A 139413-nucleotide genomic window follows, 5' to 3' on the forward strand; every position below is an offset into this window, starting at 1 on the left:
TAACTAATTCAAAGCTTCTTTTGAAAACAAAAATCTTAATTTTGAAAAGAAAAAAAAAAACGTTTTAGTTTGTATGTGTGTGTGACAAAATTGGCTCTGCGTCTATGTTTGTTTTTCTAGTGTATATCTCTGTGTTTGTTTGTGTGAGAGAGAGTAAGGAGTCATTGTCGTGACTCATTCATCGTCCAAAAATTAAATGTCTTCAAGAAATGGGCCCACTAAGATTCTAGAAAAACCCAAAATTTCCTATAATTATATTTATGGTAGGTTTGAAACAAATGGGGCCTACAAAACACCATTTTGTTGGGCTCAAAAGATCCATTTACAGTCCCACCAATAAACAACCAACAAAAAATTTGCAGACAAAACATTAAAACATAACCACTTTCCTAAGTCACAGAACTGTCACCATTAATCTAACAAAACACAAACATGAAGAATCTCACCATTTCAACACACCTGCAACAATCATCTCAGGCGAAAAAGGGCGAAAGAATCGATCTTGATGAGAGGACTATGTGGCTTAACTACTTCCCGTTGGCGTGTGATGAGTGCCGGTTGAAAGACAAGAGATTGACGAGGCGCTCCAGAACGGCCGCGCTCTTGGAGAAGTAGCCGGAGAATCCTTGAGGAATCATGGGAGGAGGGAAGTCCTCTGCTGGCATTGCAAAGGGCCGGATCATCTTCTCCATCCTCTCGAATGTCAAGTATGATTCGACTTCTTGAAGCCGCTCAGGGCCGTTTATGGCCAAAGTGTGCTCTTGATGCCATGAAGACGAGTCTCTCTCATTTGCCTGCTGAAAGTCGAACATCAACTTCGATTCAACAACTTCTATAGGGCATAGAAAGGAGGATTAAAATCAGTTGAAGTCGAAGTTTACCTCCAACGGGGACAAATCTGCACCTCGGCTAAAGGTCATTTCTACGCGGAATCTCTTTGGATCTTCTAATGCCAACTGCATCAGTTTCAAATACCATCATTCATCCATCAAACTCAAGAGATTGATGTTTTTGTTAAAATTTTGATATTGTAATGAGAAAGGCAGTAGCATAGCTATGGATATTGCAACGGGAATATGTCGAATGGGAAGGAGCTTTAGATGAGAGAGACGAACCTCTGTGTTCTCGAATAACCTGAACACAATGTAACTCATGTAGTCAAGCTCCTTTGTCCGACACAAGCGCTCCAAGGTGCTATCACACACGAGGCTTGGCTCTCCTTGGAGGGACTCGTCCAAGTTGCAGTAACGGAGAACATTCATCATGGAGTGGATATGAGATTCCTGTCAACCGAAAAGAAACAAATTCAACCGAGTTTAAAATTTCAAACTGAAGTTGAAAATAGGAAGTTGTATGGAGAAAATTATAGTACTACACTCACTCACCGATGTAAAATATAGCCGCGTCCTCACATGTCGCTCCGGGGTTCTTACGTTTGCATACCTGATGGGAGTAAACATACATACATTGGAAGAAAAACTATCATAGTTTCAAACAGTTTGAATTGAGAGTCCAATTTTACTAAGCATAAACTTATAAATCATAACTTAAAATAAAATAAAATCTGCAAAAATAGATAACACACTGTGCAAACACTTACTTTGGGTCCAATCGGTACTTGGGTTCTTTGTCGTCGTCATCATCTAGATCCACGGATTTCTCACTGCCGAGACTAGCCTTAGACACATGTTCAGGATTAATCTGAGATTTTTGAAGATCTGCAGAATCTTCTCTTGCAATGCTAGGGAGTTCTGTAGTCTCTTGGTTACTCTTCAATTCAGCGATGCTGATTGCTTCTTCGCGTGTGTTTCTAAGATCGATCAAGATCTTCCCCAACAAACGACGAGCAATCTGAAAAAATATTACAAGGTGAGTCTTATATGATGGATTAGCTAGAGAACTTTTCTTATATGTGAAGAAGATTCATTTCAAGAAGTGAATATGTTGCATACCTTGGATCCGATTTTCAACTTCTGTTTCGGGTTGATTCCATACTCGTTCGGAATAACACCATCTGCAAGTAACTACAAGAAAATCGGAATTCAATGAATGATGCAACAAATTTAAGCATGCGACTGCATTGAGTGGCCTCAGAGCATCAGCCACAAAGAAGATAATATTCTCCATTTTAGTTCACTTTTCTTTCAATTTACGTGTATAGGTTGTGGGAAGAGGAGCAGCGCAATTGAGAGCAATCAAACGTAAGAGAGCATGCATCACCGTATTGGCTATTTCATACCTGTGCCACTTTGAAAAGTTCGTATAGGCCTTCTAGTTTTAGATGCGCGTTGTGCAAGAGATCATATCTGTCAAACCGAAAGGGGAAACATCAATGAATCAGAAATTTGTTAAAGAAACTTGCTGATGCAAATCACAATCAAATGTTATGTTTGCTACAAAAGAAAAGCTGTGCATCTCCTTACTTGCTTGAGTCATAAACATCGGGTATTTGTGTGAGGTCAAACCGCCTGCAATTGCACGCGCATAGCTAAAGTTTGAGTTCAAGTTGCACAATGTGGGAGAATGAAGGGAGAACAGACATACTCTTTGCGCTCGTTATACAAATCCCTCGCAAGTTTTCTCCAACGAGCGAGCATGAGAAGAAATCCCTCACTGCCACAAGGTAAGCCAGCAGCAATCCGATCAACATCCATACTTGTCTTGCCAAGGGCCTTCGCTTGATCGTATGGCAGAATCACATCGTAAGAGGTCTTCCCCGCGAGCTCCTCGTTCTCATCCTTGGCTAGAATTCTCACTTGCTCCGTGAGCTTCTTCGTTAACTTCACCTGGTTTTGGTTTTGATGAAGGGATTCAGTTCATAATAATACCAAAAACTTGTGGAAATAGGGTGGTTTGACACGACTCAAAATGCAAAAACAAAGAGTAACACGAAGTAAGCACTTTACAATTTCGGGAAGAAGTTGGGATGCGTTCGGAGGAACTCCACTACCATCTACCATCCAAGGCTTTTCTCCCGGCGGATCAGTGCTCTCAATCGTATCGTTATGGGAAGTTATGATCTCGTGTAGCCTGGCCTGGGGAAAAAAAGCAAAGACGAAATAAAAGCATACTATTTTTCAGGGTACGATGGCAAAAAAGTGGGACTCGAAAGACTAACCTTAGCTTCTACCATCTCGGAACTGGCGTTCTCCGACCCATCCAGCATAGAAGAGTCCTTACTGACAAGCGAAACCTTAGACGGTTTTAAGAAGATGTGAAAATGGTGGTTTCGAAATAATAACATGGCATTAATCAGAGTTATGAATGTTTGACCTACCAAAATCGGTGTCAATTGCCCTTCCAAATCTAGAAGACCTTTAGCGAAAGCAGCTGCAGACATCTGTGAATGGTAAACAAACCGAGGTTTCAGATGCATTGAATATGCCGCATAAAAGAGTTAAGAGAGCCTAACCTGCACACGGCCTTCATCTGAGCTGTATATCTTTAAGTCATGGCGGTATGTACTATGGAGACGAAGCAGGCCCGTACCTTCACCAGGATATATATTGTTCCGGAAATACCTTCCTAGCTCTTCAGCCTGTTTTCTGCCAGCATGTGTGAGGACACCGCCGTATTTAAGAATCATCAGGGCCTCAGTAGGCCGTTCGTCTTCCCCTTCGCCATTCGCTTTTGCCACTTTGACCCATTTTAAAGGCTTGAGTTGGACTTTCCGATAAATGCCAGAGAAATGCCCGCCCTGGATGCCATAGCATCGATAACCATTACAATCGTACAAGCAAAATAGCACTTACAAATAGCAGAGAATAAAAGTAAGACGAAAGGAGATTTTACTAATGAAAAATGATATGGACCTCCTCAAGCACAGCTTTCACTTGCCGAAGCTTTTCAGCATGCTCGATATCGTCAGCTTCACTGTCACTCCCGTGATCAGGTCTGCATAATACACACATATGACCAAAACAAAGCCCAGTTATAAGTGGATACAACTAAATTGGGGGGAAAAAATAACACACCTCGTACGAGGAACTAGAATTCGTGTCGCATCCAAAAGATCTTGCAGTTGAACAGCACTTTTGAGCTTTGTCTGCAGGAAAGGATGGAAAGGTATTAAAAGGGAAAAAAGGCGCATTTATAAATAAACAAGAATCGCAAGGAGGAATAAACGAGCACCTCTGCCCTTGGCTTTCCCCCGTTATACTTCAACATCAAATTCAATAGTTTTTCCTCAGTAACTCGCAGCTTCACTTTCTGTTTTGGAGTTCTGTCACCACTGATAGCAAAAGGAGCACTTATCAATGGATAATACTACGTGTAGTATTTAACTAGAACTGTAAACAAAAGGTAACATCTTACTGACGAACAATGGCAATCACGCTACGTAGTTCTTCGGACTGCCCAAAAGTTCCGATTATCCCACTTCCCTGACGTGTTAAACCATCAAAGGGCTGAGCAGGTTCATTAACCTTCCAAGGTAGAACTGGAGGTATTGTTGATGAAAGATGTGGAGCTTTAGCATCAAGAAACATTTTCCTCATAACACATGCAGCGTCATCATAATATCTGGCATAGTAATTTCAAAATATTCAGAAGCCCGATAAAAGGACAAGAAAAGGAGGGGAGAGGGGTACACGAAGCAAAAAGAAGGGGTGTTACAAATGAAGCGAACAAAGTCTCAAAAGAGGTCATTGCAATGATCGGATTAGTCCATAGTTTTAGCTTAGTTGAAATCAATCCACCAAATGATATAAAATCAAACTGACAAAAAAATGGAAATGGGAACAGGAAATTTTACTTGTAGGAGTTCTTGACGAAGCTCCATCCATTGACATCACAGACATAGGAACGCCCCTCACAGCGCAAGAGATCGAAGCCACAAACCTGTATGTCATGTTTATGAGAAACTGAGAAGCCACTTCGCAAAAAAAACCAGGAAATTCTACTATATTTCTTAGAAGGTCTATTATTGCCACACAAATCTAACAACCATTTCTAAATCATTGGATAATTTGGGGGACTGTGGGAAGAGCAAAGAATAAAACTGAATTGAATAAATATTGACAACTGGTCTATGAAAGTATAATATTTACTTACAGCTTGCCTAAATGCAATGCACACCTCTCGAGCCATTTCTTTCTCCATAGGAGTGAGCAGAACAGGATATCTAACCTGCACATGCATGAACTATTATAGCCAATAATTCCACTTTATACCTCATATCGTGGATATAGAGCATTGATTATATAAGTACATGAGTGATGTATAAGCAACAATCGTCACAACCATCAAATTGGTAGCTGTAAGAAGAGCTACCGTGCTACAACTAAATCATATTAAAATCTCAACTTACATGCCCTAGAAGACAAGCTCAGTTTGTGGAATAAGATCATACAAGTTACTTACTTCTTTACCATCAGGGTTTCGCATAACTACACCATCAACTACTGGCGATTTCCTTGCCTCTGCATGAGCATATTCGGGACCAACTGTGTACACCTAAGAATTGTTAAGAAGTTAAAGCTTTTTCTCAAACCAGTTTATAGTAGAATATCCCCGAGCAATAAATTGAATTCTAAACAATTTTATTCCTCCTCCCACTACATTGTGGGTGGTTTTGGTGAAGGTCACGAGATGACTCTACAGCATAACTTCAGTCGGATAATTTCTATACTAATCATTCAATATATAGTCTGAGAAAAACTGTTAACTGTATCAGGCAGTTCCAGATGAAAAGGTTCATTGGAATATGTTAAAAGCATAAATCTATAACCTTAAGATGAGTGGCTGCTTAACTAAAGTTAACCGTCAGCCTAATTCTGAGCACTCAAGGGAATGAAAAACATACAATTCTAGTAGACAGAGTTCGTCGCTGCATGATACTAAATACTCCCTCCGTCCCAGATAATTCATCCCAGTTTTCCATTTCGGTCCGTCCCATACAATTTGTCCCACTTCACTTTTACCATTTTTGGTAGTGGACCTCATATTCCACTAACTCATTCCTACTCACATTTTATTATAAAACTAATATATAAAGGTAGGACCCACATTCCACTAACTTTTTCAACCCACTTTTCATTACAATTCTTAAAACCCGTGCCCGGTCAAAGTGACCCGAATTATCAGGGACGGAGGGAGTAGATATTTACACACTTCTGCAAAATATTTCTAAATATCCCAAGGGAATTTCTCGTCAATTCAAAAGTTCTCAGAGATTCAAGAATATTAAGATGATTCCTGTTCCACCTTCTTTGTGATGTTTGGATTTTAGCAACTTCAGATATGATAAAAGTTCAATCAAGAGTAATTCATAAAATAAATGGTGGTTAACTACCTTTACATCTGTGCCTCCAGTGGGCATAAATTCCTCGTATATATAAGAACCTTCGCGTCTCACTCTTCTCACATCTGGATGAAATTCACTTGACCGATTACCAACCTGAGAAAGGAACAGCAATATATTGCATACGTCAATTAGTTAAATAAAGGGTGATGAAATGTATACGCACTATTAAATGAACAAGTTTTCATCTGATATTGATTTTAAATATCTAAAGCAGCTTCTTATACATTGATTGTCATATTGAGATTATTAATCATTCAAAATAAGTCTAAAGGACAAAAATATTTTCTTGACCATGATGAACTACACATGGATTAAATATCAGGATAGAGAAAAGTAAAAAAGTTCGTAAAATTATACCAGAATACTCCATGCAAATATGAAAATATGATATCTAAATATTTTTCTTACACATGATTATCTGAATAGTGAATATGAAATATGAAACAGCTCCAGTGAAGAGTCTTGGGACTATGTGAATGTGATGCATTCTATACCTATAATTTTATGAGAAATGTAAAATTTATCAGTGGCCTAAAACGAGTTTCAACATTCCACAGTGGCCAACACACCTGGAAATGATACTGCTTTAAAACTAGGGGATGGCTTATTGAACTGTATAGAGCTAAAGAATAAAGTGGACTTCAATCAAATTATATTGAACAGAGGCAGAACTGGTTCAACAGCCTTGCAATTGAACCTTAGAATACTATAGTTTCCGTTACAATAAATAGATAATAATAATCATAATAATAAGAATGAAGTGTCTCAAACCTGACTCAGACATCAAGGACTTACCGAAATGAACTCAAAACATCTGCTAAATTCTTACCTTTCTAAACAATTCTTTCATTCCCCCACCAGCTGAACTAGGATAATATATCATTATACTGTGATCATCACCTTCACAAAAGACAGAATAAAAATTGGCACCCATTTCTAGAAAATTAAAATGATACTACTACATGAGTGCACAGAATAAAAGGTTCCAGTATAATATGCTCAATATCTATACCATGAATCGGTTTTTCCACAAAAGGCTTCCAGAACCGATTGCCGTGGACTTCAACAAAATCCTCCTCCTCGGAAAAAAAGTCCAGCTCTTGATTGGGAAACTCTCTGTTCACTAGGGCATATCTTGGAACATTAATGCCAAACATTTCAAGTTTCTGCCATCAAATGAAGACTACTTACCACTTTAATCATTCTATTATTAAATGGAAAAGAAAACCATCTTTAATCTAATACATATTCCATTGGTCAAAAGTAGTATGGTGTCAATTCAGTGGATAACACACTCAGTGCACATGTATAGTTTCGGTTAAACACTGGAGACTTCAGTTCTTTTTTTGGTTATGTCTGGAAAAATTAGGCAAGTAACAAGAATGAATGCATGATTTAGTTAGGCAGAGAAATAAATGAGATAGACACTTTGCTTTTTTAAGAAATACTATATTGCTATTAATTTTATGCTCTTAGTAGGTAGAAATCAAAATGTAGTTGCAAAATGGTTTACACTGACAAAAACATGGAGACTTTTGAGTTTTGAGAAGTATGAGATATGAAAACTACCACTCCCCTGAAAATGACATAATTTTCTTGTACGGATTGATGCTATGTTACTTGTTTAGTGTGAGGGTGAAGCAGATACTGGGAAACAAAACAGGTGTGCACATACAAAAGTTACGCCATTGATTAGGGAGAATAATATGGGGGAAACTGGAAAGTCAAGGAAAAGGTGGGGGGGGGGGGGGGGGGAGAATCCAGACAATCAGTTTACAAGAAAAGGCCTACAGCAAACCAATGTATATCAACTTTCTCTAAAGGATTAAAAGGATGCAAACCTCATACACTCTCCTTCGATCATGAAGAAGACGTTGATCTCCCAATTCGTTTACAAGAAAAGGCCTACAGCAAACCAAATGACAAAAGCAGCAAGACTGAGGGATACTTAGACAACATAGCAGACACAATACATTGGATTTATGAAAAAATATTTGAAATCAAAGTAATCATGACAGCACTGGTTGCATGCAGACGGATGTAGAAAAGATCCAATTAAAAGTACCATTTAAAGTTTAAAGGAACTACAACAACATCCGTTACTGAAAATGCTTCTACTTCCATAAAGGAAGGCCAGGAGCATTTCAAGGATGGGAGAAGAGGAAATAAACTCAATGAAGCTACAAGCTTTTTCCTACGGTTTTATCGACAGCAGCAGAACCACAGATGTTACGTAACTCGAATACTTCAACATATATGTCTTCAGTTGCAACACCATCCTTTCCTAGTAGCTGCTTCTTCTTCAAAAGACTAATATATCCAACAGAAGGAGGAAAGGAACTACAGTACTCCTGAAAACCTTCAACATATTTATCGTCTAAGGTATACGCCCTAACTCTCGTTGCATGCACTATATAGTAAGAAGAAAAAAAAAGAAATGAAAAGAATATGCATATAACAGAGTTTCCTACAATATGTAAGAGCACAATGAGAAGCTGCACATTGGACTAAGAAGAGATGTATGCTTACCTTCTTAGAGTAGCATATGCTTCAGCCTTCTTCAGAGGATAGCCAGTAGAATAGAAGGCAATCAAGCAGTCACATATAGGCCATCTGCAATTATACACTTATCTCAATTTCATCAAAATAAACCAAAGAACTGACATACATACCAAGAAAAGGAAAAAAGAACTAAACAGTAAAATTTAAAAGGGATAAAAAATCACCTTTCAATAGGCTCTTCGAGGATTACCTTGTCCCCAAAATGTACAATCTACAATCATATTAACATCACAAAAAAGATCAAAATTGAGTATCCAAAATTGAACAAACAAGTTTGGCCTCAAACATCATTGCACTGAATATTTCACTGTCCAAAGCTGGCAAATACTACTAATCACTCACATCAAATTCTCCAAATGCTTGCAGCCTCTCCAAAATCTGCAGCATCGGCCCAGAAAAGGCCTAAAATTATCCAAAAACAAACAGTTTACCAAAAACACCACTCCATAATTTAATCAGCACAAATCAACAGTGTACAAAACCAAAAAAAAGTGCATGGTTTTTGAAGCAAAAAAACTCAGTAATAAAAAACAAACATATCACCTTCTTTTCCATAACACAGACTCCTATTGTAACATTCTTGCGAGAGCGAGAAACAGCATCGCCCACCATTTCTAACCGCAAAAAGATTAAATTTTGGGCACTGCCCACCACTTCTCAATCTCCTCCGAGCTGATTACTGAAGAAATTCCAACCCACATTCATGCAAATTATGTACATTCAATATGATTCCAGCGCAATTTCGTTGCAACCAAAAATGTAAAAATACCAAAGGAAAAATGCATAAATAACTACAAAGTTGTTAGGCCAGATGCAATAAATCCGCAACCAATATGGTAAAAAGGCCAGAAATCACTCGTCAGCTTCTTCATTTTTCTAAAAATTTGATTTTTATTATTTGGGTAACAGGCCCAAAACAAAAATTCAAGAACGTGTGATTTTTTCTGGGTTTTGTATATTTTGGAAAAATAGTTTTTTTTTTTTTTTATGTAGAATATACTGATGAACTTGGATATCTATCGAAAGTGACGGTTCTTAGGAATTTGTGGGCTTTATATTGATTTTATAACCTTCTACGATATGCACGTTAATTGTGTGATCTACATATTAATTTATGAATATTTATTATAGAATAATATGACAAAAATTTGTACAAGCATGAGTTACAAAAAAAATACTCTTATTTGCGAAAGCTAATTTGTTTCAAAGTTTACGAGTGTTTTTTAGATTGAAACTTGTTAAAGGAATTGTTATTTTAAATAAAAGTAACTTTATGTTAATGACAATTAATTATTTTTAATAAAAAAGGACTTGTTTGTGATTAAGAGTGACTGTTGGTGAATGCGCTTTTTACATAAATTGAATTAAATTAAATAAATAATATTCATATATGATAATCCATCCGAACATTTGTCACGTGTTTTTATATATATGTACTTTTAGATTTAATCATTTACATAAAAAAATAATGTAAATTGTGAAAATTTGGACATATTATGATTGGCTACGGACATTGAGAGCGACGAGCATTATAAAACACATGATTGAAAGGTGGTTCGTTTTTGCATGTGTACCTTTTTGGATGATTTAAAGTGGTGGAGTTGGTGTTGGTCTCTCTATAATCAAATATAGTTCACACTGTCAAATAAGTAGTCTTGATTTTCCCATGAAATGACAGCAAAAAAATAGGTTTATTTCATTTATAAACATTAAACACTAGTACTCCATAACATAATGTCCTTATTATATCAATTTATTTACCAATTATATTACATATGGCTCACCATCATTATATACTATAGTTATTTGTTATTAACACTACCTACAATTAATATGGGTTATTTGTAATTTTAGTAGTGTTTCCTATAGTTAGATCCAAAATTCGATTCGTCTAATGATTTTTCATCCACGTATGAATATGATTTTACTTTTACACATAAAAACTCCATTCTTCGATGTGGTTTTATATACAGCATCAACAACAATTACAAAATGGAGAAATAAAATGTTTGCTTAATTTCCTTGTTCTCACTTAACTCAAGGTGGTTTAGATGACAAATGAAATGATAAATATAATTCTTCAACATTCTAAAGTTTTGTGTTGGCTTAAAAGAAAATTTGATGAATCATTGATTTAACATGAGTACATTTGTAACATAGCTTTCCACGTGTAATTCATCATTTTCGATTGCATAATTAGTTCCGCTATTCACTAATAATAATGCAAGTATTTAACTGAACTACTATTACAAAAACCAATATGTTAGACAAGTAGCTAAGAGCATTTCCAACCGTTCCCTAAAATCTCCCTTATTTCTCTTTAACTCCTGCTACATCAGCACCATAATTTATCCCCAGTTTTTAGCTAACTTTTAGCCAACTGTTCCAATAGTTTCTCCCTTATTTCTCCCTAACTCAACATTTCATTTTTACATCATCACTAATTTAATTGTTTTATTTTTGTATATAATAAAGCTAGCTAATTTAATTTATAAGACAAAACAAATAATGGTAATAAAGTTCGTTGTATTAAACACGGGTAAACATTACAACGACGAAAATTAATAAAAAAAAATAGTACAGGAATGGAAAAAAAATTCAAAGTAAAAAAATTCAAGGGCGGTGGGCGCGGTTTCTATTTGCCCACAATTCTTCGATCATATCGTGTTGTAGTGCTCGATGGGCCTCCTTCTGGTGTATGTCCATGAACGCCTTGAACCGTTCATGTTCGTTGTACGGTACACCCCGGCGGGCGGACTCGGACTCGGTTGAGACACCGTGACTCGATGATGCAACACTGGTGCCGTTGGTGACGTTGAGGACGCCTTCGTATTCATCATCGATGATCATGTTATGCATGATGATGCACGCATACATGATGTCGGCAATATCCCCCTGATAGAAAAAGCGCGTCGGGCCCTTTACCAGTGCAAATCGCGATTGGAGCACCCCAAACGCCCTCTACACATCATTGCGCGCAGACTCTTGCGCGATGCCGTCAGCCAGGTAGTACCCCATGTTATGCACATTGCCATTGGCCGTGAATTCGATGGAGGGGCCTAACCCGTTGACCCGCTCGTTGAAGAATGAGATATCTCATCCGGTGGGAGCGGGAGGTACCTCCTCTTCGGAAGAAGAATGAGATATCTCCTCGTCGGACCGAGAATGAGAAGACGATTCAGAATTCATTAAATATAGATGGAGAGAGGGAAAATAAATGAAGAGAGAAAAGGGATGAGGATGAGGAGAGAATGAAGAGAGAAAAGGGATGAGGATGGGGAGAGAATGAAGAGAAGGTGTGTTATTATAGGGGGAAAATTAAAAAAAAAAAATATATATATATATATATATATATATATATATTTATCGCCGAATTATCGCCCACAGTGGTCGGCGATAATCGGCGATTTTTCGCCGGTTGGCGATAAAACGGGAGGAAAAATCGCCGAATTATCGCCGACCTCTCCCATTGGTCGGTGATAACTTGGTGATAGACGGCGAAAAAACGCCGACTTTTAGCCGGCACCATTGGGAGTGCTCTAATAAAAACACAAACTAAATTACCTTTTTGAATGTAATTGTTTACTAACTTTTAATGTTAAGCTTATAGTATAGCTAATAAAAACACAAACCTAAATCACATTTTTAATGGAATTGTTTAACTTTTAATGTTAAGCTTAAATTGTAGTAGTAGATTCCTTGTGTTCAAACAGGGAAACTTGTTTCACATCTTTAGCTAAAGTGTTGTAAACAATTAGTAGTACTCTCTTTTCATTAATAAGTAACATGCTTTATACATTATTCATTTACATTAGTTAAGAGTATAACAACCAATTTTCTTTAATTAGATAGAAATGAAATCTACTTTCTTTCTGTCTTTCTCTCTATAGGAGGAAAGTTTTGCCTAAACGAATTAGCTGAAATGAACTGACAATGGATGATGATAGTGAAGGGAAAGAATTATAATTACAAACTAAATACTAAAAGTATATAATGCTAAAAAAAGGAATATATAAAATTATAATTTTGCTATTTTAGCATCCATTATATCAAAGCTGACACATATAAAAGTATCCTTGACTATATGTCTTATGTCTATAGACATATATTCCCTGCTAATATATGTCTAATGTCTATAGCCAAGATAGAATAAGATGCCCTTTTATTTTCTGTTCATATTTATAATAGAAAAGTTTTAACTCAACAAAAACATAGAAAATTTTGTTCAGTATGGGTATCATTTTTCAGACAAACAAATGAACAATCTCTCTTATGTTTCCTTTGTAGAAACAATAGTACTCCCATAAAAATTCATTGAAGATGAGCACATAGATAAATAGATAGACAGATTGATAGATAGATAGACAACGTCGTGCTTGAGAGCAGAAATTCTAAGGATGAGGAGCAAGAGAAGGCGAACGCGAAGCTGCTGGCATGAACTCATTTGCCGCTACAATAAGATAAAAGAAAAAGATAAACAAGGATTCATAACGAGTAAAGTTTGGACAGATAAACAGATCAACCCCCAATGTAATATGAAGAGTGTCATAATTTAGATTTCAGATAAGAAAATAGAGAATTTGTGTTTACAAATTGCAAAGATAACTGATCATGTTCATGATGTATGATAATCAAGAAACCAAAGAGCCCCTCAACAGATATTTCAAGAGAAGTGCATACCCCTAGAGGTGGAGGGGACTATGAAGACGTGCATAGGCGCGTTGTCTGGAGGCAGAGCTAGGCGAAGGGGATAGAGCTTGCCATTGAGACGACTACGGGAGCACACAATGATGTCCTCGAGTCCAGTCTCTTCCTCCAACCTCTGGATCAAGTCCTCTAGCCTACTCCCTTTGAGCTGAAAGCTCAGCCCTTCAACTGAATCATCAGCGTTCCCATCATCGTCCACAACATAGTAGTATATGAGGCGGCCTTCGTATTTCTTTGATGAATCATCCGAAGAACTAGACTGATCATCACAACAGTCAATCCTCCTACCCAGACAAAAACTACTTGTACAAAACTACAATTCCAATCACAATGCATGTTCAAGCTTCATGAATATACTCTTTAAATAGGCTCTTAAACAAATTTAGAAGCTTAAAGTTTGATCATATTTGTTGATGGAACAATTCGGCTAATTATCCAAATAATACACGCAAAATCTAGTCTTTCATTCTAGTATATCTTAACCTTCACATTTATATCGATTTTTTTTTATTTCAGCATCCTTAACTATAGTTATAGCCGACTTTATTATATATTACGCATTCCCTAATTACGGTCAAGGGCATATTCCGGAAATAAACAAACATGAAATTTGATCAAATTCTTGTTCATCTTGAAACTTAATAATCAGCCAGAAAAATCCATGAAATTTCAAAATTTTCACAGTTATCCCAAGGTGAAGATATCTGATCACCTACATAGTACTATTCTTTATGAATATACGATGTTGTTTAACTCATCCATGGTGGCATTCATGTGTGATATTCTGTCCGGTTACCGAATCAGATACAATTTCATAAAAAATTATGCTATAGGATAATTGCGAACAAATCAAAATTTGATAGGAGTATTTTTTTCAGCTGACTTTTACGGTTACGAGACAGAACAGAATTTGATCAAGATACTAATACAAATGATAGTACTAATATACCTATTCAATTGATTTATTTACCAAAGAAATAGTAATTTACAGAGAAAAAACACTGACCAGATTACTCGGCAGGCGGAGACTGAAATTGGAGCACCTGACGTCTTCCTCCGTCAAATCCGCGTCGGAGCGCATCTCCACAGCCTCAACATCCCACAGGATCCAGTCGTGGTGCCGGTGCGGAATATCGTGCGTCACCGAATTCCGCCACGGCGGCAATCCGCCGTTGGCGCGGAGGTAGTTTCCGTACCTGGTCTTGAGCCTGATCTGCATCCCCTCCCTGACCGGCTCCCACTCCACCGACGAGTCCAGCTTCGGCGGCACAGACTGCACGACCTTCCTTCCGGTGACGCCGAGGAGGAACTCCTCGTCCTTGGCCGTCAGGTACTTGCCGGAGCAGCTCCGCAGCCGCACCACGCCCTCCGCGCCCTCCACGAACTCCACCGCCCAAATCGCGGCGGCGGAATCCGACCGATCCTGGAAGACGGAGGCGCCGTCGCCGTCGGCGGTTAGGTATTTCTCGTGGCGGCTCTTCAGCTTCACGGATTTGGCTTTGGTGAAGAAATCCATGGCGGAATCGATTGATCGGATTTGATTCGATTTATTTTAATTTAGGGGAGCAGTGATCAGTTTCTTACCTGTATTTGATTGGATGTAAATGGCGCAAACATCCAGCAAAGGGAATTGGAAATACATATTTTTAAATTTTTTAATTAATCTCGTTAACAGTTAACCGTGGGCAGTGGCAGTCTACTACTTTGACTCTCAGCTTAACTCTATTAATAAATACGTATCTTATTTCATTTTTAATATGTTAAATGAATAAATTTCGAATTTTATTAATTAAGTCTATTCATAATTATTTTACAAAAATATTCAAATTTTTTATGTATTTTAATAACATTAAATATGTAAAAAAATAGTACTAGTACTTATTAAACATGTGAGCGGTGCTCACATAAGTAACTATATATAATAGTTAAGAATAAAAGTTGAAATAAACACACACAGATTAATTGTATACAACAATGATAGTCTTAGGGAGTTTAATTTTAATTAGTTGTGAATGTGAGAGCAGCAAATGACCGTTGAATTTTGAACGGTGGTGTCGGCACTAAATCACGAGTTGGTTTGCTCGTTCGTTAATTAATTATATACATATGCTTCTGAATTCTATTATAGTATTTCAGATTCGAGCTTGTAAGATCCAATTTTTAAGTGTGATGTGTATATATTAGTATTATTAAAAATGTGAATTTTATACAGATTTCGATGAACTCAAAATAAAAATAAGAATTTTCAAAACTTCAGAATAAGTTTGGATAGTGTGGAATGTAGATTAATTCGCAATGCAACTTGCAAGTGGATACCAGAAATTGCATTCACATTCAATTATTGCCGTCAAGTGGATCACCTTTTCTTCTCGAATTTACATAGTAGAATTTATTTCCGAAAAAGTACCTTATTAATTAATTGATTTTAATTAAACTAATATATTAATTGATGACGATGTGGATTTACAAAAATCTACTACCTCCATCCACCAAAACTTGTCCAATTTTTCCATTTCCATTCATCCTTCAAAATTTGTCTTATTTCACTTTTACCATTTTTTATAGTGAACCTCATATTCCACTAACTCATTCCTACTCACATTTTATTATAAAACTAGGACGCACAATCCACTAACTTTTTCAACTCACTTTCCATTACATTTCTTAAAACCCGTGTCGGGTCAAAGTGGGACAAATTTTGGGGGACGGAGGTAGTAAGTAGGATGTAAAAAACAATATCTACAAACACAAAAAAACATCACAAAACTGCAACCAAATCTACAAACACCTCCAAGAACTCACTACACAATCCCCCTATCACTCATCTGGTTCATAATCCTAGCAGCATCGTTCAACCTATTCGCTCTGTCATAAATGGAAGCAACACAAAGATGCAGCTCCTTCTTGTTAACGTTGGGATCCTCCAGCAGCCTCTCGAACAACACCTCCACCTTCCCGAACTCCCTCCCCGCCCCGTACAGGCTCATCATCTGAAAATGCACCTCATCCGAGAACACGCACCCCTCCTCCTGCATCTCCGCGTACACTCCCTCCGCCCTCTCCACCTCCTGCATCTTCCCAAACGCGTTCAGCACGAGCGCTATCATAGTGGAATCCGGGAAGTATCCAACTTCCCTCATCCTCTCAAACACCTCAACCACATTCCCGTACTTCTTGTACTTCGAGAACAGGCTCATCATCCGCTCAAACACCGATATGTCCTTGATCTCCCCTGCCTCGGCTGCCTGCCTGAACACCCAAGTGGCCTCCTCGACCCGCCCGGCTCCAGCCAGGATGAGAATGGCTGTCTCTCTAGGGATGTTGCTCGGGTGCCTCAGCTCGTGGAGGAGGCGCTTGGCGTGGCCAACCAAACCGGCCCTCTCGTATGCCACAATCATAGTCTGGTATAAAACCTGATCAACCACGATGCCAGAGCTACGGAGCTTCTGAAACAGCATAGCAGCGCGGTCTAGCTTCCCTGCCTTCCCCCAAATCGAGATTATGGTCGAATAAGTTATGGTGTTCGGCTCAATCCCTCTGCTCTGCATCTCTTGAATGAGATTATTAGCCTTTTCATGCTCCATCGTTTTGCCATATATCATTATCATAGTATTGTATGTCACAACGTTCTGATCAATGCTCTTCCTCTGCATCAACCTAAACAAATGTATTGCCTCACCGAAAAGCTCTGCATCGCCGTACACTCTCAAGAGAGTGTTGTAGCTAACCACATTCGGCTCAATCCCGAGCTTCCTCATGCTCCAGAACAGCTTATCCGCCTCCTTCGCCATGTCAAGCTGCCCGTAGACATCGATCATTATGTTACACGACGTGAGATCAAGCGAGCAATTCGTCTCCCTCATCTCGGAGAACAGAGACAGAGCTTCGAGAAACTTGTGATTCTCAACGTACATTGTTAAGAGCGTCGAGTAACTGACTGTATCCGGCATCACCTCCGCCTCTTTCATTTCGTCGATCAAAGACCTCGCCTCACGGAAAAGCTTCGCCTTTCCATACACATTGATCATCGAATTATACGCAACAAGATCGGGAACGATGCCTGACTTCTTCAATCTAGAAAAAATTGCAATCGCCTTGGAGTAATCACAGAGCTTACGAGACAACTCAATCAAATTGCTGTACAAGACCAAATCCCCTGTGATTCGGTCGTGCTCCATCTTCTGAAGCCAGGATAATGCGTCGTTGAAGAGGCCCTCCTTGCCGAATTGAGTGATGAGGGTGGAATAAGTGTATCTATCGGGGGAGAGGGCTCTTTGGCGCATTTCGTCGAACAGGCCGTGGGCGAGGTCCCACTGCTTGGCGCGGAGGACGTTGCGGAGGGCGACGTTGTAGGCGAAGACGGAGGGGGTGTAGCGGGCCTCGTCGTGCATCCAGTCGAGGAGGGCGAGGGAGCGGCGCCAGTCGGGCTCGCGGGAGAGGAGGGAGACGAGGAAGCGGGTGGAGAGGGAGCGGTTCTTGTAAGGGGACATTAGGGCGAAGAGCTGGCGGTCGTCGGAGGTGCTGTGGATGGAGGAGAGGAGCTCTTCCATGTCCACGCTGTGGTCGAGGAAGGCGGGGCTGTGGCGTGGGCGCCTGGTGTGGTTGGCGGAGGAGGAGGGGGATGCGAGGATTGGGAAGTGGGGGTGGTGTTTGTTGGCATGGTGGGAGGGGAGGAGGATGGTGGTGGCGGCGCGGCGGAGTTGTGGAGGCGGAGGATGAGCGGGAAATGGCGTGTGCGGCGGAATGGCTAAACTCATCTGTCATCTACGCGAACGGCGGTGATGGTGTGAGGTGGATATTCATATTATCCATTTTACATCTTTTTGGAATACCCAATTAAAATTATTTTTCTTATAATTATTTCCAGAAGATTTTTTTCTCTCCAGCAATAATCGTCTTTTTTTTATTTCTCACATACACACCGAACAAAGCACCGGAACCAAAATTTAAATAAATTAGTGTTGTAAATTAAAAAAAATGACTTCCAATTCTTTAATACTCCCACAATCCCACAAAGATTATCACATTTTTTCCATTTTCATCCATCCCACAAAATTTGTTTCGTTTTTACATTTTTTGGAATTATTGGAATTCTGAGAGTATTTCAATTCAATCAATTAAACTTGTTTTTTCTTAACTATTTTCAGTAGATTTTTTCTATCCAGCAAAAATCACTTCTCTTTTAATTCTCACATAGTTACACCAAACAACCAAAAAACTTATAAATTAGGTTGGTATAAGTAGTAAACAAAATGACGTAGATGGATAGTACTGTATTTTTTAAATATTCTAAAATTGGAAAGTATATGTACTACTCCCTCTAGGGGTGTCGAAACGGGTAGCGGGTATCGGGTAATTTTCTACCCGACCTGACACCCGGCGGGTATTGGATACCCGCTACCCGATGAAAACGGAAAACGGGTCGGGATCGGGTATTCAAATTTGGGATTTGCGGGTATCGGCCGATTGTTTATAATTATATTAGTATTTTGTAATCATATAACATTTAAATATGAGCTCACAACATTTTTTTTTTCTTTTTTCCTTTTTTATCAGAGTTAAGTTTGTTTAACTTTTAAAAAAATCTTTTAATTATAGTAACACATACAACACATACTTACATAATTTTTAGAATCTTCATTTACATATCTTATATATTCATGAAAATAATAACATAATATATGTATATTATATACAAGGTTTAGACTTTGGATATACATATATATATATATACGAATGATTCATAACTCATGTTTGGACTTTGAATGTTTTATTTCTTTTTGAATGAATTCATCCAAAACAAGGATACTTACGGATGATGACCAACAAGTGAGCATTAGCATGTTTGGACTTTGGATGTTTTATTTCTTTTTGAAATAATTCATCTAAATCAAGAATACTTACGGATGATGACCAACAAGTGAGCATATTATAGCAGTAATTAGTTTCGAAACATCTTGAGCATGTTATGTCAGTATAATATGGAGTAAAATATACAAATAACAACAATAATAAGATTTAAAAAAAAAAAACAAAAAAAAAGAGGTCGGGTCGGGTACCCGCGGTGTCGGGTGCGGGATACCCGACTCGGGTATCGGGTAATACCCGACACAATGCGGGACGGATATCGGGTAATACCCGACACAATGCGGGACGGATATCGGGACTGCCTTGGAGCCGAAGTCGGGTGCGGGTACCCGCGGGTACCCGTTTCGACACCCCTAACTCCCTCTATCCCATTTTTAGCAGTCTCAGTTAGTTTAGTCTGTCTCGCATTAGGAGTCCCAATAAAAATGGAATCACATTTCACTATTTTTTTTAATCGATTTTTTCATCAGTTCTTAAAACTCGCGCAAAACTTAATGTAATTGCTAAAATGGGACGGATGAAGTATTTTTAGCACGGACTAATTAGAAAATAGTTATATTTGAAGTACGGATAGAATATTAAAATAGTCAATTATATATGATAGTGAGGATAGAATATTAAAATAGTCAATAAATAATTACTACAATTTTAATACATGGTTAGAGATCAAATCTCATCATTGAAGTAGAATCAGAATGATGGATGAGATAAAAAATATAGAGGTTATATCTTGAAACCGTGAAGAAATAGGTGCAAGTGTAGAATATCATTTTTTGGGAAGTTTCTCTGTGTATTCCATCATTTTAATTATTTTTAGGCTATTTAATTTGCATCGTTGACGTACATAGTTAATCGGGTGTTCTCACTATTTGAGGTTTGAATCTTCAATTTATGACTTCGGTTTGCAACTCGTCGCTACGTGGAAGTTGGACTGGAGTTTGCAACTCCCGAATCACTAATTGGGTTTTTGCAATTTCGATTTCTATCGAGAACATCCGAACTGAGGTAAAATTGTGGTTTAATTTAAAGAGTTTAAATATTATACTAAAATTAAATGCAATTCAATTAGAAGTTTTTTTTTTCCCTCCCAATTACAAGTTAGTGGAGTAGTACTATGTATTAAATACTATACTTCATTCACATTACAAAAGAAAATGTGGCTTTGACCTGAGAATATGGGCCGATAGACAAAGTATGTTTTACAAAACATCATTTGTGATTTGTGAACATGGTTATCGTGTAATCTATTAGAGTTAACATTATTTTATTGTTTTTATTTCCATTTTTGTTTTTATTTTTACTTAAAAATTTGTTATTGTTGTCAATAACTTTATACAGTAATATACATAAAGTTTATTATTGATCTTTATTTTTTATATAATTCAAATAAAAGAATAAATAAAGTTTTAATTTTTATATACTCCAGTAAAATTAACATTGTAAATAACAATCCAAATGGGCTAGGTGCACAAATACTCCATGTCTTATAACCCAAAATGTTTCTTACCTAAATTCGAATTTTGTCATGGTCAATTCTTGTACTAAGTCCAAAAAATTAGGCAATTTTGATAGTTGCATCTCACGGTATTTGCATCATTTATGCCATAACGCAAGGTTCTATTATTTCGCAACGTTAATTTAAATTCCACCAACTAAATTCTAAGTCAATGTCTTATTAATTACCGGTCACAACACGTTAGACCGGCCATGATAATTCTCGTTTGTTTCTAAAGAATAGTTCATCTCTATTTAAGTATTTAACATTTAAGAAGCTCTGGAAAAATGGGAAAAGAAATGTATCACGAATTTCCCATAAATTGACGGCAGTTGTAGTCTATAATACGTCGAGAATTAGCATAATAATGACAATTAACCATTTTAAATAAAAATTATATATAGTACTATTATTTTTATTTGTAATGCATCAATTACATAGAACTTATGAAATTCGAAACTATCATACTATACATTGAAAGAGTATTTTTTGTAACTATCATATAGTACTATTATAGTACTATTGAAAGACCAATTTTATGATCTTTAGACTATAGACTATATTGTTTGAGGGTTTGAGTAATTTTTCTTCCAATTACGTATACTTTAAATGAAGTTTCCAAGAACCTCAATCTGTCATTGTATTACTTAAATTAATTGGTCTTATAAATTTTTCCTCTTGAAAACAATTTGCTAAAAAGGATGTAGAAACTAGCCATGGATGTAAGTGTGGATATATGTTAATAATAATGAACATGCGACTGTGATTCAATTATTTAAAACCTATAATTAGATAATGCTATATTATTATTTGCTAGTATTAATACGACAATATTTATGCTCTAAAGTTGAATACACCTATTTCGGAATCTCAATTTAATTTGAGAGAGACAAAACTAAAAATTTATAAACTGAAAAAAGTTCAATTCGAGTGACCCTAATTAAGTTAAATTTAATAAACTCCCATTTCGATAGAATGAATCTGTTAATAGTAAAAGACCCATAAGATTGATCCGAATATTGGTGAATTAATGTTTTTGTTTTTTTATGATCAGGTGTTCAAAATCAAGATAAGTGTATAAGAGAAAGATATTCAAAAATTAATAGGACACTCCAAAATAACAGAACATGTACTCCAGTAAGTACTATTTTCTGAGATGATGAATTTTTAATTTTTTTTTTAAATAATACTTTTCCTAATTTAGCTCATTCACATATTTCTATTGCAAGCTAAGGGATATTACCTTCTAGAATGTAATTCATTCTCTTTAAAATACCAAAAATTACTAACTGAATCTTGTGTCACATATATGTAGTGAACCACATTTTTCTTTACAAGATGAACCCAAAAAAACAGGTAGGCATTAAATAGAGAGTTTGTAGTTGGTACGTACCAACCAAACAATAAGATAAGCATTAAAATTTAACTATTTATACATTTCAAAAGACTACAAAACTTAGCCTAAATTATTAATTTCTGACAGTCACAACTCACATATAGAGATCGCAGCTCTGAAAAATCACTATTGTCGAATAAATGTAAACAAATTTTAGATTCGTTTTCTTATAGTGATCAAATATTTTACTTTTACCCTTCTTAATGTTCAATCAGCTTATTTTAGATTCGTTGTCATATATGATCAAATATTTTATCCATACCCTTTTTAATGTACAATCAACTTTCAATTAATAGTAGTGTGAGCAAAATATCTACAATCAAATCGAAATTTAAAATTCGATTAATAGTCAAATGATCAAAAAATATAGTACTATTATAATTACAAACTCAACAAATACAAAACTTTTGTGCCGAACTATTTTAATGGCATTTGGTGATTAGATTTTTAAATTTTTATATTTTTATATTCATTCGACTTTGAATTTTTTCAATAAATTTTTATGCAATTTCAGATTTTCGAATCTGATTGGACAAAAATCCGATCCAAAATCTCAATGCTCACCCTAAATCGATACGTTAGTAATGTTTGTATTTAGTTGCATAAGTAAATAGCTATAAAACTTAATCTATCTTTAAGTATAAAGAATTACTTCCTTCATACCTGATTAACTGTCTTGTTTCGAGTCATTTAACTAAAAAAATGAATAGAATAATATTCTTGTTATAGAATATGAGTGAAGAGTTAATGAATCTATTTACTAAAATTTGTAAAAAGTAATAAGATAGTTAATTCAAATGGATAAGAATATATTAGACAATTACAACGGACGGTGTAGTAATAAATACCATTAACATATGGTAACGACTTCTAATCTTGATTCCAAAACATCTTTGTGGAAAAAATGAGTCCATTTTAATTAAAATTTAAATAAATAAAAGAAAAGGTGAAGGAGGTTGAACCAAAATGAAGCAGCATCACAACAGCAAACCTCCCACCTTCCACCCAACTCAAAATCCCAATCTCAATCTCAATCTCAATCTCAATCTCAATCTCCCCCAACACTAACCCCACCCCCGCAATATCTGCCTCCACACTTCCCATCCCCCAAATTCATGGGAAGAAGAAGAAGTAGAAGATGAAGAAGCTCAAGAAATACTACCTCCAGCTCAAACACCCCCACAAAATGGAGCGCAAATGGATCTTCCCCCTCGCCATCGGCTCCGTCCTCTCCCTCTTCCTCCTCTTCCTCACCACCCTCGCCTCCCCCGACGGCCTCCCCTTCTTCCCCCTTCGCCGCTACTACTCCTCCGCCTCCTCCTCCTCCGCCGCCTCCATCTTCGTCGAGTCGCGCCTCCACCCCCTCCCCGTCCCCGACCTCCCGCCGCCGCCGCCGCGCTTCGCCTACTTGATCTCCGGCTCCGCCGGCGACGGCGCGATGCTGCGCCGCACGCTCGAGGCGCTCTACCACCCGACGAATCAGTACGTGGTGCACCTCGACGGCGAGAGCTCCGCGGATGAGAGGCTTGATCTGCTCAATTACGTCACTGCGCATCCGATTTTCAGCAGATTTGGGAATGTGCGGATGATTACCAAGGCTAATTTGGTCACTTACCGCGGCCCGACGATGGTGGCGAATACGCTTCACGCCGCTGCGATTTTGCTCAGGAAGGGTGGGGAGTGGGACTGGTTTATCAATCTCAGTGCTTCTGATTATCCACTGGTTACTCAGGATGGTAACGATTTGTCTTTAATTAGGTTTTTGTTGTTTGATAAATTTGGAATCTTCGTAGTTACTGAGCTTAATTTGGATGTATTAGGCGAGTTTGGAGTTTAATTGTTCTGGTGTTGTTGTTGTTGATTAGATCTGCTGCATACGTTTTCGTTCTTGCCAAGGGATCTCAATTTCATTGATCACACAAGTAACATTGGCTGGAAAGAGTGAGTGGCCTTGCTAACATGATCTAATTGTTTCGTTTTCGTGTTGGTTATTGACAATTCTGGTTGGATTTAGGTTTCAGAGGGCGAAGCCTGTGATCATTGATCCTGGGCTGTATATGACAAAGAAGACTGATGTGTTTTGGATCACACAGAGGAGAAGTGTGCCAACTGCTTTCAAGCTCTTTACAGGTGTGTTGCAATCATTCAATCCTAATTTTTAATTATGTGATTTTGTCCTTGAATTGTTCTTTGTGTGAGCAAGTGTTGCTTGTTTTGGGATCTGGTGAAGATGCTTCACCTTTTTGTCTTGCCATGTGTATTTGCTTTTTCATGAAAACCCAAATATAGAGATTAGGCATCTTTCTGTGTTGGGATTCTGAGTATTTATGATTTTTGAGATCACTGTTGATATTCATTTCCTGGTTTTGCTATGTACTGGTCTTCTTTAAGTAAAGAGCCTGAATTAGAATTCTTTCCAAAAATGCAGTTTTCTTGAATTCCCAGTTTGATGCGGGTTATGTTTTACTTCCATGCCCATTACATTAAGGAAATATTATATGGATATGGAAATTGTAACTGAGTTTTGAATGTTACTATCTTAAGTGATCTCTTACTCAAATTGCATTACCAATTAAATTTGAATAGATCGACCTCTGTAAGTAATATCTAGCATGAGTTCAGAAAGGTACAATTAATTTATATCTGTTTTTATTCATACTTTCCTTGCTATTTTCATCCATTATGTTGGGCACAAGTTTTAAGCTACTTCTTAGAGTTTTATGATGAATGGCTTTGATAAAATTTAAAGACGAGGGGTGTACCTGGAGAGGTGAAGTAATGTGAGGTTGATTTACAGGTTTTCTCCAAATTCCCCTAAACTTAAATTCCCATGCTGGGCCTTCTTAAACCCGCGGTTATAAGAATGGAGCAAACTAATTGGAATGAAGTATTCATATAATTTTTGACAGATATTAGTCATCAGCAGCGTACATTCATCTCTAAATATGATTTCAGTGAACACATTGGGTTATTATAAGATTGAATTTGAGCATGGCACATGTGCTGGATCTTGATTTTTCCTGTAATTTAAATGTTTTCATTTCCAAATGATTCCTGTATAGGACTGAAGTTATTTTCTTACAGGCTCTGCTTGGATGGCACTCTCTCGACCTTTCATCGACTACTGCATATGGGGATGGGATAACTTGCCCCGAACAGTCCTCATGTACTACGCAAACTTCATATCTTCACCAGAAGGCTACTTCCACACAGTCGTTTGTAATGCTCCCCAATTCAAAAATACCACCGTGAACAGCGACCTTCACTTCATATCTTGGGACAACCCTCCAAAGCAGCACCCGCACTACCTAACTGTCGATGACATGCAAAGAATGATCGATAGTAACGCTCCATTTGCTAGGAAGTTCCATCATGACGACCCGGTGCTGGACAGGATTGACTCTGAACTTTTGCTCCGGGGCAAAGACATGCTTGTCCCTGGTGGCTGGTGTGCAGGTAGTGGCGAAAACGGGACGGACCCTTGTTCTGTTGTGGGTAATGTCACAGTTCTGAGACCAACATCCGGTGCACAGAGATTGGAAAAGCTTACTAGTTTCCTCTTGTCGGATAATAATTTCCGACCAAGGCAGTGCAAATAGCAAAAAGCAAATCTTCTCGATGGCCATTTTGTTTATGGTGTCATGAAAAGTAGATGGCAAGATGGGATACATATTATATTTCAGTTAGGAGGAAAAAACTACTCAGAGCTCAAATTTAAGTTCTAATTAGTATTCATCACGAAGAAATAGAGAATGGGACCGTTCTTTTTATGATAGTACACGTTGTCATGACCCTCGATTCTTGATCTTGATGATAACTTGTAGTTTTGAGGTCCTTGCAGTCTCTGTATCAGCAACGGGATGTCGTGGCAAGAAGGGGATGCGTACGGAACTTCTCTTGTCGTGCATTGCATTATCCTGGTACCATTTTGCTTTCATTTAAACACTAGTACGCTATATATATAAGAGTAAACGAGAGGTACGCATCTTTGTTTATTCGTATGTTGTCTGTATGTGTATACCGTTTGATAACATTCTCAATGATCAAAATCATTTACTTCTTGCAGCCATTGTTTCTTTCAGTTTGTAGTTTGATTTAGTTTGAGTATATGTTGGCTGCATTTTTCTTAATGTAGTGTGATTTATGAAAATATGATTCGACTGTTTTTCTGGACATGAACTCAGAGTTGTACACTTACATTTGAATTTTCCGATCTGCACATGTGTTCATGTAGTAGTAATTGATGCTTTCGTCGAATTGAATTCGGCTTGATTGATGATGCTTGTGTCGCTTCCTAGTTAATGTCAGTCCGAGCAGATTGTGTAGTCTGCTCGTATTAACATTCAACTTACGAGCAGGGATACCCGCGGAAAAATAAAGTATACTCATTCCATTCACTACCAATAGCCTTGTTTATCCATTTTAGTATGTCCATAAAAATTACTCTTTTTTTCATTTTTGATAACAAGGTCCACTATTTTTTTCTCAATTTTTAGACATGATGTGTACAATAAGGTTGATAGTCCTAATATAAAAATTGTGATACAAATTTTATTACATATCTCGGTTTTAAATTCAATTAACATAAGTGGTAAAAAAAGGCTACTCAAAATGCACAAGAAATGGAACAAAAATAACAGATTGTGTAGGCAACAAACCAAAATATGTCTGATCTACTCAATCTATTTTTGAAACATTATATGCTATACTTGGTATTAAAATTGTTTGTCACAGTCAACCATCTGGATCGAATCATCACTAAAATCACCCCCACACCAAAAAAAATAACTCTACAAGATTGCAAGCAAAGATACATTCACATTATAAATTATTGGAGAGTGGGAGAGAGAGACATGCATACCTAACTTGAGAGAAAACAGGCACGTTCAAGTGAGTGATCTTTAGATGAGAGAAAGAGAGATCAAGAAAATGAAGGGAGTTTTGTCGAGGAGAGAGGAGGGCTTCGTATCAAATTAATATAGTGAGCCTCATCTCTCCTGCGACAAAACTCCCTTTCACTTCCTTCCACCAAAATGTGTCCCAACTAGGCGACTACGAAGACATGTCACTCGGCCGAGTGGGACAATCCGTCCAACCACTTGACCGAGCCTTGTGCGGGGATGGGGCAGGGCATGATGATGAATGAATCTCACATTTGTAAGTGATGAAGGCGGCTAAGAGTGACATTTAAAGGAATCTACTTAAGTCTAAGCAAGGCAGCATTAGGGGAAGGTGTTATTTGATTTCTACTTAGTAAGCCACTTGACTTATTAATTACTTGAATATACAGCTGGCTGTATTAGTTATACCGTCTAATTCTTGTTAACATCTCCTTCATTGCTTCATGTATATATTAATGATGTCAATTTCAGTTGTATTATTAATTAATTTTACACATTCAATTGGAACCACAGTGATGTAATAACTTCATAAATCCGTACGTTACTATGGTTTATAGCTAACATTAGTAGCCTTGGCCAACTCGCCTTTTTTTCTATGAATAACAAAATAAATTGTTGTGTGCATTATCACAAGCAATTATGACATGCATAAAACAATGTATGAATATTACTTATACTATATAGTAATACCTTCGAAAAGATAAAGAGTCGACACTTAATTTTGCACAGTAATAGAGAGCAAACAAAAGTCACGTCGCAGAAGTGAGACACTTGCTCAAACCAATGTCAGATTGGAACAAGTGTCATCTCTCCTGCGAAGTGACTATTGCCGCTCGATCTAATTCGCTCTCTTTTCTTCCCTTTCTCAACACAACACTAACACATGTATCTTTTAAAATGAATTGTATGTTTCTATTTACGTGAATTGTATTTATAGAGGGTTGAGATATGAGCAATATTAAAGAGAGATGGAGAGCTGGAATTAAAGTCTATGAGTCAACTATATAATCCAATGGTTCACACTCACGTTGATTTCTTCTCTTCCCAGTTCCCACGGTTTATTTTCTTTGAAGGAGTCCCGACTCACTTAATAATAATAACACTATAATTTTCAACTATTGTCTATTGAACGACCTTGACAATTTCAAATTTTCAAGACTTAAATATATATTATACATAGCTTTATTTTTTACCATATTAAAATATGTATTATTAATGACCAGCTTTGTGTAGATGTAAGAAAATGCGTTGATTATTAGTTTCAAGTTTTTTAATTTCATTCTTAATTAGTTCACACTATGTTTGTGTTTATTTGACAGGTTGCAAGACTTTCTTCGGATATATTTACTTAGTTAGTTTCGTGCTGATTTCTAGGAAACACATAATCTTTTTAGTTTGGACAATTAAACTTATAACCAAATTCAAATATGGGGGCAAAATTATCTAATACAACAGCACAAATACTTTTAAACAGCTATCCATAGTAAATTTGGACTAATCCTCGTACCAATTCATCAAATGGAGATTTCCAAGTGTCATATTGTTTAAAATATTATAAAACATTACAATAAATTCATTTTATAGGGACACAAAATTAAAATTATAATTACTGTAAAGTTGAAAATGGCTAAAATTTAGAGTGAAAACAGTCTATAAAACATATAAAAAAAATAGATTTTTATCTTAAAAATCGATTGTTGGCATCAATGGTATATTAAATTTGATTTTATTATGCCATTTTAAAAAAAAAACTTATCACATTTGGAAATTTTATTAGTTTCATAAACTCATCAGCATCAGACGCTAACAGTTCCATTATCACATTGGAAATATTTGTTCTATTTCAGAAAACTAAATTTCTTGTTACGTACCAGCAGATTTTTATTTTTGTTTGGTAAAAAATTTGAGACTGTCGATTATCTGTTCATTTATATTCAGATAAACACAATTAAACTCAGCTCAGAATCATGAAATGCATGATTAAAAATTGAAAGTTTTACGAGATAATTATCGAAAATGAAATACAGGCGGATAATCAGAGGCGATAGAAAAAAATTTACTACAGTACGATTTTGCGAAATTATAAACATAAAAACTAAATTATTGAATAAAGGAAATGAGGAGATCAGAAGTTTGGAAATGTTTATCAGTCAGGGTTAGTTCAGAAACACGGACCAAATAATTAAATCATCACATCTCCTCCACACGAATTTTAAAATACACTGGTATGTAAGAAAACATGACAAAACTAAAAAAATTATTGTATCATTGCAAAAAATTAATAAGACCATAACTTTTCTATTAACTTTGCAATCTATTATCAAATAAATATAACCATGTAGTGCTCAGGAATAATGAAATAGTCTTCTCATAGATTATAAGTAATCTCTGAAGTCTGACATGTGAATTTATTTCATAAATCATCACCGCAACTTGAATGATTTTTTTCCCATCAAATTAGCGTATATTGCCTTAAAATTAAGCAGAAAATCACAGAGCAAATTTCAGGTTTTGTAAAAACAGAAATATAAAAATGAATTATGAATAATAAAAATAGGAAATGAGGAGATCAGAGGTTTGGAGAGGTTTATCAGTCAGGGTTAGTTCAGAAACACGGACCAAATTTAATTTAATCATCACATCTCCTCCACACGAATTTTAAAAACAAATAAAATAATATTAGAAAAATGGGGGAAAACAAAATGAATGAGGTAAAGAGAAATCATCAGAGACTTAAATACTAGGAATCATAGGAAATATTCCGATCATATTGTTGCAGTTAATTTTCTCATCACATGATCTCAGTGTAAAATGCAAAGCGATTAAATTGATTGATTCACTAACAAGAATCCATATTATTTGGCGGCAAAGCCAAGATGTGATTCTAGAATTGTAATAAAATCTTGATTAATTAAATTTAAATCTTCTTTACAAGATGTATTTTTTAAGAAAGAGTCAGATTTACTTAGGATGAGAAATAAAATAAAAGACGTAATCGCACTCTCTTGAGATAAATGACATAATTACAATTCAATAGTTTAATAAAACGATTATGAACCAAACAAGGTTTGCAAAACAAAATTTGACAAATTTACAAAATATCCACAGCGATAAATAGATACATATAGGCAGTAGGCTATAGCCACACCATATTCTCTAAAAAAATCCACTTCTCGAATGTACAACATAAAACGGCCGATATCAATGCATTGACATCCAAATAGGCTTGATATTCATTGGCGGGGTATTCATTAAACTAGATGCACTGGTAGATTATCATGTACTATTAGAGAATGTTCGATTAGCAAAACTTTATCTCATAATTAAACTTGTAACATATTTAGTTCATAAAATTAATCTCCTCAACTTAATCTTAGATGGATAGTCTAATTAGTCATAGACTCCCAACACCACCTTAGTCTGTTATCATATGAATTTACATATGTGCCTGTGGATGAGGAATTAATATTTTTATGCTTACAAAGTTTAGCTTTAACATTTTTTTATGATCAGGTTAAATAAGCTGTGGAAGTACGAGAGGCGGTAGCCGATGCTAAATTGAATTTTATACACAATTTTATAGGTAAAAAACGACATAAATAAGAGATATATTAATTCAAAAACAAACTTCAATATTGCTGTTTTAAATTTTAGAGCATGTGGGATATTTAAAACTCAAATCGAAGTTGATGACATTTACAAGTTAACAACAAAATAGGAGTATCAAGATAAACCAAGCAGAACCAGAAACCCAATTAAAGAGATATAGTTAGTCAAGATAAAGATAAGAAAAAACATTATAAACTGTTAAATAACACAAAGAAATGCTCAGGAATCATGAAATAGTCTTCTCATTGATTATAAATAATCTCTGAAGTCTGACATGTGAATTTATTTCATAAATCATCACAGCAGAATAAAAGAGATTCATAAAAACGAAGATCCAATTTTATTTTACTATAAACAAGCAGCTCTCATACTAGAAAAGTTCTTCCACATGATAATTATCAGAATAGCGTATATAGCCTAATAATTAGGCAGATAATCACAGAGCCACAAATAAAAGGATTTGATATAAAACAAAAATTCAAAAACAAATAAATCGATAAGAATATTGAAAATGAGGAGATCAGAGGTTTGGAAAGGTTTATCAGTCAGGGTTAGTTCAGAAACACGGACCAAATAAGGTAATCATCATATCTCCTCGAAAATAAAAACATATTAGTAGAAAAATAGGGGGAAATCATCAGAGACTTAAATACTAGGAATCATGGAAAATATTCCGATCATATTGTTGCAGTTAATTTTCTCATCACATGATTTCCAGTGCAAAATTCAAATCAAAAAACCTGAAGTAACCTGAGAAATCGAGAAAATAAAAAGAAATGTAAATCGAGCTGTAGCCTAATGTGAAGAAGATGAGATTTGCAGTGATAACTCAGCTGAATATATAGGGATTTTAAAACCCTAGATCGAGAGGCGGAGCGCCGCAAGCGAGAATAGTGGTGGGCGTTGTGAAATTTGTGGTGTGGGATTTAAAAAGGGTTTTGTTTTAGTGGGCTAGGCCCAATATGTTATGGATCATTTCCCCTAGAAGAAGTAGTGGTACTATGTTAATTGGGAAATACGAATTATATTGGAAATTTTTGTACTTCTAGAGTTTTTATTTGGTTCAACATCTAGGCATCAATCGATCATGTGACATTTGTGTTTATTTGAATAATTCCTAAGACTTTAATTTAATTTGAATAATGTTTATTTGAATAATTTCTAGAATAACATTGTGTATTGCAAGTAGGGGTGGATATAGGCAGTTGAGCCTAATAACTTTAATTTAATTTGGAAACATTTGAATAATGGGCTTTTATTAAAAGACTTCTCTTTAATTTGGAAACATTTGAATAGTGGGCTTTGATTATAAGACTTTTCTATTACAAGATGGGAGGTTATGGTCCCAATAATAAATTATACACCCCAACACTTGAGCCCAATAACAAAGGACAACTTAGTGAAAAAATCATCTAATGGTCCACATTTTAGTTTCCATACCAATCGGTTCGGATCCAGATCCGGCCAGACAGGTTGCTGAGAGCGAATTTGTGGTTCGGCCGGGCGGGAGGTGGAAACCATCTCCCGCAATGACAGGATGACCCGTGTTGGGGGCCATGGCGAGCCATATGGGGAATGGGAATGGAATGGGAATTTGTTGCTAATGTAGAATGTGTTTGGTTTGCCGGTAGCATGTTAGGTTGTGTTCGGTTCAGAGTTAACATATTGGGTTCAAGTTAGACCTTTTGGACTTCGCAACCCGATATCGACCCAAGCCGCATAGTTTTTCCACCCCTAATCATAATATCATACTCCTACTATGTTGTCGAGCCCAATATTTGAATCTTATTCAGTATACCATCACAAACGAATAACCAATGAGGAGCTAAAATATCAGTCTTAGATCTGAGATCCATATTTTAAAATTCATTTCAACAATATAATAATAAACTCAATTTGTAGTAGCTTTTTAATCTTAGTAGTATTACAAGAGAACAAGTACTACTCTATTTGTTTCATGTTTATTAGTACTAACTTCGACCACAACCATGTATGCAATAACCTCTATTCCGCGGCGGCGACACCACCGGGACAAAAAGTGACAACATAAACATCCGAAGGGCAGTTGACAAGCGGCGACGGCGTGTCGAAAGCGTAGCTAACATACGCCGGGCAGGCGCGCTTGAACATCTTGGAGTACTCATTAGGCCTGCACTTGGCCGGACTCCCATACTCGTTCCGGCAACAAAACGCGTCGACGTCGAAAGCCAAGCACGCGCTCTTGCACGCCACCACCTCCCCTCTCCGGTTCCTCACCTGCAGTTCCTCCGGGCACGCCGCCTTCACATCCCTCACGCACCCTCCGATGCCGCACTTCGCGTCAGAGGGCCGCGTCGAGACGGCCACGGGGAGGTTGTAGCCGTCCACCACGCTGACGTCGTAGAAGCTCGGCTTCCGCTTGTCGGCCTGAAGAGTGAACTCGACGAGAGTGGCCGGCGGGAGACCGATGGCGCCGCCGCACTCGAGTTTGCCGGCGCAGTCGCCGGTTTCGCAGGCGGGTTGGTTGTTGGCGGCGTTGAAATTGCATCCGGTTCGGGCCCAGATCCGGCCCGACCAGTCTCCCGGGGCGGGGAATTTGTGGGTTCGGCCGGGCGGGAGGTGGAAGCCGCCTCCCGCGATGATGGGGTGGCCCGTGTTGGGGGCCGTGGCGGGCCATATGGGGAATGGGCAATTGTTGCTAATGTAGAATGTGCATGCACTTACATGCCCTGCAACAAATATTTTTCTTTAATATAAGTGTGTAACTACTAGAAGTAATTATGTGGTGTTATTGTCTCATAAGATGTGGTATATTACATACTATAGTGTTTTAATTTTGATCAGGTGGTCAAGTAAATGGTAACAAAATTTGTGATTATTCAACAACTTACTACTCCCTCCGTTCCATAGTAATGGAGGCATGCATTTCTTTTCGGCACGGAGATTTAAAAAATTGTGTTAGATGGGTTAAGTAAAGAGGGAATAAAGTGGAAAATGAAAAAGGTCGAGAGAAAAAAGTAAGAGAAAGTAAAGTAGGTATGGAAAAATATGTTGACTTTTACCAAAATGGCCAAATGACTAAATTACTATGGAACGAGCTAAAATAGCAAAATGATTCAATTACTATGAAACTAAGGAAGTATAAATTTCTGACATAATAGCATTCATCGAATTTATGTGAGCGAGTGGAGTTACATCTCTAAATCTTCATCCATTTTTTTCAAAAAAAAGAAGCAATTTGACGGAAAAAACATGAAATCTAATCAATTTTGGGTCAATCTCACAATCTAGGAGTATTTAATTAGTTATATGTTGACATCTTCTTAATTGTCTCATTTATTTGTATTTTAAGAAGATTGTGTATGATATGAAAATCGAAATTCATATTTTTTTTATCACCAAAAAAAGTTATTGATTTTAATATAAGACTAGAATAAAGTATTTTGCTTTTGAATCATACATAATTTCTTTGCCAAATCTAATGAATGTGGCAATTGTATATAATGGAAAATTTATGATATAATTGATTATTTTTAAAATTTTGGGATTGACCTGAATTTGACTGAAATTCATAGTTTTTAAAGCAATTCGTCCAAATAAAAAAAAGGTAAATAGTGCCCAATCTTTTTTTATTTGGGAAATGGGGCATTAAAGGGTATAAATTACACACAAATACCAAAATAACAATATACTATAAAGGAGCAAGTGATTATATTACATGATTACCTGATGAAATGAGGAGCCAAACAAGGGAAATAAAGAAGGCTGAGGATTTCATTTTGCTTGCAAAGGTAGCGGTAGATTTGGCTGAAAGCTGAACTCAAATATATATATACATTATGCAACATATTTTAATAGTTAATTATTTGATTCTAAGCCAAGTTTTGAGGTTTGAAAAGTTTTACGACAAAGAAACAACAATTGTTTGTTAATGATTTGCCTGGTTTATACCAATTCTAATCACAATAATTAAGTCAACTTTGCTTTTAGGTGACTGGAAATTGACTTCGCTCTTAGGGTTGGAAATTACCTCATTAACGCAAGTGTCTTTCTACATTACTTTTTTCCGACCACAAACTCCAAATATTGTATAAACGCAAAACTATAATATAGAGTCTAGACCATTAAAAAATGTCAACAGATGACAAAATAGTAGCAACAGAAAATGTCAACACAGTGTAAACGGTTGATGTTGTGTTGACATTGTGTTGGCATTTTCTGTTGCTGCTATTTTTTCATCTGTTGATATTTTTTAATGATCCGGATCATAGTTTTGAGTTTGTAGAATATATGAGTTTGCATTGTTTCACTATCCTGCATTGATATATTTAAGCTAATAAATTAATGTAGAAAATTTAAATAGTTGACAAATGAAATTAGGATTAATTTCAAATGATTAATTACTGAGATTTAATTTATAAGCCCAAATTGTCCAAGAATATAATTGGTGGGCTGATTTAAGAAGATAAATTGTTATAAAGTGTAGCCCAACTATTATACCAAGTCCAATTCGGCTCAGTAGTATATAAAAATAAAAGAAAAATAAATTAAATTTTGTGGTCGTTTTTTTTTCCCTCTTCTCCGTCGCATTCTCGGCCCTCTCTCAGCCGCGACTGTGTTCTCCGCCGCCGGGCTGACTACTCCCTCACCTCTGTTCCCTTTCTTCCCTCTTTTCTCAACACCCTCTCACTCTGAAACACGCGCATATAGCATCTCTCTCTCGCAGCTCTCTCAGTTGTGTTGGAAAAATTAGTCGTCTTTCGCCGACGCCGAGCAGCCACCGTATCCTTCGTTATAACATCGTTTTTCAGCTCTCTTACTGCCACAACCCCTTCTCATTTTCTTTCTCGTTGTCTGCCTCCTCCCCAACTCAATTTTCGCGCCATTAGCAATGGACGTGAGAAAGCTTCTAAAAGCTTCGGCAGAAGCTAGAAACCTCAAATTCGGTAAATCCATCCACGCACATCTCATTGTTATGAATCAAATTACACGGAACCACGTGATTGAGAAGAACTCGTTGATCAATCACTATGCAAAGTGTGGTGATTTATCGAGTGCGCGCATACTGTTCGACAAAATGCGTAAGAGGAATGTCGTTTCTTGGGGCAGCATGATGTCCGGGTATTCACAGCACGGATACGCTCAAGAAGTTGTGCAGCTGTGGAGAAAAATGGTTAATGTGGATAAACTAAACCCAAACAGGCATGTGCTGCCGATGGTTCTTTCGTCGTGCTCGAATTGTGGATTGCTGGATGAAGGCCAGCAGTGTCACGGGTATGCATTGAAGTCTGGATTGATATTTCATCAATATGTTAAGAATGCACTTGTTTACCTGTATACGATGTCAACTCATCTGGAAGAGGCCATGCAGGTTCTTGATTCGCCACCAAGATCGGATCTTTGCACTTATAATTCGGTATTGAATGGACTCTTGGCACATGGGTACTTGAACGAAGCGTGTTATGTTTTGCGTATGATGATTGAGGAATTTGAGTGGAGTAGGTGGGATGGTGTTACTTGTGTTAATGTTTTCAGTGTTTGTGGCCATCTTAAGGATTTGATATTGGGAAGGCAAGTTCATGGTAGACTGTTGAAGATTGGTTTGGATCATGATTTGTTCGTGGGTAGCGCCACAATAGATATGTATGGAAAATGTGGTGATGTTTCACAGATGAGAAAAGTTTTTGATGCGTTGAGAGCAAGAAATGAGGTGACTTGGACAGCTGCTCTAACTGCCTACACACAGAATGAATGCTTTGAAGAAGCACTTAAGCTGTTTCTGGAAATGAACCGCGAAAACATTGTACCGAATGAATACACATTTGCAGTGCTTTTGAACTCGTGTGCTGGTTTGTCAGCTCTTGGGTATGGCAGTTCGATACATGCACGCGTTGAGAAGGTGGGGTTAAAGCACGATATTGTTGTTGGAAATGCTTTGATCTACATGGCTTCAAAATGTGGCCTCATTGATGATGCACGTATGTTGTTCGAGAGTTTGTTGGATCGTGATGTCATATCATGGAATTTGATGATAAATGGTTACTCATATCATGGGCTTGGCATGGAAGCCCTTGATGTGTTTCAACATATGTTGAGTGAATGGAAACAACCGAGTTATGTAACTTTTGTTGGGGTGCTCTCTGCTTGTAGCTTGTTGGGGCGAGTTGATGAAGGTTTCTATTATCTGGATCAGATGATGAGAGAATACGGCATTGAACCCGGGCTAGAGCACTATACCTGCATTGTTGGGCTTCTAGGTAGGGCACGTAGGCTAGATGAGGCGGAGAATTTCATTAGATCGAGTCCACTAAGATGGGATGTCATTGCCTGGAGAACCTTGCTCAATGCTTGCCTCGTCCATCAGAATTATGGTCTAGGAAAGAAAGTTGCAGATATACTGCTGGAGATCGGCCCAGATGATGCTGGCACGTGTATCCTAATGTCAAATATGCACGCCAAAGCCAAGAGATGGGATAAAGCATCCGCTGTGAGAAAATTGATGAGAGAAAGGAACATAAAAAAAGAGCCTGGATTGAGCTGGATAGAAATTAGAAATGATACACATGTCTTTGTCTCTGGTGACACGAATCATGTGGAGTCTGTTCAAATTCGTGACAAGGTGAAGAAACTTTTGGCTGAGATTAGAACTCTGGGTTATGTTCCAGATATTGCTACGGAGCTGCACGATGTGGAGGAGGAACAGAAAGAGGATTGGCTCGGTTATCACAGCGAGAAGTTAGCCATAGCGTATGCGCTCATGAAAACACCTCAAGGGGCACCCATCCGTGTCATGAAGAACCTTAGAATGTGCGATGATTGCCACTCTGCAGCAAAATACATCTCGAAGCTCACAAACAGAACAATAATTGTTAGAGATGCAAACCGGTTTCATCGTTTCAGAGATGGTTTCTGTTCGTGTGCTGACTATTGGTAAACATAGTCCACCTATGCATACACCAAAGATTATGGTGGATCTCTATCTACGCTACATGAAATAGGCCTTCTTAAGCTGCCATGTCCTAGTGGAAGGTGTGGATGTGCTGAATAATGGGAGCTCACACCACGGTGCAATTCTCAGTCGTCCGGTGGCACTTTTTACGGACAATGAAAATCCTCCCACTGCACTCTCCTTTCCCCATCTTCAAGACTCAGGCAGGCTAAGTTCAGGTAATAAAAAAGAACATTGGTAATGAAATTGAGAAAATCAACATTCTTTGTATTAATTATTTGTCCATGTATAGGTTGATTTCTCCTTGCTACTTGGTTTATTCAGAAATGAGCATACTGCAAGATGCTAAAGTATGTCATTATGAAGTTAACCAGTTCGAGTGAGTGACAGGTAACAACAATGTCTTTCGTCATCACTGTATTTTATGGGCTGCGCTTTTCCCCATCATTTATTTTTGGATCATAGCTACCAAAATTTCAGTCTTATGGTGTTTTTTTTTGCAAGTGAGCATGAGTCAAGGATGCCAATGCCTTTCTCTGTGGAAGAAAAGGAGAGCTCTCAATGCCAGAATACGCAATACTATCAATTTTTTGCCCATCAGGTTGTGATAGAACAGTAACTTAAGTCGAGCCATGTTATCCTATATATCTTCATATCCATAGGCAAATTATGAGGGTAGTTTGGTAATTTAAATATACATAAACAACAGAATTTCTAACAACTCATTTAATTCTCTTGAAAATTGTGGAATATCAGCAATCATTGAACTTCTGCACTATCTATTTAAATTGGACATTTATGGGGCGCGGCCCATAAATATTTATTACTGCTACATCAATTGGCTCATTTAGCACTCTTAATTGTGCATAAACAAAAGAAAAAAAAAAGTAGAGTACTAATCTTTATCCAAATGTATCAAGAAAAATTAATTCAGTTGTGCATGATTTAGTACATCAAGAGAAAAAAAGAAAGACAGAAAAGTAATTGGGTCATTTAGTACTATTCATTCTACATCCAACTGAGTTGTAATAAGTGACAATATCAAATTTTAGTGAGCTCTTCATGAAGTAACAAGGCGATTACTATCAAGATTATAAGTTTAGTTTAAGGATTATAATAAAAATATTAAAGTGCAGACTTTAATATTTGTGTCAGTGACACATGGTTTTGATTTTATTAATGCTACTATCGGTTACTGGTTGCTATATCCAAGTTTGAAATCATCTAAACAAATCCATGCATTTCATTTTTTTAATAAGAAAAATATTATCATACCAATACCTCATGATAAGATTTACGAAATTAAATAAGAAAAATAGCCAATGAAAGTTATACACTTATACTAGATTACTATATCGTACAATCAAGTGAAAAAAGGTGAAAATGAGTGAAATTATACTTTTTCCACCCATTTTCATGTGAAACGCACCCGTGTATTCATTAATCTAATCTAATAATATTAATATTTTACTTAATTTTATTGTTTTGAGCTTTTAAGATTTGTTTTTATATGTATCAAATAAATAAATACATTAAACAAAATGGAATTGGGGCTATAAGTCATCAGTGTGCACTGTGAAATTATATTCATGTCTAATGTCTTCCTTTGACATTTGAATTTTAAAAAAATGGAATTTTTATAATGGGTTTAGTTTTCCTTCATTTATATAGATATAAAATATAAAATAAAATAAAAACCATATTATAGTAACTGCACATATTTGAATAAAAATAGCATTATATAGATAAAGAAATTTTAGTAAACTTAATAAATGTATCCTTCTTGAGAGAACAATACTTAAAAATCTTACACTTCATAATCGTATGCATGGAAATTGGTATTATAATAATATGAGTGCATTATGGTGACACTATAGTTATCAATGTTAACCTAAGCAAGTAATCTTCAAGCAACATGATATGCGGTTCCAACTTCCAAGTAACCAAGAATACGAAATAAGAGAACTATGGTGACATCATAGTTAAAATGACAACTTAGACAAGTAATCTGTGAGACTGCGATACATAGCTAAGCAATCTGTGATACATAGACATGCAACTCAACATATGGTTCCAAGCAATCTTATATACGAAACCAGAAATAATCAAACAATCTGCGATACATATGCAAACAAGAATGTCACATGGCAGATTAAGGTTGAATCTACTCATAAATCTAAGGGCATCCACAATGGGGCGGACGATGCGATGGACGATGCATCGTCCGCCCCTTAGTCCTCCATTGCAGCAACCCGCCCTAAGCTCATTCCTTAGTCCGCGGACTATGCATCGCCTGCGGACTATGCACACATTTTTGCATAGTCCGGCCTATAGTCCGCCCCATTGCAGGGGGACGGACTATAGGGCGGACTATAGACACATTTTTCTTTTTCTTTTTTCTTTTTTTTTTTTTTTTTATATTTTCTTCTATATATCTCAACAATTTTTTTACTTCATTTCACACATTTCACTTTACTCTCTTCCCCATCTCAATTTCTCTTTAAATTCAATTATGAATTCCGACGATTTCCATATTTGCAAGCATAAAATATAAAAAATAAATACTAACAATAGGATATGCCTTTAATTTGTGGTGTTTTTATATTTTTATTCTTGCTAATTGATATATTTGCAAACATAAAAAATAGGATTAATGAATTTTTGTAGTGTTTAAATATTCAAATAATAAGTAAAATGCTTAGGGCGGGGCTTAGGGCGGGCTATAGTCCGCCCATTGCAGGTGGAAGAGGCGGAGGATAAAATGCTAATGTGGCGGTGCATAGGGCGGGACTTAGGGCGTCGTATAATCTGCCCCATTATGAATGCCCTAATAGTCCTCGTTGGTGGTACTGGCAGGTTGTCATTTCATTTTGGTTGTCATTGTAGTACTCCCTATAACAATATGAACAAATAAATTTTAGTAAATTTTAAAAATGTTTCCATTCTTGAAACAATAATCCATAAAAACCTTACGGTTGTTAATCGTATTCGTATCCAAGATTTCAAATTATAACAATATATATAAAGAAACTTTAGTAAGTTTATTAAATGTATCAATTCTTGATACAATAAAAAATCTTACAGTTGTTATTTGTTAATCGTATCCCTGATAGGCTGAAAATTTTAATACCAGCCATAAAACATTTGCGGTGTGCAATGTTGACATCTTATTATTATAACAATAAATTAATTTATTTTGACTGATTAACTTATCATAATAAAGTTCATAGCCGGGAGCAATTTTAATTATTTCAGCACTCTATATTTTATAACAAATAATTAACACATAAAACAAAAATAGATAATATATTCATAAATATTATTCTGCATTGTTGCATCTTTATATACACATTTCTACTTTCATTTTATACATGATGTTCTATCATAAAAATTCTAACATAAAAGTAATGAGACCACATAATATATTTAAATTAAAAATATTAATAAAAAATAAGCAAAAAAAGGGAAATTTATGTATACACACTTTATTTAACATGGCTGCATTTAGAATGGCTGCAAAATTAAATCTATAACAACCAATTTAAGCCATCATTAATGACATTTATTTGTGAAGGTTGGGTAAAACACGTCTCGATTGTTTTTTTTTTTTTTTTTTTGCTTAACTTGTCTCTAAATCACGTCTAAATTGATTGTCCACGTTTAAGTATATTTAGTTTAATAGCTATATTATCTTAATTTAAATTGTATTTGTAGATTTTGTTTGAAAAAATGATCACAATGTAATATTTAATTTTTCAATTTAATTTGATTCACAGGAATTACACTGTTGACAACTCCATCAATCGTTTTCATGTATGAAATGAAATCAATATATGTGAGCTGTTACTGTTAGCACAGGCAACTATTCAATTATTTTTTGAAAATATAACATCTGCATCTTTTTTTATTTTTAAAATATTTTGCGAGTTTTTTAAAAAATGTTGGTTCAAACTATAAATGGCCGAAATCGGTTTTATGTCTATAATATAGATAGAATTTGGTTGACTATTAATTGTGATATTTATAAGCCTGTCCCACATGAATAAATATATAGATGGACCATTTATCATACGCCAGATAAATATTCCGAAAATCAAATTTTGAATTTTTTGTTTTTGAATTTACCAACTATTTTAATTGTAGTTTACTAAAATAATAAATACTCCATATATTAATAGATTTGGTATTGAAAGAAACAATACAAGAGAAAAAATTGTAAAGACATGAAATATTTGCTACACTAAGAAACTTTGGCTTGAATCTAACTATCTTTTAAGAATTAAATAAAGAAATCAAATTAAAATTAAAAATCCGAGTATCATCAAACATATTTATTTACCGTTTTTTTTCTCTAGTAGCTTAATTTGTTCCTACCTTATTAATAGTAGTATTTAATTTTTAAAATAAAAATTAAATTTTACAAATAGATTCTAAATTGAGATCAGACATCTGTCATTTGTGCGGACATTGTTGGAAATAGCACGAGAATAACTCCAAAAAACAAAGAATGTAACACAACTGTGATACTCGAATTAACACATGACAACTCACTTTATGCTAGCATCAGTACAGTAATGTTAACAACCAATTAACACAGACTACAAGAATCGAAAGGCACATGGGAAAACAAATAAAGTACATGCGACAAATTGTAACAAAGTGACCAATCGATGCACATTCATAACACTTCTCTTTCGACATCTACAACTGCTACGAATATGAATAAATAAATATCTATTTGTCAATCTTCGACGAGTCAATTTTGTCCTAAAAATCCAACAAAAATCGATCTTTCGACATTAGATAATTTAATTTCCCAAACCAATCCAACCCCAAACATGTAAATACACATAAAATCAACAATAAAATAGTACTCCTAGTATCATTCAAAACCACAAAATAAAAACAAAAATTTTAATAATTGAAAATCTATTTAGTCTCCCTCTCCATCTCTCTCTCTCTCTCTCTCCTCTTTGTAGCCACCTCCGACAGTACCCCCCGTTTTGTATGTATAATGTAAGCACATGTTTGCAAGCCCTATATAATTTGTCTCCAAGCTGTTCCATTCCTTCCTTAAACAACGTATCACTGCAGAGAGATAAGAAGAGAGAGAGGATTTCTCATTTCTGCAGCCAAGAAAAATCCACCCACCAAAATTCATTGGGCCTCTCAACTCCCAAAACCAAAACCCACATTTTTCAAATTTGAATGCCCTCTCTTAACTCTCTCTTGGCGCCCGCATCTCTCTCTCTTTGACTGCCTCGGCGTCCCCAATTTCCCAAAACCTCATTTGACCATCTCCTTCTCTCCTTTATACCCTCTCCCTCTCTCACTCATTTCATCAAACACTTTCCGTTCCCCCCAAATCATGACCACCTCCACGCACGACCCCATTTCCCTCAAGGTCAGTTTTCACGACCTAACCATCCACAACAGCCCCAGCATTGACTTCTGCAGCAGCACCGACGACACCAGCTCCAGCAAAATCAGCGACGGCGTATGCTTCGTCGACAAGCAGATTGACGTCAAGAACGATTCTTTGGTCAATGCCGATGAGAGTGAGATGAGCAGCAGCTTGAGCTCCGTCAACGGCGGCGACGCCAACGAGGCCAGCTCCAGGAGCCTCTGCCCTTCGAAGCCGCACATGGCTAATGACAGGAGGTGGGATGCGATTCAGTGCGTGCAGGCTAAAGATGGGGAGCTGGGATTAGGGCATTTTAGGCTGATGAAGAAATTGGGATTTGGGGATATTGGGAGCGTTTATCTGGCCGAGCTGAGGAGCGCTGGGTGCCTCTTTGCTATGAAAGTGATGGATAAAGGGATGCTTGTGAGTAGGAAGAAAGTGGCCAGGGCTCAAACGGAGAGGGACATTCTTGGTTTGTTGGATCACCCTTTTCTTCCTACTCTGTATTCCCATTTTGAAACGGACAAGTTCTCGTGCTTGCTCATGGAGTTCTGCAGCGGCGGCGACCTGCATTTGCTCCGCCAGCGACAGCCCGGGAAGCATTTCGACGAGCAAGCTGCAAGGTTTGATTTTTAAGCCCCTCTCTTTTCAGTTCTCATTGATTGAATTGATAATCGCTTAATTAGCTTAGTTAAGATGAATTAGATTCATAATTTGTTGATGTTTTGAAGTTTGTATGTTGCTACTTTATGCTATTGAATTGCAGAAATGGATTTACTGAAGTAGAGTTTACTGGTTATTGGTTGCTGTTTGCTTTATCTTATGTTATGTTGGTTGGTGTTTTGTTGATAGATTCTATGCTTCGGAAGTGTTGCTTGCGCTTGAGTATCTTCATATGATGGGAGTCGTCTATCGAGACTTGAAGCCCGAAAACGTTCTAGTCCGGGATGACGGCCACATCATGTTATCCGATTTTGATCTGTCGTTGAGATGCTATGTGAACCCGACTCTTCTCACGTCTGGTGATGGCGCATCTTGTATGATCTCCTCGTATTGCATCCAGCCGTCCTGCATTGACCCGGCCTGCAAACTGCCCGTTTGTGTCGAGCCCTCTTGCTTCCAGCCGTCTTGCTTCAAGCCCCGCCTTTTCACCTCAAAATCAACAAAACCAAGAGGTGAACGAACAGCAGCACGAACAAGAATACCTCCAGTGAGCTCGGACTCCCTCCCAGTGCTCGTGGCAGAGCCAACTGGGGCCCGTTCCATGTCCTTTGTCGGGACACACGAGTACCTAGCCCCTGAGATCGTCAGAGGAGACGGCCATGGCAGCGCTGTTGACTGGTGGACGTTTGGGATTTTCTTATACGAGCTCCTCCACGGGAAGACTCCATTTAAAGGAAATGGCAACAGGGAAACTCTGTTCAACGTCGTGGGGCAGCCGTTGAAGTTCCCGGAAGGCTCATCGATCAGCTTTGCTGCGAAGGATCTGATCCGAGGCCTGCTTGCAAAGGACCCGCAAAAGAGACTAGGGTCCAAAAGAGGAGCCACAGAGATAAAGCAGCACCCTTTCTTCGAAAGTGTGAATTGGGCGCTTATCCGTGGCACGACGCCTCCTCAGATCCCCAAGCCGTTGGATCTCGCCTCGCTCAACCAGACGTTGAAGTCGTCGTTGCTGTCGTCTAACAAGAGTGCTACTGATTCAGAAAGGTCATCTGGCCCTTATTTAGACTTTGAATTCTTCTGAAAAAACACTCCAAACTGTTGTAGTATTATGTAACTTTGTGCTTGATTTCTAGTCTAATTTTAGCAATTCTTTTTTCATAATCTCTCTGTGTTTAATTAAAGAAAGCATGCTGTTGGTAAGATGATGATGATGAGCTTCAGGGAATGACAGAGGCAGCTCACACAGCATTTTTTTTTTCTGAGAAAGGGGGAAATTTGTCTGCATCTTCACAATTCTTGGTCACTTTTTTCTCTCTTTTAGTTTCATTGCAATATTTTTGGCACTATTTAATTGGTGGAGTGGTGAAGTGAGGTGGAATGATGGTTGCTTTATGTGTGGATTCCAATAAAAAGAACAAATTGAAAGGGACAAGTGATGAAACCGTTTAAAAACAGAGTTGAACAAGTGTCAATGTCAATTTAGAAATGGAATTTTTGTGGCAGTGCTTTAATCTTTGGGATTCTGCTCTTTCACCTGAATCATTCTGGAGATGTTTTTATTCTTCTCTACACAGGCTTTTATCTTTAGAGAGAGAGAAAGAAAAGAGAGAGATGGTTTTGTTGCTCTACTTAAATGTGCTTTTTCCAGGATGAATGGAGTCATCTTTTTCAACTTTACAGAAATGCCAAAGACTACTATTTTTTGGCCCTTTTTGTCTTTACATAATACATGTGTGTTTTTATAAAGCCTATTGACTACATAAGACTACGTGAAGTTTAAAGCAATGTTTGTTTAGAAAGATAATGAGAAAGCATGGCTCAAAAGCAAAATGACCAAACTATCCTCCAAATTGATAATCCCACAGTATAATTAGAGCTTTCGGGCCGAGGGACCCATTTGTTTAACGAGTTGGATATAATGTTTTCGGGCCGAAGTTAAGAAAGTGGAAGAAATAATGTTTTCTCTTTGCACTATTCAGCCCGAGCTGAGATGGGCTTTAAATGAAAATGCTAAATTAGTTTTCAATTAGAGCTGACAAAACAAGCTTGGGTTGTTGGGCTGGCAAAAAGAATTTTTCCTTGATGGATTTGAAAACATGTAATTATTGCAAAATTGGATTAGTATATTTGCATTTTTCAAATCGACATTTAAACTATGCCGATTATATTTGTAAATGCCAATATAAGAGAGTTGAAGTCATTTTAATTTTGTAAGTTTTTGTTCATCACCAATTGGTTTATGGCAGTGTATTTGATTGATTGTATATAACTATGTTTTTTAGATGGAAATAATAGTCCTACATTAGTACATTTACTATATAGCCTAGCAAAGTATTGTTCTTTGAATCAAGTCAAATTATGTCACATGACTCACATACACATCTCCAAATGCTCAATTAGATACAGCTCATTTTTATCACACTCCTTTTATAGAATCCTCAAATTGCATTAATCACAATTGCTATATCAACTATCTTTGACCGTTGTGAATTATGTTCTGTATCAAATATTTTGTATACATTTTTCTAAAAGATAAAGAATTTTAAAAAGAACTAATCGTGAATTTTTTTTTTGAGAGATAAACAAATTTGAACTTAGTATTTATTGAGTATTTATTTCCTTTTACTACACAAAAATTGCGTAGCAAAAACGCAACACCAAAAGTAATACTAATACCAATAAAACTAATTTGAAAAATACGTAAATTTTGTAAGTCATGATGCATAATATTATCTATACCTTGTCTGGTTATGAACTCATTAAGTCGATCTTATCTGCAATTTGTATTATATAATCATTTTTTTCTTTTATCATAAAAGTAAGATTATTAGAGATTGACTAACATTCTCATCCCAACGGTATACGGTTATAACAATATTATTGTGTTAATTGCCTATAAAATATTACTCACTCCGCTTTACCAGTCTCATTGACTTTTCTGCTCTCTTTTTATAAAAATGATAAAAAAAATAGTTAAAGTGGAGAAATGGTAAAGTAAGAGACAATAATGTATATAAGACTCTTCTCTATATTATTCTCTCTTAATTTACCATTTATCCTCTTTAACTATTTTTTATCATTTTTACAAAAAGAGGGCAGAAAAGTCAATGAGACTGCTAAAGCGGGACGGAGGGAGTATAATTTTATATTAAATTTAGTACTATTATTTTTTTGTTAAAAAGCCATAACTTTATAAGATTTTATAGAAATGGGAATTTTGTTGCCAAATAATTCAAATTTATAGAATTTTGGTGTACAATACCATTGACAATTTATCGATTGTAAATTTTTTTCCTATGTCTTATTTTATTTGAGTAATTTCTTTTACACATGAATATTAAGAAAATGGTGTTTAATGGTTAAGTATAAAAATAAAATTGAAAATAAAATAAAATAAGTAGAGTAAAGTACAAGAGAAAAAAAATAAATAAATAAAAGAGTAAAAAAAAGTGCGGAATAAAAATTGAGAGTTCTTCCCATTTTAGAATACGAGACTACTTTTAAGGGATGGAAGATAATAAAAAGATAGAGATAATTTTTTATGGCTAGAAAGTATAGAAAAAGAAGAGAAAAAACTAGGAGAGTTTAAATATATTTTCTCTTTATAAATGAAAAAGATTTAAATTACTTGGGATGACTGTAGATAACTCGAGATAAGGTTTGACTCTTGAGATAATTTGGACAGATAAGAATCAGGATGAATAGATTAAATATTTTTTATATTAATTGCACAACTATTTTCCTAAAAAGCCCAATAAATAATTTTTAAATGTTATTGGACTATCTAACAGGTAAATAAGAATTAACCCCTAAATTGTTGAACTTTCTTACATCTAGCACTATTTTGACGGAACATTTAACAATTATAAAATTCTGCTTCTAATTTTTTTCATATTTTTGTGTCTCATGTGAATCACAATTTTGAGCATAATACGTTATTCATACTCAAATTAAAAAGGGTTAGCTGTCTTTAATTCATAATTTGTACTAGTACTATTCAAATTTTAGTTTTTAAAACACTTTATTTTATTGGTAAAACACACATGATTTTAAAATTTGGTCGATTAATAAATTTTCAAATAATTCAATTTAATTCTAATTTAACTTTTAGAAAATTCAAATTTTCGAGTTGAAAAAAATCGAATCAACTTATATAGATAAATATTTATGTTAATGACAATTTGCTACACGAGATCTGTGGCCAATTAGGTTAGAAATATTAATGCTGCGCCCGCAGCTGATTATTTCCCCAGCTTCTAATTTGTGAGCGCGCTTTCGCCCTTGCGCCACGTGGTGGAAAAATTGGGGGTGACCACGGTGGTCCGCGTCGCAGAGAATCCATCGTCTCAGTTTAAAAGCCTCGCTCAATTTCTCTGAATTCAGTGTACTTGTTTCTCGCATTTTTTGCAAAATTTTAATAATTAAATACTGTTTTAAAAAACCCAAAAAACGATTCCTTTCCTTCTCCGGCTTGGCGTGGCCGGAGAATCTTGGCGCCGATCAGTGTGCATTAGTTTCAGAAGAAGGTAAAACATTCGCCAGAGCAGAAATGAATTGATCATTAATACTCTTGCTGTTGCTTGTGGCTGCTAGTCCATTTTTTTTAGGGTTGTGAACTCCATTTCTGATCAAATTTGTGTGATTCTCAGGCTCATTTTATTCATTCATTGCATGTGAATCGTTACAATCGTTATTGATGTGCTTTGTTTTTCTCTGTGCGAAATGTTTGATGATTTTAAGGGTTTAAGAAAATTGTGTTGGTTATGACTGAGTTTCTCTATTTGTTTTTTAGGTTAAGTAGATGTTAATTTGATGGAATGCTGGAATGCTTTGATCTTTAATTCATTCAATTGTTTTTATGTGGTGTTGACATTGGTCTTTTTTGTTGCATGGGCAGCTAGCCAGCCAGAAGAGATCAGGAGTTGCTGTGAGCTGAGATTTGCGATTTCAAACAAAAGGTTTCAAGATGGTAAGACTCACTCATTTGACTCAGATTTGGTTCAATTGTTGTAGGGTTTATTTTATTTAGTTGCTGGCTGTTCTTGTGCTGTATGAATATTTGTTCTCTAATACTGTTTGAGATGATTCATTGTCTTAAATGTTGTTAATTGTGATATATGAACCTCTGCTAATGAAACCTATCAATGTGCGCTTGATTTTTGGATAAGTGAGTTTGAAAATGCTTAAAAGAGTTTGTTTTTGTAACATGTTTCTTAGTCGATTGATTGGCGTTGATATGATGATGAAACTCTTCTTGAGTAGTTTGATATACTGATAAAATCTACTTCCCGGTGTGTATGTGTGGATATGTCCTTACATGGATGTAGATCTGCTTAAAGTCCAGCATATAAGTTTTTTTTTTCTGCTTATTTATAGAGGTTGGCATCTAGAAATGTTGGCAGAGCATAGTTCCTTTTCATATCTGAGAACTAGGTTTGCCACTTTAACATTGGAACAACAAGTAGATCTGTCTATTGTGTCGAAAAGTAATAATAATACCTAGAGATGAAGTTTCATGCAATGTAACAGGACTACAAAAAGTAAAATCTAACGGTTATATCGAAAGTTGTAGGGAGATTCCATGATCATCACTTTTATATTACTTCCTTTCATGGTGTCCAGATTTAATTGGCGCAAATCAACATGCCGGTTACCAAGATTATTGGTATCCAGTAGAGATTATATCATTGTGCCTATTAGGTCAGGCAAGCGTTAATGAACTGATACGTGAATGATTGATCAACGATTATGATTAACGAACATGATCAGATTGCATTAGTTATCAGGATTTTTTTGCACTGTAACACAGAAAGATATGGTTTAAGATTTTTCATATTGCATTGTCTCCATATTAATTTCATAACAAAGTTGAATTTGCTGTCAAACTCGATAACCACCACGTGGCATATAGGCATACATATCAGAAATAACTACTATTAATGCAGGATTTAATTACCCTTACCTAGAAACATTTCTGCTGAGTGACGACAATTCCAGCTATTGCCTGAAATAAAACAAACTTGTTATTAAATGCTAAACTCTAAAGAGAAGAAGCCACAATGAATCCTTTGAGTACCAATATCTCCTTGTATTCAATAAGCACAAGTCATTTTTTTGCATGTGTTTCCATGTTGTGTGTACACAAAAGTAATGAAAGTAGATAGATGCATGGTATCCTCAAAAAGTGAACACAGAGTGTATGGGTTTCTCACATTGCTTAATGTTCTATGGCGTCTGAGGGTTGAATAACAATTACTTACGTAGATATATACTGCTCCCCCCCCCCCCCCACCGCGATGTTGGTACGATCTCTATTGGAAATTTTAATGAAATTCATTGCCTTTACATTATGGCTCCTTGATGCCATCATTTTCACTTATCTTAATTTTACGTAATACTCTACAAAATAAGCAAATATTCTTTGAGGAAGCAAGTGTCCTTGATGTAATCTCCCACATCAAGAAAATCAATCTACAAAAGCACGAACTATTATTTGCAGTTATGTTGTGCACTCTGTTAGGGGTCTACACTTTACCCAGTACATGTGCATGTTAAAAAATCATGAATTGTGTATCAGATGCATTTAGTTTCCTTCATGTATATACAAGTGCATATCCCTTTAAAATTCACATTGTACGATATTTTGTGTTCAGCTTGAGTATGCTGTCTGTGGTCACGGAAATTTCCTAAACTGATCCATATGTCAGGTTTATCATTAACATATTCAACAATGTAGTTCAGTTGAAGAAAATATCCCTGATAAGTAATGTATGTATGTAACTAAATGTTGCTGCCAAATATGTTGTCCCGAAGATTGTAGAATGATTCCATGTGCTTCAGAACTTTATTCAGGATATTATCTTTCTTTCTTTCTTTCTTTCTTTCTTTCTTTCTATTCCACATGATACTGTGTTGTTGTCTTTAATCACTGTTATCATAAATTCTCTTCCTTTGTGTTTAATTCAGTTTCATGTCCAGAAGACCTGTTTGCATTAAATTTCTTTGTAGTTATATGTACTTTTGACTTTTGAGTATATCACAGTTTACTTTCCATGTGGACATTTATCAATAATATTCTTTAAGATAGCGATTGCTACGGTGATGAATTATTAATTATGAGTTATTCGTATCAGTTAGGAGTTAGGGTTTATTAGAGTTGGCATGTATTAGTAATTTGTTTAGATTAGGAATGTGGGTCACCTTTAGAGATTAGAGTTTTAATATTTATAGTGTGCCTTTTGCCTTGGTGAGTTCTGGATGGATTTTTCCACTGGCCTCGATGCCTCATTAAAGGATTCCTTTTCAGTTCTGTTCAATTATTTGAGTTTCTTTTTGTTGTCGCTGCCTTTACCTCAAATTGGCTCGTGTAATCACCATTCAGTGCCACAATTTGATAGAGTAAAGGCGACGAGAATAAAAATAAACCCGAAAAATTTAATAAAACTGAAAAGGAATACTCTAGTGAGGCCTATGGAAAAATCCGTCCAGAACTCACCAACATAAAAGACACACAACTTAAGCGATTGCTGCGGATGCATTATAAATTACTACGTATGAGTTATTTGTTTCAGTTAGGAGTTAGGGTTTATTGGAGTTGGCGCGTATTAGTAATTTGTTTCAGATTAGGAGTGTGGGCCATATTTAGAGATTAGACTTTTAATATTTATAGTGTGCCCGCACAATATTTATTACTCCTACTTTAATTGATGACTCATTAGCCCGCACAATATTTAGAAACTTCCTTTCCCATGTGAGCAATATTTTCCAAACTTTAAAGTCTGTGGCATTCAATATTCTCTCCTTAGTTGGTTGGTATTGTTATTTTTTGCCGTTTAGTAAATAAAAGTCTCACTTGGTGTTGGCATTCTTTTCAGAACAACATTTGGTTGCCGAATAGCTCTGGTTCTGTGGCTAATGGGGAGACTTGTTATGAAACTTCAACAAGACTTGATCAGAAACGTCCTCATCAGTGGTTTATGGATTCTTTTGAGCAGGAGTTAAGTGCTAGAAAGAAGCAAACAGTACAGCCTTTTAAAGAAACTTCAGGGCCTGTAGCTATGGAAAGTTCTTTGTGGCATGATGATTCCAACTTTCAATCTGAAAACCTAACCCAGAACCTGTTCAACCCCAAGCCTGTGCGGAGTTCTAATGTGGCTGATAAGAATAACCCATCCAATGCTGCTTCCTTGAATATGGAAAGGAAGGAACCAGGGAACCAATTTGGAAATGACTCATTGGTTTATTTAACCATGTCTCATGCAGGCAATGACTCTTTGCGTATGAACTCCGGACCTAGGAAAGTAAAAGTCCATGAGGTACGGATACCAGAGAATTGCAGGCCTGAGTTAGGGCGAAGTACCTTTGTCCATGGAGAGAAGAATGATGCTATGACCAGCGCATTTCGAAGGACTAACAATATGTTTAGTGGACCTACTTATAATACTGCAGCGGGGACTATTTCAGTGGATCCTGCTTACAGTAAGCTAGACAAAAGCTTTGTTTCACTTGGAAACTCCTCCAGCAAGATAGATGGGAATTTTATGCTCTCCAATCAGTACTATAACGGGACAGATAACAATGTACTGTCGATTGGTCAGGCCTTAAACAGAGGGAATTACAATGTTAATGCCCTAGGAGAGCACTATGGAAAGGAAAACGGCAGTTTTTCATCTGTTTTGCCTCCATACAATAGGGGCCAGGAGAATCCATTTGCGCTGGACCCTTTCTACAGCAAACTAAATGAGACTTTCATGTCTGCAGGTCCTAATAAGGGGGATCCACATATAACTTTTCAAGGTCAGCAGGATGCTGCTGTTTCTTCGTTGGGAGCTCTCTACCATAAAGAAAATTCGAGCATCCTATCAATGGCTGAGCACTCTAGGAAGGGTGATGAAACTACCATAGTATACGGAGGCCTTCAGAATATTGTTGAGGAGATGGAACGCTCTGGCAGGCTCATAACTAGCTATGGTGGTTTGCTAAATCAATCCTCTGCTCTCTCTTCTGAGGGATTGGGGCAAAAAGATACTACAGATCAGCTAAGTGAAAATGATATCCCGCCATCTTCTTCCGGGCCAGATGGTGCTGCCAAGAATAATGTTGTGAAGACAAAAAAGGGATCGTCAAATAACTTTCCTACAAATGTTAAAAGCTTGTTGTCCACTGGCATTCTTGACGGGGTTCCAGTGAAATATGTTTCATGGTCGCGAGAGGTAAAGGGAGATTATCATTCTTTTTTCCATTCCATTCTAGGTTACTTTATACTAACCATGAGCATCTGTCCTTGCAGAAAAATCTCAGAGGAGTGGTGAAAGGGACTGGTTACATGTGTAGCTGCAAGGATTGCAAGCTTACAAAGGTTAACGTCTTTTATACTTTTATTGATACTTTCCTTCGTCATATGCTGAATGTGCTCTTCTGCTAACTTTGTATCCCAACTTGCAATGTGCAGGCTGTCAATGCTTTTGAGTTTGAGCGTCATGCTGGTTGCAAAACCAAACACCCTAACAACCATATTTACTTTGAGAACGGGAAGACAATTTACGCAGCTGTCCAAGAACTGAAGAACACCCCTCAGGAAATGCTCTTTGACGTGATGCTAAATATAACAGGATCCGCAGTCAATCAGAAAAACTTCGATATTTGGAAAGGTGAGACTCATCTGTTTACTCATCCAAGAATTAGATAAGGATATAACGCTGTTTTAATTTCTACATATGATGAGCATTGGTTTTTCACCTCTGACCTCATTGAGCTGTAAAATTTCATTTCAGCATCATATAAAGCTGCATCCAAAGAGCTTAAACGCATTTACGGAAGGGATGAGTTGGTCGCGCAATCCTAATATGTCACCTCTGAGGCCTGTTGATAACTGTTGTCCACCTAGCTTGTGAAAATGACAGTAGGAATCAATCAACTCTGGAACATTAGATTTGTCGATAGTCGATGTCGATAGTCAATCTGTTTTCTATTTTGGGTGTGAAACTTTTTTTTTTACAGTACTTTTCAGTTCTATCTAAACTACAGTATCTTTTTCACGGGAGATCTTCTCAGTGATCAATAAATGCTTATTTTTCTGCTATAAGCTCATTCTGCTTACAATTTTTGTGCCATCCTTACATCTTGAATCCCATTTCTTTCCATATTCTGTCACAGGGTTTAGTCAAATGATAATTAGTTTATTGTGATATCTTTGATAATTCGTCAACTGTCAACTATGTGTCTTTTTATTGGCATTTTTTATGTACTGAGTTACTACATTAAGCTAGTTATCATCCTATCACGATACTTGTGTTCATAACCTCAAATAATATTTATATTACTTTAGATAAATCTGTTGTTGAATCCAATAGACCAGATCCAAGCATTGACCCTCTCGGCAATGAGTGATCACGGTCCCTTGCAATGCTCTGGGCATGCACATCAGGCCGATGAGAGAAAGCCTGTCCGAGTATGACTTCAACGTGATCTCCTATACTGTAACATAGATAAAATTAAAATATTTTTTTCAAATAAAGGACAACATATACCAACAACTCATATCATCATAGCTCATACCAACATTTAGGTGTGACTAAATTGATAAGTACCTCATGGCCATGGGGCGAGGGCCGGAACAATGTTGTATAGTAGTACAAACTACAAAATGACAACCGGAAAAAAAAAATCGAGCATAATTGATTTTTTTTTGAAACTTTGTAATGTACTGTAGTACTCCCTGGCACGTTTTGACTCGCCATGGATTTTAAGAAGTTGACTTTGTAATAAAAAGAGTAAAAAAGTTAGTGGAATGTGAATCCTTTTTTATGTAGTAATTTTATAGTAGAACGTGAGTATAATGGGTTAGTAAAGTATGAGGTCCATTTACTAAAAATGAAAAAAAAGTAAATGTGTCTTTTAAATGATGAAGATGACAAAAATGTGTTTGGGAGGGACTAGTACTGTTATTAATTTGAGTGAACTTCAAAATTAGTCCCTATGTATAGTTAATCGAATGTTGAAGGTACTCATGTTTCAAAAAATACATCAGATGCCTCTACGAATGAGTATAATATCATTTGAAGTCCCTTTTCATTATTTACGGTCTTCCATGCCCTTCTCACCCTCCTTTTTTTTCCAAAATGCCACTAAGGACATTTCAGTCTTTCCAATATTTCATCATTACATTTCATTAATATAAATAAATTTGAATTTTAAGAATATTTTAAAATATATTATTAAAATATTATTTTTTATATAAACATAATACTATGAAAGATCGTAAATAGTGAAAAAGGACTTCATGATATTATATCCATACGTAGGCGTCTGATGCATTTTTTGAAATATGAGTACCTCCAACTAGGGCTGGGGAAAAATATCGAAAAAATGATATATCGCTCGTATCGTATTGAAAAATATCGAAAAATTATCGAATTTTCGATATATCGTAATTTTCGATACGATACGATATCGTATCGTAAGTTTTCGATACGATAACGATATGAATTTCCTTATATCGCGATATATCGTTTTATATCGAAAATACGATATATATCGAAAATTTTTGATATATCGATATATATCGATATTTAACGATATATCGAATTTCGATACGATATATCGAAATATCGATACGATAACGATATGAAATTTTTTTATATCGAAAGTTCGATATATCGAAATTCGATATATCGAAACTTTCGATACGATATTTTCGATACGATACACGATACAACGTTTTCGATACGATATATCGTATCGACCCACCCCTACCTCCAACGTTTGATTAACTATACATAGGGGCTAATTTTGTAGTAGTTCACTCTATTAATATTTTATTAATTGTAACACTCTATTTTCTTTCCTCGGCAATACGAGGTATAAATAATGAAATTTGGAAAAAAGACTATAAATGATATTATACCCATATGTAGGCATCTGATGCAATTTTTGAAATATGAATAACTTCAATGTTCGATTAACTATACATGTGAACAAATTTTGTAGTTCAATCTATTAATATTTTATTAATTGTAACACTCTATTTTCTTTCCTCATGAAATTTCAAGAAAAAGACTATAAAAAGTACTATACCGTGTACGTAATCCGGTGGGTGGAAATGTGAACCCCTATCTATGAAAGATTTATTGAATTCCAATTAATGGCGAATAAATACCACTGCCTCATTTTGGAACTGGAAACTCATACCCAGTCCAAGTCGTTTCGTTGAATTTTTTGTAACCCCTTCCAGAATCTGCCACAATTTACCCCAAATTAACTGAGAAATTTCAGAAATTTAGAGAAACGTTTCAAGCTTCAACCTTTTGATGGACCCAAGATTATTTCTAGTAATTTCCCTCTGTTTCCTTGTTCAATTCTCTCATGGGTATGTTTCATCTCTCTGTAGACTGTATTCAATTCTTGATTGCTTACAATGTAGATCATGGCTGATTTAGCCTCTTTTTATTTCCCTTCATTTTCTTGCTCTCACTCGTTTCCCCCAATTTTTGCGATTGATTTATAATCAGAAAAGAGTCATTGTTGAAAATGACAACCGGTCGTTCCACGGCGCCTTTTGATCCGACCCGGGTCACCCAAATCTCGTGGAAGCCAAGGTTCTCTTTTTAATTTGTATAATTTTATACGAATGATTGTGTGTGAAATTGTGTTTTTTTTTATGATTAATAATATGGGATTTTGGTCTTATTTTGTATTTCTCAGGGCTTTTTTGTACAGAGGGTTTTTGACTGATGAGGAGTGTGATCATTTCATTACTCTGGTTAGCCATTCCTTTTTCTATATATGAAGGAATGGTGTTTCTTTAGATATTACTATCTTTGTCTGTTGAATGTTACCATTACTTTTAGGGGTGGAAAATTTTGATTGATTTGTGCGATGTTGTTTGAGTAGGCTAAAGATAAGCTGGAGAAATCTATGGTAGCTGACAATGATTCTGGCAAGAGTATAGAGAGCGAAGTCCGGACGAGTTCTGGCATGTTCTTGCAAAAGCGTCAGGTTAGTGAAGTGAAACCTATTACTTTTTGCTCTTTGATGAAGTTTTGAACGGCTTTATCACATAACAGCAATGGCATTGAGTTGAATTATCTACTTGATTATGAAAATCTAAGCTCTTTATCACTATGTTGCAATGGTAGTGTTGCTGTCCAGCTCTTTAGATGATAGTATTATAAAATATTGTTACATGTTATGCTTTAGATGAACTCAATGAGACCATTCTACATTCATTATCTAGCGTGCGCCATGATCTTAGAAGACAATCGATGTTTTAGAAACTTGTTGCTTGAAAAATCGATGATTTTTCCTCCGTCTTTGAAACTGTTTGGGCTATGTTGTCATGATTTGTTAAGTTCGAAACTCCTAGCTTGAGCAAATGCTATCTCCGTCATTTTTGTGGACTATCCAATTCATGTATACTGATTAATTTCATTCTGTCACAATATATAGACATATTAATGATATGATGATATTCAGCATTTTTCATATCGTTGATTCAACGAGCATATGTAAAAGATGTTTTTATTTAGCATAAGTGCTAATGTGGAAACAATCATGATTTCTGAAAATTGCATTTGTATATCTATTGATCAGCCTTAATGTCCTGTGGGTCCTCTGGCTAGCACGCATGTGCCTAGCAATTCATGTCAATTTCTCATTTAACCATACGATTACAGCTTAGTTAGAGTTCCTTATATTCAGAATTTCCACTCTTTGGAAGACGAATTTTTTAGAGCATAATTAAAGTTTCAATTATCTCTTATGTTGTGTGTGATTCGTGTAGGATGCAATAATAGCCGGCGTTGAGGAGAAAATTGCTGCATGGACTTTCCTCCCTGTAGGTAATGTATTAACTGCTTTTTAGTATCCTTTTCTTATTCCTCCATTTAACAACTGAGACTTGATTTTTGCTATCACAAATCTGTTGTACAGAAAATGGGGAGGCTATGCAGATTTTGCATTATGAGCATGGCCAGAAGTACGAGCCACATTTCGACTTTTTCCACGACAAGGCTAATCTAGAATTGGGTGGTCACCGGGTCGCTACTGTGCTCATGTATTTATCTGATGTGGCAAAGGGTGGAGAAACAGTTTTCCCTCAATCTGAAGTGAGCAATACTTGTACAATTTCTTGCCTATCCATGTTTTCTCCCATTTTAAGCTCAACCTCTTTCATCTCTACTGTAAATACAGTTTAAAGATAAACAACAAAAGGGCGAAGACTTGTCTGATTGCGCCAAACAAGGCTACTCAGGTAAACCCTTTATAAACAGTCACCTTGTTAGAAAAATTACGAAATAAACATTTTTGCCGATGAATGTAAGCGTGCAACTTAAGAACATGCTTAATGAAATGAAAAAGTGAGCATAAAGCATTGGATTTTCTTTTTTCATTCTCACCTCAGCAGTGATTGAGTTTTGACGTCAGTCTCTGTTGATCCATTGTGTGCATTGTGTAACTTGGTTTTCTTGTGTCGCTCCTCTGGACAGTGAAACCCAGGAAAGGTGACGCGCTGTTATTCTTCAGTCTCCACCCAGACGCCACCACTGACAACACGAGCCTGCATGGGAGCTGCCCCGTCATTGAGGGCGAGAAATGGTCTGCAACCAAGTGGATCCATGTCCGGTCCTTTGAAAATCCACAGGCCAGGTCAACGAGTGAGTGCGTAGACGAGGATCCCAACTGCACATCATGGGCTCTCAGAGGGGAGTGCGAGAAGAACCCGCTATACATGGTTGGAAACAAGGACGAGCCCGGTTATTGCCGGAAGAGCTGCAAGGCCTGCTCCTCTTAGTAAAAATGGTTTCTTGAGCTAATTTTCAGACAAAAAAATTGAAGCAGTTTGCGATTTGTATACATGAGAAAGAAACTAATGTACTAGACTTATATATGAAGGAATACAATCAAAACTTTTGTAGTGACCAGCAATTTTTATCATGCAATATATTGAATAAAGTACTAATTGAATTTCTTGATGAGATTAATTGATTGTGTCACAATTTGAACCAAAAGATGTTATATGCAGGACATCTTCCATAATCTGGAGTACAAAGTTATTCTCAATATTCAGTATTAGTCACACAAACACACGCACAAAAGGGGAGAGAGAAAGAGAGAGAAGGGTGGGATTGCATGTTTAATTTTCATGTCATGTCAAATAGTACTCTTATTAATCGACAAAGCTCATGCAATTGTTGTTAATTGGAGAGAGTTTCATGCAGTTGATGCTTCTCCACCTTGTTAATTTGCAGTTTTAATATTCCCTTAAAAAACAAACTTCATCCTTGAATTCACATCATCATCATTATTACATCAGTCCCTCTCCCATTTTGCTCACTGCACAGATGGGGAGGCCTCCTTGCTGCGACAAGGCCAACGTCAAACGAGGGCCGTGGACGCCTGAGGAAGACGCCAAGATCCTCGCCTATGTCGCCAGCCACGGCATTGGCAACTGGACCTTAGTCCCTCAGAAAGCAGGTTGGTATATCTTCCCTTTTTCTTACACAATTCTCTCTTTTCTTTTTGATGATGTTTTTTATGATATCTGGTATTAGGCCTAAACAGATGTGGCAAGAGCTGCAGACTTAGATGGACTAACTATCTACGCCCTGACCTCAAACACGACGGCTTCACACCCGAAGAAGAAGAGTGCATTCTTGAAATGCACAAGACCATTGGCAGCAGGTAGATCTGCTATACTTCAAATGAATCTTGTTTTGCTTTGTTTTGATTTTGAGTGTTGGTTTTATAGTCCATCAAGATTTTTAAGTGTGGTGTTGTTGTTTGCTACTTAGGTGGTCTCTGATAGCTAGGAGGCTTCCGGGGAGAACAGACAACGACGTGAAGAACTACTGGAACACGAAGCTGAAGAAGAAGCTGACGAAGATGGGGATCGATCCCATCACACACAAGCCTTTCTCCCAGCTTTTTAGTGAGTATGGGAGGATCAGTGGCTCCCCCATCACGCGGAACAGGAACCCTTTCCTCCAGACCCAAACGGGCCGCTGGATCCAGCCCAACGAGCCTCAGAAGATCGATCACTTCACCACCTATAGCAACGCGTTTAGTCAAGAAAACGCCCACCCTTGTATGCTCAGTGAGGCCTCCTCCTCTGCATCTGCCTCTGCAGCGAGTGTCACGCGTTTTGGGGGTGGATCGTCGCGCTCGTGTGAGGCTCCAACGCTGCCCACCTCTCCATTTTCGTGCAACGAGGAATACATATTGGAGTGCAAGAATATGGAGATGGTGGAATCAGGCAATGAGGTGCAAGAAGAAGGGAATGTTGTTAGTGAAAATGAGATTTGTGTTGAGAAGAGTGGTGCTGCTGCTGCAGATACATTTGTGGAAGACATGTTGGCACGTGACATGGAGATTAGGCTGCAGTTTCCTGAGATTTTTGATGAAAACTATGATTATTGATCATTGTTCAAAAATGGTTTGGTGTGAAATCTTCATGATTATTCACAAATGTTTTGCATTTCTCATTTATTTGAGTATATGGTTACATGTCATGTGTATAAGATGATATTGTGAACAAATATATGGTGGGGAGAGAAACACAATTTGCATCGAAAGAATTATACTAATTGTAAGATATTTTCATTTTTATGATCTTGTTCAAATTTTCTAAATACTTTTTAACCATTTAGTTATAACACCATTATGTCATATGCCTAAATTTTGAATAAGAGTCGTTAGAGTTAGTTAGTGTGCTAAGGCCCATACAAATCTTTTTTTCCATAAAGAAAATCATATCTATATCTTAGAATTAATATATATGGGTCGTGTTAAAATAAAACTAACCTTCTAATCCAGAACCCAAACTATCTCAATATTATGTATTAAAATTATCAACACAAAGACAAAACTTTCTCAATAGATTTGTGTTGATAAAATTATATCTTTGTGTTGAGATTTAAATTTACATGTTATGTTGATAAAGTTATATCTATATGTTGAAAATTTTCCAACAACATGTTCTGAGTTTTGGATTGGGAATTAGTTAGCATTTGATTACCCCTAATATATGTTACCTAAAAAAGTACTAATATTCACAATAATAGGGATTATTTCTTCGAAAAGTGGGCCTTATTAGGCATTGTGAAAAATCACCGGTTAACATCGGCTAATAAATCACTAGTTAATAATATTTAATTAAAGGTGTGTATAAATTTTATTTTCAAAATTTTCATTCACCTTCAATTTTGTCCGTTTTAATTTGATTTTAAGGTTATGTAATCATTGTTTAACATTTAATTTTAGTTTCATTATTTAATAATTAATTATTATGGTTGATAAAGTTTCAATCAGTTTTATATTTTTTTTCAACTTTACCTTTTTAGTTATATACGTCAAAATTCACTAAATTATAATATTATTTCTTATATTAAAATAATAATTTTAAATGTGGGATACGAGATTCTAATAGTTTTAGATGCAAACATGATTTATTTCCAAGTTCAAGTCAGAACCAACCAACCAAAATAAAGAATAAAAGTGCACACATATATAATGTTAAACTAAAGAATAAAAAGTACACACAAAAACATATACACAATGATTATTTATGTCTCATTTCAATAAATCCGGTGTTTTAAAGACCGGGCGGATCAGACCAGATGGTTTAATTGGTTCGGTCGTAAATAGGTGTGTTGTCCAGCTCAATTCGAGTAACTATTTGCTAGACTTTTCCAATTTAAGTAGTGATCTGACCGGTCAAATCGATTGAACCATAAACTAATAATTTTGTAAGTTCATTATCAATCCGATTTTAAAGCATTGAATATCATCAAGATATATTCAATAATTCACTAAATTAATATGATACCATCATAATAAAAAAATACTAAATGTAACTAAACACAAGTATGAAAGAGAAGCATTTGAAACAAAATAAGGATAAGATCAACCCAATCAAGTCAGATGGCCGTTATGTTCGTTACAAAAGAAGGATGGTAATGAGAATCAATAATAAATATAGATACAAAAAAACTTTTAAAAAAATTACAACAATATTGTCATGAACACGTTACCCAGATCTTCATATTCGTTCCGAAGACAAGGATCTTCAGGTAGCAGAATATGGGATTACGATGTTGAAATAAAGCCTCCGGCACAACCTCTGGAAATGTTTCTTCGATCCAACGATAAATCAGATCGAAGTAACAATCTTGGTGCTTACAAACACGACACTATGATGTCGACCCCAATGCCGCCTTCTAAGTCGAAACGTAAGCACCACACCTGCGGTTTTCTGTCGATTTTTGGCCGGTGCGTTCGCTCCTCGACCTCCTAGACGCCTATCGTCATTTTGGATCTATATATCTATGACATAGATGCATTTTTCACCTTTTATTTTGATTTATTTTGGCAATTTGTTGTTGATATGAACATACCGTTAGACATCTAGTTTGTGGATTTTGATGTAAGAATGGAACATTGTGTACATCAATGCACAATGTAAATATTTGTAAATAAATGGAATTGTTACCTCGATCCAATGATAAATTGGATCGAAGTGTACATTGATGAAATAAAGTACGAGATAGAATGAAAAAAAAATGTAGGACCGTCGGTCCTTTGTCTTTTTTATTTATGGGAATTACAACAAGACAATGTGATAAAAAGCTCAACATATGAATATGAATGAGATTACTAGAATTACAACATGAATACCCAACCCTAGAATTCAGGAGGGTGTAATTTGAACAAAATTATATTGTAATTCAATACAATATATATCTGTACACTTGCTCATGTATCAGCACCACCAACATCTTGAAATGCAGACATCAGCAGCACACGTCGAAGAATAATTTCCGGGCCTCATAGGTTAGATATCCATGTACTGAGGTAAGCGTTACCTCATCAGAAGCTAAGTTGGCAGTAGTTTGCGTAGTCAATTTCCTTCAACCGTAGACAGCACAGCATGTTCTCCGGTAGATCCTCTGGTTTGTTTCCCTGCATCACATGTTGCACGTAAAGGTGAGAAACTGCACGTTTTTGTAGAGTTTAGGTCTGTTTAGGAATTAGGAGGGATTCTAGTGTCTAACCTGAATTGTCAGACCAAAGTCGAACACACAGTGCTTGAGTCTGTCCTGAAACGTTTCAAATCCTCTCCGAGCAATGTAGCTGAATCTGTGGATATCCAAATCGATCTCTAGGTAGTTTTCTCCCTGCAAAGATTGAACATGGTCAGATCTCTCGTGGCTAGAGAAACACGAGAACACACATATGTAGCTTGAACCCAACATATACTTTGACCATTGGAAAATCGTGGTGTATTCAAATAAAAACTAGCAATTAGGATCTTCTTCAACTCGAGTCGAGCACTAACTTAACAAGCTATCCTTAAAACTAATATCTGTTGCTGTGATGAGGTTTATACTAGTACAAAACCTCCTGATTCTTCTAGTTATATATATGCATTGAGGTATGTAAGAATGCAAAAAGATAAAGACTTTACCAAGTAAAACTCGTGTTGAGGTCGCGAAAGGACTGGCTTCTCGTTGTAAGCATGCATAAGTTTCCTCTCTGCTGAGTTTAACTGAAGGTCATCAACATTCATCACTCTGCCCAAAATCTTTAATCTTTCCCTGTATGGTGCTTTCGTGTCTAGCGCAAAACCCTTAATCCTCTCGGTCTCATTGGCAATTATTTTCTGCTCAACAAGAATGGAAAGCAGATTCAGTCTTTTGCTTGCATAACATAAGTTTGTGGCCCGTAAAATTTAAGGTTGGCAGCATGCGAAATCATAGTTGCAGGCATGAGAGTAAGAGATGCCTCCTCCTTACCTTGAGATTTTCTCGAAAATGAAGTGGGAGATCTTCTGCGTACTTGTCTGAAAGCTTGCAATAGATAACAAAATTCATCCCTGCCCCGTCATATTCGTTTTGGAAAAGCGTTGCAGGGTAAAGTGGAATCTGATCGAGTAATAGGATGCACAAAGTTAGGATAACATGAATTATCAAGCTGTTTATATATAGAGACAAATGATAGATATATATACCTGAAGGTTAACAACGAGAAGAGTGGGGACTTCTCCGTGCGAGTCAACAGAAGGGAGTTCTACAAATCGAGCGACGTGATCAATTTTCTGAGAAGATAAAAAGACATCCACTCCAAAAGGAATATATGCAGCATAATTTGCAGCAGGTTCTTTCTTTTTGTCCCTGCCAAACACGAAAAAATGGTGATTCAGATTACCTAATCAGTTGATTTCCAACAGAGAATGAAAATGGGGTAAAGGAAAAAGCATCTCACCTGATGTAGTTTCGTCCACGGACTCTAAAGGTATTTGGCTCAATCCTTGACCAAGACTCTGCTATTTTCTTCTCTAATGGCGAACACATAATCTGTGAGCCGGCTATTGGTCTTTGTATGACGGGCTTTCCCATCGCTGAGATAGAGATCGAAAACGATTGATCACGACACATAAACACTATCAAGTCTTACACTAACTACTAAGTCAAGTCATGGATTACAATGTACACACCAAAAACAATCATACTCTCGAGCCAAACGAAGCTAGAAAGTAGACATTTAACATAGTGACAATGGTCATGCTCTAGCTCTCACAACAATAATCTCTCAACAAATAATAAGAAAATGATGAGGCACTTACATAAAACCGCGTTTTCATGCCCTTCTTTCCATTTAAAAGATTGGGTGAAAGACATCTTCTTCTTCGTGCTCGAGCCTACCACACTCTGCAGTTTCTTCTTCCCATCCACAGACTCGTCTACCTTCTTCTTCCCGTCCAAGGACTCATCACAAGCGAGACAAGGGAGCAAGGCATTCGATAGGAACCCACAGCTATGCATCCCCCCGGCCTCGCCCCTCCCACCACTCTCATCCTCCGGATTCCTCACATCATCCGAGGTAAGCTGCGAATCGATCACTTGGTTGGAAATCCTCGGAGTAACCACATTAGACAGCGATCCAGCTTGGGATGCATCTGCAACATCTCAAGTCATAAACATCAGCTAAAACATAACTGCATTTGGCCCAAATTTATAAAATCAAAGGCAAAAATGGCTAAAAACTTAAAAACTAACCGTCTTGAACGCTATAAAATTCATCTTCTCCATCAGAATCAATCAATCCATCAGGATCGAACCATGCCTCACTACTTCCTATTAAATCACATTAATTCACAAAATTAAATAACCATGGAAAAAATTGAAAATTTCCAAAAAAATCAATCCTAGTAGCATCAATTCGAAACAACTAAATCTCAAAATTAATCACTTCTCAGCTGGAAAAAAGGAACAAAATAGAAATTTAAGCACAAAAACAGCAAGCATTCAACAAAGCATCAAAATTTGGGATTTCCCAATGCCCCAAGCAGAAACAAATCGAACACAAATTAGGTAAGCAAATCGGCACCTTGAAAAGAGGGATTGGTGAAAGAAACATCCTTCTGATTTGAAGGCTCGACGCGATGCCGATTATTCGCAGAATGCGCCTTCTTAACTCTTCCCGCTCTCTGCTTCTTCCGCTTCTTCTGCAAATTCAACTTCCCCTTCATCCCCACGCATCCCTTCGGCTTCGACCCGCACACGCCCATCCTCTCGATTTCACAAACGGATCCGAATAAACTTGAATACAGCTCTTCTTCAAAGCTCAAAATTGGAGTATTTTGGTGTATATATAGGGTATTTTGGGGGTGATTAGCTACAGTTCATAGCCGATTTAGGAAAAAACTCACCAAACAAAAAAATTAGTAGCGTGGATTAGCAGTTAACTCCGCCGTTGTTCCATTAATCAGAATTACTCTGAGATAAATAGAGATTAAAATAATGTGTATAAACGGACTAGAGATTAGTCAATGAGAGCGTAGGAGTTGTCTCTGTTGACTTGTAAAATAAACGCAGTGATTCGGTCTGCTGATGGTTGGAACGCATCAAGATTTCCTTTTTATTTTTGGTTGGATTTCAACTTGTGAATCAAGATTTTGATCGTAAATAGTAGTTTATACGTATATTATAGGATGATGGAATTGTCTCAATAAGATTTTATTTATATTAAAATTCGAAATCTATGGTTGTATAGTGGGTTATATGGTAATAATTCGAAATCCAATTTCTAGATTATTTGTAAAAATAGATAATTTGGGAATCATAATTTTTTTTGTTGAGTTTTGGTCAATTCCAAAATTTGACTGTAGAAGCTAAATTTTCATGGAAATTATCTTATAGTGTTTAGAATTGAAATTAAGATGGTAAAGTCAAATATAATTTGACAATAAAATAATGTCATTATGGTGCTTATATAAAATTTTAATTATTCTACTATAGTTTTGTTTCACGTCTGATTTTATGACATTAGTTTTGACTATGATCATCGTGAGAGTTAGAAAAAATTAAAAAAATATTTGTAATATAATTTTAAAAGTTAATAAATTGACAAAACGAATTATGATTCAAATGTTAATTATTAATGTTTATATAAGAGACAAAGGGATAACAAATTAACAATCGAATTGGGTTAATAATTTTTTCGTGTAAATCGTGTTAGGAAATATTGATATACCATGTATAGATATGAGACTAAATCAAATTATAATTTCGACATTTTTCATTCTTTTTTTGTGTGTGGGATTTTTGAAATCATATTCAGTATAAATGTTAGTATATTCGAATAATTCGGAATGTATTAGAAACTGCGTTCAAGAATATTTTTTATGGAAGTAGCACAAGTTATAAAAAAGTCACACTGAATTCAAACGCCTCAAAAAAGCACTTTGAAAAAGTATTAGTATGAACGTATATTTACTTTTTGACTACCTATGACATCGTATAAATACAGTGATAATTACATATTTTCACATCACTTACATCTTTGTGAATTATCTCATATAACCACAAAAAAAGGATGAAATAACTTATAAAATAGACCCTAGTTTTGGTCATATTTTCTGGGGCTTCTCCGGAATTGTAATTTGGTATTATTGTATAGGTTTAGTATATGTATTTGAAGTTTCATCTTGACTAATGAGAAAATTAAAGCAGTGTTGATGTTGTTAAGTATCAGCTGTCTGAATCTGTTTTTTATTAGTACTTAATTATCTTTTAACAATTCTAAAAGATGGCGTAGGTATTTCGAAATGATAATTTGTTGGTTAGATGATCATATTTGAAAATGATGTTTGAACTATGAATAATTGTCAACATGTTAGGATGATTATATTGATATTTATGAAGTGATGCTCAATAATTACATTACTATTGTTTCGTTCATAAGCTTTTTTTAGTTTTTTTTTTAAATTGAACTATTAATAAATTATTTTAAATATAGTAAATTGAGCATTGATTTTACTTATTAATTCATGTAAGTTTATTTAAAAAAATTGTGGACAACCATAATGTACTAGCTGTATAGTTTCATTATATTTTTTTTAGCTCACTACTTCAAATATTAATAATCCAAATGTAGTTATTTATGCATCTCGTTTGTCATTATTCTAATATTTATGTATTCGGCATCAAACTTCAAAGCATTGGAATGTTGCCCACGTATTATAAATGTCTCATATATTCCATGAATGCTACCATAATTGTAATATACTAATGTATTAAAAATAACACTTTTACATAAAAATTGAGAATAAACAACAACAACAATAACAATAATAATAATAGTAATCATAATAAAAATAATAGTAATAATAATAGCCAAATTTTAGTAGTACTAGTATAATATTTGAACATAATTATTTTCGCTTACTGTTTTTAATAACTTTATGACCAATATTTCGGTACCAATCCACAATTGTAAAAAAAATACTAGTACTTGTTAAAATAAAGAGTTGATATTTTAGGTGTAAAATAAAGTTTGGGAGTAAATAAAATAATGAAGAAATTGACTAATGTAAACGCGTTTAAGTGGTGAGATGGGCTTCCACGATGTTTGAATTATTTGTTAAATACTCCCAACTTATTATACACAGAGTTAGATGGCAGCAGGCCAACGCGTGGACCATATGCTGTGTGTCTGCACGTGTCATTTTGTATTTACCAATTTCATCTACTTTTTGGGTTATATTTTTATTTCTCATTTTAGTTTCTATAAGGAAAAATGAGCACATTATTAGGGGACGAAAAAAATGACAAATTGAGCAGTGTTATTTGGATGGAAAGAGTAGGAGTACTTTTTAGTATATTTAAGAAATTAGAATTCGGTAGCATATCTTGAGTTGATTACAGATCATATGTACGTGGAATTTTAACTGATGATAGAGGATTTTAATATTGAGATTTAATTATGGTTAACAGTTTAGTTGATTACAGATGGGATGCGTCTACGATTTTAATTGATGTCAGAGCTAGGATTTTAATATTGGATTTCTAATATTGTTTAATAAAAAAAAGTTTTGGATCAGTGTTTGTGTTGTTGGAAGTAATTATGGTATAAGTGCCTAAGTGGTAGGTGGATGCGAGAGATAGGTATAAGAGAGATAAATAATTTGAGGATAAGATAGTAATATGATCAACTAAAGGTATATAAGGTAAATGTGGGTTAAATGATTTCATAACTATGTAGCAAGTTGATTCCATTTGTATGTTGTTTTGAATAGTTCTAAGCTAACCCAAGTCATTGACATGATGAGTAGCTACTATTCTAATCTCGTATAGTCGTATTCATTATCTTTAATGTGTGACATTTCATTATCTTATTGTATTTGATATATTATTACCTAAACATTATGTCTAGTAAAGTGGGTGAATTTATTTTGCATATTGGAGTAGTATACATCTAACATCATTAACTCGTTGTAAATAGCTGTTGCGACTTGCGATACACAATTACATGTTTGATCAAGCATTCCTCAATATCATATTGGATAAATGACTTGATTAGTTTCATCTAGAGTATTTATCTTATTTTTATTTTTCCTCTATAATAAAACTCTTTGTACAGTGACCGATCCACAAAACAGAACTTATTAGATCGGAACTACTAACTTAGTAAGTTATGATTGATGACAGACCAAAAGACTATTTAATAACTGGTAGTAGAATTTTTTGATGCTCGTGGTCAAAGATGAGATCGGTTTGCCCTTTTCAACCCCACCTCTATCCATCCATAATAGAAAAATGGATATTTTCGCATTAAAAAAATCATAATTTCAAACCTATGCAGATGTAGAAGTAGAACTACATTTTCCACATAGGAATATAGAAGCATGAAGTTTGATCAAAGCCCAAAAGAATAGCCCGAATGAAAAAGCCCAAAACCGAAAAACTCGAATGGAAAAGGCCCAAATGCGTTTCAATACTTCCAACGTTAAAACATTGCGTTAATTATTTTGAGGAAAAATATTGCTTAATTATTATCACTTCATCAGTCATCAGAAGCTGCGAAGCAAATAGCAGACAGACGAAAATGGCGATTTTGCCAACCTCGTTGCACCTAACAAGAAGTGATTTTCTCCAAAGCAATCCCTATTCCTTCAGCATGCCTTCGAAGCCCGCACGCCGCTGCACCCGCCATCCGTTTGTTATTACCTTTTCTAACAGTAACACTCGGTTTTTCTGCTTATGTTTCGGTTTTATGAAAGGAAATGAAAAAGAGGCCGATTTTTAAAGTCCCATTTGGTTATATTTCAGAACCCAGGAGCGAAATTGTTGGTAATGACAAGAAAAGGGAGTTCCTTGAGAAGTACGGCCTTAATCCAGATGAGTTCTTACCTAAACAATCTCGAAAGGTGACATTTTTTCTTGATTATCTTTGTGCAGCTGTGCTTGTGCGTGGTAAGGAGATTTGATTTGGGTAGAATTGCGTTTCCTTAGTTGCGTATATGTGTGGGAGAAAGAACTGGAAGGGGACTAGTAGAATTGTCATGGATGAATTCTGTTCCTTAGTTGTGTGTGTGTGTGCGTGAGAGAGAGATAGAGAGAGAGAGAGAGTGTGTGTGTGTGTGTGGCAGTGTGATGATGGATGAATTGTGTTTCTTAGCTCTTTGTGTTCGTGATAAGTAGGATTATCATTATCTTGACTGTGTGTGAGAGAGAGAGAGAGAGGAGAAGGAGAATGATAAATTGATAATGATAATGATAATGATAATGATAAAGGATGCATTGTGTTTCTTAGTTGTATGTGTGTGATAAGAAGGATTTTCTTTGAGAGAAAGTTGTATTCTTAAATTTGTTACTTTTGTGTTACAGATGAAGAGGAGAGGAGAGCAAGGGAATTTGGAAAAGAAAAGCAATACACCGGTGCAGGAGCCAAAGCCACCAAGAGAGACTCACAAATTGCTTCAGGTTTAGGACTCTTTTCCAGTTTCAATCTCATTGTTAAATTATCACTAAATTTACCAAGAAAAATAAGTGTCGAACAATGGATTTTGAATTGGAATTATAGCTAGTTTCATTTAATTAGGCAAATTTGGACTTATATCTAGTTCTGCAGACACAGTATCACAGGTTCGATTTCTAGGCTGGCAGTGAGTCGATTTTTACTAGTATAGTTACTTATGTAAATTTCCAACATAAATTCAAAGGTTCCAACTTCTTGCAACCCGGACTATTTAATTATCTGACTACAATGTTGGAGTTGCTGGATATAATTACAACGAAGAATTTCATATCAACGGTTGTTTAGGTACTCGGGGGAACGGCTCGGAGGAAAAAGTTGCTCTCACCAAAGAGTATGGACGTGCGGCCTATGATGGAAGTTGTGAAGGGAGCAGCTTTTTCAATTTTACAGGTGGAATGTTTTCTTAGATTTTTTTAATCTAGTTTGACGTATGTGACTGATTTTGAATTGCTTAACATAGTATGTTGTTGCAATGAAACCACTCATCAAACTGTTATAAAATAGGCAGCAGGTGGCTCGCCTCAATCTCTGAGGCCTGGGCGTTGGTTGGACTTGTACAGTGGCACGGGATCTGTTGGCATTGAAGCTATCAGCAGAGGATGCTCTGAGGTACATTACTTATATACAATTTTTGTTTCTATTTGGAACTTTTTTAGTGCTCGGGATACAGCTTGAGTTTCATACTCTCCCTGCTCACATTCCCTTAAATACTTCCTGGCTCGATTCATGATTTTTAGGCCCACTTTGTGGAAATGGATCCTTGGGTTATCTCAGATGTACTGCAGCCTAACTTAGAATCAACTGGATTTCTCGAGGCTTCAGTTATACATACTGCCCGTGTTGAAACATTCTTGGAAAATGCACAACGATATCTAGGTGACGATATCATCCTTTTTTAAGTCTTAATATGACTATGTTTCTTCAAGTTTATACATAGAACTAATAACCAACATCTTAAAATATGGTCATACAATGTTCAGTAAGACAATTGTTTAGAGAGGTTTATAAAATATCTAAAACGTATCAAGTGATTTATGTGTGATGTAAGTGAGACTATATTAAAGAATGTTGGTTCTCTGGAGTACTGTCTGGTTTCTTTGAATCTCCTTTATAACAGTATAAAGGATCTATGTCGTATATGGTATACTCATCAAGCATCATCAAATTATACATCATATTCAAGTTGCCAGTTCATATATTTTGCTTCATTATTTTTTTCTACCATCGTTCTTTAGAGGATTCTTATATATCGGTATCTGATTGATGTAGGAAAAGAAGCGGAATTCGATTATATAAGTGTTACTCCTCCATACATGCTTGTTGATTACGCAGTTCTGATGGACCAGATATCTAATTCCTCAGTTGTCGGGGAGAATACATTTGTAGTAAGTGCACGTGAATCTTTTGCTAGACTTCATTCTTATCTACTAAAGCATGATCTGTTCGCGTCATTTCTCCAGGTAGTTGAGTATCCATTGAGAACTGACATGCTGGATTCATGTGCGAGCTTGGTAAAGGTAACTTAAACTACGAAAATCATTTAATTATGTATATACCACGATTCAAAACTATCACTTCATCAAACCCTACCTCTAATTTCAAAGTTCTATGTTATAAGCAAGTTCGGTTTTTTTTTTTTGTTTAATGAATGCAGATAGCTGATCGGCGGTTTGGCCGGACACATTTAGCAATATACGGACCACAGTGGGCACAAAAGAAGAGTAAATCAGAGACGTGACTGTCATTATCACACAAACGGTCTGAAATGGAAACGGTTGCTTGATTAGAAATTTGTATGTTTTCTGATGAGCTCGATCACGTTGCACCTGATTAGTCAACTTGCAATGCAAGTGCAGCTTATGCTCCCAGGTAAATCACCAACAATAAGCTGCCCCTACTTGGGCCAACTATTCATGTCAATTTATAGTTGGACTTGTCTGTCAGAACTCTTCTTCATCTTTGTAACAAAATGTGAAGAGATCAATGCGCTCGGATCTATTGTAACCAGTTAAGCACGTTTCATTGGCTGAAATCTAGTTATAGTTACTTGCCTTTGGTGCCCTTGGTGCTTGTATATAATCCTGAATTCGGCATCTATTGAAAATTTTGTAGCATTTTGTTTGGTCATTCTATGTTCTAGTTTATGCAAAATTTACTGAGTTCTCAACTAAAGTTCGTACCCTTTGTCTTCATTTCCCATTTTGTGCTTTTGATGCTTTCATATAGAATTTCCTGTTCGGCTGTTGAAGTTTGTGTATCCATTCTAAACTCGTAGATCAAATATGGCTGAAATTCAGCTGTTACACTTCATGGGATGAAGTTACGTACGTTGGCACTATCTATGTTTGTCTTGTAATTTGAGTTTTACAAGCCGAAAAGATGTTTGGAGCCAACTATATGAGTTGCATAGAGCAAAGCTTCATGTAGTTTTTTCGTTGAATTCTGACGATTCCTTTTGGTGTTGAAACTGTGATATTTTGTTGAGACGGTACACTATTCTTGGTTGCATGCTCAAGTCATGATCCGAGGTTCCAGAGCTTAGGACAAATGTTGTAAAGCAGGAAGAGGGCCATCTATTTTGTTTGAACGCGGATTTGGACCCATATTTCTGATAAAACTTTGTGCCATCCTTAACCCCCATTGGATACTTTTTGTTGTTAGTAACTGTATGATACTTTGAGTGTGATCACAGGGACTCCTTAACTCCAAGTGAACAAAAGAAAGCAGGTCTATGATGCCTGAAGATGTGTGGAATATGCAACCACCATGGTCGAAAGGTGCATATTCTTGATCTCTTATTTCATCGTTTCATGCTTGACTCGATTCTCTCTTTTGCCTCTCATCTTTGTAAAAGGATCTACTTGAATTGGTCCAGCACCCTAATCTGTTAATATGTGATGAATAATACAGCTAAATTCGATGAATATATTTGCTCGAAACACCGTTCATTTGCACTTGCTTTTGGATCTTTCATTTGAATAAGAATCAACACTTGAAGTTTTAGATGTTGCTTTTAAGGACCACACAGAGTGTAGGTACAGTTACCTCTTTTAGTTAAAAAGGAAAAGAAAATATTTGTTGTAAGAAAAGAAAAGCAAATTTGTTTATTGGATGTGAGTGACTATTCACATCTTAACTCAGTAAGTTGCATCATATTGCTGTAATGAGTATTTCTACCTGTTTCATTATTCATGCCACACATTCTTTTTAAGGTTTCCTACATAATTTTTTAACTTCTTAAATATCGTGTCCAAAAGAAATATGTCAAAAAAATGAGACGAAAGAAGTACTAATATTTACTCAAAAATCAATCCATATCTAAAATTTGATGATCCTTGATTCCAAAGTCTTTGCTCCAAACAATGTTTCAAATTGCTTTTGGATCTTTTGAATCAAAAGGAAAGATTGAAGTTGTAGATTTTGCTTTTTAGGACCACAAAGATAGCGACCCTTGTTTTTGGACATGCATGTATGAATAGTGTAATGCAATCAAGATGGAGATAAAGTTACACCATTTGCGTTAGGATTACTGCATAAAATTAGACAATGCGTGATTAAATTGGAACCGTTGGACCGGTTTGGAATTGTGCCAACGTTTCTAGTTTTTGAACCATAATCAACTATGACGGGCTAATTAATCAAAACTGGCATATCGAGTTTACCGTCCTGGTTTCAGCTACACAATATTTTAACCTAAAATCGGTGTTAATCAAGTAGTGAACGCCAACCTCTAGCATTGCATACACTAGCCAATCGTCGTGCCTAGAAATTACAAACTTCTTCGTTATAATTTGTTTAGTTCTCCTTCTTAGTTCTTACACATGATTCAGTTCTCGTTTTTGGGTAGATCCTCAACTGTTTAAGGTTTCCAGTGTGATTAATGGATCTTCATGTCGAATTCTATGATGTCTCATAGCGAATATTGACTCTTGCATTTCTCTTATTTCGAAATTGAAGGCTTGTCATAAAAGGTATAGACGAACACAAAATAACGGTATGCATAAATATTTTGTTGTATAAACATTATGAATGTGACATATTTCTATTTTCTAGCTGCATTTATTCGGCTAAGTTTGTAACATGGAAGGAGACAGTGTGACAGGAATAACATAGAAAAAGCTGGTTCAAATTTCAATTCAAACTTCTGTTTCACGACTCGATTTGTAGTCACCTCTGCATGTGAGTTGTTCATCATTTTAGTTAATAAAATACTTCCATATCTGTTGTACTAGATGCCTTATTTTATTTTTGATGAATTTATGGCTGGGGTGAATTTTGTCCCTACTCAATGTAGATCAATTCTCATGAAATGTAGCGAAGAATATATGTTGATTAGATATGACACTTCTTTATTTAGTAAGTTGAAACTTGAAAGCTTAAATAAGTCCCATCATAATCCAGCAAACTAGATTCTGCATTCTTTGCTTTGATCACCTTGAGTTTGATAAAAAAAATATGTTATATAAATTTATGTTGATTAAAACAAAGCCATCACATCTGAATGCTTTTTATGTTGGTTTTCAACTCAAAATATTAATGTTTTAAACATACTAATTTGCTTTTTGCAATCATATGTAGGAGTATGGTGTCTGAAAGAAAATTGAATACGATCACGATGACAACAGTTTGAGCTTTCGTACAATATATATTTAGACTTAACATGATTCCTATTATGACCAAGATTAGGAATTTGCTACTTAGTTACACATATGCTCTTTCATTGTAAATTGTATATAAAAAATTATATAATGAATACCTACGGTGACATCGTTTCCAAACCTAAATGCACGTTAAATCGTACTGTGTTATGCAAAAGGGAAAATTCTATTTCTACACTCCTACACATATATAAATTACATCTCGATGCCAATAAATAATTCCAGGATTTCATCATACCACTACCAATAGTTTAAAAGAGAAACACAGTGTTTACTCATTCATCCTAATTAATTAACAAATTAACCAAGAGATGTGGCACAAAATTCAAAGTCCCCATTCTTAGAGTGAGGTTGATCAAGAAATAGATGGAGAGAGATAGAGAGAGAGAGGTCCCATAAAAATTTGAACACGCCAAAAATAAAGGGCAAGTTATGTGTGGACCAATCACCACAAAGCAACCCCAACTTTAACAGTACACATCTATTAACCTTAGTAACCAAAAAACACAAATTCCCTCATAACTTGATCTTCTTCTTGTAAGAAAATCTCACTCTCCAAACCTAGCCAAAACCCAAAACTCTCTTCCCCTCCCAACAAAACTTAACCATTTTCCACACTCTCCCATTCCTTTAAAACCCGGTCTACGTCCTCATCCTCGTCCTCGGTCACAACCATGCCCTAAACGTGTAGAGATTTGCAGATTTTTCTAGTTAGGACATGGGTTGTGCAAGAAAAGTTGCTTTGTCAGTTAGCTTTCTCTGCTTCCTTCTGCTTCTTGTAATTGTGAGCTTATCCCACTTCAGTTTTAGGACTATTATTACTATCCCAATGCAAACTCCCAAGAAGACTAGTAGTCTCCACCTCAATTTTGTCAGCAAGAGAAGAGTCCCCAATGGCCCTGATCCCATTCACAACAGGTATATTTTATCAAGAGAGTTTTTTTATTAAGAATCTCAAGTATTTATGTTGGTGTTCTTGTTTCTTTTGCAGAAGAGTTGGGACTACAAGACTACCGCCAACATGAAGAAGAAAGGTGAATTTGGAGTTCCATTTCTGTGAATTGTGAAGTGGGATGAAAATGTTACATAAGTTTATACTACATATTTGTTGTGATGAGAAATGTTGGATCCATGTATGATGATGATGATGGCTACTATTTCTGGTAAAAAGAGGGCATAGCTTTTTGCAGGGTGTCTCAATCACTATATTTTGCTTATCTCCTCAGACAAAGATTCTTGATACTTGCTTTGCATGTCAAAAGATCATGCGGGGCAAGGCGTTCCGTGTCGTGTTTCGATCTCGTATTAGTTATGCTCAACGCAGGCTTAAGCAGTCGAGTCGAGGAAATCCAACTTGTTTGTGAATTTGTGTCATGAGAATTAAGGGGTTGTTTGTAGAATTAATTGTTCTAGAACATGTGTTGGGACAATTAAAATAGAATAATAGTTAAAAATTTCTTTTGGACATGTTTTGAGGTAGCATGCTCATGCAAATAATGATGGTAATGTCTATAACTTTTGTTTTGAGATATTTGGTCGTGTTCCCTAATAAAGGTTGTCGCCACGGGCTCAATTAAAGGGGCTCTTCTTTCTAAATATTTGCCCCTCAAATGTTGCTAATATGTTTTTTTAGTGCCTGAAATTTAGGTAATCATTCTACTCCGTACCATCAGTTCGCTATTAATAATTTTGATATTGAATTTCACGAATTTTAATGCAAAATTAGTAAAGTATGAAGAGTATAGAAGAAAAATAATTAGAATATTATAAGTGGACAATGAAACAAAGCTCAATAGAGAAAAAACTTATCAAGAATATAAGAAAACTAATTTTTATGAATGGACCAAAGTGAAAATGCAAAACTATTGATTGTGAATAGATGAAGTATTATTTTTTACATTTCAATTGCAAATTGTTTTTTTATATATTATGAAATCATTATTCATAGTATATGGAGTCTCTTAATAGTGTGAGACTATCTTTCAGTGAAACATGTGAATTATTTGAATTCAAACTCACAGTCAATAATATTTTGGTGACTCAAATACTAATAAAACTAACATATGCTATTGGATTCACATTCTCCAAACATTTATGTATGACAATTATTGTGGTAACGAGTTATTCCAGTACTTACATCTAGTGTGGTTGTTTTGAGAATTACATATGAAATGTACTCCATAAAATAATACTACTATTAATGATGTATTAAGTTCAAACTTTTTGTACTTTGATATGAATATCTGCAACACTCAAAATGCAAAATAAAAAGAGGTAGCTGCATATTCTCTTTTTCTTCACAGCTATACTTTTTTGTTTAATTCCTTTTTTTATCTTCTTTATTTTTAGGTTTGATTTTTGGTTATTTCAAGAAGTCCAAAGTGAATGAGATTCAAACTGAGGTGGGCTCCTCATTTGTCTTGCATGGGAGGCATCAGTTTCTTTTACTCCATTATTTTAATTTAATATTTCCTCTGCCTTTCCTAGTAAAAAGTGGAGTGAAAAATGATGACTGTGTAAAATCATTTTCACTGATGAAAATTACCAAAAGATGGCTATAGAGGCGGTCGTGAAATTCTCCTTAACCTAAAACTTTCTTCTTTTTTTATATTTACAGAATTTAATTACAATTATCAATTTCGGAATGTGAGAGATTAGGAGTAACCTTTTTTTTAGGAAATGCAAGAGATAAACTTGGATACCAGGAGAAGGGTAGATGAAAAAAAAACGAAAATGGATTTTTGTTTTTATTTTTCTTTACAGTAATAATGTTGCTGTTGCAGGGACCCATAAAAAAAATGAGACTAGAGATTATTGTGATTTGATTCAATAAATCAAAATCTACGAAAAATCTGTTGGGATTCACTAATAAATGCAGCTAAGTCATTTTGATTGGCAAGTTTTTAAATTACCAAATCGGTATTGAGCTTTTGTTTAGTGGAAAAAATCAGAAAAAATAGCAGTATAATTATAAGTTCGTGTAATTAACCATTTTATATAACATTAATAGACGAATACAGTAGTATGGGATATTTTTTGGAATACAATTAAAGTTAGGGAACATTGGTGTCACCAGAATCTAACATAAATCGCTAAAAACAAAAACTAGCAGATGAAATACAAGAAAATGATCAAATCAAATATCATAATGAGAAGAAAGCAATAGAAATCGACAGCAGTATTAATTGTACATACTAAATACGGAGTAATATAATACGAGACAATATAAAATAAAATACGATCTTGCTACATAAATTATAACATAACTAATCTCCCATTTCCATACTAAATACATGAAAAATGCATAAGAACTGTCTCAAATTTTATAAAGACTTGGTAGCAGAAGCAGAAGGCCAAATCTATATCTACAAACACACACACTGAGCCATAAATAGAAGCTCTTGTTATAACATATTTCAAAATGCAAAGCTTCAAATATATGCAGATGAGCTATATATAATATAGATACATAGATATGAAAAGCAATTCATGATGGATAATATCAAACAATTTGCTTCTCATAATTTGCAGGAACCTGCATCAGAACCCCTGATTCAAAGGGGACTAGTTGGCTCTTGCTTCGCGAACAACAGAGGAAATTCATCGAAATGCTCTGAGAAACCATGTTCCTCCGCCATGCCCTTCAACGACTCATAAACTTGGAACATAGACGACCGGTTCTTGGGCAGAGAGACGACACAGTTACAAGCGATCTTCAAGAAACGCACTATCTCCTCATCATGGCCCTTCCCACATAGCTGCTTATCTATGGCGTCTTTAATCCGGCCAGAACTAGCAAGATGCTTCACCCAGTCGACTACACTGCCCTTAGGCGCATCCTCAAGGGTACCATCATCAAGAGGCTTCCTTCCAGTTGCTAATTCCAGAAGCACCACTCCAAAACTGTATGTGTCCCCTTTAAGGGAAGCAACCATTGTTGTTGAATACTCCGGAGCAACATATCCAATCTCTCCTAAATCCCCATACACAAAGCTACTCTCATGAGGCTCGGATGAGTTCAGGAGCCTTGCCAGCCCAAAGTCCATTATCCGAGCATCAAAATCCTCATCAAGCATAACCACATTCGAGCTGATGTTCTGGTGGAGGATCGGAGGGTGGCAGCCATGGTGAAGCCAAGCAAGCCCTCTTGCAGCACCCAAGGCAATCCTAAACCTAGTCGTCCAATCCAAGTTGCTCGCATTGCCAGTCAGCATCGATCCAAGAGTCCCGTTGGACAAATGCTTGTACACCAAGAGCTTCTCATCCTCCACCGTGCAAAACCCCAAAAGGGGCACCAAATTCGGATGCCTCAACTGCCCCAACCTATTCATCTCCATCCCAAACTGCCTCTCCCCAATCTTACACTCAATCAGCCGCTTGATCGCAAGAGCTGAACCATCCGGCAACACAGCCTTATACGTCGTGCCAGTCCTGCTCGAAACTATAACACTCTCCCTGCTAAAATTGTTCGTCGCAGCCAACAAATCCACCAGCTTAACCTTAACAAGAGGCTTTTGAAACAATGTCACCTGTGTAAGCTTATGAGCCCTCAAAACCTCAGCCCAATCATCATCCCTTCTACCAACACCATACCCTTTCTTACTCCTCTTACTCGATCTCACAAAATACCACCACCACAGCCCAAATCCCAGCACCAACGACGCTGCCGCCCCAAAAACCCCTGCAGCAATGATAATTGCCAAATTCTTCTTGCTCAATCCGCCGCATTTCCCCAACGGCCCGCCGCAGAGCCCCTTGTTTCCGTCATAATCAAGCTCAAATTTATAGGTGAACTCCGGCACAGGTCCAGTTAATTGATTATTCCTTACAGAGAACTTCTGCAATCGCCCCAAACTAGACAATTGGTAAGGAATAACACCGTACAGATGGTTATCATCCAACACCAAACTGTTCAAATACGAGCATTTAGAGAGATCACTCGGTATCTCACCGGTCAAATTATTACGCGACAAATCGAGAGTAGTCAAATAAGGCAGCCAAGTGCAGATTTGGCCAGGGATCGAGCCGGAGAGCGAATTACCAGAGAGAATCAGGGTTTGAAGGTTGTGGCAGAGGCGAAACGAGTCGGGAATATTCCCGGCGAGATTGAAATCCGCGAGCTCCAAACTTATGACCCTGTTCTCCTGGTCGTTCCAGCACTTGACGCCGACGAAGCTGCAGACGGCGCCGGCGGTGGTGTTGGAGAAATTCCAGGAGAGTCTGTCGTCGTCGGGGTCAGTCAACGAGCTACGGACTTCGCGCAGGCAGTTGAAGTCATCTTCGGCGGAGGAGAGAGAGGCCAGCAGCAGCGAGAGGGAGAGTAGGTGAGATCCGATTCGGAGGAGATGAATATTCATGTCTGTGGACTGTGGTGTGTGTGTGAGAGAGAATGGCGCGGCTAATGGGGAGGCATGGTTTCTCTCTCTAGAAAGAGTGTGGGTTTGCTGGGAACGGATAATAGCGCCAGTGTGGGTTTGATAATTAGTGTTTTTTACTTTAAAGATCTTTTGGGGTGGCTGTGTTGAATTTTCAACCAAGAAAATATTCGTGTTTGACTGGGATGGCCTCAGGTCAAACCCAACCACAGCTGTTATTCAAACTTTATCGTCTAATTTACTCTCCACTTCCGGTGTATTACAAGTTGAACCCGCTTTATAGGAAATTTAAATAGTTGTTTAGGAAAAATATTCGGTGAGATATAAATTCTATTTTTATATTTAGTTTTAAAATTGTGAGTGAAACTAGTTAGTCTAATGTGAAGTTGATTAAAATAATATTAACTGCGAAAATATCAATAGCCAAATTGAAAAGAAAACTATTGACAAGTGATGACAGATGGATAAAATATATAGAACCGAAATTCGTACAAATTAGGATGTGATGCTGATACTACTATAGTATCTATCATATGTAGAGCTGATAATTTTGGCATGACACGATAACACGACACAAACTCAAACAAAATTAATGGGTACTCCCTCCGTCTGCGATTAGGAGTTCCGGTAACTTTTGCGCACCTATTTTATAAAAATGATAAAAAATAGTTAAAGTGGAGAAATGGTAAAGTAAAAAATAGAATAATGTTGAGAAGACTCTTGTCAACATTATTCTCTCTCTTACTTTTCCATTTCTCCACTTTAACTATTTTTTATTATTTTTATAAAATGCGTGCGCAAAAGTGACCGGGACTCCTAATCGTGGACGGAGGGAGTATGTGTCAAAACTTATTTGGTTCGTGTCCTTATCGTGGTGACACGATAACGACACAAAAATTTCGTGTCGTGTTCGTGTTACACGTTAAGAAATAATATTATAATACTATTATTATTTTATTTATTTTAAAATTTAAATTAGGTTTAGTCTTATGGAGCACTTAGTATTAGTATAGTGTCGTGTTCATGTTACACGTTAAGAAATAATATTAATATTGTGTCGTTATTGTGTCGTGTCATATATGTGTTGTTATCGTGTCGTGTTGACCCGAAGTGGTTCGTGTCGTTAATGGGTCCGTATCGTGTTCGTGTCCGAGGGTAGTGGGTCGTGTTCGTGTTCCTGTTTAGAGTTTTCTTAACGGGTCGTGTTCGTGTTTGTTATCGTGTCGACACGATAACGACACAACACGCACGATTTGCCACCCCTAAATTCACATGCATTCATCCCTAAACATGATTAGCTTTTGTCCATTCTTCCATATTTCTCCCTTCGTCTCATAAAATAATAAATTTTGGAGACGAAACGAATTTTAATACTATGAAATTAGTAAAGTAAAAAAAAAGTAATTGATTATTAGTGGAAAATTAAAGTAATCTAATAATAGATAAAAACTTACTCAAAATAAAAGTGGATCGATTTTGTGGAACGTACTAAAATGGAGCAGAGACTATCGTTTGCATGCAGGGGGAGTAATATTTTAGACGCAAATTTGTCTGTTGCAAATCCTTTGTTATATTGTTAGTAGCACATTGCGCTTATTTCCAAACTATTAGCAGCGACAAAATTCCCAACGCCGACGTTATTTATTGTTCATTATTTTTAATGTTTTACCAATTAAATTGTGACATTTAGTAGCAAAATGGTTGGCTATGAAATGGCTTTGTAGTGGTTGATATTTTTGGTAGACATCTTTTTAAAATTATGGTAATAATGAACTTTTTCTTATAAATACACTTTATAAACGTGTGTGACATGTGAAACTATAACTAATAGAGCTCCTTTTTTCCTTTCCGTATTGAGTTATGATATTCAACATACAAACTTTAGCGTAAATTTTATACTATCATGTGGCAAGCATGCCAGACACACACCTATATGGTTTAACACATGTTTATAAGTGATTTATCAGTTATTTATTAAGTCAATAAATTATGTTATGGTATTTTTTCTTAATGAATCTCTTTTCATATAAGCATTTTAAACAAAATTTTGTGCGATTAATAAAGTTTTAAAACCTATTTATGAGGATTTTTCGGTTCATTGAGTCAACCCACTTAATTTCCGGGAATATAGTAGGTCATCATAATTATTTAATAAATGATGGCTGATATATTAATGTTTTCCTCTCGCATATAATACGGAGTACTTACTAATCAAAAGCCAACCACTCTCTTCCAACAATTATTTTAGTTTCAGCTTCCATAGTTGAATATTCACGACGAAGACTTAATAAAAGACTATCATCAGACAAATAGAATGTGACAAATATTACTTAAATCTAATATTATATTAACCAAACATTCCCATCATCGAACCGAGCTTAATAAATAATACAGAAAATACTTGAAATAATGAAATGTTGTGTTATTTACTTATTTATAGGGATGTATATTGTGAGAAGGAGTGCACATTCAGATTCTAGTTCTAGAAGAGTTAAAGAATGGAAGCAGAAATCAAGATTAGATGCTAGCCGTTGGAGTTAGTTAGGCTGTTAGAAAGTAGCCGTTGAGGCTCTTGTTTCTTGTTTCTTGTTTCAGTTAGATAGTGGCCGTTACCACTCTTATGCCAGCTTTAAGTAGCTCGGTTATTGTATCTTGTAGAGTTAGAAATCAGTCAATAAAGAGAATCTCTTTTCTCCAAGAATCTCTCTCTAGTTTTCTTCTTCAAGATTAGTGTTTGTTTTTTGTGTGTGTGCGATTATTCATACTGTGAGTGTGTGAGATAATCAGAGTGTTTAGATCTTGCTGTGTTAACATATATTTTACCTGCTTTCGGGCTAGGGGTACAAATAGCGACGTCTGGCTGTGACAAAATAGCAAAATCGACTGTCGAATGATGAGAACAAGATCAAAGTTTGTCTTGGTCCGATTTCCCATCGTCCTTGCAGCACGAATCAACATTTTTTTTATATGTAGATAAAAAACGGCGCGGTTAGGGTTTGGGAAGAGGGGAGATGTGAGGAAGTCGTGACTAATGAAAGAGAATGGAATGAGGGATATCTCAGACATCTCTCTAAATAATCACGTAATTATCGCACTTGCAGTTTTGAAACTGCTGATATAGTTCACGTGTTTACAATTATACCCTTATAATGTACCACGAACACTGTATAATGTAACGCGGACCATAAAATCTCCTCATCATCTAATCCGTCCACAATCTTGATCTAATAGTTAATATTATGTTGAAACTTAACGCTATAGAGGCAATGGGACCATAATGCTCTCCTATTTATATTCGTAAAATATAATGGTTCTAGCTATTTAATAAAGTTTAAACCATTTCCATTGAGCCCGTATAATTAATCAAGCCTATTAAATAAGTGGGCCAGAGCCCAATTCCAAATTTCAAGATACCAGAAATGCCATTCGCGCCTTTCCGCCTAAATTATTCGCGCCTAATAGTGTGAAAACGACATCGTGTAGAGCACATCGAGAAACCCCTATGCGTAATAACCAATCGCGAGAGGGGTATTATCGTCAACAAGCACGCCAACGAGTACACTTGCTGTTGACGCCAAAATTCCTCTTCGCAGAAGTTCGCCGATCTCCAACGATGGCGGAAATGGAGGTGAGCGGGTGATATCAACGAGATTCTTCACGGTTTTAGCGCTACCAGCTGCTTGATTTGCTTGTTTTGATGCAGGAAATGGAAGCGATTAAAAAAGCGTATGCGGAAATGATACTCAACACGGCGAAGGAGGCGGCAGCGCGCGTGATGGCGGCGGAGCTGAGAGCGCGGCGGACGGAGCAGGAAATGGTTTCAGTTAAGGAAGAGGCTGCGAACATGCTCCTCCGATTGAAGCAAATGATAGACACAAAGGTAGTGATAGAAAAACATACGCACATCGATTGTGCATTTTGTTGCATTTCATATATACTTGAGGAATAGGTTGATCTGAATTCCCTAAGCTGGAAATGATTTTGGTGTGTGATTCAGAATTTGATATAGCGATGTGCGAATGTATGTGTTCGTAATTTTAGTCAATAATCTTCTTCTAGAAATTCCTTTTTCTGGATGTGTGAAAATTCCTAATAATCTAACTTAAATCGCAGACTTTGAGTTATTGAAAATTTAGGATTTTGTAGGATTTCTGATATTTAATGGTTTTACTTGTGTTCATTATTGCTATTGCGTCAAGATCGAAAACTACTTTAGATTGTGACAAAAGCAATCTATATAACATGCATCTAGCTTGTGGAATAGATTTGTTTCGTGTATGCATTTACATAACACAAAATTTATAAGGTTGTGAGACACATTCATTTTGTTCCAAAATCTGTTGATTTCGGATTGAGAACACATTACATATGGCTTCTTGCTGATTGAAATGATTATTGATATGCATAAGGACCATGTTGTTAAGTTTTGTTTGAAGATTCTGAGTTGTGATGTAGCATAATAGGAATCAGCTTGACTTTTGTTACAGACCAAAGAAGCAGAGATCACATCACTGAAACAAAAGAAAAGATTCGAGGAGCTTGAGTGTCAGCTAAATGAAGCAGAAGGCATCATTTTGGACCTTAGAGAGGAACTGAACCAGGGACAGGATCAACTAGATATGTTGAAGAAGAAAAAAGTGGTCCTTAAGAGAGGGAGTCAAGAAAATGCAGAAGAGTACAGTTTAACCACAAGGGTCGGAAGGGAAGGTTATGAGCTCTTGACTTCTACCTTGAACCCTGAACCAGAATTTATTAGCACCATTGGTAAAAATAATTTATTATCTGGCTGGAGTGCACATGCTCAAGGGAGTCGGGGTTCTGCTAAACAGAATGTAATTGCTTGTTTGGATCAGATAATGGAGTCTGATCAATTTGGGAATGCAGGTTCAGAGAGAACTTGTGCAAATGAAACAAACTTAATGGAAGAAACCTTTCCTGATGTAGAGAAACTGAATCAAAGTGAAAATGGCACCAAGGTACAGAGTGTAAATGGTGTCGAGCGCACTTCTGTATTAGATGAAAACATCCGATATGGAAACGGTGAAGCTGCTTCTATAGTCCGTCGAAGTGTTAGGAAAAGAAAACTCAAGTTCTGGGATGACGTTATTGCTGCATGTGGATTGCAGGTCAAGAAACCTCGCTCAGGATCTGCAGAATTTTCATGTCTGGGTACACGCAAGATGAAAAAGTGTACGAAATCTGGCGAAGACCTGCCAGAAGGTGATGCTAAAATTGAGAGTCTTGATGTTTCAGAGGTCTCAAAAGAAATTATTAACAATGAAGCTCTACCAGAAAACACAGAGTTGGTTGATGTGCTAGTGAAACCGGATGACCTTGCTGCAACTTCCGAGTTGTCTAGTGCATCAAGAATTGAATGTGATGTGGAAGATGGTGCTGCAGAAAAAGCATCGAATCTTAGCTATGGTGATGGCAATAAACCATGCATATATACATTCAACAGGAGATGGCGGAAGAAATCCACGATTCACCCTGAGAAAGTTCTTGATAGATCAAGCTTGTCATAACTGGATCTTGTGAGAATCTGGCAACTGATGCAGGCTCATCAGGTTAGTAATTGTTTTAAGTAATAGCCTTTTAGCTCACGCAATGTGTTGATTAGTTTGAGATTTGATTAACTAAAAGGGTAACCAACGACTTCATAATTTGATAATATATGAATTCAACTGATAATAAGAGCCCATTCCCATTGTTGAAATAGGAGAATTTTAGGTTGGAATAATTTTAGGACATAGATGCCTACTAATAGATTACCTCTTGGATTGAACTAGTACGATTTCCTATCATAAATCAGTTAAATTGATTAGAACTCCTGAGCAAAACCTCTTGCTGATCTGTTATGTGTTTCACTTGAGATGAACTTATTCTGAAGTAGTTTCCATCTTGTGCAGCTTACCCTTAGTCTGGGAACAGTTTTAGGATCGTTGAATTTTGAAGAACTCCGAAGCAACTAAGCCATGAAGGATAAAGTTAAGTGGTTTTACATTTGTGTATTCATGACAGTCACACAAGCTTCAACTCAAGAGAGATGCAGATATGAGATATATCCATATTTATGATCTGTTTTGCTATATATAACTCATATAGTTGTAATTTCTGTTTATTGTAGTCAGATCTTTCCGATTCGATGATGTTGCTACCAATTCATTATATTCTTGGCCTTTTTCTAATGGTCGAAGAAATCGTATGTAGTAGGTTTTTCACTCTTGAGCAGTAATGTTTATTTTCCTTCTAAACCTTAATCTTGAGCACTATACAAACTCAAAACTGTTTCATAGTAGTGCTGTATAACCTGTACAGTATATATGAAAAACTTTCAGATATTGGTTATTTTTCAAATTTTGCAGCATCGAAGTGACTTCAATAGTGAAATGGTGTTTTTTGATGGATAGTTTTTTTTAGTATAGAGTTAAAACTGCTACTATTAATCAAGAGATTTGACTTATTGAATCATTTTGACTCTATAAAATTTGTCTAAATGGTTTTCATTTTTGTCATCTAATGTTAACCATTATCCCAAGCAATCGGTGTATGTAAATATGTTAATATGCATATTGACGAGGGGTTGAAGATGCTTGACTTGAAATTGACATCATACATATATACAAACACATGCATAAAGTTGTCTAAAAAGTTAAAGAGAAAAAAGTAAAGCTAATAAAAAAAATACTGATATGAATTGGGTTGAAATGTGGGGTCGATTAGTAGCATCGGCGTGCATTCATGTCCTCCACCAAGCCAAGAATTTCACTTTTTGTTTTATATTTTCAGATAAGGCAGCTTTTTAATTCACCCAAAATTCATCCTTGTCTTCAAACAATATAGCAACACTCAACACTGTCTCATTGCCAAACATTTCTTGCTTCACTATTCATTTTTTTTTTCTTTTATATAAAAATAAAAATTTCAACAAATGACTAAACAAAGAATTGCAGTGTACTATCATTAAACTAGAAGGATTTCAGTTTGTCACACAAGAATTCTAGTACTTCAACACATTTAAATAGACGGTGCACGCCTCAACTCCAAACTTTTCAAAAAAATCTTTGTTTGAAATTGAAAAGCAATCATAAGGTTGTGTCACTTGTGCTTCAACTTCACTACAAACAATGTCTTCTTGTCTCTCTCATCTGATCATTACAGCTCCTTCAGGCCAAAAAACTACTCCATCATAAAACACAAGCAAAAAAACAATCACACTATCATTCCATTTGATGTCTCCCTTTCTCTATAAAACCACCTCCTCACCCCTCTCCTTTTTCACCATGACACACCAAGCTATGTCTAAGTGTGAAAAAATGGTTGACGGCGGCGAAGATCGGCTGAGGGCGGTGAGCTTCGCGGCCGGGACAGCGGCGTTCATGGCGTGCATTGAGCGAGCATTTATGGTGTCTGTGTTCATGCATTGGCGAGTGTGGGCGTTTCTTGCTCTGAATCTCCTGCTCTTAGCCATTCTCTTCACTTCCAAATCGCAGAACGCAGAATCCAACCAAATCCAATGCAAGAATGGGGGTGATGAAGCGGAGGTCAAGAGGAGTAAGAAGACTAGGCATAGGCAGCGCAAGCAACTGCTTCCGACTGAGAAATGCGTTGTGGCGGCGACAGAGGAGGCGCCGCCACCGCCACCGCGTGAAGTTGAAGTTGAGAATGGTGAGAATGAGATTGAAGGGAAGTTGGATGAATATGATGAGCTATCGGAGGAGGAATTGAAGCAGAGAGTGGAGAATTTCATTGCTATGTTTAGGCAGCATTTGATTTGTGATGCTAAGGGTGCCCAAATTGTGGGATGTGCTAATGTTATTGCTTCACGTGTATATTGATTCATCAAATTTTGAAAGTAGTAACGAACATATTTTTTTTATAATAGAGTTTTTTTTTTTGAGCTCATGCTTATTATTCGTTCGGGAGTAAGGTCTCAAAATGGACAATTTTGTTAGAGTTCTGAATGAGCTTAGATTTGAGTGTTTGTGGGTTTTATTGAAAACAGCAGTGAATTGAGACCAATGTCTTTGGACTTTCTTATTATTGAGGCATTTGGCCTTACTTTTATTAGAACAGTCACTTTATTATGAGGTGGCTGGGTTGCAAGTTTTTAAAGTCTTCCCTGGAGTCTATAAATATGATTTAGTTTGTATACTTTGGAGTGGAAGAATACAAAGCAGCAAATTTAAATTACTTCTACATGCTAGGAGGAGGAACCCGTGTTATCTCTTTGGGGATAATACGACAATCCAAAATCTTTAATTGTTGTCTTAGAAAAAAAGGACATTCTTCAATTCGACTTATATTTTTATTTGTTTTTTATTTTCATTGTAATTTCCGTTTTGTTGGTTGTTATTATGAAAAGTACGTCATGTACATATTAGCCTACAAATTTATCACAAGTACTATAATTTAAAAAGTTAAGAGATAAAAAAGTGGTTTGAACTTGCTCGAGAAATCTTGATTTTTAATTTTTCAGGGTCAAAAAACTCCATCCAAAAGATCAATATTTGGTTAGTTGAAATCTTAGGTGGAACCTAGGGTATAATTATCTCAAACAGAGCTTGCTATAAAAGCTTCAAGTATATATATCAATAAACACACTTTATATGAGGACTTTCTATTCGAAGATTAGATAAGATTTTTATCTTTATTTCTGAATAGAATTTTATCCTCCATTATGCAAGTGTAGACGAACTAGATCGTGCATCAAATGCCGAGTCAAAATCGCTTTTAACTCAAAGTGGTTTCAAACTTTCAATGTTTCTGAATGTTTTTTTGTTATGTTTCATTTGTAAGATAATAAATTAAACTCAAAAGCAATTTTGAGTCGGCATGTTCTAATTTTGATTCGACACAAAGCAAATAGATAAAGAATAAGGTATATGTCCATGCAATAGCTGCAAAATATAATATGCTCAAACAATTAGTTGTATGACATATGCTGCTAAAACTTAATAATGCAACCAGCTGATTTTCATTTTCTTTCACTTTCTCATTAATAATACTCCTATTTTAACTAACAAAAATGAGGTTGTGGACTTTCTGCAGCATAAATATCTCATGTAGCCCCATCTACCAATTAGACTACCAAAAAACTAACAAGATTTGCGTCATTTAAAGCATAACTGTGAAATAGGCAGATTGTTATCGTTCCTATTATTTGGTTTTGCGTATATATGTTCCATAACCATAATATTACTACTATTTGTACATAACATATTACTCCTAATAGAATGAAATGGAAAAGTTGTATATAAATCTGGTTGCAGCTTTATATGTTCTATCAGATTCATGGAATCATGGATACGTATATATTTGGTCCTAAAAAGGTTACTAGCCTTCGCAACCCACAAGTAAAGTATATTCTCAATAGAGATATTTTTCGTTGAAGAGCTAAATATTTCATTAAGATAAGAGTATTAATCTTGTAGTACTAAATATCTGCTGATACAGGAAATATTCAAGAAACCTTTTAGAGCTGACCTGAATCTAGTGAGGTTAAACTGGTGTTTGTTTTTTAAAAATGTATACACCTAGCTATTTCTTTCTTCTTCTCTTAATAAAGAACATATAAAAATTGCGTTATAGTAAACTCGGACTTGAAACATTTGTTCTCAATCATTAACTATTCTACCACTAGATAAACACAAACAGAGGTACCTATTTCAGTCCATGCCCACATACACATGTACATACCTATTTTAGTCCCTTTGTCTATAATTTGGCTTAATTAAAATGGGTTCAGTAAATAGCACATGTAGTACAAACCTATTTTAGTTCTTTTGTCCATAATTTGGCTTAAATAAAATTGGTTCTGGAAATAGCAAATACTAATCAAATAGTATAAGGTAATGCTTACGCCTATACACACACACTGAAAGATGAATTAGTAAATGAACCAACTTGTGCACGACTGCATTACAACGCTAGCAATAATGTGTGGAATTGTATTAATTGAAACACGTATTTAACACTACGGCTAATCATTATTAATCCCAAAGTCAACTGCTTGGAAACCAGGCAAATAATTCAACAACCAAATCTTTTCGCCTAAAAAAAGTCATCTCGTTCCTACCAGATTCATTTTCATTCTATTCTTAAAACCGCCAGATTCTGCATGACCAAGCAATTGAATAGTTGGTTTATTTAGACGAGGAGAAGAAAAAGGAAGTAGGTGTTTTTTTTGGGGGTGGGGTTGTTAATTGTTCTTAATCGATTAATAAATATACTAGTAGGTTTTAATTTATTTGCCCTAGCCATGATATCCGACGCATATCTCGGATCTCAGATATTTTAATAAGCACTTTAGTCTTAAAATGCCAAATGGATCTGCTGGGACATTTTCAAGTTCATATTAAAAAGAAACATTCGAATATATTTTATAACGATGTTATGAAAGAACTCTAATTGTGTGTACATACACAATAAATTTGAAAATTAAATTGAGTCGATTTAGAAAAGGTGGTCCATGGAAATCTATCTATACATATATAAAAGCCGAGTTTTGGCTATATTTTGAATATTCATGAGTTTTGGGTTAAATGTTTAATATCGAGGAGTTTTGGGTAATGAATTTTTAATACTTTGGCAATAATATTGACTTTATTACTCAATGGTAATTGTTGAAATGTTCTATATTTTGCATCTAATTTAAATCCATGACTTATAAATCATGTAACGGATTCCATGGCCACAATTGATGTAACCGCCAATGGTGTAGGAAAATAATTAAAATTGCCTTAATTTGTAGACAAACATTAATATAAATCATCATTGATGTACAAATTGTGAATCTTGAACTTTCAGTTATAAACTGAATTAACTCTTCCAATCAACCCATCCAGTTATAAATTAAATAATTTAATTTATTGTGATAATTAGCTGTAATAATGATTAACTATTATACAAAATTATTTGGTTTTTTTTAAGGGGTATTGTAATCACGATTTTATTTATATAGAACGGTGCTAAAAGAGTGAATGAATCAATATCATTTTTATTTAATTACTAATACTAATTATTTTTAATTTCCTCATAATTGATTTGTTAGTAGCACTATTTAATATTAGCGTCGTTACCAATCGAGAAGTAATAGATACAATTCAAATCGATTGCTATAAATATATGTCATTCGCAAGCTTGCAACACATTCACTACCTTCTCCTATTGCGTTATTGAATATTTGTTTTATGCACTTTTTTGCATGATTATTATTATGTTACTAATATTTGTTGTTTGTGATTTTACTGAAGAAAGAAAGTTGAAATCATGGAAATAGAATCCATCTTTCGCAGTTATTTATAATCTACTGTGACATCATCAATCAGTTGAAATCATGGAAGCATTCACCTGACAGAATTTGGTCTTGAAATCGATGAGTATTTTGTAAAATTTTATAGTCATGAACTCCTACGAATTGCGACTTTTACAGTGCAAACACAAAGTTGTGTTTGCATTGTTAACGAACGCAAATATTTATTAGAATTGTAATATAGGGTCTATAGTTGATTTTTGTTTGAAGTTCATACCTACAAATGGGGACAAAGTGTCTTGATAGAAAATGGTGTCAATACAGGACGATTAAAGTGTTGGAGACGATGAGTGGAGAAGATGAAGGTTATTTGATATAGATGAAGGCTGGTTGGGCAGCGCTTCATGAGTTGTATTTTTATTTGTGATATATAAACTTTATATAATTTTATCTTTTATTATTTCATTTACTTAATTGACATCTCAGTAGGTGAGTTGTATTTTTATTTGTGATATATAAACTTTATATAATTTTATCTTTTATTATTTCATTTACTTAATTGACATCTCATTAGGTCGTGCAACGTACGGGGGTGAAACTAGTTAAGAAAAATACACGAGAACGTCTCTACCATGGTTAATCATTTGACTTTTAAGCTTTAATTTAATGTAGTTCTATTATTGGATTTACGTCTAGCGCACTTCTATTTTTGGAATCACATTCACCCACTTTTGACAATTGAGACTTATTTGAATTCGAAATATCACAATTTCTCAGATAAAAACAGATGCTTGAATCTTAATTTCGTCATTTGGTAGTTGGGTTGATAGCGTGAACTTTAAAATTTATGTCCAGATTATTCTATCAAAGATGCGCATAATCTCGCCTCTAGATTAAACGCCAGCACATAGATAAGTCGTCGAATTCTGAAAAAATCTTCATAGTGACTTCAAATAATTAATGGCGCATTAATAATGCTATCATACATACAAAATATATAGGTTAAAAACTTAAAACCTAGTCCATTTTGTTTACCATCATAAAATGCTATGAAACTACGATGACTAATCTATTTCCCTCTAACTAAGATTAGTTATATAGGGTGTGCTCGAATAAAAGTAATTGATTGCTCTTATCCAATGTAGTGTATGTGTGCACGCTTTAACTAGGAGTACAATATAATATATAAGCTTCATGAATTCAAAATTCACCAATCTTTTGAAAGTGATGCGTATTGCGTTGTTGGCTATCACATGCGAATTTCCCTTTCATACCATAATAACTAAGTTAAAATTCCAATCCATTCATATTTTTTACTATGCATTGGTAAGAAATAGTCAGATATCAAGGTTTGCTAAAAATGTTTGGTCTTGGTCGTGGGATGTATGTCCTCACTATCAAAAAATAATAATAAAACCTAGAAGATTGAACGGTTCGAATAGCATATCCCTATCTAAAGCTCATCCTAATAAAACAATTGCTATTTAAACCAAATGGCCTACAAAGTTAATTTCTACGAGTATAAATTATTTGTTTTAGATTTTCAAAAGCGTGTAACCCACACACCTAGATATATGATCAACGGTATATCTCCCTCAAAGCACATTACACGGGTAGTACGTGATGAGCACCCCCAATAATCAAACTCTGATTGAGCCATGTGAGGTCCTAATTTGGCTATAGACTCCATTCATCAAACAAACACATTTGACCTTCATCCTCTCTCTCTCTGTCTGTCTCTCTCTCCCCTTGTGATTACCGATACAACCCCAACTCGAAGAAGGATTCTTTTTGTCTCATCAGTAGCCTCTTGCTGCCGGCGATAAATACAATAATAGCTCCAACCAAAATCCAGAATTTCGTGGGCAAATGTACTAGTACTTTCTATCATGAAAATCATGAGAAATTTCGTAACCAATTTTGACCACATCATTGCTTTGTGACCGGGGCATGGGCAGTTTATTTTTCTCGCCTACATGGAAAGAAAGCGTCGAAGCTGGAAGTCTAAAAGGTTTCGCCGTTGGTTTTTGAGGAAACAGAAGAAAACCGATCAATTTCGGCTTGACGATTTTTCAGGCATGGAGTACTTTACATATTTACATATCTATGTATGCATTAGTTCTTCTATGGCATATGTCTGACTAATTAGCTGCAGATGGTGGTGAAGACGAGGAAGATTCTACTGACAACTCTGCGGTTTATTCAACCGAGACAGATCCATGCGCTGCAAACGATGAACTGAGGTTGGTTCTTCAACCAACACAAATCTTGATCAAGATGTGATTTTTTTTTATCTTTTTAAAATTTGGGGTCTTATTTATTTTCAGAGTTTTTGTGGGTACTTGGAATGTGGCGGGAAGGTCACCGGTGGAGAGTTTGGCTGTGCACTTGGATGAATGGCTGAATATCAGAAATGATGCAGTTGACATCTATGTTCTAGGGTATGTCTAAAGTCTATACTGTCCAAAAACTGTAGCCTAAGTTTCATTTTTTTCTATTTCCCCAAAGCTAAACTGTTTGATCACTAGCAGACTCCAAGAAATTGTGCCGTTGAAGGCCGCGACAGTGATCGGAGCGGAGGATCCAACGGAGGCTACGAACTGGAATCAACTAATAGGAGACACGCTCAATAACAAATATGGAGGTACATGTCCATGGCTACAACCAATGGTGCATCCCATCACTACCAGTGATGATGTACCCCCCATCTCTAACAGAGACAGCCCACAAACAACACCGTTTCCTGCTAAAGACGGTGATAGGTACAGATTGATTGCCAGCAAGAAGATGGTTGGAGTCTTTATTAGTGTGTGGGTGAGAAGGGAACTGCTCAAGCGCTGCGATGTCTCAGGCGTTAAAGTCTGTTCCGTTGCGTGTGGTATAATGGGATTTATGGGAAACAAAGGGTCAGTTTCGGTCAGCATGTCTATAGGGGGGGCTAGTTTTTGCTTCATAGCTGCACATTTGGCCTCTGGAGAGAAGAAAGGTGATGAAGGGAGAAGGAATTACCAGGTGGCGGAGATCTTCAAGCGAACTTGCTTCCAGCGCCTACCCGAGGACGGAGACAAGCTTCACCCTTTAACCATTTTAGGACATGAGTAAGTATACCTTCAATAGAATATTGAAAGTGGAAAATTAATAACCTCAACTGTTTCAGTTTATCCAGAGATGGAATTTGATTGTATGTTTAATAGGATTTTTCTTTCATAGAGCAGTAGGATATTCTGGTTTGGAGATCTCAACTACAGATTATACCTAGAAGACAACCTAGCAAGGCAGCTAATAAAAGAGCAAGACTGGAGATCACTGCAGCAGTTTGATCAGTTGAGGAGGGAGTTAGAACGTGGCGGCGTATTCCAAGGTTGGAGAGAGGGAAACATAGAGTTTGCTCCCACTTACAAGTACTCTTCCTACAATTGCAACAGGTATTCGGGTGGACTTCCAAGTAGAGCAGGAGAAAAGCAAAGAACTCCAGCATGGTAAATTTATATCACATCAATTCTTGTTAGATGATAGCTGTAGTCTTGAGAAAATTACCAGTTCATAGAAACAAATTAATATACATATATTCCTAAATTCCTAAATTCCTAAAAGGTAGTGTGGTTGCTAAATGCAGGTGTGACAGGATTCTGTGGTATGGTAAAGGAGTGAAGCAACTTTCCTATTTCCGCAGTGAAATTAAGTTTTCCGACCATCGGCCTGTATCAGCTCTGTTCTCTACTCAGATCATGAAATCTGCAAACACAAACACAAGGTCCCCTGCAGTCCCAGTCCCCACAACCTTCCCTGCCAAAACTCCCTGCACAACTGTTAAGTCTCCTAGTCCAACCATTTCCATGCACCCGAAAAACATAAACTTGCTTACAAATCCTAATTCAAAAGAAGAGATCTGTCCTGAACTTTTTTGTGTTGCTACAGGTAAATGAAATGGACAGTGAAGAGGCAGCAATACCCACATTGCTCTCATTAATTGAGAAGGACGTGAAAGCTTCGAAAGCAAGTAGACAGACTACTACTATTTGATACACTATGATGCAGTGATTTTTTTATTTCTTTTTTTTGGATGTGTTTATACTGAAAAGCCTCATTTACACCCAGACCACCCCACAAAACACAAACTCAAGTCAGAGCACGTGGTTGGGGAAAAACAGCAAAAACTATGTGCAGTTTTGAAAGAAATCTCTAGATATTGTCTGATGTCAAAGTTAAGATAGGAAACATAACTGATAGTTTTATACAGTTGATATATTCATTATGTGGGGAGCCACCTCAATCAAAGCATTCATATCAAAACTCAGTTCAGATACATGCAAGAATACTGATCATCAACAGTGCAATTTACATTATTCCACATGATTTTAGGTGTCTATGCCCTCCCGCATGTGATTTGACTCTTTACAATTGCATAACTGGAGTATATTAAGAAAACTAAGTTTGTGAAGTTTCAAAGTACTTACAAGATGTTATGTTTCCTCACTGGGCTGAATAATTGCAGCAAGTTCCGCTGAATTATCTTCATTACATCGTGGGCATAAAAATCTCTTTTGTAGCTCATCCCCAAAAGCAGCACACTTTTCTTCCAGTTCTGGAGTCTGCTTGTTTCCGGTCAAGGAAGAACAAGGGTAAATGGATAAACGTGTCCAATCCTTGTGCAAAATTACCCAGAAGATTATAATTACGATGAGTTAAAATATTAGAGTAATCAGTAATAACAGGCTAGTAATTTTTTCAAGATAGAAGGAACTAAATCTTTCTCACGAGTGTTGACTAAACGATGTTTCAGGTAGAGTAACAAGCCAGAAGATTGGACTACAGTGTAAAAAGTGCTTGGATAAAACAGGCTACGTACAGTTTTATACACCTTAGGAATCCATTATTCAACTAAAATAGCAGCAAAAACCTATATACACTATCTTAAACAAAATATCAGTGACTTAAAATCACAAACTACAATTATGCATCAATTTTTGTGTAATTCTAGAAGCGAAGAGATTAATCTTTGTTTCCCCTGTAAGAATTTCCAAACTTGACTAGATTAAACCTGAGTTGGTTGGATCTACTCAACCCATTAGTTGAATCTGTTAATGTGTTAAAAGGCTTGATTAACGGAGGATATAAGCCACAGGGTCTGGTTCTGTTTTCTGATTCGATGATCACCATGCCAATAAACAACAGACAAAACTTAAAGGATATTTGCTCAATTCCTGCAGCTCCATGCTTTCTTTCATAACTGACTCCAGAAGCATTGCTTTTCTTTTCAAATTACTAAGTTCTTCTTGGAGCTACACAAACACCATTATCTTGTTTAGAGGGATATTTCTCAATTTCTAATTAGGCATCAGAATTGGTGATATCAAAAGCTCTACCATGCTGCAAATATCTTTTTCAGCTTTGTACTGTTGTTCCTCCTGGTCACTATGCAACACCATTTGCGCAAGTTGATTCTGGAGAACCAATCTGGCTTGTTCGCCATCTTGCTTGTGTGTGATTAAGGGTCCTGCTTCTGAGTGATTCCATAAATATATAATACCACTAAAACAATGATGATAAACAAGTGTTTGAAGCTCTGAAAGTAGGAATCAACTAGACTATTACTGATTCAATCAATATCTAGGAGTCATCATCATCCATTCATCAATTACTAATTTTAATAAATTTTTATTCAATATATGACACATACCTCCGATAGGAGTAGCCTGAGCAGATTTATCCACATTAGAGGAGGAAACTATAAACTCTTGAAATTTCCTATGACACAGATTAGAAGTAGCAATAAGTGCAAGAATAGCATATAGTGGATCAAGGGTAGAAACCAGAAACAAGGTTTCCTGCTGCCTCATTTTGATAACATGTAACACCAACCGATTGATTTGTGTCCTAATAGCATGTTACATGACATGCATTGCAGAATAAAACTGGCCACAAGAAGCAAAATCCCACACTATCATCCAAACCTAGTAGTTTAAAAAATCATTCATGAAATAAATTAATTCAAGATATGGATTAACAAAGTGACATAGGGATACCTTATCTCTGCATTTAGCTCAAGCATTCTTGCAATAAAACCATCCCTGTCAAAAGAAGAGGTACATGTTCAACAGTAAATCAAGTATATAGGTAATACAATTGTAATGAAACAGCTCTTATACATGGTACTATAAGCTAGAAAAAATATGTAAATAAACCTTTGCAAGGATGTGCTTCTGAGTAAACAATAGTATGAGACAATAGACGTTTAATTTCGTAATGAAAACATGTAACTAAAACATATACATATCGTACCGCAGGGAGTTCTCTTCACTCTTCACGCCATTGAAGCAATAGCGCAATTCATAACACCAGATTTAATCAACACATGGAACAGGAAATATCAGGCGATGTATGAAATGCATATGAAATGAACTAACGTTGGCACACAAGCAAAAAAAGTAAAATACACCTTGAGTTCCGCCAATTTTCCACCAAGTGCTGATACATCAGAGTTAATGAGAGCATTCCTGGCCTAAAACAGATTGCAACAATTATACTTAGGTCAGATTAAAAAAAAATACAGATCATCTCGGCTGCAGAAATGAGTTCCAGTAAATTCATTTTCCAGTCTAGCAATCAGATTGAGGGAAAAACATGAGAACTGTATAGAAGATACAAAAATATTCATCTACAATTACATCTCCACCCAAATATGACAATAACATACCTAAAGACTGGGGAAAAACATAGTATAAAAATCACTACAAAAATGCGATAATCTATACCTCTAATGCTTGCAGCGAAGCCTCGTTCATGGATAATTCTACTTCATGGCCTTTGAGCTCTTGATCCGTGTTCTCTCTGTCACGCTTCGCCTCTACCAGCTCCGCGTTAGCTGCATCCAGATCAGATCTTAGTTCTTCGATTCGTTTCTTCTGATTCACAATTCTTCGCTCTGGAAGATTTTACCCCAAAATCGTGAGAAAATAAGCAAAACGAGAATAGTAAAAGGCAAACAAATGTAAATGCAGAAAGTGAAATCCTACGAGTTCTACCTCCTTGAGATTTTTCTGAGGTGAAATCGCGAATCAAAGTTAGGAGAGGCTTCTGTGAATCGCTTCCCGCCATGAAGTTCTCGACAGCCTTTGGAAATTTTTGAACGGTCTAAACAGAAAGGAGTCAAATAATTTCGCTATTTATAGACCAAATTCACACATAGTGACGCTACTTCTTCCCGCGCCAAATTTGACGGTAGATAGCTGTGTGCTTGTTGAGATTATTAATAAACAAACAAAAAAAAGGAATTGATTAAAATACTTTAGTAGTGAATAAGTATGAAAAAAGTTAGTGAATTAGATATGTATTAGATTTTTAATTAGTTTATGCCAATCGAGAAGTGGTATCCACTGTTAATAATGCTTAGATTGTTTGGTAAATTTAATAAACTGTAGTATAAGAAAGATAAAAGAAATGATTAAAATATTTTTAGTAGTGAATAAGTTCATCCTAGATAGAAAAATTTATTAAAAAATGAAACATGACTAATTTTTATTGATGAACTAGTATAAGGATATCATAGATGTATTATGCATCCAAAACTAAGGAGCCCAATGGTACTAGTGTTAAATAGCCCATTTGGCTCGAGTATGTAAGAGACATCGGAATGTTACATGGAGAAAAGCCCATTTATCTTGGTCCGGCCCAGTATTCATTACTCATCTCATCTGAACGGCCTTATCCATAGATAGTTCGAATTTCTTAATGTAATATAGAAACGGATATTTGAAAAAACTTTTTTGCATTTTAAATTTATTAAAAGAGTGTAAAATTGTATCAACTTAATATTCAAATATGAACAATATCTTAATGCATACCTAAGATCAAATATCAATCTTATGATTAATATATCAAACGGTGTCACGTGATTAGGGATGTCAGTATAGCCCGTAATTCGTGGGCTGGCCCGAATAGCCCGCCAAATTTATAGGGTTAGGGCCGAAAATTTTTAGCCCGATAAAATCAAAACCCATCCGATTAGCCCGCACCCGATTAACCCGCAACCCATTAGGGCCAGACCCGAAAATCTGATAAAATTTCTATTATTCTATTTTTTTTTTCTCCTAATTCGACACTTCATTAATTAATTTTAACTAAAAAGATAACTTCTAATTTTATAATTAAATATACAAATTATATATTGAATTTTTATTAATATAATAATTGATAAATAAATTAAAAACTTTAAATTAACTACAAAAATATTTAAATTTCTAAAACATGCATTAAAATTCCACGAAATATCTCAAATATTAGTATTTGATCATGTTTATGATTGAGTTTAAGCATATATCTCAAATATATCATAATTAAATGTTCTTGTATGAATATTAGTAATTTTAATCAATAAATATTGGATTGATGGCGTATTAATATTATCGGCAGCAACCCAATTAACCCGTTGGGCTAGCCCGAAACCTGAGCTTTTAGGGTTAGAGTTGAAATTTTATAACCCGAAAGAAATCACAACCCGATTAGCCCGCACCTGATTGACCCGCAACCCGAGTAGGATTGGTCCGTAACCCGATGGGCCGGCCCGATTGACATCCCTACATGTTATAATCAAATTTAATTAATTATAGCGACCAAAAGCCAAGTAATTATGTGGAGTATATATAATTAGTCATAATAATCCCTGCTTATTGCTTGCATACAACTAGGGATGTCAATCGGGTCGGTCCATCGGGTTTCGGACCACCCCTACTCGGGTTGCGGGTCAAAAGAGTGCGGGCTTGCCGGGTTGTGATTTTTTTCGGGTTGTAAAAGTTCAGCCCTAACCCTAAAAGCTCGGGTTTCGGGCTAGCCTGACGGGTTAATCGGGTTGCTGCCGATAAGGTTAAGGCTTGAACAATCCAATAAATCATGATGAAAATTAGTTATATTTTTATAAAATATAAAATATTTAATTATGATAAATTTGATATATATGCTTAAATTCAATCATAAAATACTAATATTTGTGATATTTCGTGAAATTTTAATGCATGTTAAAAATTTAAATATTCTTTTAGTGAGATTAATTTATTTAACAATTATTATATTGATAAAAATTCAATATATAATTTATATATTTACCATAAAATTGAAAGTTACCTTTTTTGTAGTTATCTATGTCATAAAATTAGTCAACGAAGTGTCGAATTAGGAGTAAAAAAAATGAAAAATATAAATTTTACCGGGTTATCGGGCCAGCCCATCGAGTTTTCGGGTCTGGCCCTAACGGGTTGCGGGTTAATCGGGTGCGGACTTATCGGATTTTATTTTTATCAGGCTAGAAATTTCCGACCTTAACCCTATAAATTTAGCGGGCTATTCGAATCAGCCTACGAGTTGCGGGCTACATTGACATCACTTCATACAACACTGATCAATCGGTTTACTTCCGTTTTATCACAAGCATGTGTTATTGTTAATTAGCAATCAATCAAAAAAAAAAAAGAGCTCTAACTTTTTATTTAATCACTCTAGACATTTTAAATGGGGTGATTAATCACACTAATAATAGACGAAACTGACGTTATGTCACTAGCGTAATAAAGATTAAAGAGCGCTCTTAGCTTTATCATATAATGAATCGTCAATTCTTTATTGATTTGGTTTAGTCCAATCAAATTGTCCTTCAACAAAAAAATTCCCATAAAAATAAAGTAACCATAATCTAGCAATGAGTTATGAGTCACATGCTCGAATCTTAGGGTTTAAGGTTTTCTAGTACTATAATATTTTTTTTAATAGAAAAATGCAAATTATGACAAAGTAACTCATTATTCTGCTCATCGTATTTGATAATTAAGGCGATACACAAATCATATCTTTTCCCAAAGATCAGGTACTTATTTTTTTGTAATGCTAAAAGTTGAGAACATGATTAACCAAAAAGATATAGTATGATCAATTTAAACTAAATATTTTTTTATCCGAATAAAGAGATGCTGATAGAGTTCACTTAAATAGTTAAATTCGTTCTTTGAAAATATCATATTTGCTTGAGTTTTATAATAAGAGTATCATTAACATTCAATCAGATTAAATTCATTCAAGAAAAGATGACTACTTTAGATGCGTGACGACTTAAATAGTCATTCAAAAGAACTAACGTAATTTAGATACAAAAAGAGTAATTTCTTCCTAATGGCTATTTAAAATCGTGCGATAAATAACTGCTCCTTATGTTTTTGTAATTGTTTGATATATAAAAATAGAAGCAATTACTATTTATTATGGCAAATTATCTGAAAAATCATGAATTTTAACCGGACTAAATATTCCAATTTTATATTTGTAATATTTGTTGATTTAGCACGCACATACAACTGATGATTGACGACGTGATTAAGCTATGTGTTAAGTGTATTGAGATAATTTATAAAATTCATGGGCGGTCTCGTCCTTAGTAATTCATATGCCACATTAAATACAATTTCACTCAAATTAGACACAATAAAAAATTGTTAATTTTTTGTTTTACTTTTTTTTTTTTTTTTTGACTATTTGACATTTCAAGTAAAATGAATATGCGTGCATTAATTGGATGGTTTACGAGCTCTTATAGAGGGTATCACTTAGAATAAAAGGAATTGGTCAGCTAGAAGATTGAATCAAGCAATTTTCTACGTAATACATAATCACACATCTTTCTAAAGTAACAAACTTTAAAAAGCAAACCCAAAATTAGGTTCGACTAAAATCAAATTGAAATCACACAAGTGTATTAAAGAAGTAGTAGTTCTTTGAAATTTCAAATAATTGAATAGTCATGTGTTAATTGGATGCGTGTACGAAATCTTAATTAACCAATTTTCTCAGCTCTTTAAGAACACATCACTTTAAATAAAAGTATAAGTCACTTAAAAGTTAGATAAGATAAAAGGTAGCTAGTGTTGGAAGAGATAATTTAAATTCGTTTTTGGAATAGTAAAGATATAAGTAATTGGCGACGTAATGTTCAAAGTTTTAATGGTTGTCCATAATTAATCAACATAAAATTAGAGATTGATCATATTGAAATCAAACGAAACAACTACCAATTAAAACTAATTATGTGAGGTTTCAAATAAAAAGTTATGCACTAATTGAAGGCGTGTACGAATCCAAGTTAATTTTATGAGCGCCCATTCATTGGCAAAATTCACTCCATTTCACTATTAAAGTTAGAATATGCATCAAACATAAGTCGCAAAATGCATATCTCATTTCACTATTGATTTCACTCTAGTGATAAGACTTGTCCCCTTCACACAACCTAAATGGAATTAAAACTTTATGTTCTTGTCATACCAACGCACCTAATTATCAGTTTGGATTCTCCAATATCATACACACACACAAAAGAATGAAATTTACCTAAATTTAAATAGTAGCCAGAGGGGACGTTATTTCCTCGTGCAATAAATCACACATTAAATTTAGTAGTAATTTTATACCATTGAAAATCGCAATACAAATAAAAGAGAGTAAATTCAAACTACCTAGTATTTCCATGTGAAATCGAAGAAGAAGGTGTTGTGATATTCACGTATGAGTTGTACTTCAAGATTTGATTAGTCTCATCTTCAATAATCATCAATTGTTTGAATTTATGGCAATTGATGATATGACTTTTGGTTTTTCGATTGGTCACAACCAAGGGCGGAGCTAGGGTGGGGCCAGGGGGGCCCTTGGGCCCCTCACCCTTTCGAACTTTGCTATATCATATATGTACGAAACAATGACCTAAGTTCATAGTGGTGCAATTGGTTACGATGGTACACTTTTAACCAATTGATCTCAGGTTCGATTCTTTATCCTGCAGTGTGTATATTTTTTTTATCATTATCTCCTTAGATTTCTATTGAATATTGTGTGTATATTTTTCTATATATCTTTAGATTTTCTCTTGAATATGTTTATGTTCTATTAGATTTTCTAATGTTAATAATTTTGTTTATTTTCTCTAGTAACTATAATCTTAGCTAGTAATCTTGTATAAATATGCCAGCCATAGTATAATATTATTTAAAATCAATTTTAATGTTATGGTAATTATGAATAGAAAATAACTCTTTCATTACATAAATAAGTATATAATATTAGCAAAATTAATGTTAATACTATGCTCTATATTATAAAATAAATACTATATTCTTTAATTATATCGATGTTGACGTCGTCACTGTATCTCTATTTTTATTACCATCCTCTAATTATGTCATTATCCATCTCTTGTGTATATCTCTCTATTACTTATATTCGAGTTAATTTCATATTGTAGATACTGAAACAACTTGACACCGAGACAAATTAACAAAATTTAAGTAGTAATTTAGGCCCCCCATGATTAAAATCCTGGCTCCGCCACTGGTCACAAGATGTAACTTGATGACAAGATTTTTCAAGTCCAGATATATGATCTTTCATGCATTACTTAGCATCGCATTGTTTGTCTGATTCCTGGAACTCCTAATGAGTTTGATTTGATCGATGTGATTTTATACGCTAGGAGAAAGTGGTTTTATTTCTGGGACAATACGATCTGAGGGTACTAATCAGACGTTAAAGTCTCGCAGCGTTTGAGTTTTTCTCGTATTTCTAGAAAAATCTAACAAGACCATATAGTCAAGTATTCAACTTTCGATTAATTTTAGCACATGTCGTTGGCTTACAATGGGATCGCGAGTACTGAGGTAGATGAGTCATGAGTTGCACGAAGGGTGGTGGCAGTGGCATATTGATATGAACACATCAAGCGTGCTCACCACCATAACAAACACCTACCTACTTTAAGTAACGTCAACTTTGTTAAATTGGAAGTGAGATATATAGAATCTAAGGAGGTTCATCAGTCTCTTCACCTCTCAAAACTTATTTATTATAGTACAACATAATTATTTTTCTTGCTATATTTCCTTACCCCACAAATGTCCCAATATATTATTATGTTTTCACTTTCCATGCATGAATAAAATGTGGCCGTTATATTGTGTCGAATATTTTTATTGAACTTTAATGTCTCGTGATTTTTTTTTATGAAATATTTAATTAATAATATTATATACTTATAGTAATCCAATTGTGGAGATATGATATTCACCTCTACAAAATTGTGATGGGTTACATCTATGGAGTATATAAATGCAGGCCATGGGCGGCTCAAAAAGCCCATTTTTGGGCAGTGATAGCATTAAGTGTTCCTAGATATTTTGGATGCCTATACCTAACTAAAATTACCAAATCCATTTAGTCTGATTTTGAGTCGGTGTAGAGTGGAAGTCATTCCAAAATGATTCTTAAACAATCTAAAACCACTTTCAAATTGTATGAGTAAAAAAAGTACTAGTAGATATAGATATTTTCTAATAAGTTTAAGTTTAGTACTATAGATTATTGGAGTAAAATCACTATCTAATTTAAATATTTACACTAAAATGAGTAAGTTTTAGTGAAATGGTTTACTGCGTTAAAAGATAGTACTAGTAAAGTGGGAATTATAACGATGTCTTTTTTGAGTGAAACATAGTATTAAATTATTAAAGGTATTTATTTCGAATAGTAGTTTGTTATGGTATTTGTGGTTATTGAATTTTGTGCTGCAGATTGCATGCGCCCTTTGTGAAGCCAAATTCTAATTCCCTTCGATGACATTTATGGTGGAAAAAATCCACTTTATAATAAGCTATCTATTTACCACAACAATAATAGTAGTGGTCAGCTATAACATTGATAGCTACATAGTACTATTAAATTTAAAAAAACGAAAGAGTGTTTAAAGAAAAAATGAACTAAATTCAAGTATAATTTGCAACACAAAAAAGTGAGTATATTTTTTACGAGTAGTTTTGTCCTCTCTAATTGAATACATATATATATAGAGAGAGTTGTGATTAATGTCGAACCAATTTTAAAGACCGAACTAGAGACCAAATCTGGGCCCTTCATTTTTTTAATCTTGTGGTTAGGATTAATTTGCAATTAACTTAATATTTTATTCAATAAAAACTTGCTGAGGGGTATTTTAGGAAATCAAATCTCAACATACATAACGTGATTCTCTTTGAATTTTCACACAATCTTCTTCACTCTCGTAATTCACGATCTGCTCTGCGTCGATCTTCTTCAATCTGCCATCTACGATCTGCGTCGATCTTCTTCATTCCACGTTCAATTCAATTTCGAAATATTCACGTTTAATTCACGTTGCAGCTGGTGTTTCATTCTTTTCGGGCTCATCAGAATCTGCTGGAGGTGCCGGAGGGGATCGGCCATCGGCGGCGGCGGCCTGCTTGACGAATTGGGTGACGTTGAGCCTGAATTCACGAGTTCTGCTTCAATTTCTCAATATTCTACATCAACACGAGCATTTTGCTACGCCAATTCTGACTCTAGGGCGTGTTTTCGCGGCGTTCAGCCCCTAATCCGCCACAAATTAGTCTCAGATTCGAATCAAATCTTCGGTATGTTTCTCCAAGCAGCAGCCGCCGATCTCTAGCGCTTGATCGGTTCAATTTCGTTAAGCAACTGCTCCGAATCGCTACGCGATGCGCTGTACCAGATCCGGCGCCCTCTAGCCGCGATCGAGGCCAATCCGTTCGTGCAGATGAGGACCAACGAGCAGAGGACGAAGACCATGAAGCAGATCTCAGCGGCGCAGGAGGATGTGGACACGTGTTTGGATGATTTGGGAAAGTTGGAGCGGCGGCGGAGCTGGTGAAGGTGAAGGTGTACTTGAACGGCGCCGGAGATTTTCTGATCGATTAAGTGAGGGCGGTGCTGATGGCCGCGCGATTGCTGATGTTTGAGGCGTATAACGTTGATTGGTGGAGGAGGATAATCATGAATAATTATGTGTTTTTGGGTGTATTCTTCCAGTTGGTTTTTGTCGTTGGATTGTTTTGCGCTCTGTTTAGAATTAAGCCTCTACCTAAATTACTTCATTCAACCAGACTATTACTTCATTTAGTTACATTATTACTTCATTCACCTAGATTATTACTACTTCATTCAGTTACATTATTTACTTCATTCAACAAGTATACCTCTTCATCACAATAGGATTTTACTCAATAAATTTCAATTGAGTTATTCCTTCAGTCCATTACCTTATTAAATGAGGTTATAGCTTCATCAACATTGACATACATCATAATAAAGTGGAATGAAGTAATAATCTACTGGAATGAAGTGATTAACTATTGGAATGAAGTAATTAACTACTGTAATGAAGTAATATATCTACTGGATGAAGTAATATATCTACTGGATGAAGTAATAAACTACTTTAGAGGCTAATAACCTGAATTAATTTATCTAATTTAGTATTGGAAAATTGCCATCACGAGGAAGCTTAATATATTTGACCGAATTGAATAAAAGTGAGAAAATAATTGGTTGTGTTAATCTTTGTGTGTTAATTCATGATTGGTTGTCAAATCCACAGTATTTGAGTTACTTTATGATTGGTTGTGTTAATCTTTGTGTGTGTTTCTTATTTTTTCTTGTTTCTTATTGTTTAGTTGTTATGCAGATTACTGGCAAATGTATACAGTGGAAAATAAATATTACTTGGGAGAATTGCTCAAAAAATAAATGCATATATTGCTTGATTCGGGCTAGAGAAGCTTCGAGAACAATTTATCGTTATCCGGTTTGATTTTGAAGGATTTCTGGTGGAAATCGTCGCGGTAGATTGAAGGAATTTTTCAGAGTGGAAAAGAACGGATGGAGAACTATGTTATATGTATAGTTTGCGAAGAATTAATTTTGTAATGAACTAAATAACAGACGTTATGAAGTTATAACCTCAAATAATAAAGTAATATGAACTGAACTGTATCGTATGCATAGTTGGCGAAGAATTATGATTGTAATGAACTAAATAACGCACTTGATGAAGTTATAACCTTAAGTAATGAAGTTATAACCTTAAGTTATAACGCACTTGATGAATTTATAACCTTAAGTTGGCGATTTGTACTCATAATGAACTAAACTTTGGTTATCCTGAAGTAATAACAAGTAAAACTGAACTTCTGCACTTGTTGAATATTAAATGCTGATATTATTGTAGTGTATATGCTGACTTGTTTGCACATTAAAATGAATTACATATTCTTTTTAATGAAGTAGTAAATTGATAAGATGAAGTAATAAAATATGATAATGAAGTAATATAATTGATTTGTTTATACAGTTAGGTATATTACCAAAATGAAGTAATAAAACGTGATAATGAAGTAATAGTCTACAAATATGAACTATAATGTTTTACTTCACCCCCAAATTAAATATGAACAATGAAAAAAGAACTATCAGCCCCAAATTAAAGTATGATTTCTAGGACTAGTAAAGTATGCTGACATGCTATGAGTCGAATTAATGCGGGCGGTAATAGCATTGCATACTTTTCTGTTTAATGAAGTAGTAATTTCGTAAAATGAGGTAATAAAGCATTTGTAATGAAGTAATAAATACTAAATATGAACTATCTATTTACTGTGTTGCATGGGTTTAGGGTTTTAGGATTTAACTCAGCTGCTGACTTGTAATGAACTACATATTCTTTTTAATAAAATAGTATATTGATAAGATGAAGTAATAAATTATGATAATAAAGTAATATAAATGATCTATTTTCTATTAACTATAATCTAGTTAGTATGAAGTATTGAATTCATATAATGAAGTAATAAGTTATGATAATGAAGTAATATAAATGATCTATTTATACAGTAGGTTTTATTACTAAAATGAAGTAATAATACATAATAATGAAGTAAATCACAGTAAAAATGAAGTAATAAAACATTATAATGAAGTAACATCTTTAACTGATGTGTTGATTGCACATTAAAGTATGTCATCAATTCGACTCTTATTGAACTAAATTGTTGTTATAATAAAGTAATAACACAGTTGAATGAACTAAATTGTTGTTATAATGAACTAAATTTGTAGGCATAAATTGTAGGCGTGGGGATGGCCCATCCAGTGATTGCACAAATTTCCTCATCGGCATGTTACCATGCCTCAACTACATCTTCCGAAACACTTCATCCCTCTCCTCCGATTTGATTTTTCACCCCGTTGTGAGTTAGAGGATTTTCCCCTGTGTTATCTTCACCTATATATAAGAAACACATAACAACAATTCAACATTTGAAACATAGTTTATATCACCATTAAAATAGTTTGTAACATTATCATTAGGTTCTTTAGATCATTACAATTTACAAGTATACTTACCAGCTAAAAATGCATACAAAACATGTCAGTTTATATTACTTCATTTTATGTGGTTATTACTTCATGAAATAAGTTATTTAGTTCATTCAATGTAATTATAAAGCAAAATATGCATACAAAATATGTCAGTTTATATTACTTCATTTCATTAGGTTATTACTTCATCAAATTGGTTAGTTAGTTTATTCAATCTTATTTCTTAGCAAAATATGCATACAAAACACGTTAGTTTATATTACTTCATTCCATGAGGTTATTACTTCATCAAGTAGGTTAGTTAGTTCATTCAACTAATATTTCTTCAGAAAATATGCATATAACATAGTTAATAAAATTCATACAACACAATTAACTTCATCCCATGAATTTACTATTTCATTAGGACTACGTCATAAATTTATTTTTACCTTCTGGTATAGGGATTTGGCTTGCAGTATTGAACATCAAACAAACTTTTCTTGTGTTTTGATTCATCCACCGACTGTGATTTAGCTACTGACCTACGAGTATATTTGACGCCTACGATGACCTTCCTCTGCTTTGCTTCATGATAATTGGACGAAAATCAAAAACCAGATTACAAACAGATTAAGTAAATTAGAATTTCAAAAATTATAGAGCTTCAAAAGAGAGTATTATTGTGCTTTGAAATCTGAATTATGAAGCAATGTTTCCAAATTATAAAGTAATAAATCACATTTAGAAGATGCATATCATTTTATGCCACATTATTCAAATGGGTCCAGAAATGAACCAGAAGCACACATTAACCACATAAATTCGAAAAAATTGAAAAATCAAACACTAAATTTATAGCCTCATGAAATGAAGTAATAACCTCATGAAATGAAGTAATATTCTCATGAAATGAACTAAATCGATGATTTTTGTAGCCGCACTTTTTGATATATTTCTCTCAAATATCGGAGAAGTACTGTGAAGTAATCTATCCTGAAGTAATCGATTTATGCAACAATCAAATGTTGAAGTAATCTCTCCTAAAGAAAAATCAAAGCCAAAAATTAAATGTGCATTACCTGAACCAGACGTTCGGCCAGAACGTAATAGGCGTCCTTCACCTTCGGTCGACGATTTGCGTGTATCAACCATTTCGAATTGACGCTGATTTCGGGTTAGGCTGAAGAAATGTCGATCTCGGCGGATGGAGATTTCTGAATCGCTTGATGGAGATGTTGAATCGAGAACGATTGTCGTCGATTTTTGTTGAAATCAGCTGGAGATGATCGATGGATGTGCTGAATCGATCGATGGAGATGCTGAATCGGGGATGGTTGTCGCCGATTTCAGTTGAATCGGCCGGAGATGATCGATGAAGATGAAGAATCCTTGATTATTCAGAGAGGTTTTCGGAGAGGTTCTGAGAGAAGAAAAGGCAGGGTGTGAGAATGAGTGAAATTTTTGTGATCTACGAATTCTAACTTTCCCCTAATTATAAAATGACTTAAATACCCTCGTATTGAAGTAATTTGTGTATGTAATGAACTATGAAAATTTTCACTATATAATCTCATCTCATCCATTAAAGCCTAGATCTAAGGGCCCTAATTTGGTCTCTAGTTCGGTCTTTAAGACTAGATTTGTGAATAATGGGACTCTATATATATATATATATATATATATATATATATATATATATATATATATATATATATATATATAAAAGGTCGTCAATCAACACAAATTATATAAATACTGCCAAAATTTGTATATAAAGGAACATATTTATGAACTAAAAGTTATGCAGTAATTACCAAAGACATGTATGCATAATTAGGAGAATTTAATATTATACAATTAAGTATGTATGATCACACTGGAATATTTAATTAATTACTCACCACTTTAAAGTGGTGTAGATATTTTGGGTTCAACGAGAAGAGTCGCATGAAGAAGCGATTGACCACACAAAAGTTACAAGTGTGATTATAACAATAATTAGTCATTATCACAGATCGAAATGTTAAATATATATGTAAATTTATTTATTTATTTTTAGATGTAGGTATAATTCCTCAAGGCGGTGCCTGAAAAGTTATGAATGGCAATATTTAAAATTTATGGTTTCGAATTGGGCCCATGGTAAATAAAGTGATTCCTAGATACAGTAGTTTTTTTAATAGTTGAAAACCCAATCAATTATTCACGTACTTGTCTTTGGACTATACGCTAGATTAATTTTTTATTTATCTGATGTAACAATTCATACAAATTTACATACCGTCCCTATCGAAAACCAATTTCACCTGAACAAATATAAGTAACACCTAATTAAAATTCATTAAATCTAGTTATAGTTTATTGATTCCTAATTCAGAGTAATACTAATAGTAGTAGTGTAATTAATTCTAATTAGACGGGGTGTCTTACTCTTTATATATTCTAACTATAGAAGTTCCTCATAGAAAACCACATGATATGTTCTTTTATCAAATTATCATCAGGTTTTAAGCAAGTTCCTTTTGTAATAACTTTTTCAAATAATTTTGTTTGTCCTTTTGTTTGAATAGTTTATATTCCCTATGTTCCATGTTATTTGAGTCATTTTTTTTTTCATTCATTTTGAAAAAATATACTACTAATAAATAATTTAAATAGAGAGAGTGTAAAATAAGAGAGAGAATACAAATGAGAAGATTCTTATTTACATGATTTTTTCTCTTATTTTTAATATTTTCCAATTTAATTATTTATTATTATTTTATAAAAAATGAGTACAGAAAGAAATAACTCAAATAACTTGGTACCTAAGGGGCGTATATATCTACATGCGTTATACCAAAAACTAACTCACATAGAGCGCGTAAACTTTGCAAAGTTTTCCACTCCAAACCGACATATAAATGTAACATATCTATGTGACTATGTGTACAATATATATATGAAATGTAAATTATATATTTACAAGGTAATCATCAGTCATCACTTGACGGTGCATGACATGTAATTTTTACAAAAATTATTAATTATATTTATTAAAAATAAGCCACTCACCTTTTAAAAGACCTTATAAAGAGAAGGATTATCCACACTTACATAGATTAGATGGAATCTTCACCAAGTTAATATGAGGCAGAATTTAGAGAATTTAACATGGGGCATAATTCAGAGAATTTAACACGCCCCCTCACGTGTGGGCCAGAAAGGCATCGGTCTTCTATCACGTGGATAGGCAATGCAAGAGATAAAAGAACCATCATCGATGTGGGCCAGATAAGAGATAAAGAGAAATCCATCATCGACTTGGGCCCACTTTGATACCATATTAGAAATGTGTCACTCATCCTTAAACGGCCTTATAAGGGGGAGGGTTATCCACACTTATATAGATTAGATGGGATCTTCACCAAGTCGATGTGGGACATAATTTAGAGAATTTAACACGCCCTTCACGTGTGGGCTGAAAAGGACATCGGTCTTCCATTCGTGAGGTAGATAAGAGATAAAGAGAAATCACCTGAGCCCACTTTGGTACTATATTAGAAATGAATCACTCACCCCTTGAAATGCCTTATAAGGGAGAGAATTATCCATATTTATATAGATTATATGGGCTTCACCAAGTCAATGTGGGACCAAATTTAGAGAATTTAACCCCTAAACTATACAGTAGGAATACTAATTTAATCCACAAACTACCGATTTTGTATCACCAAATCATTTTTTCGAATCGAAAGGAACATTATAGTCATATAGTGACATGTTTGACTATCATGTGTTTAACAATGTTGCCAAAAAAAATCTCATTGTTGCCATGTACTTAAAAAAAATTTAAACAATTGTTAAGTACATCATGATCTTATATATAATATGGTACAATTCATACACAATTAATTATAGTTCACATAAAAAAAAAATCATGTTATAACTTATAGTGCAAATATCGTTTGGAGTTTAAAGTGACATTTATTATTTTCTTTTGTAATAATTATGTCACATAATATCATACTAGTATTTTAATTAATCTATATCAGCATTCATATGCCAAAAAAGAATTGATACAAAATCAATAATTAAGTGAAATAGGAAATTTTGTTCCCAAAGTATGAATGCAGTTTCAATTTTAGACTGCAGTTATTTATAATTTTGGCAAATTAATTTATTTGCAACATTACTAGTATATTATTATTGGTGAGGTGGGGCAATAAATGTACTTGTATATAGCAATAAGACGCCCGACAATGGCCACTACTTCTTGAGCTTTGGCATCTGTTATGTCTAATTTCGTAGATGACAATGATGAGACACGACTATTTTTCCTTATTGCTAGTACACTCATCCAAACATTTTAATTTTTTGGGTTTTTAATACTATAACTATAATTACTAGTTATAATGGAATAAATTACTAGTTATTAAAATTTCTATACAAATTGGACCAGAATAAAAACGTTTATACTGAAGAAGAAGATTAAGAAATGTGTGTTTAGTGGGTTGAGTAATATAGAAATAAAGCGATAAAATATGAGAACAAAAAAAGTACACTAGATAGTTAAAAGAGAGTAAAATAATACTCGCATTGTCACATTAAAAATGAAACACTTTCATTTTTTAGTTGTTCTATTAAAAATAAAATATTTGCTTAAATAGAAACAATTCAATTTCTATTTTTTTCATATCTCTTACTTTACTTTCTCTTTATTAACTCGCAAAACAACACTACATAAAATTTCATAGCTAAAACCAAATGCTTCATACAGTATTTATTAGATATGTTAATTTTTTCCATAAAAAGGAAATTACTCGATACCTTATTAGGTAATTTTAAAATGTCAGCCGTATTGAAAAAATATTCAATTCCTGTGAAGCCTGGTGTGAGTAAATCAAAGGTAAACTTTTTATTGTTTTACATTACAATTAGGTAAGAAATAAAACTCTACACGAAGTGATTGATAACACTTGAGTTATATAATTAGGTGAAAATAATTACCGAATCATGTCATCGAGTAACTAACGAACAATCAAAAACCACGACACACACACACTATCGAAGACCAAACTTTGTGTTGTCTTTAGTCTTTACATGCACTAATTAGTTGCTCTTCAACCAATTATTCACTAATGATGCGAGCAAGCACAACAAAAGTATATATGATAAAAAAAATATTATTTAAATTTGTAATTAAATTGCATGTTGAGGATGTAATTACCCAACATGAAATTATTTACTTATTGTGTAATTCATTTCTTCAAATTCTTTGAATTTTTTTTGCGGGTGAATCTACTAGGATGTATGAACTATTCTCTGAAATCACCATATAACTTTATGTCGTAGAGAGGCATTTATTATTTATCAATAGATGTATCATGTATGAAATATTCTCGATACAATTCTTCAATAGAGAAATTTTGGAAATCTCTAACGTATATATTTTGTAGAGAAATGAATTCTCTATAGATCAATATATGACAATAGGGGCATGTTAGGGTGCCACTACCCCTTAAAATAACACCACACCACCATTCCTAGTCAATCATTTGTACACGTGGACGAATAATAAGTTGTCAGATGACAAAATAAAAATAAAAATCTGAAAAAGACGGTCAGCAATTTGTTGCTCTTTATACAACAATTTTTCTTGTCCAGCAATATGCGATACACTATATAGTAATCTATAGATTGTTGTGTAGTGTTTGTAATATTGTTGTGTAGTAGCATTTATAATATTACTGTATAAGTAGTGTCACTTTAAGAGGGGTTGTCATTTTAACACAAACCTGTGACAATATCATAATTGTAGTTATAACTCTTTCAGAACCAAGATTCATTCCGTTTTCTCATTTACGTCACACCAAATTAAATATCTCTTCCTTGTTAATTATTTGTCTTTGAAAAAGAAATAAAGTATAAAGGAAAAGAACTAAGGAAATTAAAGTGCATTTAAAACCTGAAATTCCCAAACTTGTTTTTGTTAAAGAGACAAAAATATCAAAACCAGCTAAAAAGACGCATCTGCGAAGTTATTTTTCTAAGTATCACTAATTTACTTTTATATGCATTTTTTGAAATATTATCAATAATTTTTGACATTTTATATGCATATTTTACATGTTTAAAATGTATGTATATATAGAAAATTATGAAGTAAGCAAATATAGAATTTAAGAAATGATATACTCCAGTTAAAGTGCTTCACATGGTCCATTGTGTCCATGGTGTGAGACAAATAATGGGCTCTCAACTAATATAGAAATGTCCATCAAAATCTTCTATATACAACTTTCACAAATGGAGTTGTGGGGATTTTCTTACTATAGTCATTGGAATTTGGATCGATCACTTTATGAGATATTTTTTGAAGACAAATTAAACTTAATAGTAACTGTATAATAGTTTTTGGAATTCATGACTTCATTGCTATAATCATACTACTAAGGAAAAATATACTAGTATTATTGTATCTTGATGACATAATATTTTTATAGTACTAGTCCAATATAGAGATAGTGATAAAATGCAAATTCTAAATATTACAAACTCCAAATTATAATTTAGATCGTTAGAAAATGTCAACAGATGGTAAAATAACAGTAATAAAAAATGTCAACAGTTAAAATAGAGGGAAATAGAGGGAGTACTATTTTATTGTCCTCACATATCTTTAAATTCTTGATAATCAATATTTGTCATTTTATATCAATTATCAATCTCAAGAAAGTTTGCACAAAATCAGGAAATTGTTACTGGACAATGTAAATATGAAATGTCATAATCTATTTTGTCGCCAGAATCCACTACTCTTGGTTGGCCTATAAGTTTTACTTCCCCATTTCTTGCTGCCAAGTGACCCTCCATGATTCCACATTCCCACCGCAGCGCGCCATTGCACGCACCATCACCCCCGTGTAACTCGGGTGCGTGCACTGAAGCGACGCGCTATCCGTCTTGATGCACATATTTATAAACCTTTTTTTTCCTATTTTCCTTTTCCTTCTCTCTTTTCATACTCTCTCCGTCCCACGTTATTTGAGTCACTTCTTTTTCGCACTCGTTTTGTAAAAATAATACTAATAAATAGTTAAAGTGGAGATAAAGTAAAGTAAGAAGTTCGGAGGGAGTATTTGTTTTTATGTTTCCATTTTCCTACTCCTTTCTTCATACATTTTCCATTTACTTTTTACTTCTCTCATTTTCCATATCATCTTACTTTTCTCTTTTTTATTTATTATTTCAATTAGATTTTACATATTGTAGCAATCTTAAATTTTTACTATCAATGTTTAATTTTATTATTTCTATATTTTGTACGATTTAATTATTTTAAACTGTATGATATTATTTTTAAAGTAATATATTCATGTACATATTTTAATTTATGTGTTAAAAATAGAATTATGATAATAGTATGAATAATTGAATAGTTCAAACTTAAAGTGAGGCACCATTATTAGCACCATCTATTGTAGGTTCTGAAAAGTGGGATTTTGCTTATGGATGAAGGAAATATGGACTAAACACTTATATCGTACAAATCAATTGCTTTAGATAAACTTAAAATCCACAAATTTTATCAGGCGTAGCATAAGCATGTGACGACATACTGTAGCATTTTTTTTCCTTTATAATTAATTTGTCACGACCAAATAGATTCCAATATCTTTATTCCACATAACATATGCAATTTGTGGCAATGGGTCAAAAAATGTGCTTTATGTAGTCGCCATTCTTCAAACGCTAATTCTGAACACACTACTAGTACTAAAAAATAAAAGAATATATGAGTGGTAGGGAGTAAATAACAGTTTCCTCATCTAAAATAATAGTGCTTCCCACTCTCTTTATCTTCTCTAATATTTGTAGGTCATAACAACAGTAGATACAAAAATATATGCCAACTTATCTAAATCTAGCTATTTGTCTACTTATAGCGCCAATTCAGTGAGCTAAAAATGACCCAAAATAGTATAATTAGATGCATATGTAAGTTCCTTGTGAGTTTTGTGAATTGCATCCATATGCCTAAAAAAATAAAATATAAAGTTGAATGCTCTGTTTTATTTGTAAATTATTGGGTCCTTCGTACTTAACTTTTGCTTCTTTTTTTTTTTCCTTTTTTAATTGGGCCCGTTAACTTTCTTTTTAAAAACTTGTTTTTGTAATTTTATCTAGGATTATTTATCGAATTTATTCTAATTTTTAAAAATTATATAACAAATCTAGATCAATTATATTGAATTTATCAATGTTAATTATTAATCGATTTTTTATGATTATTTAAAAACATATATATGAAATTGTTTGGAATAAATGAATAGGTGATCATCTTCCAACATGGAACGACTCAATGTTGCAGTGAAATTGTTAGGCTTTAACTAGTGGTACATGCTTTTAAACAATTTATAATTTAGGTAAATTTTAAATATCAGGGGTTCTTGATATATTACTGCGTGTTAATATTCGAAATTTAATTACAACATGAATATCAGCCTCCCAATAAAATAAATTAAAAATCATCAACTTCCCAATAAAATAATTTAGAAAATAATCAACTAGCAAATAAAATCAATTTCAATAAATCAACTTGAAAATAATTGTAGAGACCCCAATAAAAACTTTCTGTTGTGATTCTGCATTGAGTAGCATCTTGAAATCTAAATATTGGATGCATGAATCAAAAGTGCAAAACTATTAGGTCGTTGGGGGAATTTATTAGTGCTCTTTAGCTGGAATCCCCAGTTATAAGTTTATTTCATTAGCGTGCTAATTCCAACTAATAAATCTCCATTATTCCCTCCCTTGAAATCTTTGTAATTCAGTGTATTTAGCTAGAACAACACTTGTAAAATTATTTATTTTTACATGCCTTCATTTGAATTCCCAACCCTAGCAGATGACAGATTTTTTCAAGAACCACAACTATATATGCATTATATCACAACTATCACAAATGAAATATAACAAAGTGAAATTTACGATAAACCCCTTCAAATAATTATAGGTCCGAATACATTCCTAGCTCTATCTCATGCAAGATAAAGGTTTTTTAAGGATATAAAAATAGAATATATTGCATAAGATGATCGGACGGATTAAAATTCGCATAATGAACTATGATCTAGTTCAAAATACTAAAGACATTAAAAAGTTTAGTGGCTTGTCGTGCTTTTTGCATGTTGTTCTTTTTTTTTCCTAGCTTTGCTAGTTTTCGCGCTGGCTGTGCTGTCAGCTTTGTGCCTGGTTTACTAGGATTTGTTTTTTCGATTTAGCAGTTTGGTTGCTTTTGTTGGTGTTATACTCTACTTCACAATTATTTTTATAGTTTGAGATTTTTTAGCTTATAAAAAAATAGAGATTTCAGAGTCGAGCATCGCCACCTTTATTCTCATGGGTTACAACAAGACAACATTTTATAAAGATGAATATTATACAAATATATTTTTGAAAATGATAAAAAATGGCTTGTCATTTAATCTTGTAGTTATTGTAACTGAAATCACTAATAAATTAATTGGAATAAAAATATCAATTAAACAGAGTTTATTCATGGCATCTTGTTCACAAATAGATCTAAAAGCGCATATCCAAACTAAAGCGTGGTAGTCATGTTATGTGTTGCGAGTAAAGCACATAAATTGGGCTGCGATAGGAGCCCACGTTTTTTGTTCCCGATGCGGCTTCAGTTACGACCATCGACAATAATTGAGCTCTTTATGTCAAACACAATTAAATAAATAATTAATGGCTAAGGGTCCTAAAATCAGAAAATTTATTCTGAATTTAATATTTTCGTCGAATTTCAAATTTGGTTTCTAATATTTTAAACTTACGTTTTATAGGAAAACTTTCACAAATTTGATTCTTCCCTACAATAAATTTAATACTCGTATTATGTAGTAGTTGAATTATATAAGACACAATGTTGTTTTGTGTGTTAGTACTACTTGAATTTAATTTATTTTTTTCAAATTTCAAATCCTGGGAAATTTACTAAACTGTATTTTTTAATAATTTTTGCTATCAAATTGTAACTTCGTGATAACAATACCTAGGGGTGGGTAAGTACGGTATACCTTACCGAAACCACCATACCGTATACCTTACCGTAAATACGGTATGCGAAAAAGTCATATCTTTACCTTACCAAAGTTTTCGGTATACCGAACTTCGATATACCTTATTTTCGGTATGACGAATTTCCATACCAATACCGTATCTCATTTTCGGTATACCGTACCGAAGTTCGGTATACCTTACTTTTACAGTATACCTGACTTTCAACATCAATTAGAATAAAAAATTAAAGTTTCTAGAATATTATTTATATTTTATAATTTTAAAAATAAATTAAATATAATGTATTCATAATTATATTTATATTTTATGATAGATTTTATAATTTAAAAATATATAAAATATATTTTATATATAATTGTGTTTATATTTTTGTGGTATATACCTTAATTTACGGTATATACCGAATTTCGGTATGCAGCGGTATACCGCGGTATTTGAAAATTCATACCGTTATCTTACCGGAATCTTTCGGTAAGGTATCATACCGTACCAAAAGTCACAGTATACCGAAAATTCGGTATTTTCGGTATTTTTTCGGTACGATAAGACCGGTATTTCGGTATTTCGGTATTTTTTCCCAGCCCTAACAATACCCCTAAAATATAAAGAATAAAGATAAATGTAAGACGTGATTGGATATTTAGAATAATGAGAGTATCGGACTCGGATATGTCTACGGTTTGCTCTGTCTAATTAAATAATATTCCTAGTATAGTTGTATGTGTAGAATTGGGTAATTATATGATATATTATTCACAATGGCTTTGTACATCATATATAGACTAGAGAAAGCTATACGAGGTAAGATATAATCACGATAATTATCTCAATCAAGTCTCCCTATCATCTTGGCTTTGATCTTGTATAATCTGGATACTCCGAATCTCCTTCCAACAATATGGAGTACTTTATTAAGATAGGGAATGTTTTATATGTATTGTGAATTATAATACCTTTGGGCATGTTTGATTATAAGATGTTGATACCAAGATAGAGAATTATATGTAGACATTTCTAATTGTTTAATATCATATTTAAGCTTAACTCAAAGTCCAATATGGGCCCTAACCAATCTTGGCATAATTAAAACTTTAACTATGTTTACGTAATCCACTTGTCAAGTTAAGCCACTATTATTTAATATTATACAAAGTTAGATAATTTATTTTCTATCAAACAATTACGAAAAAAATTCTTATCTCTACATATCTTAACATGAAACCTATTTCTTATCTTGTTTTCCATATATTCTCATATCACACCTTTCTTATCAAACAGGTACTTGTGGTTATAGCATATAAAATCATTTCTATTTATAAATTAATTATGAATAATTTAAATTGATACAATTTAAATTATACAAGCCCAAAATTTCAACCATTTTCACCAATTAAATATGATCAACTATAAGTCCTAGGAGCAAGGAGCTTAGACATTATTGTATGAGGTGCCGAGGTCGAGCCCACATGACTTCAGTTATAATTTCCTCCTTCATATTGGAGTTTATTTTAAAAATAAAAAAGCCCAAAATTCCAACCATTTTCACCAATCAAATATAATCATCTATAAATGTATTTTAAATAGATTTGATTCCTACGTCACTTTCTAAACCTTAATATATTCAAATTAAAGCATAATAAACCATTTAAAATCACATTGTCGTATCATTATCTTATCAAAACTTTGTAAACCTATATTGGTGTTCGAATGACCACACTTCTGAATGTCATCTCGTCTGAAATTTTAAATACTGCATTTAACATAAGCGTTAAACTTTGAATACCATCTAGTTTGAAGTTTAAAATAAATAGCATAATTCCACATCTATACATATATAAAATCTATACATATATAAAAGGCGAGTTTTGAGTGATTTTGAATAACTATTTTATGCAAGGGATGTAAATGCAATAAATAAAAACTGCAAAAGTAAATTTTGATTAAATTAATTTAGCCGTGAAAATATTTTAATGTACTAGCAGTTATAATGATTATTTCCATTAATTGCTTTTTATTCATTTCATTCGTAATACAATATTCTTTATAATTATGAAATAATTAATTGAGCCGTTTATTCTTCTATTCAAATTTATCATTTTTACACTATACAACAACACATTGGACATGTTGAATACATTGGATTACGTAATTTAATCAGAGTTGATATTCGGCTACTACAGTCATAATTTCAATTAATGTGAATTACACTAAAAATAAATTTTCGGTTACACTAATTAAAAAATGAAACTGCCCCCAATCAAATGTGAGTTACACATAATAAATTTCAATATGAATACTATTAAGAAAAGCCTCTATATATGCCCTATATTATCTCACAACTCCAAATATTCACACACCAAATATTCACACATCATACATTATACTTCCTCCCACGGTAATCAACTTCCCCAAAATTTGGCAAAATTTCATGTATCCAAAGGTATGGTATCATTTCTGGCTTATAATTCCTTTCCTCATCGCATTCTTTATACATGTTGCATCACTAAATTTTTTCTATAAAAAAATTGTGATTATTTATCTATTTTAAGCACTATTTTTGTGCAATTATTATGTTCCTAATATGTGATCTTATCAGCAAAAAATGAAATTTTGGGATTTACCTTTCTCGATGATCTACATCCTAACAATACTTCTGAGTCATTAAAAGACCCGTGAAAGACGAAGGACATGGGGTGTTGTGACTACAATAAAGAGTGAGTGAGAATGGGGTGTTGTGACTACAATAAAGAGTGACTGAGGCTGAAATGGAAGATATTGACGTTGACAGCGAGCTGATAGCGGCAACTACTAGCAAGAAATCTTCAAGAAACAAGGATGTAAATGGTGTAAATAGTTAAAATTGGCACGAGGGAGAAACAATGATAGAGAATTTCTAGAAATTTGTGTAAATTTTTCTAATTGAATTTTTCTCTTTTTCTCTTTGCATTAAGTAAATATATGTAACCTATAACATGTTTTCTAAATTTCCATACCTAACTAAAATATGTTTGCACACCTCAACTTTCAAATAAATAAATTTAATTAAAAGTTTTAATATCACACTTTATTCATACTCCCAAGTTATATATATTTATGATTTTATATTTCGTATCATAATACTTATCACAAAATACAAAGTTAATAAGTTAATATAAAGAAAAATTAATGAGTCGTGCAACACACCGGATTGATACTAGGGTTTAGGGTTTAGCTAATAATAATCAATTAAGATTATGGATTGAATATGATTATACATGATTTCTAACGCTTTTTATTTATATCATAAAGTAATATATGTTTTAATTACTATTTATTAGGTAGATAAATGTTCTTTCATTTTTTGTGATGTATAGTTGCATTTGAAAGGTTTTAGAAATTGTTGGTGATCTTTGTCTATAAATACATGTTCTATCATTGTGGAAACGGTAAATGAGACGGAGCAAGTGTCATATGAGAGAGTGAAAGACGAAGAACAAAAGACGTGAGTCGGAGATAGTGGAGAGAGAGTTGTGCAAAAGATGGTAAAAGACAAAGAGCACTTTTAAATCCTTTTTGAAGATCATTCTATTTTAGTGATATTATTTCATATCTAAGTATTTTCTTCATGTTAATTTTTTTTATTTTTTCGTCTAGGCTACAGTATTTTGTTTTTTACAAATAAAGAAATCACATAAGTTGTTGACTATCTATAATATTTTGAAGCTACAACTTTACACATTCGTCGCCAACTTCGTCACTTCCATAATTTTCATGCAAAGAAAAACACCTAACAACGAAATGGCTAAAGGAAGCAAAGAAGACAAAAATCATAAATATCACATTTGCATTTGCACATACGCATAAATCATCAATTTAGAGATTAAGGAGAAAAATAAGGCTGAAGAAGAGTCGTGATAGATGTGGTTTGTGTTTTTTGTTTGTTTTGTTATTCATTATTTATCATTTTATGGCGATATTATTGTCTTAATTATATTTTGTAGTGGTATATTAAATAATTATACCAATTGAATATTATTAGTAATTTAATATTAAAGTATGTAGTATTAAGGATGGTAATTTTCTTTGTTGTAAATACCTATATAAGTGTTGTAATTAATAAATATTTCGTGTTGATTTAATTTAAACTTATTTAATTTTATATCGTTAATCCATATTGTGATTATAATGTATTACATTTTATTTTTTTATCTTATGTAATGATGTTATTTTTTATTTTATGTTACTTATTCACAATGTCTAATTAATAAAACAAAAATATTTTGTGTCGCGCATAGCGCGTGGGCTAAAACTAGTTGAGACTAAAAGACTAGCTATAATTATACTAGTGAACATTATTTCATCAGAAGTGAGTTATAACATATGAAGATTGAGTAACCATTTCTATTTTTAAAGCATATCTCACATAGAATTTGAAATAATTGAGTTGTGATTATTGATTAATATCATGTCTAGAGCTCGACATACCTGAATTTATTTTTATCTAAAGCACTAAAGATTAAATGTGAATGCTTATAAGTCAAACATCAATATAATGATTAACGTAGGTATATATTTATTTTATCGATCAACGACTATGCTTATAATATACTCCAATTGGTATAACAATATCCAATTGTATTACTAGGGTACGAGTCGAATTATTCATTACCAACGTAATTATATCAACCAAATATTTAATTAAATTATTTTATCTATCATATATCAAAAGTAAACACATCCGTATTGTCCTCTTAATTAAAAGATTTTCTTTTTATTGCAGAATGAAGTGTTGACATATAATTTGGTTTGATTTTTGTAGCTCAACATGCATGAAATGGCACTCCTCGTGTGCTATTTGTTTACTACTACTATTTTATATTGATCTTTACTTTGACCCAAATGTAAGAATTCTTACTTGAAAAGATTTAGAGAAATAATTTTCCAGGGTAAAAATGTGTCGAATTGAATTCAAAATTCTATGACGTTGAAAGTAGTAGTAATATCTCTTTCTACCAGAGTACATGCAATTCGTATTTTATTTCATTATTCAATTATAAAAGAGCAACTCTTGTACGAAACTGAAGGGTTGATGAACGTGGAAAATTTGAATTTTTTTTTTTACCAAAATAGATAGAATAGTAGTAAAGTGGAATATTTTATATGGACCGACAAAATGGGGAAAAGTTATTATTAAAGTATTTATGAATGGGGAGGATATTAAAATGAAGTTGCAAAATAACATTAGATTTCTACTTGTACTATGTTAACATTTGATTTCTACTTGCTAAAAATAAAGGTATATCTTTGCACCATATTAACTCATTTTTATAATTAATTAAAATGATAAATAATTGTTTTGTAACTAACAGGCTTTGGAATCTTAAATGTTAAATAAAAACTTTCTCATACTTTTATAAGGTCGTCCAATTATCATATTTAATTGTACTTATGAATCATGTTATTTTTATCTCTTGACTGGCTATACTTTTTGAAAATTTCAGCCTTATGCCCTTATCACACTTATCTTTTCACATTTTTACATACCTAACTAAATCTAGTTTTAACTAATTTAAAATTATCTTCCTATTTTATCGTCTAACTAACTAACATGCACCTATAAGTCATACTTCTTCGTCCCATGATAATTTGGATCATATTAATTTTTAGGTGTTCTAGCTAACATAATTCAATCATTTTTTTTGTAAGAACTTTATTTGTATTCATACTGTATTCTTTTCTTTTATTTCGTTTTATTCTCTTCCTATTTAATCTTAAACATTCGTTTCTTGATCTTCTTGACTATAAAAAAAAAAAAAAACTAAAATGGAACGAAAGAACTATCCAAATAGTATATTTCTTAATCTACGTGCCTAAAAAATTTTATGATTAAAAAAGTACTCCCTCCATCCCACAAAAGATGTCACACTTTCCTTTTTAGTTTGTCCAAAGATGTCACATTTCCATATTTAGAAAAAGTTCTCTTTCACATGAATATAAAAATTATATTTTCTCTCTCTATTTAACACACAAAACAAAACCTCTTCAAATCTCGTGTCGTCCAACAAGTGTGACATCTTTTTACGGGACAGAGCGAGTCTTATTATAATAAAATTACATTTGTCCTGGATTCTCTCCACCGGAGGTGCAGCCTAGTTTTCCGTTACCCAAATTTAAGGTAGTGTTCCTTCCCAAAGCAATAATTTCTGTTTGAGCTTGCACCGTTAACTTATTTTGACTATTAAAACATTTAATTTAAAATTACTTACCAAATAAAATAAATGATTAAAAATATGCTCGAAGTCCACCGTAAGAAATGACGTAAGAGAATACGTCGGCTTAAACTAACTGTTCACTAGTCTGGCACTGTCTATGCGTCAACATATATGCAAATACATACACATGTATATGTGATTTATAAGAATCTGTATTAAAATAAAGAGTCTGATGTAAAATATAGACTATGAAACTATATTTTGGTATAATTAAAATGTAAAAGTCTTTCAGTTTGGCTGTACCTATGGAATTCTGTACGCATGAATCAAAATATTGATTCATTTTACTACACTTTTATGAAATTGACTCTAAACTAGATATTACTATCAGGTTTGAAACAATAAACTAATCATATGGTCACATCTGCAACTATATACTATTGGATACCACTTAATTAGTAGTACTTCTTGTTAACTAATATCGTCAATATGAAAATCATAACCATATAAATCATTATTAGTTTGAAATTAGAACTTAATGTTGTTACCAAATGTATTACTACTATACTATAAATTACTACTTGAAAGTTTTTAGTGATGATGTACTTATACCATAGTATTTGTTTGTTCTTTTATTACTGTTTGTGTATATATTGTTGCGAATTAGTACTCCTTACCCAAAAGAGAAAATTATTACTGGTATTTGTTTGTTCTTTTATATTACTATTTGTGCATATATACTCCTTAGCTAAAAGCGAAAATTATTACTGTATTAAATTTATTTGTGTTATCGTGTATATTAAGGTTACGGGTTTTTCGTCGCTGTAAAAAGTTGTCATTTTTGACCCACCTTTGACGTACTATAAAGTTAAAGGTTATGGGATTTTCTTGGTCGTAAATATTTTTGCCATTTTTGACAACCTTTAAGTATACGTCATGTAAATACTAAATTCACATAATTGCAGCATTACTACTCCTATACGTTTTGTGTATAGTTATATATCTTGATTAAATCTCTATACAAATAATTATAAATTTATAATTAAAATTCCAAGATTGCATAATTAAAAGTCTAAAATTATAGCCAACTTAAAACACTTCAAAATATTTCAGAAGTTTGGCATGCAAGTCCAATTGTTCCTCGTTCATTTGAGACATATTGTATAGTTTGAAAATTTTTACTATTATGCTCCCTTTTGACTTATCAATTGTTGTGTGAGCATTGTCTTCACGCTTTGCCATATTTTATCCAATCGAACGACTCCTTCTCGGTTCCAAGTTCAACTTCGACCCGCATCATCGGTTGGAACCACTAGTGTCGACGCCGGTCGAGGGTGTGATCAGAACCTGCTATCAAATTTCACTAAATAATGTTAATACAGGCTTCTCCACATAACACAGAATTTATTAGCAAACTAGCTACACGTTCCTCATATTTTTGCGGCAATCATAAACAAATACATGTCAACTTTAATCCATTAATATTCTATTTGGTGGCAAACGATTGATCACCCGTGATCAACTGCTGTACCGGCGTCATTAGTGACGCTTATTAAATCTTAAGTCAACCCCCCCTTCCTCCTCTCATGTAAAAACACAAGGTTCACTGAACTTCAATTTTCTCCTATTTAAAATTAAATCAATAATCCCATACTAAATTTCACCACTTTTTTAACATTATAAATTACATCAAATTCCCCATGTCCATACCCTCTCTTAGAAAACATCAAAACAGCAACACAAAATCAGCACACAATTCTCTCTCTCTCTCTCTCTCTCTCTCTGAGTGTATATATATATGCATACACACACAAACACTCACATACCCATTCATTGGCATCCCAAGGTTGGGTTGAATCATTTCTCTCTCTCTCTCTCTCTCTCTCTCTCTCTAAAACAACAAAACACACACACACACACACACACACACACACTCAAATAAGGAAGCCAAGCCTTTCAGAATTGTGTGAGGGGTAAAAGGAGAAATAAGAAGAAGAAGCAATGGTTAGTTCAGATATGGAGGAGATGAAGAGGAGGAAGAAGAAAAAGAGCAGCGCAGTCATCTCTTTCAAGTCGATATTCATGCATGCCGATAAATACGACATGGCGTTGATGGGATTGGGTTTGCTGGGCGCAATCGGCGACGGAGTCTCCATGCCTGTCATGCTCTTAGTCACAAGCAAGCTCATGAACAGCTTCGGCACTTCCCAGCTCTCTCTCTCGGAAAACTTCACCCACTCCATCAACAAGGTCAGTTTCTTTCTTCTCCATCGCCAATGCCCCATTTTTCCCTTTTTTAAAAACTTTAATTTTACTAATAAATAAATTAACCAGGCCTATTTATGGCATCCTTAATAGCTACGTCAGTCCAGGACTTAATTGCGAGTCATATTTTATTTTTATCCGATTCTCGAAACTATGCAAGAATTCCTTTTATTTTTCCTATTTTATTGAATTTTCATATCTAACTAAACATTTGTTTTTTTCTGGTTTATCTCTTTCAGAATGCGTTGGTTCTTTGCTACATGGCTTGCGTGCAATGGGTAGCTTGCTTTCTGGGTAGGTGAAATTTCAATTTTTCAAATGTTAATAATACTATAGAATATACTATATATACAGGTAGCATAGAATTTGACTTTGATTTAATTATGCTTATATTTGTTTAGAGGGATATTGCTGGACAAGAACAGCAGAGAGACAAGCTTCACGTCTAAGAACTAGGTACCTAAAAGCTGTAATGAGGCAAGATGTCGGCTACTTCGACATCCACGTCACCAGCACGGCCGAGGTCATCGAGAGCGTCTCCAGCGACAGCCTAGTCATCCAAGATTCCATCAGTGAGAAGGTCCGTTAAAAATAAGTAGAGTTGCAAGCTATATATAAATGTTTATCCAACTGAGATTTTCTTGGAAAGTACACCAAAATAAAATGGACAATATTATACTAATGTTGATTTAAAAAAAACAAACAAACAGGTTCCGGTTTTTGTGATGAACCTATCGACCTTCCTGGGATCGTACGTGGCAGCATTCATAATGCTGTGGAGGCTAGCGATCGTGGGGTTCCCGTTCATCATTCTGCTAGTGATCCCGGGGCTGATGTACGGGCGGGCGCTGATGAGCATTGCAAGGAAGATAAGGGACGAGTACAGCAAGGCGAACGTGATCGTGGAGCAGGCACTCTCCTCTGTCCGCACCGTCTACTCTTTTGTTGGCGAGAGTAGGACTATTGCGTCCTACTCTGCCGCCCTGCAGGGGACCGTTAGCCTCGGACTCAGGCAGGGTCTGGCTAAGGGTCTCGCCATTGGTAGTAACGGCGTCGTTTTTGCCATATGGTCATTCATGTCTTACTATGGGAGTAGGCTTGTCATGTACCACAATGCTCAAGGCGGAACTGTCTTTGCTGTTGGAGCCGCCATTGCTATTGGTGGATTGTAAGAATCTTATTCTCTTCGGTTGAGTCATTTCTATTTTTGAATTTTTGGCAAAAATTTAACGCTGGCTTTTGTGTTGGTTTTGAATTTTAATATGATGTTTTTTAATTGGACAGGTCGCTAGGCTCGGGGCTGTCGAATCTCAAGTACTTCTCGGAGGCAAGTGCGGCTGCGGAGAGGGTGAGGGAGGTGATCAAGAGAGTGCCCAAGATAGATTCGGACAGCATGGAGGGGCAGATGCTGGAGAATGTGTCTGGAGAAGTTGAGTTCAGACATGTCGCTTTCGCGTACCCTTCGAGGCCAGAGAGCATAATCTTTGAGGATTTCAACCTCAGGGTTCCTGCAGGGAAGACGGTGGCGTTGGTTGGGGGAAGTGGTTCGGGGAAGTCTACCGTGATCGCTCTGCTGCAGAGGTTCTATGACCCGGTCGGGGGCGAGATCCTCTTCGATGGAGTGGCGATTGATAAGCTGCAGCTAAAGTGGCTGAGGTTGCAAATGGGGTTGGTTAGTCAGGAGCCGGCTCTTTTTGCTACCACCATTAAGGAGAACATTCTGTTTGGGAAGGAAGATGCATCCATGGAAGAGGTTATTGAGGCTGCTAAAGCTTCCAATGCTCATAACTTCATCACGAGCCTGCCTCAAGGCTACGATACGCAGGTAAATATCGTTTTTTTTCTGCATATGATTGATTAGACACACTACGTGACAATATGTCTAAACCACTAAATTTTTATTACTGTCACTGAGCAAACCATACATGTATGTTACTTTCTCTTCCCTTATAGTAAAAAAAACAAATTTATTACTTAACGACAAGTGGATGCATCAAGATAGCAACTTGGCTATATATGCTAATGCAATATTAATGGATAATGATGTGTAGACATTCTTCAATTTAATATAGTTATTATCCAACGTATTAACTGATGTAATGTTCTAGAACTTAGATATTTATTTGCCTAGTTGACTAACTGTTTGCATAACTTGGAACAAGTATACTCAGGTAAATTAATCTTGGTCATTTTCATGAAATATTTTCTCTGTCTAAATTCAGGTTGGAGAGAGAGGTGTGCAAATGTCTGGAGGACAAAAGCAGAGGATAGCCATAGCCAGAGCCATAATTAAAGCCCCCAAAATCCTCCTTCTGGATGAGGCCACCAGCGCTCTGGACTCGGAGTCCGAGCGTGTGGTGCAGGAAGCCCTCGACAAGGCGGCCGTGGGGCGCACGACCATCACCATCGCCCACCGCCTCTCCACCATCCGCAACGCGGACCTCATCGCGGTGGTGCAGAAAGGCCAGGTGATGGAGATCGGGTCGCACGAAGACCTCATAGAAGACGAGCACGGCCTCTACACGTCCCTCGTCCGCCTCCAACAAACCGAGAGGGACGACCACCACCACCCGGCCATCGTCCCTACTTCCACAATGCCAGGTTCCATCACTGTCTCCAACAATGACATCCACAACACGAGCAGCAGAAGGCTGTCGTTAGCAAGCAGGACCAGCTCGGCCAACTCGGTCGCGCCAACCCGACCGCACCAAGTTGATGAGCCGCGCGAGCAAGTGTTCCGCCCACCTTCTTTTAAAAGGCTACTTGCTATGAACATGCCCGAGTGGAGGCAGGCGACAATGGGCTGCATAGGCGCGATACTCTTCGGTGCGATCCAACCACTCTACGCCTATGCGATGGGGTCGATGATCTCGGTCTATTTCGAAAAGGATCACCGTGAGATCAAGAGACAGACGAAGATATACGCCCTTTGCTTCGCCGGCCTAGCCGTCTTCTCCATGCTCGTCAACATCTTGCAACACTACAACTTCGCCGCGATGGGGGAGCACCTGACCAAGAGGATCCGGGAGAGGATGCTGTCGAAGATCCTCACGTTCGAAATCGGGTGGTTCGACCAGGACGAAAACGCTACCGGCGCTGTCTGCTCCAGACTCGCCAAGGATGCCAATGTGGTATGTTAGTTACATACAGTTTTGTGATTTAATATTTCGTTTTCAAACTTTATAATACTGACCAGAATTTGACCGATGTTTACAAAGGTGAGGTCGCTCGTAGGCGACAGAATGGCCTTGCTGATACAGACATTCTCTGCAGTGACCATAGCTTTCACAATGGGGCTTGCCGTGGCGTGGAAGCTCGCATTAGTGATGATTGCAGTTCAGCCTCTCATCATCATCTGCTACTACTTGAAACGTGTCCTACTCAAGAACATGTCAAAACAAGCAATCAAAGCTCAAGAAGAGAGCAGCAAGCTCGCAGCAGAAGCAGTGTCCAATCTCAGAACCGTGGCAGCCTTCTCGTCCCAAGCCCGGATACTCAAAATGCTGGAACACGCGCAACGAGGCCCGCGGAAGGAGAGCATACGCCAGTCCTGGTTCGCGGGGATCGGGCTAGGGACGTCTCAGAGCCTCATGACATGCACCTGGGCTCTGGATTTCTGGTATGGCGGGAAACTCATAGACGAAGGCTTCATCACCGCAAAGGCGCTGTTTCAGACGTTCATGATTTTGGTGAGCACCGGGAGAGTGATCGCGGATGCAGGGACGATGACGAATGATCTAGCTAAAGGAGCTGATGCAGTCGGATCCGTGTTTACTGTTTTGGATAGGTACTCGTTGATTGAGCCCGAGGATCCCGATGGCTTGAAGCCCGGGAAGCTCATCGGTCGCGTTGAGATTGAGGACGTTGATTTCGCGTATCCGGCCAGGCCGGACACGATGATCTTCCGAGGCTTCTCGTTGAGCATCGAGGCAGGGAGGTCCACTGCTTTAGTGGGGCAGAGTGGTTCGGGGAAGTCGACTATCATAGGCCTGATTGAGAGATTCTATGATCCTTTAAAGGGTGCGGTGAAAATAGACGGCCGAGATATAAAGACGTATGATCTGCGGTCGCTGAGGAAACACGTGGCGCTGGTGAGTCAGGAGCCGACGTTGTTCGCGGGTACTATTAGAGAAAACATAACTTACGGGGCGGATGAGGGAGTCGGGGAGGCGGAGGTGGTGGAGGCGGCTAAGGCGGCCAACGCGCACGATTTTATCGCGGGGCTGAAGGACGGGTACGAGACGTTCTGCGGGGACAGGGGGCTGCAGCTGTCGGGGGGGCAGAAGCAGAGGATCGCGATAGCGAGGGCGATACTGAAGGACCCGGCGGTGCTGCTGCTGGACGAGGCGACGAGCGCGCTGGACACGCAGTCGGAGAAGGTGGTGCAGGACGCGCTGGAGAGGGTGATGGTGGGGAGGACGAGCATCGTGGTGGCGCACAGGCTGAGCACGATACAGGGGTGCGACGCGATCGCGGTGGTGGAGAAGGGGAAGGTGGTGGAGAAGGGGACGCACGCGGCGTTGATAGGGAAGGGGGAGAGAGGGGTGTATTACTCGCTTGTTAGCCTACAGAGATATTCACATAATTAAGTTGATGCTGCCTTTTTTTTTTGTTAAATAAATGTTTCTTTGTCTGAGATTAATATGCAGACTTTTTCTTCCATTTTTGGAGGAGCAGTGGAATTGATGGAGGCTGTGTTAATTTCCTCGCTCAATTAATCTGCAATGTTTTTGCACATGTTATGTGTACATGTACAGACAAATTAAGAAAGGAAAGCTTAAAAAGAGTTTTTCTTTATTTTTCTGTTTGTAGCTTTGGAATTAATTGCTTTCTAACAAAGAAAACTGGATTAAAAAGATCAATAAGGTCTTATAATAGTCCTCCTATACAATAATTGAAAATATATAACGAACTTCGCACCAAATTATTCAAATAAATTAATTTCTTTTTAAGTTTTGCAGGTAAGTGAATATAAATTTAAAATCGAGCTATGATAGATTCTAACCCGACCTTTGGCATTATATATTACTACTAGTATTTCCTATTCTACCGTTTCAGGCACATTTTGCATTGCAGCTAATATTTATTTCAAACTAGCTCATAGCAATGGGCTCACAAGTCACAACCCAAATAGATTATTAATAAAATTAAAACGTCTCATAAAAAGGAGGACGCTATTAATAACTAATCTAGAGAGAAGAGTTTGATGAATTGACAAAAATAATTCAAGTAATTAGTCTAATGTTTATTTTAATGAATTGATTAATTTTGAGTTATTTTTAATACTTTTATATTTCAAATACTTCAATTTATCATATCACTCAAATTAAATATTTCATATTAGTGCTAAGTGTCATATACTTTGTATCGATACAAATATATATAAAAATTACTTAAAAATTTAAAGACCATGTGAAATACTTACTAAATAAGTAAGAGTTGTTCAATCAATTCGATAGCAACACAAACTACGAAGTGCACCGTGCATAACATAAACGAAAGATGATATTTGTTTCTTCACAAGTAATTTTTTTTAAATATTTTCATGATCATATCATTTAGTTAATGATTTGAGAGTCCAATTTTCGAATCTTTCTTATAAATATAAAAGATGATCATTTAGTTAATGATTTGGGAGTCCAATTTTCGAATCTTACTTATAAATATAAAAGATGCTTTTTCCTTTCTGAAAATATTAACGAATAATGATATTCCCCAAGTATGCAATGTGATTATATGGACCATGTGATTATACGTTTATTTTTCCAATATTTAAAGGTGAAATATCACATCATTTTCAATCTTATGGTGCAGATCAGCCACAACATTTGTCCTATATTTTCTGCTACTATTAGGTATCAATATTATTTATTGAATTACAAGATCAGTCGCACTTGATAAACACTTCGAAAAAAGATCTTATCAATTAATTGAGCCTTTTAATTTGCAAATAAAGTTTTGTTTTATCAAGTTTTTTAAATAATACCACATTTTATCTTTATTTTCAATAATACAAAAAAATTTGTACTATAACTTATTCAAACTTTTATCGATATATGCAACATAAATAGAGTGATGTATACATTGAATTATGTTCATAATATAGGATTATTCAATACTTTATCAAATCGCAATGACTATTTCATACCAATAATTGAAATAAACAAATTAGTTTAAAATTGTAATTTATTTAAAAAAATTCGTTGGTTATTAAACTAATAGCAGTCTAATTTGTTTCCGTATATACCATATACTAACTTCACCTTTCTTTTAAACAAGCATTATTCTTTTTAAAATGTAAATATGTGCATATTTTACCTTTTTTTCGTGATCTTGAAATAATTGATTAATTTCCTTTTATTCGAATCAACGACATTATAGATGAAGTTTTGTGCAACCTTTTTAACTTCTAAAGATTTGGGGAAAAAAAGATATTATATTTTAGAGTGATGCTAAATGGCCACCGGCCACACAAGGTTATATTAGTAAATTGAAGTATTAATTATATATTAAAATATAAATTGTACTCAGTGGATAACTTAAAATGACTTGTTAACCCTCCACCATACTTTCGGTTAGTATATTAGAACCCCTCCTCTTTTTAGTTTTGAAATTTTAAATTAAAGTTATGCTGTTATGCATTAATTACACATTTTAGAGTTTCAAAGCTAGAAATCAATACAAAATCTTTTACATTCACGACGATAATATTTATTAACATTAAAAATTAACAAAACAAATTACATTACAATAGCTATTAGAGTAATTCATTTTCTAAAATATAATCATCATTTAATACAAGAGGTGGCGTATAAATATGGAGAAAACTTCTTTTTCATTGGTATATTTCATTTTATTACTACTATTATATATATGTATATTTATAGAGATTTAATCATATTATAAAAATCAACTTAATCAAATATTAGTGATAAGAGAATTTCTTTTAATAATTCATTAACTGTTCTATTTATCTTGTGATATTATATCTTAATCACATAAAATAATTATTTAATCAAATACTAATGTCAATAAAATTTCTTTTACCAATCAAATAATTGAACGAAAATAATTCATTAGTTTATATATCTATGTTTTGATAGTATTAAATTTGACCAAAATAAAAAATTATTTAATCAAACAATCTTCCTATTTTGTGAAATTACATATTAAGAACATATAAAATTATGTAGTAAACATTTCATTAGATTTGTTTTGCAAATCAAATAGCTGGATGAAAATAATTCAGTATTTGATCTATCTATTTTTATGATATTAGATCTTAAGCACTCTAAAAGATTTGTTTAATCATACACTAATTCCATTAAAATTTCTTATACAAATCAAATGGTTGGATGCGAATAATTAACTCATTATTCTATTTATTTCAAATACTAATGTCATTAGAATTTATTTTACATATCAAATAGTAGGATGACTATAATTCATTAATTTATGTATCTATGTTGGGATATTAGATCTTGACCATATTAAAAATTTATTTACACTAATGTTATTAGGATCAATTTGTGAATCAAATAGTTTAATAAAAATAATTCACTAGTTAATCTATCTATTTTGTGATATAATCTTAAGCACATAAAATAATTTAATAGTAAAGCACTAATGTCACTAGGGATTTTTTACAAACCCAGTATTTGGATGAAAATAATTCAGTGTTTGATATACCCCTTTTCTTATTAGGTCTTAACTCTTAAGTAGTACATTAAAAGATTTGTTTAATAAAACACTAATGTTATTATAATTCTTTTTAAAATAAAATTGTTGGATGAGAATAATTAGCTAACTGATCTATTTATTTTGTGATATTAGATCTTAATCACGTTAAAAATATTATTTAACCAAGCACTAATGTCATTAGAATTTCTATAACAATTTAAATAGATGGATGAAAATAATCACTAGTATATCTATAATATATGATGCGATATAGATCTGGTCCGCATTAAAAAATTTATTAAATTCAATTATTGGGCAAGAAAATTTCAATAATTAATCTGACCATCTTATGATATTACAATTTAAGCACATTTATATTATAACTTAATCAAACTTTAATTTCATTATTAATTTTTTACTAATTGTTAGATGAAAATAATTGAACGGTTAATCTATTAGTTTTGTAATGATAGAGAACTTAATCACATTCAAATTCTTATTTAATAGTTGATCTATATAAATTCTTATAATTAAACTAACAACATTCAAATTTCCTTACTAATCAAATATAGTTGGGTGAAAGTTAAGTTGTCTATTCAATTAAACAATTAAGTTTAGTACCCCATATTAGATTTAACTGAATAAGTTAAACATTAAATTAAATGGGTATTTAGATTTGATTCAAGTTATTTTATATCCAATTATAGCAATTGGGTATTTAGTTTGATAAAATAAAATCAATCAATTGAATGTTAAGGTTAATTGAACCAAATTTTAGATTTAAATCAATTGAGTTTTCAATTTATCTACTCAATAACTCGATCAAATATTAGATTAATTTGATACACTCATTTTAATTGATCTTTGATCCTAAAGTAAATATGGGATTTTAATTGCATTTTATATCCAATTGATCAATTGGGAATATTTTGATATTTGATTCAAATTATCTTATACTCAATGTGCTGAAAATAAATTCATTCTAATTGGAATTTATGGATTAAGTTAGTGCTAAATTATAAGCTTGAGCATTTGTTTTTCTTTAAATTATGCCCAAGAGTTTAATAAATTTTTTTGTTTGTTTGTTCGAAAGCGTATATTCAGCTTTGAATCCAATATCCACGGAAGATGATACTACTATAAGATGGGCACAAGGAGAAATGAAACAAAAAACAAAAAAAAAAATAATAAACTCATTTAGACATTTACTAAAACACATATACATTTCCTACTTCTTATCCTAAAATATATCCAATTTTTGTTTTTACATAATCTGAAAATAAATGTAAAACACTTGATAATTTCAAAAACTTTTACACAATCTATTTAAAATTTTTAGACAACAAAAAAATTTAAAAGTACAAAAAGAAGAGTTGAGAGGGAAGGAATGCGAGGGAGGGAATTGAAGGGAGGAAAGGGATGAGAGAGAATGAAAGGAATTGATGAGAGAGAAAGGATGAGAGAGAATGAAAATGTAAAAGAAGCGCCTCTATGTCAAAAGGCAGGTGGGAAAATAATACAGGGGTATAAAAGTAAGAGTAATTTGCACTGAACCAGAACTTATTAAAAAATCGATTTTTTTTGCAATGAAACCAGTTTATGACTGACCATAATGTGGCCACATAGCATTTCCCTATATTTTATAGTATAAATATAAGATGGTTGTAGACCCGAACGTTAGAAGAACGCACGATTTGATATTTATGTATTCTCTCTACAACGTATTGTGAAAAGTTGTCTAGAAGATCCCAAGATCCCATCAAGCAATCCATTGGTCTCTGATTGTTTAAAGAAGTCTCTGATTGTCTAGAAGATCTCATCATTCTCAAACTTTTTAGAAGATCATAATAGCTATAAAGCAAGCCCGATTCCTTATGGATCAAGGTATGCTTGTAGTTTATGCTCCTTCTTTCCTTCTCCTCTATAGTTTATCTTCCTTATTTGTTATTTTTGTTTAATCATCGTATATAACTTTATTTAATTTTTCATTCATCTATTCAAATAATGTACCCATCCCAGAATTAAATCTAAATTTAATGAAAGTTTAAATCTTTAAAAGTAGTTATCCCATGATGATTTCCAATGACAAGAACAATAATGTGATACGATAGACAAAAATTTGGAAGTAAGCTTGTTACATATAACTATAACTCGATCATATGCAAAAGAGTTCACTGTACCAGATTTAAAAAAAAAAGATATTGTGAACGAAAAAGTATTTTTTGCTTTTTCATTAGTTATGCTATTGTTAATTAATTAATTATAGATAATTAAAAACGCTAATGCTGATAACCTAGAATACAAAAAGTATCAATTTTATTAGAATACGAAAAAGTATCATTTTTTTTTTTTTTGCTTTTTCATCAATTTTGTTTTTGCTTTATCATTGATTGCGTTATTCTTAATTAAGTAATTACAGTTTAATTATAGATGTGATGTATGGAAGGTATTAATTTAATTTCTATATAAATGTGTTATAGACAAATTGGATCTCATAAAGCCCATCATTTAAAAATCAAAATATTAATTTAATAATTATATAAATGTATTATAGACAAATTGGACCTCATAAAGCCCATCATTTACACTATTTAACTCAAAATCCATAACTGCTAAGTCCTCAAATTAAGTCCGACACACACAAGCAAATACCCAACAGCGTGTATTCGTGTTTGTGATAGGAAATTACCTTCGAGAATCGTGTGCTGGATTTCGTCCCCTCACCGCCGGCGTAGGAAGAATGTAGAGAGAGATTAGTTTTTTGGAGGATGAACATAGAGATAGAATTTCCCAAATTTGAAACTTGTGGAATGAATTGAAATTTTTGCAAACCTGATGTCAGGGCAAACTTGTAATTACCGACAATAATTAAATTGCCTGATGCGGAACAGCCTCTATCGAGTGCACGTCCACAAGATACGGTATAGGTTGTTATCAGCATTTTTTAATTGGGCTTCAGCCCGTTCAACAGGCTCGTCGTAAACGGTTCATGACAAACCAAACACCTGTAATATTTAGATAAAATCCTCTAACTTGACCTATCCGACAAACCAAACAGACCCTAAAAGTGTTAGAAATTACTATGAATATAAAAAACAAACAGGAGGGGTATGACCTTCTCACATAAAATTCATTCATTACAAAATTTTCAATTTTCCATAACTGCTAAGCCTAAAAAGAGTTAGAAATTACCATGAATATAAAAAACTGGAGAGGTATGACCTTCTCACATAAAATTCATTCATTACAAAATTTTCAATTTTCCTCTCAAAATTTTTACATTTTTGGACGTTCTCGCAACTAATTATCGTTGGTAAGGGGAAATTTTGAAGCTGCAGGAGAAGAATCCACCAGAATTCAGATGCTGCTGTTTTTCTTCGTCTTCGGTGGTGTTAGTACACAAAAGCTAACTACGGATGACGCCTTGAGTTATCTTAAGCAAGTTAAGATAATGTTCCAAGGCCAAAGGGATAAGTATGACAGGTTCCTTGACGTCTTGAATGATTTCAAGTCTCAAAGGTAAGCAGATTTTTCTTGGTGTACTTGAGAAGTGAACGTGCCATTTCCCGACAACTCTGTTAACTTATAGGAGTGTGAAGCAGTTGTTTAAAGGACACCCTGAATTAATCCCCGGATTTAATACATTCTTGCCTAGGGGCTGTGAAATCACCCTCATTGGAGAAGACGAGGCTCCAACAAAACGGACGTTTGATGAGGCTCTCAGTTTTGTGAATAAAATTAAGGTGGAGTCTTTGATATGAACAACATTTTTCTGAATTTGTTTGCTTGACGAGGGCGTTCATTAATTCACAATACGTATGTTTTCTTTACCTGCAGAAACGGTTTCAAACTGATGGTCATGTCTATGAATCTTTCCTAGACATCTTGAAGATGCACCGAGAGGAACACAGGGGGATAGCTGAGTTCTACCAAGAGGTATTCATCTCCCGGAATCAATCTGTTTTTTTTTTTTTTTTGGTCCTTTTTAATTAGATAGGGGTTTGATTAATTGCTTGCAGGTTGCAATGCTTTTTGATGGTCATGCCGATCTTCTCGATGAGTTTACCAGATTTCTTCCCGATACTTGAGCTACTGCTCCGGCATCTCATGCTTCAGAGAGGGGCAGAGGCGTATCTACCCTTTGTTTAGATGGGGCAATTGCTCCTCCTCACCCCACAAATCCTTCTAAATTTTGGTACAAATTTCCAAATATAATTAACTTCTTTACTAAATGTCCCTTTATTACAATTCATAAAATTATTTTCTGGCTACGCCCCTAGAGAGGGGTGTAATTCTGGCTCATTAGCCTTCTGAGATGTTCACATAATTAAGTTGATGCTTTTTTTTTAATTAAATAGATGTTCTTGTCTGAGATCAATATGCAAACATTTTCTTCCAATTTTTGGAGTAGTAGTGGAATTAATGGATGATGTGTTGATTATTTGTTAATTTTATGTGAAGTGTGTCCAATGTGTGTATATGTGTGAAAATGTCCTATTTTAATTATTTGGAATTTCAATTATCTATTTTTGATATGAAATCAAGTTGTGAAATTGGGTTA

General features: G+C 34.9%; 19 protein-coding genes, 1 long non-coding RNA gene, 8 other non-coding genes and 1 pseudogene across 36 annotated transcripts; 14 read left to right on the top strand and 15 right to left on the bottom strand.

Moving 5' to 3' along the window:
* Positions 1 to 233: 233 nt before the first annotated feature.
* Positions 234 to 9822, bottom strand: LOC125198592 (inositol hexakisphosphate and diphosphoinositol-pentakisphosphate kinase VIP2-like). 2 transcript variants are annotated; one of them, XM_048096912.2, is made up of 28 exons: positions 9410 to 9822; positions 9209 to 9268; positions 9031 to 9077; positions 8834 to 8917; positions 8146 to 8209; positions 7317 to 7470; positions 7134 to 7204; positions 6293 to 6397; positions 5362 to 5454; positions 5053 to 5127; positions 4754 to 4839; positions 4315 to 4521; positions 4132 to 4231; positions 3975 to 4045; positions 3813 to 3894; positions 3413 to 3697; positions 3278 to 3340; positions 3119 to 3193; positions 2907 to 3035; positions 2545 to 2786; positions 2424 to 2468; positions 2240 to 2306; positions 1953 to 2024; positions 1601 to 1851; positions 1386 to 1443; positions 1116 to 1283; positions 882 to 956; positions 234 to 794 (listed from the first exon to the last, which is right to left on the bottom strand). In XM_048096912.2, exons 1-28 carry the CDS (start codon positions 9476 to 9478, stop codon positions 528 to 530), a joined length of 3165 nt encoding a protein of 1054 aa, XP_047952869.1. In that variant the 5' UTR covers positions 9479 to 9822; the 3' UTR covers positions 234 to 527. The 2 variants fall into 2 exon arrangements, with proteins under 2 accessions (XP_047952869.1, XP_047952868.1); XM_048096911.2 differs by having other exon boundaries at positions 234 to 797.
* Positions 9823 to 13011: 3189 nt separating this feature from the next.
* On the bottom strand, positions 13012 to 15190 carry LOC125198550 (uncharacterized). The gene is made up of 3 exons (XM_048096866.2): positions 14580 to 15190; positions 13547 to 13832; positions 13012 to 13316 (listed from the first exon to the last, which is right to left on the bottom strand). Exons 1-3 carry the CDS (start codon positions 15087 to 15089, stop codon positions 13258 to 13260), a joined length of 855 nt encoding a protein of 284 aa, XP_047952823.1. The 5' UTR covers positions 15090 to 15190; the 3' UTR covers positions 13012 to 13257.
* Positions 15191 to 16205: 1015 nt separating this feature from the next.
* Positions 16206 to 18394, bottom strand: LOC125204227 (Tetratricopeptide repeat (TPR)-like superfamily protein). Its single transcript, XM_048102822.2, has one exon. The coding sequence runs from the start codon at positions 18328 to 18330 to the stop codon at positions 16375 to 16377; it is 1956 nt and encodes a 651-aa protein (XP_047958779.1). The 5' UTR covers positions 18331 to 18394; the 3' UTR covers positions 16206 to 16374.
* Positions 18395 to 23294: 4900 nt separating this feature from the next.
* On the top strand, positions 23295 to 26547 carry LOC125204233 (beta-glucuronosyltransferase GlcAT14B-like). The gene is made up of 4 exons (XM_048102830.2): positions 23295 to 24068; positions 24198 to 24273; positions 24347 to 24462; positions 25417 to 26547. The coding sequence occupies exons 1-4, from the start codon at positions 23471 to 23473 to the stop codon at positions 25929 to 25931; spliced, it is 1305 nt and encodes a 434-aa protein (XP_047958787.1). The 5' UTR covers positions 23295 to 23470; the 3' UTR covers positions 25932 to 26547.
* A 2807-nt stretch (positions 26548 to 29354) lies between these two features.
* On the bottom strand, positions 29355 to 29432 carry LOC125208736 (small nucleolar RNA SNORD18). The gene has a single exon (XR_007174215.1). It is a non-coding gene; the product is annotated as a small nucleolar RNA SNORD18 (small nucleolar RNA).
* Positions 29433 to 29572: 140 nt separating this feature from the next.
* LOC125208755 (small nucleolar RNA R64/Z200 family) lies at positions 29573 to 29668 on the bottom strand. The gene has a single exon (XR_007174232.1). It is a non-coding gene; the product is annotated as a small nucleolar RNA R64/Z200 family (small nucleolar RNA).
* A 285-nt stretch (positions 29669 to 29953) lies between these two features.
* On the bottom strand, positions 29954 to 30035 carry LOC125208746 (small nucleolar RNA Z199). The gene has a single exon (XR_007174225.1). It is a non-coding gene; the product is annotated as a small nucleolar RNA Z199 (small nucleolar RNA).
* Positions 30036 to 31057: 1022 nt separating this feature from the next.
* Positions 31058 to 31151, bottom strand: LOC125208756 (small nucleolar RNA R64/Z200 family). The gene has a single exon (XR_007174233.1). It is a non-coding gene; the product is annotated as a small nucleolar RNA R64/Z200 family (small nucleolar RNA).
* Positions 31152 to 31202: 51 nt separating this feature from the next.
* Positions 31203 to 31288, bottom strand: LOC125208750 (small nucleolar RNA U54). Its single transcript, XR_007174228.1, has one exon. It is a non-coding gene; the product is annotated as a small nucleolar RNA U54 (small nucleolar RNA).
* Positions 31289 to 31358: 70 nt separating this feature from the next.
* LOC125208737 (small nucleolar RNA SNORD18) lies at positions 31359 to 31436 on the bottom strand. Its single transcript, XR_007174216.1, has one exon. It is a non-coding gene; the product is annotated as a small nucleolar RNA SNORD18 (small nucleolar RNA).
* A 38-nt stretch (positions 31437 to 31474) lies between these two features.
* LOC125208747 (small nucleolar RNA Z199) lies at positions 31475 to 31556 on the bottom strand. Its single transcript, XR_007174226.1, has one exon. It is a non-coding gene; the product is annotated as a small nucleolar RNA Z199 (small nucleolar RNA).
* A 1119-nt stretch (positions 31557 to 32675) lies between these two features.
* Positions 32676 to 34617, bottom strand: LOC125204238 (Pathogenesis-related thaumatin superfamily protein). The gene is made up of 2 exons (XM_048102837.2): positions 34548 to 34617; positions 32676 to 33550 (listed from the first exon to the last, which is right to left on the bottom strand). The coding sequence occupies exons 1-2, from the start codon at positions 34597 to 34599 to the stop codon at positions 32847 to 32849; spliced, it is 756 nt and encodes a 251-aa protein (XP_047958794.1). The 5' UTR covers positions 34600 to 34617; the 3' UTR covers positions 32676 to 32846.
* Positions 34618 to 35392: 775 nt separating this feature from the next.
* Positions 35393 to 38548, top strand: EMB2744 (Pentatricopeptide repeat (PPR) superfamily protein). 2 transcript variants are annotated; one of them, XM_048102820.2, is made up of 3 exons: positions 35393 to 37988; positions 38063 to 38160; positions 38275 to 38548. In XM_048102820.2, exon 1 carries the CDS (start codon positions 35713 to 35715, stop codon positions 37753 to 37755), a length of 2043 nt encoding a protein of 680 aa, XP_047958777.1. In that variant the 5' UTR covers positions 35393 to 35712; the 3' UTR covers positions 37756 to 37988; positions 38063 to 38160; positions 38275 to 38548. The 2 variants fall into 2 exon arrangements, with proteins under 2 accessions (XP_047958777.1, XP_047958778.1); XM_048102821.2 differs by having other exon boundaries at positions 38095 to 38160.
* Positions 38549 to 42723: 4175 nt separating this feature from the next.
* LOC125204230 (Protein kinase superfamily protein) lies at positions 42724 to 44998 on the top strand. Its single transcript, XM_048102827.2, has 2 exons — positions 42724 to 43797; positions 44027 to 44998. Exons 1-2 carry the CDS (start codon positions 43139 to 43141, stop codon positions 44916 to 44918), a joined length of 1551 nt encoding a protein of 516 aa, XP_047958784.1. The 5' UTR covers positions 42724 to 43138; the 3' UTR covers positions 44919 to 44998.
* A 3217-nt stretch (positions 44999 to 48215) lies between these two features.
* On the top strand, positions 48216 to 53921 carry LOC125204229 (uncharacterized). 2 transcript variants are annotated; one of them, XM_048102826.2, is made up of 7 exons: positions 48216 to 48363; positions 48735 to 48806; positions 51712 to 52315; positions 52598 to 53049; positions 53127 to 53195; positions 53289 to 53487; positions 53611 to 53921. In XM_048102826.2, the coding sequence occupies exons 2-7, from the start codon at positions 48804 to 48806 to the stop codon at positions 53679 to 53681; spliced, it is 1398 nt and encodes a 465-aa protein (XP_047958783.1). In that variant the 5' UTR covers positions 48216 to 48363; positions 48735 to 48803; the 3' UTR covers positions 53682 to 53921. The 2 variants fall into 2 exon arrangements, with proteins under 2 accessions (XP_047958783.1, XP_047958782.1); XM_048102825.2 differs by having other exon boundaries at positions 51712 to 53049.
* Positions 53922 to 55916: 1995 nt separating this feature from the next.
* On the top strand, positions 55917 to 58762 carry LOC125204235 (putative prolyl 4-hydroxylase 7). Its single transcript, XM_089060339.1, has 8 exons — positions 55917 to 56204; positions 56347 to 56433; positions 56540 to 56597; positions 56729 to 56833; positions 57618 to 57675; positions 57767 to 57942; positions 58028 to 58088; positions 58324 to 58762. The coding sequence occupies exons 1-8, from the start codon at positions 56146 to 56148 to the stop codon at positions 58626 to 58628; spliced, it is 909 nt and encodes a 302-aa protein (XP_088916465.1). The 5' UTR covers positions 55917 to 56145; the 3' UTR covers positions 58629 to 58762.
* A 126-nt stretch (positions 58763 to 58888) lies between these two features.
* Positions 58889 to 60356, top strand: TDF1 (Duplicated homeodomain-like superfamily protein). Its single transcript, XM_048102835.2, has 3 exons — positions 58889 to 59311; positions 59389 to 59518; positions 59629 to 60356. The coding sequence occupies exons 1-3, from the start codon at positions 59179 to 59181 to the stop codon at positions 60251 to 60253; spliced, it is 888 nt and encodes a 295-aa protein (XP_047958792.1). The 5' UTR covers positions 58889 to 59178; the 3' UTR covers positions 60254 to 60356.
* A 2028-nt stretch (positions 60357 to 62384) lies between these two features.
* Positions 62385 to 65654, bottom strand: LOC125204231 (uncharacterized). The gene is made up of 9 exons (XM_048102828.2): positions 65222 to 65654; positions 64891 to 64968; positions 64458 to 64790; positions 64097 to 64232; positions 63843 to 64005; positions 63628 to 63756; positions 63300 to 63494; positions 62887 to 63009; positions 62385 to 62794 (listed from the first exon to the last, which is right to left on the bottom strand). The coding sequence occupies exons 1-9, from the start codon at positions 65400 to 65402 to the stop codon at positions 62702 to 62704; spliced, it is 1431 nt and encodes a 476-aa protein (XP_047958785.1). The 5' UTR covers positions 65403 to 65654; the 3' UTR covers positions 62385 to 62701.
* A 3511-nt stretch (positions 65655 to 69165) lies between these two features.
* LOC125204234 (methyltransferase) lies at positions 69166 to 72280 on the top strand. Its single transcript, XM_048102833.2, has 9 exons — positions 69166 to 69353; positions 69445 to 69542; positions 70003 to 70098; positions 70439 to 70543; positions 70658 to 70762; positions 70891 to 71029; positions 71423 to 71538; positions 71614 to 71670; positions 71808 to 72280. The coding sequence occupies exons 1-9, from the start codon at positions 69221 to 69223 to the stop codon at positions 71889 to 71891; spliced, it is 933 nt and encodes a 310-aa protein (XP_047958790.1). The 5' UTR covers positions 69166 to 69220; the 3' UTR covers positions 71892 to 72280.
* Positions 72281 to 75280: 3000 nt separating this feature from the next.
* On the top strand, positions 75281 to 76011 carry LOC125204240 (uncharacterized). Its single transcript, XR_016132950.1, has 2 exons — positions 75281 to 75729; positions 75803 to 76011. It is a non-coding gene; the product is annotated as an uncharacterized LOC125204240 (transcript).
* Positions 76012 to 78037: 2026 nt separating this feature from the next.
* LOC125204228 (Leucine-rich repeat protein kinase family protein) lies at positions 78038 to 80285 on the bottom strand. Its single transcript, XM_048102823.2, has one exon. The coding sequence runs from the start codon at positions 80166 to 80168 to the stop codon at positions 78366 to 78368; it is 1803 nt and encodes a 600-aa protein (XP_047958780.1). The 5' UTR covers positions 80169 to 80285; the 3' UTR covers positions 78038 to 78365.
* Positions 80286 to 83669: 3384 nt separating this feature from the next.
* Positions 83670 to 86407, top strand: LOC125204232 (uncharacterized). Its single transcript, XM_048102829.2, has 4 exons — positions 83670 to 83814; positions 83890 to 84066; positions 84674 to 85753; positions 86096 to 86407. Exons 1-3 carry the CDS (start codon positions 83689 to 83691, stop codon positions 85709 to 85711), a joined length of 1341 nt encoding a protein of 446 aa, XP_047958786.2. The 5' UTR covers positions 83670 to 83688; the 3' UTR covers positions 85712 to 85753; positions 86096 to 86407.
* Positions 86408 to 87275: 868 nt separating this feature from the next.
* LOC125204239 (Putative membrane lipoprotein) lies at positions 87276 to 88068 on the top strand. Its single transcript, XM_048102838.2, has one exon. It carries the CDS (start codon positions 87419 to 87421, stop codon positions 88022 to 88024), a length of 606 nt encoding a protein of 201 aa, XP_047958795.1. The 5' UTR covers positions 87276 to 87418; the 3' UTR covers positions 88025 to 88068.
* Positions 88069 to 93043: 4975 nt separating this feature from the next.
* On the top strand, positions 93044 to 95695 carry LOC148923842 (type I inositol polyphosphate 5-phosphatase 8-like). The gene is made up of 7 exons (XM_089061725.1): positions 93044 to 93516; positions 93596 to 93683; positions 93768 to 93881; positions 93972 to 94538; positions 94656 to 94919; positions 95057 to 95249; positions 95359 to 95695. The coding sequence occupies exons 1-7, from the start codon at positions 93417 to 93419 to the stop codon at positions 95461 to 95463; spliced, it is 1431 nt and encodes a 476-aa protein (XP_088917851.1). The 5' UTR covers positions 93044 to 93416; the 3' UTR covers positions 95464 to 95695.
* A 107-nt stretch (positions 95696 to 95802) lies between these two features.
* Positions 95803 to 98627, bottom strand: LOC148923843 (spindle assembly checkpoint component). Of its 6 annotated transcripts, none has more exons than XM_089061731.1 (9): positions 98466 to 98627; positions 98196 to 98305; positions 97880 to 97942; positions 97723 to 97742; positions 97467 to 97511; positions 97121 to 97188; positions 96807 to 96943; positions 96634 to 96722; positions 95803 to 96036 (listed from the first exon to the last, which is right to left on the bottom strand). In XM_089061731.1, exons 1-9 carry the CDS (start codon positions 98536 to 98538, stop codon positions 95904 to 95906), a joined length of 738 nt encoding a protein of 245 aa, XP_088917857.1. In that variant the 5' UTR covers positions 98539 to 98627; the 3' UTR covers positions 95803 to 95903. The 6 variants fall into 6 exon arrangements, with proteins under 6 accessions (XP_088917857.1, XP_088917854.1, XP_088917853.1 ...); XM_089061728.1 differs by having other exon boundaries at positions 96807 to 96937; positions 98196 to 98365; positions 98457 to 98627; XM_089061727.1 differs by having other exon boundaries at positions 96807 to 96940; positions 98196 to 98365; positions 98457 to 98627.
* Positions 98628 to 104109: 5482 nt separating this feature from the next.
* Positions 104110 to 107127, top strand: LOC148923844 (uncharacterized; annotated as a pseudogene).
* A 1189-nt stretch (positions 107128 to 108316) lies between these two features.
* On the bottom strand, positions 108317 to 110066 carry LOC125207793 (uncharacterized). Its single transcript, XR_007174022.2, has 3 exons — positions 109722 to 110066; positions 109092 to 109227; positions 108317 to 108562 (listed from the first exon to the last, which is right to left on the bottom strand). It is a non-coding gene; the product is annotated as an uncharacterized LOC125207793 (long non-coding RNA).
* Positions 110067 to 126635: 16569 nt separating this feature from the next.
* LOC125205645 (ABC transporter B family member 15-like) lies at positions 126636 to 131969 on the top strand. The gene is made up of 7 exons (XM_048104703.2): positions 126636 to 127157; positions 127412 to 127466; positions 127574 to 127752; positions 127883 to 128340; positions 128457 to 128997; positions 129395 to 130303; positions 130391 to 131969. Exons 1-7 carry the CDS (start codon positions 126909 to 126911, stop codon positions 131759 to 131761), a joined length of 3762 nt encoding a protein of 1253 aa, XP_047960660.1. The 5' UTR covers positions 126636 to 126908; the 3' UTR covers positions 131762 to 131969.
* Positions 131970 to 138097: 6128 nt separating this feature from the next.
* LOC125203641 (paired amphipathic helix protein Sin3-like 2) lies at positions 138098 to 139263 on the top strand. Its single transcript, XM_048102033.2, has 4 exons — positions 138098 to 138371; positions 138508 to 138595; positions 138690 to 138788; positions 138872 to 139263. The coding sequence occupies exons 1-4, from the start codon at positions 138214 to 138216 to the stop codon at positions 138938 to 138940; spliced, it is 414 nt and encodes a 137-aa protein (XP_047957990.1). The 5' UTR covers positions 138098 to 138213; the 3' UTR covers positions 138941 to 139263.
* The last annotated feature ends 150 nt before the right edge of the window (positions 139264 to 139413 follow it).

Source organism: Salvia hispanica, chromosome 6, assembly GCF_029641045.1.
Source record: "Salvia hispanica isolate PSC_SH4W2 chromosome 6, Shi_PSC_v1, whole genome shotgun sequence".
Taxonomy (NCBI): domain Eukaryota; kingdom Viridiplantae; phylum Streptophyta; class Magnoliopsida; order Lamiales; family Lamiaceae; genus Salvia; species Salvia hispanica.

Bases quoted from the DNA above. Each gene is read 5' to 3' on its own strand.
- LOC125204231 (XM_048102828.2), bottom strand. From the start codon at position 65,402: ATGGGCGTGTGCGGGTCGAAGCCGAAGGGATGCGTGGGGATGAAGGGG. The intron at 64,233-64,457 runs GTAAGTGCCTCA...TCTCTATCTCAG, and splicing joins GCATGAAAACGCGGTTTTAT to CGATGGGAAAGCCCGTCATA. The intron at 62,795-62,886 runs GTTAGACACTAG...CATGTGATGCAG, and splicing joins ACTTTGGTCTGACAATTCAG to GGAAACAAACCAGAGGATCT.
- LOC125203641 (XM_048102033.2), top strand. From the start codon at position 138,214: ATGCTGCTGTTTTTCTTCGTCTTCGGTGGTGTTAGTACACAAAAGCTA. The intron at 138,596-138,689 runs GTGGAGTCTTTG...CTTTACCTGCAG, and splicing joins GTTTTGTGAATAAAATTAAG to AAACGGTTTCAAACTGATGG. The intron at 138,789-138,871 runs GTATTCATCTCC...AATTGCTTGCAG, and splicing joins TAGCTGAGTTCTACCAAGAG to GTTGCAATGCTTTTTGATGG.
- LOC125204238 (XM_048102837.2), bottom strand. From the start codon at position 34,599: ATGAAATCCTCAGCCTTCTTTATTTCCCTTGTTTGGCTCCTCATTTCA. The intron at 33,551-34,547 runs GTAATCATGTAA...TATTTGTTGCAG, and splicing joins TTGGCTCCTCATTTCATCAG to GGCATGTAAGTGCATGCACA.
- LOC125198550 (XM_048096866.2), bottom strand. From the start codon at position 15,089: ATGGATTTCTTCACCAAAGCCAAATCCGTGAAGCTGAAGAGCCGCCAC. The intron at 13,833-14,579 runs GTCAGTGTTTTT...TGTGATGATCAG, and splicing joins TCCGCCTGCCGAGTAATCTG to TCTAGTTCTTCGGATGATTC. The intron at 13,317-13,546 runs GTATGCACTTCT...ATCTTATTGTAG, and splicing joins AGTCCCCTCCACCTCTAGGG to CGGCAAATGAGTTCATGCCA.
- LOC125204235 (XM_089060339.1), top strand. From the start codon at position 56,146: ATGGACCCAAGATTATTTCTAGTAATTTCCCTCTGTTTCCTTGTTCAA. The intron at 56,598-56,728 runs GTTAGCCATTCC...TTGTTTGAGTAG, and splicing joins GTGATCATTTCATTACTCTG to GCTAAAGATAAGCTGGAGAA. The intron at 56,834-57,617 runs GTTAGTGAAGTG...TGATTCGTGTAG, and splicing joins TGTTCTTGCAAAAGCGTCAG to GATGCAATAATAGCCGGCGT.
- LOC125204229 (XM_048102825.2), top strand. The intron at 53,050-53,126 runs GTAAAGGGAGAT...CTGTCCTTGCAG, and splicing joins ATGTTTCATGGTCGCGAGAG to AAAAATCTCAGAGGAGTGGT. The intron at 53,196-53,288 runs GTTAACGTCTTT...TGCAATGTGCAG, and splicing joins AGGATTGCAAGCTTACAAAG to GCTGTCAATGCTTTTGAGTT.
- LOC125204230 (XM_048102827.2), top strand. From the start codon at position 43,139: ATGACCACCTCCACGCACGACCCCATTTCCCTCAAGGTCAGTTTTCAC. The intron at 43,798-44,026 runs GTTTGATTTTTA...TTTTGTTGATAG, and splicing joins TTCGACGAGCAAGCTGCAAG to ATTCTATGCTTCGGAAGTGT.
- EMB2744 (XM_048102820.2), top strand. From the start codon at position 35,713: ATGGACGTGAGAAAGCTTCTAAAAGCTTCGGCAGAAGCTAGAAACCTC.
- LOC125205645 (XM_048104703.2), top strand. From the start codon at position 126,909: ATGGTTAGTTCAGATATGGAGGAGATGAAGAGGAGGAAGAAGAAAAAG. The intron at 128,998-129,394 runs GTAAATATCGTT...GTCTAAATTCAG, and splicing joins CTCAAGGCTACGATACGCAG to GTTGGAGAGAGAGGTGTGCA. The intron at 130,304-130,390 runs GTATGTTAGTTA...ATGTTTACAAAG, and splicing joins TCGCCAAGGATGCCAATGTG to GTGAGGTCGCTCGTAGGCGA.
- LOC148923842 (XM_089061725.1), top strand. From the start codon at position 93,417: ATGGAAAGAAAGCGTCGAAGCTGGAAGTCTAAAAGGTTTCGCCGTTGG. The intron at 93,517-93,595 runs GCATGGAGTACT...AATTAGCTGCAG, and splicing joins TCGGCTTGACGATTTTTCAG to ATGGTGGTGAAGACGAGGAA. The intron at 94,539-94,655 runs GTAAGTATACCT...TTCATAGAGCAG, and splicing joins TTAACCATTTTAGGACATGA to TAGGATATTCTGGTTTGGAG.
- LOC125204228 (XM_048102823.2), bottom strand. From the start codon at position 80,168: ATGAATATTCATCTCCTCCGAATCGGATCTCACCTACTCTCCCTCTCG.
- LOC125204232 (XM_048102829.2), top strand. From the start codon at position 83,689: ATGCGTAATAACCAATCGCGAGAGGGGTATTATCGTCAACAAGCACGC. The intron at 83,815-83,889 runs GTGAGCGGGTGA...GTTTTGATGCAG, and splicing joins CAACGATGGCGGAAATGGAG to GAAATGGAAGCGATTAAAAA. The intron at 84,067-84,673 runs GTAGTGATAGAA...CTTTTGTTACAG, and splicing joins AGCAAATGATAGACACAAAG to ACCAAAGAAGCAGAGATCAC.
- LOC125204227 (XM_048102822.2), bottom strand. From the start codon at position 18,330: ATGAGTTTAGCCATTCCGCCGCACACGCCATTTCCCGCTCATCCTCCG.
- TDF1 (XM_048102835.2), top strand. From the start codon at position 59,179: ATGGGGAGGCCTCCTTGCTGCGACAAGGCCAACGTCAAACGAGGGCCG. The intron at 59,312-59,388 runs GTTGGTATATCT...ATCTGGTATTAG, and splicing joins CTTAGTCCCTCAGAAAGCAG to GCCTAAACAGATGTGGCAAG. The intron at 59,519-59,628 runs GTAGATCTGCTA...TTTGCTACTTAG, and splicing joins CACAAGACCATTGGCAGCAG to GTGGTCTCTGATAGCTAGGA.
- LOC125198592 (XM_048096911.2), bottom strand. From the start codon at position 9,478: ATGGTGGGCGATGCTGTTTCTCGCTCTCGCAAGAATGTTACAATAGGA. The intron at 8,210-8,833 runs GTAAGCATACAT...GGTTTGCTGTAG, and splicing joins GCATATGCTACTCTAAGAAG to GCCTTTTCTTGTAAACGAAT. The intron at 3,698-3,812 runs GTCCATATCATT...TATGGCATCCAG, and splicing joins TGAAAGCTGTGCTTGAGGAG to GGCGGGCATTTCTCTGGCAT.
- LOC125204239 (XM_048102838.2), top strand. From the start codon at position 87,419: ATGTCTCCCTTTCTCTATAAAACCACCTCCTCACCCCTCTCCTTTTTC.
- LOC125204234 (XM_048102833.2), top strand. From the start codon at position 69,221: ATGGCGATTTTGCCAACCTCGTTGCACCTAACAAGAAGTGATTTTCTC. The intron at 70,544-70,657 runs GTGGAATGTTTT...GTTATAAAATAG, and splicing joins CAGCTTTTTCAATTTTACAG to GCAGCAGGTGGCTCGCCTCA. The intron at 71,671-71,807 runs GTAACTTAAACT...TAATGAATGCAG, and splicing joins CATGTGCGAGCTTGGTAAAG to ATAGCTGATCGGCGGTTTGG.
- LOC148923843 (XM_089061726.1), bottom strand. From the start codon at position 98,538: ATGGCGGGAAGCGATTCACAGAAGCCTCTCCTAACTTTGATTCGCGAT. The intron at 97,943-98,195 runs GTATAGATTATC...AATCTGTTTTAG, and splicing joins CTTCGCTGCAAGCATTAGAG to GCCAGGAATGCTCTCATTAA. The intron at 96,723-96,806 runs GTAGAGCTTTTG...GTGTTTGTGTAG, and splicing joins AAAAAGATATTTGCAGCATG to CTCCAAGAAGAACTTAGTAA.
- LOC125204233 (XM_048102830.2), top strand. From the start codon at position 23,471: ATGAAGAAGCTCAAGAAATACTACCTCCAGCTCAAACACCCCCACAAA. The intron at 24,069-24,197 runs GTAACGATTTGT...GTTGTTGATTAG, and splicing joins TCCACTGGTTACTCAGGATG to ATCTGCTGCATACGTTTTCG. The intron at 24,274-24,346 runs GTGAGTGGCCTT...GGTTGGATTTAG, and splicing joins AGTAACATTGGCTGGAAAGA to GTTTCAGAGGGCGAAGCCTG.